Raw genomic sequence first — 144,179 nt, forward strand, 5'->3', positions numbered from 1 at the left:
TCCATTATAGGTGCTGTCGCCAGTGAACCGTGGTTAGCATGGGCACTCGGAGCTGCCTGCGGCTACACAGCTCCATTTTCTGCAGGGTTCGATGTACTGTGTGTGTGTGTGTGTTGTGACACATTACACCCGTCACCAGCATTCCAATTACCGGCGAGTTGCGCCACAGTCGCCCTTCTGTTGCCAAAACCATCAGGGAGAGCCTTCGCTTACCTCGAGCATCGATGAGCCGTGGTCGTCCAACACCTCCCCGACGGTTCGTGGGTTTCCCATCCTCGGACCAATTTCGATAGGTACTGACCATGAGCATCCCACCAGCCGTGACGTTTCGGATATGCTCTGACCCAGTCGTCTGGCCATTACAATTTGGCCTTTGTCAAACTTGTTTAAGTCCGCTGCCTTTCCCATCCGAAGAACAAGAGTAACACTGATTAACGGAGCTCAGTGTCGGGTGTTTTTGTACCGTTTCTCGACCCGCGCACGCGCCGTAGTTCACCTGCAGTTGCTTCGATTTACATAACTACTCGCTATTCATAATGTTTTGGCTCATCGGTGTATTTAATACTGTTATAGAGTAACTAACACCCCCGCTGGTAGCGCAGTTGGTAGAATTGACATCCTCCCCACATTGAGTAGATTGAACCTAAGTTCGATTCCCATCGATGACGCAAAGACTTTTTATGGGCCTTTTTCACAACATGGCTGAGTTAGCTGTTGTCACGCGAGGGTAGCATGGTTTTTTCCTCCCGGAAAATCGGGTTTTTTATCCAGCAAAGCAGGCAAAATCGCCCACAGTGCCACACGTAATTGACAGACTTATTATATATGGTTCAATATGGCCTAAGTTGTTGATGTGCCTACAACAAAAAAAAAAAAAAAAAAACTAAGACGTTCAAAATCTTTGGCTGGATTTTGCGACGTGTTGCTTAATTTTCTTCTGATGAAAAGCTTCGAATGTTATTTAATTATAGAGGAATGCCGTATGCCTGTGAGGCACCTTTCTGCAAAGTCTTATTGGCGTCCCCCCCAAAAAAATAATAAATAATTATAAACATTAATTTTAATATATTTTGTGATGATTAATAAACGCACAATAAAATGAATTTTGTAATTTAAGAAAAAAAAAAAAGAAACTACAACTTTGTTCTAACACTTAACAATAAAAAATATCTTATCAGAATATTTATCATTCTGCGCGGTTGCTGGGATGAGTGTTTTCCATTAGCTCTAACAGGGCTTGTTTTGTTTTTGTTCGGTTGATGAAAGGACTGCCTTTTTCTAATGTTCCTGAAAATGTTCGGAGCTTGTTTTCATCATGCCAATATATTATTCCTAGTTTGTTCTTTGCCTCTCGGATTTGCTTTCTTTCTCATTGCTTTCTCCAGAAACAAGTTAAAAAATATCGGAGAAGGCGTCCTCCCTTCGAAAACTGTTGGTTATCCCATAAAATTAATAATGAAATCAGCCTCCTGAATGAAAAATTGAAATACAATGAGTAGTACTAACGATCTTCTCCTTTCTTGGTTGAAAATTTCTCATATATCGGAATATTATTTTTAGGAGCAACTTCTGACTTCCCAATTAGTTGTAGTTGATTGGGAAGTCAGAAGGCTTTCCAATCAACTACGCTACTTTCTAACCATATAAGGACAGAAAAACATTCATGAGCTTTTTCCCATTATGGTTTAGTTTTATTCGGTTTCAAGGAAGGGCTGCAAGTCCAAAACATTCGATTTTTCATTCGGAAAGCAGGAAAACCATAGAAGGCATGCAATTTAAATGTAAACTGACTCTTATGGCCTTAGCTGCATCAGTAAAACTCTAAAGCAACCTATACCAACCAACCATCTTGCATGATTTAGATATTTATTTATGTTGTTCTTTGTTCCAATATCTCTGTCCAATGCTCATTTCGTCCTCGCGGGTTGCGCAATGATTATAATCACCGTTCTTCACTGTTTGAAAAGGACCAGGGTTCGAGTCCCATCAACGAGGCAGGAAACGTTTATGGCCTTTTTTCACTCTGTGCCTGAGTTAGTCGGTCTCAGACGAGAACAGCAATATTTTCCTCCAGATCGGTTTTTCTTCCAGCAGAACAGCCAAACCGATCAGAGAACACGGAAATTTATAAACATAATCTACATCGGTGGATGAGGTTGTTCTCGGGTAGCAATTTCTTTTTATTTTAAAAAAATCCGATACTTCTCGTGAATTGGACTCACACCATTAGTTGTGGTGCCAAAAACCATCAATGCTTAGTTATGAATTGACATCTTAGACAAATCGGTGCAACTTATATTCTAGCAATTCTATGGAAATGGTTCCTCCGTATTCCAGCACGATAATACTCGAAGTTTTTTTTTGTTTTTTTTTTAAAAAACAAAATCTGGCTTCAAAAACCGAAGAACACCTTAGGGATGAACCGGAATGGATAAAATCTACTTGGCCAATACGACCCTCTTCTTCATGCGATTGCAATGAAGAAAGAACGGATAAAAATTCCTGCTGGCTGGGAACTGGGTGAAACATTTCACGAAGGATCGATCAATAGGGAAAAATATGTATAAAAGTACACATTATTAAAGTGTTTATTAAAACTCGTGTTTTTCCCACCTTTACAGTTGTCTGAATACTTTTGACAGGGTAATATATGTGTAATGAAGTATCATATAACCGGTTCGCAATTTTTTTTAAAATAAAAGAAAGTATTTTAAAAACTGCTTTTGCATATTATTACCTTTAGTGTATTGTGTAGATATTAAAAGCCAAAACAACTAAAATTGTGAGGCGTCAATATAATCGTTTGTAAAATTAGATGTATTCTGTGGTCAATTTGTATGTTTGTGAAAAAACCGACCTTCCAGGAGGGAAAAAAATCATCTAACCCTCGCCTAAGAGCGACTAACCCATGAAATTTGTGAAAAAAAGTCCAAAAAATTCTTCGTGTTATTGACAGGATTCGAACTGAGGCATTTTTCATCCAGCTTGCGGTGGACGGTCATTATATCCACTTCGCTATCCGAGAGGGCCCTAGCGCATTCGGCCCTCTGCCACTCTATTATTGTCAAATACCGAAAGTGGACATTCCAGTCAGAGAGAGAGAGAGACTTATGGGCTTGCAAGATGGCATATCCATCCCAGAGTACTCTCTTTCCCTCTCTCATTATCTTGATATTCAAACTTCACTTGTAAACATGTCGTCGTAATGCTTCCTAACTAACACTGCTAAAGATTCCATCAGGGCACTTTAAGGACAGAGAGGGACCGAGCAGCCCTTCAATAGCAGCCAGTTAGCGACAACTAAAGGCGGATCTTCTGTGTCATGATCTTCAGGGTCTTCCACAACCTCCGTCAGCATTTTTATCGCTCCCCGTGTTGTCGGTTTAAGTATCATGTTACGCGGAGCGTGGGAAGGCCGAAAACACGGAGTTGTTAAAGAACGCTGACAGGGAGATGACTCCGAGGAACATCGTGACAGCAGCGATATCAACTCCCGGAATGCCGTTAGCCGTCTGTCAGTAACCTGTAGTTCAACTCATTTTTGATTATAACAAAGAAAAGAAAAGAAAAGTCTCGTTTCACTACAGATTTATTTTCTCCGCTACTGTTTGCAACCACCAGACAATCGTGTCCAATAAAGGATTGTTGTAATGGGAAAATTTTTATTTATCCATTCTATATAGCACAGATAACCAAATTGCAGATGGTTCAAGTTCTCCGGAGATAACTAGCTTACTTTTATGTTGAAGACAAAGGACTTAAACAGTTGCCTTAGTGCGTTATTTTCTCTCTCTCTCCAGCTGAGCACCAAGGTTTCAAGGACGTAGTTGATGACAATGATGAAAATCATTGCAGACTCCTGTTATCACAGATAAACAACAGAAAGAAAAGCGATAAATTTCTTTCTCTTGTGGTAAATTCAGACTGAAATTTACTTGTGCATAATAGTTCGCTCTTTTCTGGTTAAGAGGAGGGTCATAGTGCAACAATAACTCCCCAAGCACTTTCTGAGATTCAATGAACTCAGAACAGAATAGAAAATGTCTCTGTTCTTAAAAAATTTTCATCAAAGCTAAAAACTGGGATGTCAGCTGCAAATAGGCGCGGTTTACAGAAATCTGGTGGCCTCAGTTGCCTTGGCGCTAAACAAACGGACAAACGACAACTTTAATGGCAACTATTATCATTCGCCGAAGAAAAAGGAATCACTGAAACGACATGAAAAAAGAAGTTAACAAAATAAAAAGAAATAAATAAACATGAACGATCCTAAGCCATATGGCTGCTGTAGGACAGATGGGGAAGTTAATGTGGGTAAAGAGGGAGGGAAGGAAAAAAAACTGACTTTTATTAATCGGTTTAGCAGAACTGTGGGATTTCCCAGATATTTTAATTGTACGGATGTTTTTCCCACGTTGGCTCGTGGTGATCAGGCTACGGCTGAGAGGACAGGTAGCTATGAGCAGTCATGTGACTACCGTCCCGATTACCACCTGATGCATGAGGCGTGCCCATTATCTACTACTAGTAAATGCCAGAGAATATGTTGAGACTAAGCCAGTCGCTCTCTCTCTCTCTCTGGAATCCCCAATGATTTTATTGGGCTAATGAAAACAAAATAAACGAATTAAAAATACTGCATATAATGCTTTTTATTAATTTATAATTTTCATAATACACACCTGGATTCCTGTTTTCTGGAATCAAACCCAGTCGTTTCTATGAACTTTATAAGTTTTTTTTCCACAACTTGGCAGAATTAGTCTCTCCTTTTAGCTTCCCTCAAAAACAGGGAAGCTAAAAGGAGGATACAGTACACGAAACTTATAGTCACATTATGGCCATGTCTTTGCCAGTTTCCTAAACTGGCAAAGACATATCCATAATCTTTTCTTGGACTCTGATGACTTTGTTTTTAGCAAACGTCATATCAAAAATATAAACTCAAATGCCTATGAGGCCACTTTAAAAAATGGAAGAAACATTTAAAGCTAGTTCGACCACAAAGAGACACTGAACAGAGATTCTACTTCAACAGGACAACGTACTTTCTCACACAAAAAAGGCGGTACGAATGCTAGGGGTTCTTGAACAATTACAGAATTAATGACGTAACGCAATTGTTTCTTTGATATTTCTGTGTTTCTGAGCAGATTGCAATTAGTAGCTCTCTAGTATTATTTGTTAGAGAGCACCTGTCTAATGCTAACTAAAACAAATGGTGTTTGATTTTGTTACATCATTGATCAATCTACCATGTTCAATTTTATACTTTAAATTACAGAATTCTTTAGTTTCTTTTCGGTGACGACGTAGTCCTCCAAGTTTATTGTTTGCCTTTCGACCATGAAATTCTCAAAAATGTCTCCTTTAACCTTGCAACAAAGCTTTAACTTTTTTATTAAAACTTCAATCACTTTCATGTGAGATTAAAGCCCTTGTGGGTAGCAGAGTTCTCCACGGTGGGTTAAAAAGACTCGAGTTCGAATCCTGTCAATAACGCGAGTAATTTTATGGGTCTTTTCCACAGCGTGGCTGAGTTAGTCGTTCTCAGGTTCTCATCAGCATGGTTTCATCTCACGGAAACTCGGGTTTTGTGTCCAACAAACAACAATTCGACCACAGAACACATGCAGTTTACCGACATATTATATACGGTGCAATATGGCCTCAGTTACTGATGAAGCCTAAACCCCAACAACCAACTAATCCTGTGAGATTACTTTTTTTTATATCCAGCTTTTTACAGTTCATCTTTATAATAATATTTTTCTGGTATTCGTAGGAGCAATTCACAAGAGCAAATTTAGAATCTCTACTTCCTATGAATTATTCATGAATGTAATTAAAAAAAGCACAAAAATTACTTTAAAATTATTTAAGTTTTTGTACTTCGGTTATCCATAATTTGTCAAACATTAGTTACTGATCAAAAAAAAAAAATCATGAACATGCTAGTATTTCATGCATATTATACTGTATTTGCAATTTCTTATTCTGAACTGATTGTATTGCCCCAGGGACTCACATCTGGTGAGTATGGGCTTGGCACACCCAATGTCATGAGCTGAATATCATCATTCTTCTCTTTCTTGGTGATTCCTTTCTCTCTCTCGGATTTTTTTTTTTTTTTTTTTTGGCCGGTGCAGCATAAGCCTCAGGCTTCCTTGCACCATATGGCTATTAATAATAATAATAATAACAATAATAATAATTTACTTTCCACGATTCTATAAGAAAAATTAATATATATATATATTTCTTTTCTATCGAGCCATTGAGATGGCGCCACTGATAGATTACGATAATATTATCAATAAGTTTGGAAGCGATAAACGTACAGTACAAAACTATTTAAAATTTTATGCGCATTTTCTTTGTTTGTTTGTTTTTTTTTTATGTGATTATGATCTCTTTCAGAGCTATGGTTACATTTTAAGAATTGTTATTAATTATTTTAAAAAAAAAGTCTGTGTTAGTTGCATGTAATTATTTATTATGCTTAATACGTTTTATACGTTACTTAATATGTATACCGGCTATTCTTCATTCATTCAAGGATTATTGGTGTTCTGTTATTAGTAATTCTAATTCTTTGGATAATACAACACAAATCTCTCTCTCTCTCTCTCTCAGCTGCGAACTTTCAAGCCAAACGGGAAAAAAATAAAATCGGATTGTTCACTACCTACTACGAACAATAGACATATGGGTGAACTTTATACCCATATGTCTACCTTGTAGTAAAAGCTGTGTTTACGCCATCTATCGGAAGTTCCGTAAACTATTATAAAAAGAAACTGTAAAAAAAAAATAATAAAATAATAAATAAATAAATAAATAATTCTGTTACAACGAATACTGTTTTGACAATTTTTCACAACAAAGAAGATATTTCTATGTCTCGGCTGGCTTCTTTATTATTATTTTTTAAATAATAATAATAATAATAATAATAATAATTAAATAAAATTGTATTGTATTGTATTTATTATTAAAAAAAAAATAATAATAATAAAGAAGCACTAATAATAATAATTATTATTATTAGTGCTTCTTTATTATTATTATTTTTTTTTAATAATAATAATACTAATAATAATAATTATTAGTAATAATAATAATTATTATTATTAGTGCTTCGTGAGTCTCGTTTATCAAAATAATTTCGACAAAAAATTGTATACAACCAATCTCAGCAGAATGCAATCAGTACAGCGTTCCGACAACGTTTCGCATAATAATAATAATAATAATAATAATAATAATAATAATAATAATAATAATAATAAACCAGTGGAGAAAAATCAGGAAGTACACGAACCTAAGACAGGAGATCAAAAAGTTGTGGTATATGCAAAAAGTAACGACCATCCCGATCATCGTGACAACTACAGGTATTTTGCTAAAGATCCTACATAACAGCTTGGCAGCAATAGGTCTCCCAGCTAACACCTACAAGGAACTTCAGAAAGTCGCAATCCTGAACATCTGTAGGATAGTCCGAGAGTTCCTCGACCAACAGTAACACTGCAGCAGCATGTTCGAGAGGCAACCAGAGAAAGTAATACTCTTGATCTGGTTATCAGCAGTGATCATTCGTGTATTAAGAATTTGCAGATAAAGGAACCACTAGGTGGCAGTGATCACAGTGTGCTGAAGTGGGATTTACTCAAAGAGGTAACTACCGTCAGGGGTAAAGGAAAGGGTTTTTGCTTCCGTAAAGGGGAGTACAGTGGTCTCAGACAGTTTTTAAGTTCTGTACAGTGGGATCAACTGACGATGTTACAAACAGTAAATTCTAAGTGGGAAGCATTCAAAGAATTAATCGTGGAAGCTACTAGACTTTATATACCGATTAAGAAATATCGTTCAAGGTTTAGGCCTAAATGGTTATCAAATGAACTAATGAGACTCGTGACAGAGAAGAAAAATGCATGGGATGCATATAAATTATCAGGCGACGCAGAAGCCTGTAGCAGATATAAGCTAGTCTGTAATCAGGTCACAAAGGAGGTTCGGCAGGCAAAGGCGGATTACGAGAAATCTTTGGCAAAAGATGCTAAGAAAAACAGCAAGGATTTCTTTACTTATATAAACTCTAAAAGGAAGGGGCTGAATATGATTGGTCCACTTGACATCGATGGTTCGACTGTTGATGATCCTGCTCAGATAGCAAACAAACTGAATGAGTATTTTGCATCTACATTCACACGTGAGGAATCATTACAGTTTGAAAATGGAAGAAGGTTATCAAATTGTAGCAGTGTGCTTAATGATTTTGTAATAACTGAGAGCAAAGTGGAGGAGAAATTGTTGAAGTTAAACATAAGAAAGGCACCTGGGGCGGATGGGATCTATCCAGTTATATTAAAGGAGGCGGCAAAGCAACTAAGCAAACCCTTAGCCATAATTATGAGAGCATCCTTGGATTCAGGGGAGGTTCCCACGGACTGGAGATGTGCAAATGTATCCCCAATTCACAAAGGAGGTTCGAAGGGTGACACGAATAATTACAGACAGGTTAGTTTAACTTCTGTTCCGGGTAAAATAATGGAGTCACTGGTTAAAGATGCATTGCAGGATCATCTAGACAAGACTGCAGCAATAATTCAGACACAGCATGGGTTTGTTAAGGGAAAGTCTTGTCTGACAAATTTGATTGGTTATTATGATGTGGTCACAAAGGAACTGGATGCAAAAAATAATTTTGATATCATATACTTGGATTTCAGGAAAGCTTTTGACACTGTTGCGCATGGAAGACTACTGTACAAATTGGAGCAGAATGGTATTAAGGGTAAGTTGCTACAATGGATAAAAGGATGGTTAAGTGGAAGAAGACAGAGGGTGGTAATCAATGGGTGCTGCTCTTCGTGGACTAATGTTATTAGTGGAGTCCCACAGGGTTCGGTGTTGGGGCCACTGTTGTTTTGTATATTTATCAATGATATTGATGAAGGTATATCAGGCTTAATGTCGAAGTTTGCAGATGACACGAAGGTTGGCAGGGTTGTTAATGACAGTAATGGCAGTGTGCTATTGCAACAGGATCTAGATAATTTGGGCAGATGGGCTAAGAAGTGGCAACTGAAGTTTAACCTTGACAAATGCAAAGTACTGCATATGGGTAGAAGTAACCCCAGAGAAACGTACCAACTGTGTGGTACTACACTTAAGGTGGTAGAAAATGAAAAAGACCTGGGAGTAATTGTGCAGTCAGATATGAAGTTTTCTGAGCAATGTAGACAGGCTGCTAGGGCAGGTCATGGGGTTTTGTCAATGATATATAGGAATTTTGCTAGCAGGGAAAAGGAGGTGATTGTCCCTCTGTATAAGGCAATGGTCAGGCCACGCCTTGAGTACTGCGTACAGGTCTGGAGGCCTCATTTTAGGAAGGATGTAGATTTGCTTGAGCGTGTACAGAGAAGAGCAACACGATTGGTGAGGGGAATGAAGGGATCCTCTTACCAAGAGAGGCTTAAGTTCTGCAAATTGCAGTGGCTGGAGACTAGGCACCTGCGCGGTGATCTGATTGAGGTCTATAAGGCCTTGAATGGGTTGAGCACGCTGAATTCTGATGGGATCCTCCCACTTGTTCAGAATACGAACCTACGGGAACATAAGTTCAAATTAAGAAAGGATAGATGTAGAATAGATGTGCGGAAATTTGCCTTTAGCCAGCGGGTGGTTAATTGCTGGAACAAACTTCCATCTGTCGTTGTGGAAGTTGATAGGTTAAATAAATTTAAGGAGGAACTGGACAGGCATTTGGAGGGTATGGTGTGATTTTTTTTTTTTTTTTTTTTTTTGGCTGATGCTGCATAAGCTCCTACACTTGCTTTCTTGCATCAAGTGCCACTACTACTACTACTACTACTACTACTACTAGACATAACAACAACCACCATATGTACTTGGTAGCAATACCCGTCACGAGGTGGAACCCCCCCCCCAATCAGGGAGAAATAATAATAATAATAAATCAAATAAAATAAAATAAATCGAATGATGTGCGATTACGAATTTCAGTACCTATTAGTTACTTGTATTTTTTTTCTTCTTTATTTTATTTCACAACTTTTTCAAAAAATTTCAAATGAAAATAAACATACTAATAGCAAATCGGGGGCGGTAATGAAATAGGCCTAGTTTTACCATGATTTTGAACTCTTCCGCCTTCGTTCACTTGAGCAATTCACTGAATCGGCGAAAAATAATCAGAATTTGGAATAGAATTCAACTGGTGGCAACTGAACCCGCATATTTTCGACAGCACTAAAGTTGAATTTCCATATTAATGCGAGGATCAGGGGCGCGCCGACCGGGGGCGAAAGGGTACATCGCACCCGGGCGCTGAATTAGGGGTGCCGACGCTAAAGGCCATTAAATTATATAATTCTTATACTGTATTACAAATCTCAACAAAAAATTATAAAAGATTTTTTTTTAAAATTCAATTTTTATTTTACTATTCTGGATGCAGCAATTTCCAGAATTAAGGAAAGATTCGAACTTATGCATATGCATAATAAAAGTTTTCAATTTTTAGATAACATTTTTTCATTAAAATCGTTTGAAAGAGATACGAAATTTAAATATTGTATGGATTTACAAATTAAATTATCAGACAGTGCACAACAGGAATCCGACATAAATGCTTTGGAATTGTGCGATGAAATAGATATTCTTTTAACTTATATTAAATCTAAATGCCTTGGCAATTTTAGAATACATTTTTTTTTACTGACGAGAAAACAGTTGATGTAAAAGGCGTAAAGGGAGGAAAATTATTTCTCACACCCAGGAGGCAAACACCCTTGGCGCGCCTATAGCGAGGATAAAAAGTTTCAGTATCAAAAGCGAAAACTGATATATTAATATGTGAAAAGTAATAATAAGTTTATCTGTTTAACAGTGTTTTTGAATGAATGTAATTTTTAATATAAAAAAAATGTTTCTCTGAAAAAAAAGTGCTTCTGCAGTACACTGATTTCGTAATTTTATTTATTTATTTATTTATTATTGATTTTAAAATCAATATTTAAGTAAAATAAAACAGAAAGTACTACTTCTATATACTGAATTATAAGATGATAGATATTCCAGTAGAATTTATTTGAACAAATAATGATTATTTTGAAATAATTTTCAGCGATATTCATTAGAACGAAATTTCGACACAAGGAAATTATTTGTGCACCCCGTGAAGTTCGTTGTATAAACCAGCCATAAGAAACAGTTCTCTTAAGATGCAAAAGAAAAAAATATATATATTAATGACCGCTTCTGCAGCTGATTTCATGAAACCATCAAATCTATGAGGTTCCTGCACTCAGCGAAATTTATCGAATCGGCTATCTGAAGATGCCTATTGAGTAACTGAAAATTGCAATGTTGGGGAAATATTAGATTATGGTGGAGGAAAAAGTTTTTTTCCCCAACTACATTTGAGGCAACTATGTGGTAACATAAGGAGATGAAGCGGGCGTCCTCTTATCACTAGATTCAATAAAACATGAGCGGTGAATGACAACATGTCCGCTGCACTCTCCATCCAAAAGTTACTCAAGCGAAATAATGATTCCGTCAGCATTTTCACCTTGCACCGAGAGCATCTGAACCACAGGGTTCCGAGATAAGTATAGCATTTCAATACAGGGATCGTCTTGCTTCTAGGACACTCTCTAACATCTATGACCTCAAGGCTCTGGGACAGCGCAAGCGATATTCAATATTTGTGTAGTTTATACAGCGCGAGAAAATCACTGGAGTTTGGAGACAGAATACGGCCTCGACGAGACCTAATCATTAGCCTGTACAGCAGGCTCAAGCAACTTGAACGGCAGCCTGACTTACGCAGCAACAGATATAAAGCAAAACAGTGCCCGAATTATAAAATATTAACAACCGACAGAAACAGCTTTTCATCACAATTTTTATTATGATTTCTTAAATTATTACAAATTAATATGTCACTGTACAGCAGATAAGAATCACGAGATGTGAAAAATGGGACCTGAACCTCAAATCTATACATCTAATGTTCGGTGACAAAAGCTCTCTTAAAAACTGTCACTCCGCAATACAGAGAATGGACGCCGCCGAAAAATAAAGGGGAGGGGGACGGGTCCCCGGTTCCTTAAATGGGCCCAAAGTATAGAATTTAAAACTCTTTATGTGCCAATTTTTAATATTTTTGGGGTTGGGACATCGAGTTTGTGTCTCTGATTCGTCGTCTTTTTATTTATTTTTTATTTTTTATGTGAACCCCAAACACGAGAGGTATTAGAACCTATAGTACTTAGTACGGTGCTTGGGTTGGAGGCTGAGAAGACGAAAGAAGATATTTGTTGACATTGGACTTGAACTTCTGCAGACTGTAATTTTCAGGAAATACGTATGAAGGAAGGTTGTTCCAGAAACGGCAGTTGAATGAATAAACGAGGAAGATGAAAGGTTGGTTCGGTGGGTTTGAAGTTGGACAGCAAATGGATGTTGGCTGGTGGCGGCACGTTTTGACTGTTTTGGGACTGTTTGGGACCGGCGGGACTGTTTTGAAAGAGAGAGCGGGAATTATAGAAGCCAATTCAGAAGAACAGTGCCCATGGAAGTATCTGTAGAAGAGGCATGCAGCAGAAACAGTACGTCTATGAGAAAGCGAGTGGAGAGACTCTGTTTGAGATGAATCATTAATTAACCTAACTGCCCTCTTCTGAATGGAATCAAGAAGCCTGAGAGAGGTTTTGGGGACACCACCCCAGATGTGGGAACAATATTCCATGGTAGGGCGGATTTGCGATTTATACAGAGTGAGCAGCTGTTTGGAAGAAAAGTAACGCCGAGAGCGAAAGAGAAAACCAAGTTTTTTAGATGCAGTCTACATCAGTCTACATTATATGTATGTATGGCATTTCTAAAATTAAATCAGTTTACTTTGTAGTTTAACTGAATTTTCCAATATTTTTCGATTACTTAGACTAGTGGGGCACAACCCTAGAATTACAAGCGTCCGTTTTGGGATCGGCTAAATATCATAATCAGGAATTAAACTGCCTGTGGGGGAGTTATAATCCTATTGTATAAGGTAATGGACAAATTGTCTTATACAATAAGAAAATTGGCAGTAGGGCGCCCAATATATGGGACACAGAACTTAGTAACTGGGTACCTAATTAGAAGGACTCTGACTGAGTCCTATAAGGCTCTCAAGATTATAAAATGAATGAAGGTGAAATTTTCACATCTATAAATGATGCTGAAACTAGGGGCTATAAATTATGGGGAATAGGTCAGCTGGATAGGTACCTACGTGAGGAGGAGGGAAAAACATATTGAGGGTTTCTTTACACCGCATGGCTAATACTGATACTAATACTAAAATAAATATACCGGGCGTAGACCACATGAAGGGTTAGGCTCGTATAAAATAGTGCCATAAAGTAGGCGAATGAGAAAAGGTTACACATCACTGAAACCATTGCCAAGGGATCTTAGCCTTAGTTGTGTTAAAAAACCATTCAGATGTTAAATATCACTTGGAATTTCTCTTTCACTTAACATCCCAAGGTTGTCGAAGGTCAAGCTCATCCATAGGTGTTGGGATCCCAATTGATTTAAATAAATTTACAGTTAAGAGGGCCATATCTGCACAGTGTTCATAATTCCTTTCATGCCTCATGCACAAAGTGCAGTGCAGTGCAGTGTTATTCTGCAGCAGAACCACGCCTTTCGCTTATGAGGAATCCAGTGTTGCAGAATGATGTTGTCATTGTCAAAAAAGAGGATCAGTATGACCTTTCATTCAAAAGGAGCAGTAGGAATGTTTTAGTAGAGGTTTTAGTTTCTATGATTCAGTAGAGGGAAACTTTGCTTTCCAAACAATTGATTGTCGTTTTGATTCTGAATCATAACTTTTAATGCATGATTCATCCCACATGATAATAGACGATAAATAATCTTCATCCTGTTACACTTTCGCTACATCTCTGACAAATATCCACACGCGTTCATCTTTAAGAGAGAGAGATTACATATCGTGATTTGCAATGACCCATCACAGTAAAGTCCTCTCAAAGACAGATTCGGATCACGACTTCCAATGGTCCGTATGAAAAGAACATCCAAAATGTTAAAAAAATAGTTCATTAAAATATTCAGTCATCCATAAAAAGAGAGCACTAAAAGTTTTTGGAAGTTTAAGAATATAAAATATAAATATTCATCTTGTAAAGAGTATTTTCATTTTTGCTCATTTTTTAGAATATTAGGACCATGCTATTAATGGACACGAAAAAAAAAAAAAAAAAACGAAATTAAATGAAATAATAAATTTATTTAATGGATCACATTAAGACAGTTAAATGTGCAATGCCTATAACCGACTCCCATTTAACATTTTTCTGCTGCTTCCACGCTTCTTACCGTGCTGTCACTTGCCTATTTTATGTAGTGCATACTGCTTCACGTCATGCGTATGACCAAATATCGATTCCTTTTTCGTTTCCACATATTGTCCAGAAAATCATTGCCATAAGTTGGCAACCCATATTCAGATGCTCAGATAGTTCTTGTAACGTGGTCCTTGGATCCTTCAAAAAACCTCTCCTCTTCTTTCCATGTTCAAACCCATCATTTTCATCCTTAAAATGTTTTCACCACCTGAATACCGATGTTCTACTTAATGCATCCTATCCATATCCAATAACATCATTTAATTTACATTTTTAGTATTATTAGTTCAGGTTTCAGCAAACAATAGGGGACATCCATACTGAAAACGAACGTAATCAAATTCAAAATTCAAGCAAATATAATGGAGTATAAACTATCAAACAGAAACAAACTTGTTTTTGTGTTATTTCGCAGCAATTCAGCAGTTTCAGTTGCCAGAGGGGATCAGACCTAGCTCAATTTGCTATCAAATTTAAAAAAAAAGAAAAAAAAAGCAGGGTCTCACTAAATGTTCTCGTTATTTTTAACACATTAGACTCATAAAAGGGAACCTTTTGGCTCATTAAAAGAAGCTGTAATTTCATAGAATAAAAATAATATCTACTTATTACATGTTACTTAATAGACGTCAATGACACGTCTTTTACTTTTCACTGAACCTCATATTACTAAGGGTAGAATGTTAATGGGGAGGGGGGGACAGTGCATCAAGTCTACTTTTCCCTCAATAACCCACACTTTCAGGCCAATGATGCTGTCTCAGTAATTACCCAGCTAACTGATCACATTTCGCTTCCTTGTCACACCTATCAAAACCCCCTTCGTCTTATGGCGAACACAAAGCGACCGCATTTAACCTAAGAAAATGACGGGGTGAGCAATTTACTGAAGACGAAGGAAGGAAGGAAGGAAGAGGGGAGAAGGGGGAGGAATTACTGCGAGATTCTTCTTCGCAGGAAATGGAGACGGAAGTATAGGACAGGAAGCTGGAGAAATGGGAATGATAACAAATGACAAGAGATCGCCAGGAAGTGAGATTTAGATTGATTGTCGATTGTCACGCAATGTCATCTAGCGGGCGGGAATGGAATCAATGTGGACTTAAGGAAAAAATAACGGTGAACGCGGACTTATGCCTGATTGGGCCGAAATTTAGATGAGTGTTTTTTTGTTGCTTGAAAGATAAAGAGGGGGAGAGAGTCTTTATTGCAAACGGATCAGTACAATGTAGAGTTTGGGTAATGTTGCAACTGTCCCGTCACAAACAAAATTCAGAGGCTCACATCAGAATTGAATAATTAATTATGTACCAAAGTTATAAAAGTAGAAAAAAAAAATGTAAATGTTCTATACTATAATAATACCCCACATCATGCAAGTATTAACTGTACACTACTACATGACGTAAAGTTATATTTATAATATATATATATATATATATATATATATATACACACTGGTGTTCAAAGAAAATGCATCACCTAGGAATTTCACATTTCTAACCATTTTTCGCGATGGTATGTTACATTAATGACTAGCATCACAAACAGAAATATAAACAAAACATATTTATTAATAGTTAAGGCAAAGCTAAGTAACATGCAACCTTTATACAACAGTTTTGGTAAACGCGATAATTATGGCTGAAATTTTATCAGAAGCCCTCAATTTGCTTCAGTTTATCATTTTAAATGGAAAACAAAATGAAAAGTTCACCAGGTGCAAACTAATATTTAGTTTAACCGCCTCTGGGTCCTGATGGCAGCAGCACACCGTCGAGGCATTGGCAAGATCAATTTCTGAAGATAATCAACTGATAGTTCGTGGTTCCAAACACCAATTATGGCTTCCTGAAGTTCACGAAGGGTCTTTGGTTTCTTTCTGGCAACTGCAGATTGCACATGATGCCAACAGGATTCAGGTCCGGGCTGTTTCCTAGACAGCTATGAGTTGTAATGGACCGTTTTTCCAAGCATTTTTTTCACCTGTAACAAACGTAAACACATTACTGTCGAACCTCTACTGCAGAAATGAAGCTAAAGTAACTACAGAAGTGCCTACTTACACCTTTCGCCTGATGACGAGGAGCACAGTCGTCCTGAAAGATGCAGTTACTTGTCAGGTTGAAATGGTCTCTAATGGTTGGCAGCAATTTGCCTTCCAATATAGCCAGGTATCCATTGGCATTTACGGAACCTTTTATAAACGGTGACCGACTCCGCGATACGAAATGCACCCCCATATCATTTGGCTGGTAGGGAATTTCACTGCTGACACCATACAGTCTGTATGGTATTCTTCCCCGCATCTACGGCGAATCGTTTGTCTCCCATCAGAGCCATGCAGGTTGAATTTCTTCTCATCCGAGAAAATAACTGACTTCCACTGCTCGGGATCCATTTGACATTGCTCCTTACACCAAATTAATCTAGTCAAAATGAGAGACAAACTTAACTCCATCCAGCGAAGCATGCTTTTGTCTACTCATAAAATTTGCCGAACAGTGTCCACAGCTGCCATTCAAGTGATCGCGGGAACATTGCCACTGGATTTGTACGTCATCTATCGAGGTCTAAATTTCAGGATTAAGAAGAAAATTCCAACTAAAATCCTTGAAATTGAACTAGATCTAAACAGCAACCCCAAAACCGAAAGACTCAGGTGCTACAATGAACTAATAAAAATTTGGCAGACCAGATGGGATACCTCTGTAAAAGGCGCCGTCACTAGAAAATTCCTTCCAGAGGTCTCGTTTACTGCAACGAAAATTGTTAAGTCCTGGCTGTCGCTGACCTTGGAATCCTCCTTCTTGGTCACTGGACATGGCTCCCTCAACGAGAAGCTTTTTCAGCTAGGACTGTCTACAACAGATTGCTGTTTCCGGGGGAGAAAAGGAGAACTGGAAGCATCTGCTATTTGAATGTCCGCTGTATGAAGACATAAGAAGAACTCTTACACAGCAAGAACTCTTACACAGGCAGTGCCAACCATCACTGAGCATCAACCAGATCTCCTACTCCGAACACCAGAAAACCTCTCAGCGTTGCAGACTTATGCTGCACAAGTCTTCGAGCGTAGAAGGCAAACCCATGCTGAAGCAAGACGCATTAGAAATACTCGTGCAACGAACTGAAAGTCCACAGTGAAAAACTTTTTTTATTTATCTTTTATTTTTTATTATTTATCTATTTATTTATTATAATAATAATTATTTTTTTTTTCGTCGCGTTCTGCCTGGAGTTAGTTAATCCGGTGCAGCTATTTTTTTTATTTATTATTTATATTTTTTATTTCATTTTATTTTTTTCCTCAAACGCATCAATTTTTTTTTCATGCTTAATTTGCCATTTAGATATGGCCTTATTGAAATTTATTGTCTATTTATTTTTATTATTATTTTTTCTTATTTATTTTAATTAATTAATTAATTAATTTTTTTCTCTTCTTTATTTATTTTTATTATTATCTTTTTATTTATTTTTATTTTTTTTCATAACCTGCGCCACAGGTGACTTTTCCTTTTTTTTTTTTTTATCTCTCTCCCTGTCCCCCCTCTGGAATGGGCCCCCAGAGGATCCTGACCCACCTTCTGGCAACACTAGGTGGATCAGCGTCTCTTTTGAGACAGTACGTGTTTTACTGGGACTGGCCCACCTTCCCATGGTGTGGACGAGTACCTAGAATCATCTGTCCAGGTTACTGATGCTTCTCGGTAGCCAAGCGGCCAGACACAACAAGAGAACACACACATAATACACACAAACCTACGTCACACACATATTTGGCCCATTTGTAGTGATACTGTTCTTCACAGAGATACAAGGCGGAGTTGAACAAACGTTCCAGGTGTCGCCCATTATATATACACATGTCCATTTGACATGCTCCTTACACCAAATTAATCGGGCCTTTTTCATTTTTTGTGTGAGGAGGGACTTCTTCTTAGGTTGACGGGCTACAAGTCCATTTTTGAAGAGGCGTCTTTTGACTGTTACTGCACTTGCTACCACTCTTGTATGTTCTTCCAATTCTCTTTTCAGCTCAGACGAAGAAGCTTTATGGTTTTTAAGGCATAAGCACTTCAAAACGTAGTTCTATTTTGACGTAGAGACTAGTTTGCGTTCGGTTCCTTTTTTCTTATCAGCAGAACCAGTATTCTTGAGTTTGGAAAGAAATCTACTCATTGTCGACTGATTACAAGACAATCTATAAGCAACATGACGGGAAGAACATCCTTCCTCGCGTAAAGCAACAGTTGCACTCTTTCTTTGTAGAGTCAACTGCAAGTAACTCGCCATCCTGACACAAGTAAGGAATGACTGCAACTCTTGCAGAGAGCTGAAAGTAACAGCTGATGCAATATTACGTCATCACCTACGGGTGTGAATCTTATATGATGTAATCTGTAAGAAATATTGCCTTATACTTACGTTATTCGGTCGACAATTATAATTTTAAGGGGTGATGCACTTTCTTTGAACACCAGTGTACGATCGAACAAGTGTGGAGGCCACTGGGCGTCGCATTGCCCGCTAACAGACAACTGCTCGGTCACTTGGTGAGCTAAGGTCTATGCTGGTGGGCGAATGGGATTTTTTGCTAGAGAAGCTTATAGACACCCTTATATCGAGCATGGTTCACCGCTGCCAGGTCTGTTTAGCCGTTAGAGGGTCATACGATGTACTAATGTCATGTGACCATGTTTTCGAGCAACTTGTATCGACTTCTGTAATTTGACTTTTTGGTAACTCTTATACAACCCTTATAAATATCTTTTATACCTCTCCGAAGTTTCTCGCTGTCTCTTCATTTCGTTGTTATTCTATAGTACACCACCATACCCAATTTTGTCCCGCTTCATCACAAGCTGCACGAGCTACACCACGTTTTCTACGTGTTCTGTTAATTTTGTCGAGCAGTGTAGATATACTGTATGGTCATCACATATTGTATCTCACGAGGGGCGTTCAATAAATTATCTACCTACCAATGAAGGAAATTAGTTAGAGACAAAAAAAAAATCTGATTTAATTTTTCAGTGTAACTCCCCTGAATTTAAATTCACTTGTTCCATTTTATTGGCAATGAGGAAATACCAGACAAATAAAATCCTTTGCCCTGTCCATCAAAGAACGTAGAAACAGTAGACTTTAGTTCATTACCATCAGCAAAGCGATGTCCACGTACGTTTTTCCTTGAGGGGGACAGTCACTGGGGCCAGATCCGATCTATAAGGTGGATAGTTAAGTTCTGTAAAGTCAAAGTCTCTCAAAGCAGCAGCATGTGATCTGTGCACCGTTGTGTTGTCCTGAAAATGGTGGCCATAATTTTGCCAGCTGAAGGTTGTGCCCGAAATGTTTTGGTCGGGAAGAACCTTGTGCTTCCATTGCATTGATTCTTGTTTGGTCTCAGGATCCCAGTGATGAACACATGTTTCATCACCCGCAACAATTCGGTAGATGAAAGTTTCAATTCCCTTCCATAAAGCTCTAAATTCTCCTCATAACACCGTACTCTGAATTGCTTCTGTACAAGGGTCAGAAATCTGGGGATCCACCTTGCAATGACCTTAATCATCCCTAAATGTTCATGGAGGATGGTTATAACTGTTCCCTCAGATATGTCACATTCGCTAGAGATTTGGGACACCTTTAAACGTTTATCACTCAGCACAAGGGTTTCCAGCACAGCACAGCTTGGCGCATTTCTGGGGTAGACGTTGTCACAGGCCTTCCTGGACGTGGATCATCTTCGATGAACTATCCTACTTGAATTGTTTTGACCAGAATTTCACCTGGTACTCTGAAGGTGCACTTGTTGCCATAAACAGCAAGCATCCTTTCATGAATGGCCTTTGGCCCATTTCCTTCTTTGGTGAGAAACTTGATGATTGAAGGGCGCTCCAATTTCAACAAACTCATAATTTGATACAGGTGTCTTCCTTCTTTCTGTTAAGCAGCACAACTCAAAAACAGTGTGATCAAAATTAGTGTGATTCAAGTTGAGATATATAGGAACATGATAAATCATGAATTATTGAACTATAACTATGGGAAGTAACTTAGGTAGATAATTTATTGAACGCCCCTCGTACATTATAGATATCATGTTGTATGGCATCTAAAATTTTTTAAATTCTAAAATAAATTATCTCTTTCAACATTTATTACATATCTATATTCCTTTTATGTCCTTAAAACTTCTTATATATAAATTTGACTAACAATGAACGCGTGTTATGCACTCTCGCTCCTGACCACTGGGCTACGTCAGGCCTTGCATTAGTTGCATTTGTTGCCTTTGTAAGGTAAAGTTTTTAAAAAAATAATTTTAAAATGTTTTATTTTTACACGTTATTTAAATGAAATTTATTTTAAATTGTTCTTGAATACCCTAGAATCTATTAATATAGATTACTAATGATGAGGAGGAGATGACTTAAATAGTGTTACTAATGCAGATTCTAGGGGGTCCACATTAGTAACACTACCGTAGAGGTATCAATAAATTTATTTGTAAATTTGAAAACAAAATATTCTGTTATAAGTCGAACTGGGGTGATAAAAAAGTGCAGGAAATTAATTTGAACATTGTTCAGTGATCTACTAGTGATATTCTTGCTATAATATATCGAATGTGTTCCCACAATCACTCACAGATAAGCGGTGGTACAAGTTGGTTAAAAAGTCTGATTAATGCTGTGTCTGAAGATTACAATATCAGTAAAGCGTGATGCACATGTTTTCGCGCAGAATGGTCAGCTTACCAAGCTGAACACATATTTCAGCGATAATCTAATTAAAAGTCCTTAGGTGGGACAAAATATTGCGCAACGGTACTGTTGATCAAGTACATAAATGTTATTTAAGCTCGCATCAGAAGAAATTGAACACCAAGTTGTAATTCCATAGCGCAGGATCTTTCAAAATGCTAGACACTGGACATGATGAACCCGGGGCCCGAAGCAGAATGAAGGTCCCAGAATACGTTTCTTAAATGATTAAAGCATAGTTTAACAAAAAAAAAGAGAGAGATGGTAACAAAATCAATCATGAACCCCGGCCCCCTGGATACCACTGTAGTCCTGTATAGGAGTTTGCCACTGCGATATAACATTCCTCCCTCCTTTTATGAAAGGTCATATCTTCACCTAAGAAACATACTTTGTCATTTTATTATCCTATTAATTCACAACAGTTAATTGCTGGTAGTCAACCCATAAGTGTTTCTGACACACAGAGCCATTTTTGTAGCAGCAGAAAACACGTAAAGGCTGTTAATGGAAAAGCTTATTAAAATAAAGCAAGCATTTTTATCCTCTGCATTCTCCACAGTCAAAACGCCAGAGGGGACACGCCATCTCTTACGGTACTCCTTTTTTATGTCAGTTTATTATTATTATTATTTTTTAAATTCCCTATGGCTTCTAGAACCAAAAAAAAAAAAAAGTCAGAGCTTTAGCTTTTTATGCGTATTATCTCAAAACCGACAGCTGTTGGCATGCCAGTGGGAACAGGAGGGGGAAAAGTGGCAGCGACTGAAATTACTTGTTTTTTTATTTATTTTTTTTCCTGTCATCTATTAGACACCGATATTTACTTTTTTTTTTTTTTTTTTTTTTCCAGCGGAATGTTCTTATCATCCCACAGTCTCGAACTTGAGCTCTCCGAATTCATTTTAATCGTGTAGTAGAGATGATATGCAAAATGTAGCTTCAGACAATATTTAACTTCCCCCACACAGTTTTAATGCTGGTATATCTCCGATATTTTCTACTTTAAATTGTAAACATGTAATTACAAATAGTGGAAACCTAAGCGGCATTGATGGGCATGTGGTGCCATCTGGTGAAACAAGGCAGAAAGAGAGAAAAAGAATACATACAAAGTTCGTATTTAAGTTAATCATATAGATAGCATGCAGGATCTCTAGTACTGTTACTACTGTGTGGGTTACTTACTATACTTGTACACAGTGTTTTGGCAATAAATTGAATTGATTACTTGATCGTTTCAGTTAATGTTTAACTTCACCCCCCCATACTCTTTTAATCCTAGCGTTTCAAATTTCTCTAGGAACTTGAATTTCAGTGCGTATTGTTTAACCTCCTACTTTGACCTGGAGAATTTTTTTTTCTTTTGGGTGAGGAATGATTCCCGGAAGCTTCTTGAAGTTCAGTAAAAATTACGATGTGGTTATGTTTGTCTCCAGAGCCAACGTTAGGTATGAATAACAAGTGTCGATTCCCGGATTGGGCCCGAGGACATTTACAGGGCTGTCCAAAACACGCACTAAATTTTAATTCCTTTAAAAATAATTAATAAATAATTAAACTAATTATTTTAAATTTATGAAAAAATGCTGGTAAAAGGAATGAAGTTTATTACAATTGTTTTTGTTTTGCGGATTTTGGTGAATAGATTGTTTCGACATTATGAGCTGGTTCAATCTTTCCTCTTGTTTATGGTACTTATGGTTGTACAAGCGCATATTCACATCCCAATTTTCACATTATGGGAACTGAAAAACTCAAAGCTGCAGTATTATCTACAGAAAAATTTAAAAAAAAGATAAGCAGTTTTCGATCACACATTCCTTGAAGACAATTTCTACTTCCTCTGCATCTTTCTCCTCCATTAGTAAATCGCCTCTATCATCTCTCACCGTATTACTTGAAACTATGCCCTACTTGTATCATTGCCATATACAGCGTATTAAATTTAAATAAGTGGTTTTAAACTTTATGGGTCTAACTTTCATTCTTACGCTTGAGCTTCGTAGGTTTAATCAAATCAACTGCAAGGAAAATATTTGTATATTTATACTGGAAAAAAAAAAGAGAAATATATATACAGTATATACATGTTTTTAAAAAAATACACACACACACACACACACACACACACACATATATATATATATATATATTATTATTATTATTATAGTGCAGCCCTTGAGTAGGTTCCAAAGGCAAAGTATGACGACCACCTCAGTGGCCTGCAGTTGGATGGTCCTGCACTAAACCGTTAGAGAAAAATATGACCTGTATTGTCTTTTTTTTTTTTGCATTAAAGGCAAAGATTCTGTCACTTTCTTGGTTTATAGACAATTACTGTCATAAGTTTTAAATAATTCCGCTGTTAATCAAGGGCTGGCTGTAAGATAACAGAAACCAAAGGTACACCACAGGGAGATGAGGGGGCTAAATCACTCCAAAGAACATTTTATTTTTTATTACATAATTTTACTATCATGTGCTGACGCTTATAAAAGCTAACAATGTGGAAGGAACGAGCGTTCCCCCAAACAAAATTTCTGGGTGCACGACTGGGAGAAACCATAATATCTCTATGTGTAAACACGAATATGCAAAGATCACAAAGTTGTAACCGAAAAATGGTTCGAAATGTCAAAATGATTAAAAACACAGTTGACAGGGGCGCATGAGGTGCTATCTCAGACTCTTCGTCAAAGAGAACCCAAATAAATGGGTTCTCTTTGACGAAGAGTCTGAGGTCCCATAGAAAGATGCCGCAGGAGGCCTACTTTTTGAGTTTGTACCTCGGTACCAGTGAGGATCCAGGATGTGGGAGGTGATCGCTTCCCCCAGAGCCTGAGTAATGGCTCATTATATCACCGCCCCTTTAAAAATATACCACCAGCGATATCCGTCCCTCCCTAAAACAGTCTGAATCTGCCACTGCAAATCTCTGACAGTCTAAACGTGTCCCTGAGTTAATAGACTACGTATTGCAAAAAAACTTCAGTAGATAGGCACTTTATTGCCATAATATCCTGGGCAAATTCCTGACAATAACACTGAATTGGCATGCATAAGATGACTTTTCGTAGTTACCGTGATAAATTATACACTAAGCTACAAATAATGATGACTTTTTTTTTCTGTTATGCATGAGTATAATAAGCGCGCTCCTCTTCTTACGAATATGACGTCACTGTATGAAAGATTTGCATATAAAAGTTATTATAGTACAGTATGCTCTCCAAATAAACTCATTAATCTTATGGCTAAAAAACCTCCACTTGTTCAAAGAGATTTTGGAAGGAATGAAGTATACGAATAAAAAATATTGCTATTATTAGAAAATATAATAGCATTATTTAATAATTATTATTTTCGTATAAATATTTAATATTTTGAAGACTAAATGCACAAGGCATAATAAGTTATGGGTTGAAATTAACTATATAATATCGGTGTAAATACACCACAGGTTACCCATAAATTTAAGTAGTGTAAAGGCATCATTTGATTTTATCTCATATTGTGGCTACCTTCACAATGAGATATCAGGTATTGCACCTCGAATAAATTAACTTCGCAACCGTGGTGGTATGTCTGCATTATCAGGGTACCTGCCCGCCCACCGAGCCAACAAGCTCCGCAACGCGTCTGGGTGGTGGTACCCACTGAGAATAAATAATACTCGTCTCCTCTACTAGAGAAGCGTTATTTATTCGAAGTAGTGCATACCTGGTATCTCGTTGTGAAGGTAGCCACAATATGAGATAAAATCAAACGATGCCTTTTCATAAATAGGTTATCGGTGTAAATACATAGTGCATTTAACACGGTTATCAGTGTAAATACACCTATGGTGTATTTACACTGATAACCGTGAATATTTATTATATAATATATGTTTAAGTATAAGTATAGTTATAAGTATATTATAATATATTATAAGTTATAATATAAGTATAGTTTAATATAAATATTAATATGTTTAATAATTAGCATTATTAATTTAATTATATTTAATATATAATTTAATATACAGTATTTCATATTTTAATTTAATATACGGTTAGATGGCTCTGACTACAGTGTAATAAAATACACGTCGTTGTTTTTTTTATTAACCAGATGGCATGATGTTTAACGTTTGGTAGTAAGATACTCTCTGGCTTTGCTCATGAATAGTGTGGAGATCATCAAATTGTAAAATATTGGATGTTATTTTGTTATTGTTTGTAAACAATTGCATTACAGCACTTCAAATAATGAACAGCAATGCCGGATGACAAAGAAAGCACAATGTGAAGAAATGGGCTGTGCAGCCAATCATTCTTCCCATTATGCGACCTGTAGTCACGATGAAGGCTACTTTAAGCGTTACACGCAACATCCGTTTTCAAAGTCAATACAGTATACCAAAATAACAATGACTATAATAACTAACGATATAACAACGTTATTGACATCATCTAATAATTTGGTTAATTATTAAGCGTAAAAAAATAATAAAATAATCTAAATATAAAAAACGATAAATAGCAAAAATTAAATGATATTTCGAAAAAATGCATAATTAAATGGAACTGTGCTTGCTTTGTTCCCAAACCAAAAACGATAGGACGTCCCTACATATATGCTTCCCGGTATTTCTAATTTAGAAAAGGAATGTTTGCATTTTGTTGATTGTGCAGATTTGGTTTGTAATCTATCACATCGAAAAACTTGATATTATTAGTCATTTTGAAGCATAAAAAACATGATGACAATGTATTAAGAATGAAACAAAAAGAGTTTTTTGATCGAAAATGATTTAGCTGTTACTGTACATGTCATGCATAGTTTTTTCTGTACATAGCTATGAGCAAACAACTATATTTTCTTCCAAGTATGCTAGTCTTATATTATGGAAGAACTTCGCCATGAGTTGCCTTTATGTTGCACTGCTCAAAATAAAAATCACTGCTGCAATGGAGAAATACAAGGGGTGATCATTTAATTTGAAGACTGGTGCCAAGATCTTATCTTAATTATCATCTGAATCTTCTGTGGATTTCTCCTTCTCGAAATACTTTTCCTTGAACTTTACACACTTTTGCCACTTTCGCACCCACACATTAAATGCTTCTTGCAAGCCATTTTTCAAAAGACTACGAAGTGCTCCCATTGCAGCTCTGTGAACACATTGTCGGATGTGAAACGCTTGCCTTTCTGAGCTTTCTTCGGACGTGGAAACAGGAAGAAATCACACAGGCTAAGTTCGATGAATAAGGGGGGGGGGGTGTAGCAGAACCTGGGCATCTACGGCAGTGATCACTGACTGCACAATATTAGCTGTATGGGTCCTGGCATTATCTTGATGGAGAAATCACTTCACACTAGAAAGTTCTTGACGATTCTCACGAATAGCACTGCGAAGTTTGAGTCTGAGAACCTCAGAGTATGTGTCCTTATTCATAGTACCACGAGGCAAAAGTTGTGTAACAAGAATGCCTTTTATGTCAAAAAACACAAGAACCATTGTTTATCAGCCAAACGAGAAGCTTGAAATTCTTTAGGTCTTGGTGAATCAGAATGCTTCAACTCGCTCAACTGTTATTTTGTCTCTGGACCATAGTGAAAAATCAGCACAGTCACTATTTGATTTAAGTAGTTTTGACCCTGTGTTTCAAAATGATTAAGCATTTCTTTGCACACAGGCACAATATTAGCTGTATGGGGCCTGGCATTGTCTTAATGGAGAAATCACTTCACACTAGAAAGTTCTTGACGTTTCTCACGAATAGCTGCAAAGTATGACTCTGAGAACCTCAGAGTATGTGTAATTATTCATAGTACCACGAGGCACAAGTTTTGTAACAAGAATGCCTTTTATGTCAAAAAACACAAGAACCGTTGTTTATCAGCCAAACGAGAAGCTTGAAATTCTTTAGGTCTTGGTGAATCAGAATGCTTCAACTCACTCAACTGTTATTTTGTCTCTGGACCATAGTGAAAAATCAGCACAGTCACTATTTGATTTAAGTAGTTTTGACCCTGTGTTTCAAAATGATCAAGCATTTCTTTGCACAAGTCTACTCTGCTGTTTTGTTCTGGAGTCAAATTGTGTGGAATCCAGCAGGCACAGATTTGCAAAATTTTCAGGTGATCTTTCACAATATTGTGAGCACTACCGTATGAAATGGACATTCTAACAGCTAAGTCGCAAAATGTAATTTGTCTGTCTTCATAAAGATTTCCTGAGCTTTTGCAATTTCCTTTGAGTTGTTGAGGAGGAAAGCTGACCAGGTCTTGGGTCATCTGCAACAGACTTGGCTTCACTGACTCGCTTGTGCCATTTAAATATGGCCATTCTACCAAGACACTCAATACCATATGCTTCAATCATCTCTTTCTGATAACTGTTTCTGATACATTTAAACCCTGTCTGACACAATAACGAATCACATACACTGGTGTGCAAAACTTAAGGACCAACACTATTTCTAAAGGTTACAACCACAAAATCTTTACTTAAGGTACTCTTTACTGATGAGAGTAGATTCAGTCTCAGCAGTCATTCTGGACATCAGCTAATTTGGTGAGAGGTTGGCACCTGGTATCACTCCCGCAAACATCACTGAAAGGGATCTGTATGGCGGTCAAGATGTTCTCGTCTGGGGAGGTGTTATTTTGGATGGATGTACACAACTGATACTGGAGGCGGTACTGTAACCAGTGCATACTACTGTACTGAGGTAATCCTTCCCCATGTGTGTCTGTTCTGAGGTGCCATTGGCCCCTAAGTTCATGTTTATGGATGATAACGTCACACCCCATCGCACTGCAGCTGTGATATGCTTTTGGAAAGTGAGGACACTGTTCGTATGGATTGGCCTGCCCATTCCTCCGACTGATCTAAATCCCATCGAACACATATGGGACGCTCTGGGGAGATGCCTAACGGCATATCCACACCCACCAGCTGAAGATGGCACCGACAGAGGAATGGACGATGTTACCGCAAGAACTTATCAACAACATTGTTCTAAGTATGGACAGGCGGTGCAAAGCCTGCATCGACATTAGGGGTGGCCATATCTCCTGCCGAGGACCACCTCTTCCCTTTGTTCCATCTTTGGCAGTGATGCATCTGTATCATGGCAGCCAGTGCTATGTTGCCATTTTTGAATAAAGTCCCTTTGTACCGTTTTGTTTCCGTTGTTGTTGGTGTTGTTTCCTTCATCATTTCTGTACCTCACGAGGTTCCTTTGGTATGCTTTTCCCATTTCCAGGCCTCTCCTATGAGAAGCTACAGATGAAAACCTGACTGGTCCTTAAATTTTGCACACCAGTGTATTACTGTTCAATCTGTATGTCTGACATGATACTTGCATCAAAACAATCGTCAGTGACATGTGACCAAAAAAAAACTCTCTTCGTGTAACACTAGCTCGACAAGTACTGGCATGCACACAGTCTGTTCAGTAGGGATCAGGAGAGTGTCCTTAGCAGCAGTTATGGAAAGTTCATGAGGTAAACAAAATCTTGCACTAGTCCATGAATTAAATGATCATGCTTCGTATATTGCTTTTTATTTAAAGTGCATGTCACTACACAGACCCAGAGTTTGACTCTGATTGAAGTCTCATTGGTAGGCATTGTGAAGACCTAAACAGCCCAGTGATAAGATATATCCACAATATGTGAGATGCAAGACGGGATGTAAGTAAAGTGGATGAAATTAACCTTTCATCACTTGCACCCTCAATTTAACAAAGATATCCCCCCCATGGTGTCTATGAGACGTCTCCTTTTTGGTTGCCACAGGGAATTGATTTTTAGCTTTTTTCTGAATTGAAAATGGTGATTTATTATTATCTGCTAAGCTCAATCAAAAAATATTAAATGAAAGTTATTTTGGTTTTTAGGAGCATTAGCAACTAAGGCCATATTGCTCCGGGAATATGCGGTGGTTATTCCCTGACCTTTCTGCATCCTCCGTATTTGGTGGTGATGGGCTCGAACCCCGGTCTAATCAAGAAGCATGTGCTACGCACTGCTGCTTCTTCCCACCTGGCTACGGAGGCACCTTTAAATGAAAGTAAATGAGAGAAACCAATAATAATAACAGTAAAGAAAATTTTTGTTTTTATGAATTTCTAAGGTCAACCGGATCGAAACACAGATGCCCTTGTGGTGTTTGGCAGATGCAACATGAACATCTGTATTTTTGTCAGCTGTTCACATTTAGTCAGTGAAACCAAAGATGTGGAAAATTAGGCACTGTTGATAGTGTCTCACAGATGCCACAGGGGAATTGAAATTGCCTAGACCTGCGGTTTCCAAACTGTGTGCCACGGCACCCCGCGGGATATTTAAAATTTTAAATGGCTACTAAGTTGGTAGGACATAAATACTTATAAGTTGTTTGGACCTAACTACTTAATAAACGGAACTGTTAGGTATTTCTTTTGGCCTAGGGGCACCGTGAAAAAATTACTGAGACACTAAGGGCACCGTGAACTGAGAAAGTTTGGGAATCTCTGGCCTAGATGAAAGATAAATGCTTTTGCTCACCTGGCATCTGTTAAATGCCAAACAAAAAATTAATGTCTCATAATTCATAGCACTGTATATCAAAATGAAAACATATCTATGTTTTCACTTTGATATACCGATGACCTGGTTATACAGAAAATACACATAGGAGGATTTGATTTCATTTATAAATTAAAAAAAAAAAAATTTTTTAAATGTGCCATCTATCAGATATGCCATAGTTATCAATGGAATGTGCACTACTGTATTTGTGGAAGTGTTCAGGCTTAATCCTTCAACGTGTTCACCTGGGAAAATTACATTATCCCAGCATGGTTCTGATAGGACAAAAGTAAAGCAACAGTTATTTTGAATGAAATACCCTCTGATAGGAATACTGAATTGCCCAGTGTTTGAAAAATGGGACATTTTGTGTTTCAACTGGTGCACATAATGATACAAAATAAAGATTTATCCCTGTCACAACTTTAATCATAAATTGCAGAAAATTATAAATACTCTACTTTCTACACTTGCCTTTGAAAGGTGATTTTTCTGGACATAATATATGAGAAAATTGATGCTTTCAGAAGTTAACTGGCATAAGATACCCATTGAACACTGCATAGCATTCTTTGCAAATGACAGTTCTGCTGTTATGGCAGGTCACAAAAATGGTGTTTTAGCATTATTAAAACCAAAGCATAAGGGGCTTGCCGTTATAAGAAACCTTCATTTAATTTCATTAGCTGCAGGAAAGGTTACAGGTTTGAAAGGCAATTTGAATAAAATTCTTGTGAATATATATAATTTCTTGAAGATAAGTGCTAGAAAAAAAAGTAGTTACCAGTTTCAAAATTTTCACAAGGAGGCCAAAAAATACTAAAGAACTAGCTTAATGAACTGCTTATAGACCTTTTCCTATATATCGTAACACCAATTTTCTTTATGAAAATTGCTGTTACAATATATAGGAAAAGGCCTATAAGCAGTTCATTAAGCTAGACTGAAATCAAGCACAGTTGAAATTTGTGGTAGCTTTTCATAATTTAAACATGAAAGCTACCACAAAAGAGTCATTTTCAAAAGTGCAGAGCATCAGTGGAAACTGGTTTAGTAGAAATCAATGCAATTGCTATGCATGGCCATTCACAGCATAAATTAACTCTTAGGGCATTGGTGGATAGGACCAACTGGCCACATGTCATGGCCATCCAGATCACTGGACTCAACATTTTACTTTTTTCCTTGGTACTATGTGAAATCCATGATGTGTACTACATTAGTCCCCCCCACATATGTGAAAAAAAACTGCGTGTGTATCCTGTATGCACAAAAGATGTTTTATTTTATATAAAAACATCTTTGACAAAAATCAAAACCCCATTTGAATTTTTAAAATCGAACAGCTAGAACCAAAGTTATGAATGATATAACGTTTTATGCTTACACCCGCTACTTACTCTACTGAATCGTTAGTGACTGAGTTAGCGTCATTTAGGAAGTGATGTCATTTGCATCATTTTTATCTCACATTTTCATTACCAACTGGTTTTACTTCAGTCCGAAAAATTTAGGTGTTGCCAAAGATGTTTTCACATCAAGAATGGATGTATTTCTTTTGTAGCATCATTTATGCTATCATGTGGTATGTAATCTGCCATAAGACTGTCCTACATATTAAAGCCTGCATTGTTGTTGAAAGCAGTCATTTTGAGTTTGCCTAACAACACAATAATTTGTATTCATAATTTATTATAAATTCCTCTGACCTGGTGGTCACACCAGAGTATAAACAAGATATATGCTTTTTGTTTGTCTAAATGGTCAAACTATTAGACATAAGAGTATGACCATTTATACTCTTATGTCTAAGAGTATAAATGATCATAAATGTGCCCTTATGAAACAAAGGCTTAAATCCCCTTATTGTTGCAGTAGCTGTTATCCTGTGTATATATTCAAGGTATTTGGGGGTAGTCCCAGGATTTTCTAAAAGGGTTGGGGGGAGAAACTAAAGCAGTGTCCCAGCAGATCATTAAGCTTTGTCATGCAGTAAAAAAATCATTTTGAAAATGGGGGTGGGCTATAGCCCCTTTAGCCTCTACCTGGAGTTACTGTCTATGTTGTTTTGTCCAAAGTGCTAGCACCCTACTAGGGATAATGCAGTTTTGCTCTTGGAACATAGAGGTTTGCCTCTCCATCTGGCATATGTTGGATTTTGTTTCACTTATATGTGCCAGTAAAGAAACCACCATTCCATCAAGTCTACCACTGTGGGGGAAGAAGGAATGGAACATCACTGGTGATGAATCGTGGATGTTGCTATGACGGAAACAAAGGCCCGGTCCTCTCATTCGAAGACTAGCTTCTCATAAGGCCCAAAAAAAGCATGACAATCTCGATCAAATGTAAAGATCATGCTTATTGTATTTTTTGATTCCTAGGGTATTGTTTATGAATTTTTCACATATGGTCAAGCAGTGAACCAGGGATACTATAAAACAGTTCTACAGCAATTGCATGATTCTGTTTGGAGAAAACAGAGAGAAAAGTGGGTGTCAGAGACTTGGCACTTCATGACAATGCTCATGCACACTGGGCACTCTCCTTTGAGAAATTTTTTGTGAACCACTCCATCATTGTAGTCCCTAGATTTAGGTCCCTATGATTTTTTTTTTTTTTTTTTTGTTTCACAAGCTTAAAGCTCCCTTGAAATGTTAGATTTGCAGTTAGTGAGGAAATTATTCAGAACACAACACAGACTCTATTAGCAAAAACAAAAGAAGACTATGAGGAATGCTTCCAGAAGCTGTAGAAGTATTAGAATCAGCATACAGTGTCAAGGAGACTACTTTGAAGGAGATTCATCCAAATAGCCGGCAAAATGTCAGATGAACTGAGACTTGTGGCAGAGAAGAAAAATGCATCGGATGCATATAAATTATCAGGCGACACAGAACACAGAAGCCTATGGTAGATACAAGCTAATCTGTAATCAAGACACAAAGCAGGATAGGCAAGAAAAGGCAGATTATGAGAAATCTTTGGGAAAGGAAAACAGCAAAGACTTCTTTACTTATATAAACTCTAAAAGGAAGGGGGATGAATCAAATTGGCCCACTTGATATCAATGGGTTGACTGTAGATGATCATTCTCAGATATCTGCCAAACTAAATGAGTATTTTGGTACATTCACACATGAGGAGTTATTCAAGGAGGAGAGGGCCAGATGTTTATCAAACTCTAACAAGGAGTTAAATTATTTTGAAATAACTGAGAGCAAAGAGGAGGAAAAACTGTTGAAGTTAAACATAAGAAAGACACGTGGGGTAGATGGGATCTATCCAGTTCTATTAAAGGAGGTGGCAAAGGAAGTAAGCAAATCCTTAGCCATAACTATGAGAGCATCCTTGGACTCGGGAGAAATCCTCACAGACTGGAGATGTGCAAATGTATCTCCAATTCACAAGGGGGATCAAAGGGTGACACAAGTAATTACAGACCTGTTAGTTTGACTTCTGTTCTGGGAAAAATAATGGAGTCACTGGTTAGAGAAGAATTGCAGGATCACCTAGACAAAACAACAGTAATAATTCAGACAGAGCACGGGTTCATTAAGGGAAAGTCTTGTCTGACCAACTTGATTGGATACTATGAAGTGGTCACAAAGGAACTGGATGAAAAAAATAATTTTGATATCATATACTTGGATTTCAGGAAAGCCTTTGATACTGTTGCTCATGGAAGACTACTATACAAATTTGAGCAGTATGGCACTGAGAACAAGTTGCTACAATGGATAAAAGGATGGTTGAGTGGGAGAAGACAGAGAGTGGTAATCAATGGATACTGTTCTACGAGGACTAATATTATTAGTGGTGGCCCTCAGGGTTCGATGTTAGGCCCATTGTTGTTTTGTCTATTTTTCAATGATATTGATGAAGGTATATCAAAATGTCAAAGTTTGCAGATGATACAAAGGTTGGCAGGGTTGTTAATAACAGTATGCTGCTGCAACAGCATCTGGAAAAGTTGGGCAGAGAAGTGGCAACTGAAGTTTAACATTGACAAATGTGAAGTACTGCATATGGGTATCAGTAACCCCAGAGAAATATACCAACTGGGTGGTGTTACACTCAGGATAGTGGAGAATGAGAGAGAACTAGGGGTAATTGTGCAGTCAGATATGGAGGTTTCTGAGCAGTGCAGACAGGCAGCTAGAATAGGTCATGGGGTCTTGTCAGTGATATACAGGAATTTTGCGAGCAGGGATAAGGAGGTGATTATCCTCTTGTATAAGGCAATGGTCAGGCCACACCTTGAGTACTGCATACAGGTCTGGAAGCCTCATTTTAGGAAGGATGTAGAGTTGCTAGAATGAGTACAGAGAAGGGCAACAAGACTGGTGAGGGGAACAATGGGGTGCTCTTACAAAGAAAGGCTTAAGTTCTGCAAATTGCAGCTTTGTACATTTCTGGAGACTATGCACCTGTGAGGTGATCTGATTGAGGTGTATAAGGTGTTGAATGCATTGAGCAGGCTCAATACAGATGGGATTCTTCCTCTTGCTCAGATTACAAACCTGAGGGGGCATAGATTCAAACTGAGGAAAGACAGTTGTAGAATAGAAGTGCAGAAATTTGCCTTTAGCCAGTGGGTAGTTGATTGCTGGAACAAACTTCCATCTATTGTTGTGGAAATTGATAGCATAAATAAATTGGAGGAACTCAGCAAACATTTAGAGTGAATGAATGTGTGAAATGTTTTTTTTTTTTTTTTTTTTTGGCTGATGTTACATAAGCTTGCTTTCTTGCATTAGATGCCTCTACCAATGCTAAGTTTATGATTTTCCAAATATTACTTCAGTCCCTGAACTTTTTTTTTTATTACATCTTGTACATATGCTTTACCTTCGGGGGGGGATCTTATCAGCACTCTTTTTTACAGCTATTACAAACTTGTTCTTGAAAATGAATTATGATGTCCTTATCCATGCTGATGATGAGTATGCTATTGCTGTGCCACTACTCAACTAAATGCTAAGTAACTTTTAAACTAGTAATTTTTTTTTTTCTAACCTACACATTACTAACACTTTACTTCTTACTGAGACAGCCTTTGACTAAGACGGTGTGATTCAGACTTCTGACCAAATGCACCCATAATAATTTATGTCAAATGTTTGAATAGTTAGGCATAACTATTTCTATATTTTTTTAAGAAAAGTATTCTGTAGCAAAAGAACCAAATAGTCAAAATTCTCAATGTCCCTCCTGATTTGCACTTCCTTTTCTGATTTTTATTTTGTATTCCACTTGATCCTTTGCAACTTAGTTTTACTATATTGCCTTATTCATTGTGTGTATTCTTTGAGCTGTTGTAAAATTTTACATTTGTTTTATATTTTTTATATAGGCTTTAAAAATTAGAACAGTCATGCTTACAATTGCAATCGTAAGATTAATAAGCCATTCAACTTACAAAATATTCAAACATTTTACTCATAATTTTATTGCCCATGCTGCATAAATGGGCATTACATTATCTACAGTTGTAGATTATCTAGTTATAGGTAAGAATATCTAACACATGCTTTGAGTAAAGTGTGCTGTTGGTACATGCATTTTTTGGGGGGGGAAGGGTTAGTACTTAAATTGCTGAAGACTTTAAATGTTAATAGGGAAGAATCTCTATGAGCTATTCAATTGTCATCTTGCTCCACACCTGGCAGCTTTTTGGATTCAGTGTGTGGTGGGGGTGGAAATAAGATCCAATGGTAGGTATTAGAATAATACATTTAGTCTTTGTGCTAAAAAGGCATCAGGATTTTAGTTTTAATTATTGGTCACCAGGGTATAATTTAGAGATGGTAATAGTTCAGCCATCTCAAGGCACACCAGTGTTCTAGACCAGGGAAAGTTAAGAGCTTGAGATAAAGACCAAATTTGCAATACCTTTGTATTCCATATAGATGAACAGACAGGAATTACACATTTGCAAATATACTAGATCATTAATCTTTGCTTCCTAATAACAGTAAGCTTTTATTTGCTGGCTCAAAGCACTGAATAGGCTTTCTTAGTGATGTATTCAAAATATGGGTTAGAAGGACATCATCCCAATTAAAATCCTAAGTCAATATGCAATTGAACTTTCTGAATTTTAGTTCCATTGTATGAACTGCAATTTTTTTTCTTTTTTTCTTATTGGCTATAACCATCTCCATCTGAGCCAATTTATGTGCATTTAATCGTATAATACTATCTAATAAATATTCAAGCTCCAGCTTTTCTTGTTTGCATTCTGATTAGACTCCACCACCATTCCATGACCTTTGGATCTCATGAAAAATTTCATATTGTCTGCATATGACACAAAATTACTTCATTTACAGCTAGGAATGGTTCAAGAGAAAACACAGAGTGGCTGATAAAACACTTCTGTGATATGCCTTCTTTAGCATGGCAATCAGAATTTTACTACACTTCTAAAAAGAAGTAATTTTACAAAATTTCAGACAGTCATGGATAGAATTTTATCAAAAGCAGCTAGAATGACCATGAAAATAATATTACTTTATCATTTAAGCCTTGTTGTATTGTAACAGTTTCAATAAGATTTATCAATCTTAACTTGAATCACAGAGTGACAATCTGGCAAGCAGTGCCAGAATTAGGTTTTGGTTTATGATAGCTAGCATGGTTTTTTTTTTTTTTTTTTTTTCCAAACACTTACATACTGTGGCAATTGTTCTTGGATCTTTGTTTATTCACTCTGGGAATAAGCTTCACTATATGATTTTTCCATTCTCAAGGAATCACTTCCTCTATTAATATTTTTCTTCTTCAACAAAGACTGCAAAGATAGCTTCAGCATTTTCTGAGTTGGTGTTTTGCTTGTCATAATGGTTTCGGGTAGAAACATATTTTGTCTAAACCTTAATGATAATAATATATTGTTTACTAATACAAGAAAACTGCTCAACTCTCCTACCACACTGAATCATATTACAAATTGCATATCTAATGAATATTAATTTCTAGCAGTGGTAGACTTGGGCCATAGGGAGATAGATTTCTAATGGGCTGGTAGCTAAATTCCAAAAAATGAAGCTGGCATTATATAAATATTGAAGCTGGTTTAGTTGGAAAATCCAGGGTTTTTTTATTTGCCAGTCCACCACTGATTTATAGGTGTAACATCTGACCGTACTTTGATATTTGACCCATATTTGGTTTCTCTCTAACAGGGTGTTCTTATTCCTTAATTCTGAATAATTAAAAACAAAAAACTTCCATCACACTATTAGTTTAAATTTACCAGACTATTAGCTTAAATTTACAAATTAACTTATCACATTTATTTTATGCATCTTTATTTTGTTGTAATAGCTCTCTGCATCTTTCTCTGTTATTTGAAAAATTCATTCATTAGACTACTGGATAGAAGTGAAGCGACATGAGTGGTCTCACCACCCAGAGGTAAGGGTTAATTTGTTTCCCTTTACCTTAAAAAGAATGAATTTGTATGCTGATAAAGGTACACTCAGAGCAGCCTGCCCCACCTCCCATTGCTGATGGTTAGCAATTTTAACTTAAACCAGACTAGCATGATATTTATAATATTGTAGCCTGCATTGTTTATTACTCCAGTCTTCATTACTTAATTCTGATAATCATATTTTTTATTTTATCTAATACCTTGCATAAACTGCTGGCTATGTTTATTATGCTAACATCCACTGTATTCAAAAGTTCATTCATTGTTAACTTAAACATGTAATATTTTCATATTACATGTTTAAGTTATCACAGGAAGATGCAAATAATTTAGGTAGCAGTTTCATAGGGTTGTGATCACACTACTCTGATTTTGAAGCCAATGGCACATTGGTGGTAAATTGGTATTTATTCACTGCAGCAGTAATGAGCAACCTTTTTAGCACGAGGGCCAATTAGGAGTTAAAAAAATATGTTTGAGGGCTGCATTATAAATGAAGTCTATATTTTTTTAATTTATTTATCATTGATGCCATTATAAATTGACCAATGCTGTCAAAGCAAGGCAGCCACTGTTATTATATATGAAACAAGATTATTTTGTTGTGTGGGCTTTAAACCAAAGAAAAGCAAACACCACGATAGTTATTTTTATGAGAGCTGAAACTTCTGTTTGATTTATATTTTGTATTAAAGTATTACTTGTATTATCAGTAATAAACATAAAATTGCTTAGTAATATTCTAATAGGAATACAATAATTATTGTAAATTTTAATATTTTTCTTTGTTTTTTGTTCCTCAATTTAGATTGTGGGCTGCACTGTAAAGCCAGATGGGATGAATGCAGTCCAAATTTTTCTCATTGCTGCACCACAAGCTGTTGATTAAAAACGCTGATTATCCTAGGCAGGAGCTTCAACACAGTTTCACTATATCATTATGGAAATGTGCACCCAATGAGCACATTTACATTCACATTATACACCTTCATTTTACATTGTTAAATCCTATTTGGACTCATATTGATTTTTGCATATCTATTTTCATGCTAATTTACCGTTCAGATCAATTTCATGTGATAAAAATATGCTTTTCAAGGCCAAAAGTTTATTCGGCCTTGAAAAACTCATTGTAATGCTGTGCTTTTATGAGAAAAAAAAATTCAACTAGCACAGATTTAACTAAATGAAAGCTTTTCCAGGAACACACTGTTGGCTTTATTCATCAGTGGCATTAGGAAGAAAGTGGTAATATCTAACCATTTTACTGCCAAATGTCAATAATCTCTTGACATTATTTTCATTCTGATCAAGTGTAACTGGTAAAAATTATTTACCTGATTTTCTTCAGGCATCCATTTTTTTAGACCACAATTATACCTACAAATCTGAAAACTCACATGGTCTTTATAAATGAATCAGTGTCTAGGCTAGAGGTTCCCAAACTTTCTCGGTTCACAGTGCCCTTAGTGTCTCTAATTTTTTCACATTACCCCTAGGCCAAAAGAGATACCTAAACAATTCCATTTATTAAGTAGTTATGCCCAAACAACTTAATAAGTAATGTTGAAACTGTGAACTACCTCAAGCTAGCCATTTTCGCGGTGTCTGACAGATGTTATCTAGTATCGCTGAGTTTCCCTTGAATATTTAAAATATCCCACGGTACACAGTTTGGGAACTGCTGGTCTAGGCCGAGTGAGATCAAAGTAAAATCAATGACAAAATTGATATCACTTTTAATTCAAATCTGATCCCAAACTAACTTCATTATTAGATAGGATGATAGAGATGCACAATGCAGATGCATATCTGCCTTGTGCCTCAACACACAGAACAAATGTTTGATATCAGCATGACTATTGCATTACAGATGGGATTTTGCTTAGCATCAACTGCACTGTCCACATATGATATGTCATCTGATACTGAAACAGAATTCTATTCAAGTGATGCGGATTCTGAATCTCATTTAAATGCATTTGTTGATGTTAGAACACTACAAACATCAGATGCTGGTGTTACTTAGAGTGATGATTCTTCACAGATGAAATCCAATTACTAAAAAACACTGCCTACTTGTTCCAGCACCCCAAGAGACACACATACAGGACCCTCACAAATGTAAAAGGCAGTGAATGCATAAAAGAAGCTTACAGGCTTATTTCCCAGTTTCACACTTAGACCTTAAGCCTAAGCAAACAAGACATGCCTAGGATCCATAGTTTGGGGATCTCATGAACAGCCATAAATTCAGGCAAAATAAAATTTGTCTAACTGTACATAACACGACCAGCTCTAACCCTGGAGATGACACTACTACCTACTGCCTCATCTCTTCAGATGACTATGCCCAGTGATGAGTTGGAGCCAGTTCACACAAACCGGTTGTCCAAATTTTCTCAGAGCCAAATAATCTTACTCTTATAAAGATGTAAAAATGTATTTTTATATTGTTAAGTATGATTCTGAATGGATCAATGCAATGCCACTTCTTATGAGAAAGGTACAAAAAATACATACTGTGCTATATCCCTTAATCAGAACTTTTTATAGGGAACCAGTTGTTAAGATTTTGGCAGCTCATTACTGACTATTCCCATCTTAGAATCACTGGAATATAGCTTGTTAGAGCAGCTTTGTGCTAAGAAAATATTCCTTTTGATAACAAAATTAATAAAGATAAGTTAAAAAAGGTGTTAATTATTTTGTAGTTGTAGAATATAGTTTATTCTCAAAGAGATTTTGTCCCTAGAATGCTTGTGTTCATTTTGTGCCTTTCTATTTAATTTTTTTTATTATGGTAATTTTTCATTTAAATAGAGTTCTTGTAAATATTTTTTGCCTAGGGCCCAAATACACCAAAGGTAGTTCCCATTTTAGACTAATAGTAAACGTCAAATTGATTATACACTACTTAATAGTCAGAAGTCTGTTTGGCATGGGTAAAAAACAAGAGGAATTGATGACCCCCCCCCCTTCAGTATAGTGACAGCAAGGATTTCTTGTAGCTTCCAAGTTTATCTGTTTAATCTGCCCAACCATTCCTTTAATTTCCATAAGGTTTCTTGTAAAATTTCCACAGGTCAAGTGGAAATTTTTTCCCAATAGTCAATGACTCTTTGTAGCATAATACAGACAGTCAGTAAAATTACAGATTTTTATATTAAAAAAAACATATATTACCCCTTAAAATAAAGCAAATTTCAGTTTACTTCTAGAGCAATATGTGATTGTTCCAGTACTAGCTATTCTTGTATAATACAGAATTCTTATTTGTTGGTTTAACAGTATATATTCCGTTATGAATATATACCATTAATAATTTTAATGCAATTTCACAATATTAAGTTTGATTAATTGGTTTCGTTATTCTATAACAGAATTCTTGATGAGGATGGAGGGTCTATTATTTATAAAAATAAGTCTTCAAAACTATCTTACTTTTTCGCTTTGTTCGGACTTCTCTAAATGCTTTCATAAAAGGGGGGGGGGGGGAACATGACATACCCATGAGTGCTGACTTTAGATTTTTACCAGGGATGGAGAGGGATAAGTGCATTCTGAAATACATTTGTAACCAGCAGCAAAGAAGGGGCATGATAGTAATTATTGACAATCTCCCCACAGCCAGCACTTATGAACATTAATACTGATGAAGGTAATTAGCTTTTCTTCTTTTCTTCCTATAACTGAAGTGGAATATTTATTTTGCAAGCTATATTTTAATCATTTTTCACTCCTAATCAAATATTTTCTCATTTATAAAATTAAATGTCAGATTTTTTATTATTAAAAACAATTAACAGTTTTACTTTTTAAAGCAACAAATAAAACAGTATACTCAAAACCACAAAAACTTTGAAGAATGTAACATTAAGACTTCTGCACTGTCCAGCAGCAAGCAGAAGTGGCTCTAATGAGAAGATAACTCCATTTTTTTATTTGCCTATTCCTAGCTTATATGCAGCATCAGGTAGGATTACTTCTCCTTGAAGATGAAGAAACACTGGAAGATGATGTCCTTGTGCTGTCTGGCTGAATATATGTGGTACCGGTCATTCCTGTAGCCAAATTGGAAAGAAGAGAGCCATTGACATCAATATGTAAGGGAACTGGAGGACAAAATGGGGAAAGAGGTCTTCTTGTAGTAGACAGCACAAGATTCTGAAGAATTTGCTGCATTCCTTGCAAAAATGTGGCAGTTACAGTTTCCATCATATTTCTAGCAAGTTCTATTTGTTCTCTCATAAAGTTATCCTCCCACTGCCTCTGGACGTCCATCTGCTTTTCAAACCATTCTTGATACTGTGCTTGCCATTCCCTTAGGTACTCAACATGTTTCTTGGCATAATGATCAGCAAAATAATTGATTGTTTTGTCTCCAGAAACTGGATTCCTGTTACTGTCTTCATGTGGTTCTAGAAAAGAGAAATTTTAGATTTAATCAGAATTTCTTCATTGCAGTTATTAAATTTTTACTTCATTTAGTTTAATTCAAATGTCATTTGCCTCTCATACTAAAGGTGGTGGGCAAAACAATGAACATACCTATGAGACATCAGTCAGAAAGGTATTGGACCACTACACTGCAGTCAGGATAGCAATGAGATAGAATGGTACTGAATCTATAAGGTTCTGGAGCTAGGGAACTAGCACCATTCATCTTCAGAGAAAGTTGCCAATTCATGCAATTGGATGGTAGCAGAAACCTATGCCATAGAGACCATTCTAAAAACTCCCACAAATGTTTTATCACTGTTGTAAAATGATTAGGAGGGACATGGGTAACTTTGTCCTCACAATATCAGAACCACTGCTCAATAACAGGTTCTGTGAGGAATAGCACTGTCTTCTTGAAAGACACCCATTCTAGACAGGTAGAAATGCTACATAGTGTCCCAGATAATTGCTCATAACTGTTGTGCAGTTCGTGCAAGCAAAATGACCTCTTGCAGTGAAGGAGTACCGGGCCATGCCATGTAAATGCAGCCCCTCACACCATTATAGAACTGCTGAAACCCTTGACCGTTAGATGTAGACATTCTGGCCATACAGTTTGTTTGGCTTTCACCATATGGACCCACTTCCATTCACCACAAAAAAGATGGACAACTTGCCAGACCACATTACATTCCACCACTGCTCAGTGGCCTATCGCACTAAGAAGTGGCAACAGATGGATATTGGCAGTTGTCTGTGCACAGCAGCTGAGCTATGGTATCCATCTTTGTGCAATCCCTTCTTACTGTTTTCATAGACAAGTTGCTGGTAACCTACACTGAACTCAATATACACTTTAACTACAGTTGTTCATCTGTTGCACTTCAGAATACAGATTAATAATCAGGCATTCATGTTGTTAACTGTGTATTGTCAGCCATTATTACATTTTTATGAGGATATCCCTCCATTATTTGCCCATGTAGACATCACCTTTGAGGCACTTCCTCACAATATGCAAGTTCTGCTTTCTTTGTCAGATGCTTCTGCCAGTTGGGTTTCAACAATTACACTCAGATAAAAGTCACTGAGGTCTGCTCATAAAGTCATGCTTACTAATAATAGTGGACTCATGGCATAGCCTCCTTTTAAATCCCCAGCCAGAGAACTGCTGGTATGTGATTCACACGTGGCAATGACATTACATATTGCAGTTCCCTCTTGCTTTGCATGCATATCATAAGGACTCTGCTAGCCAAGTTTTTTGATAAAAATTAAAATTTCTGATGAAAATTAAAGAAAAAACATTTTATAAAAAATATAAATATGACCCTGTTAGACTCATCCACTTTCCAGTTTAAAAGACTCTTAAGCTCTGGAAATTTTAAACATGCACAATATATGTGTGCACAAACACAAACATACCTGCTTATTCCATACAAACACTTTTAAAAAATTAAAAATTTATACAAACACACAGTGGACTTTGCTTGTTATTATTGCTTCGGGGACACAGCTAAACTGATAACAATAACTGAAGAGACAAGAATGCAGTTAAGCATTGTTTATTGATGCAGAACCGAATTGTATTCATAAAAAAGGTGCATATGGCCAGGAATTAAAAAAACAAAACAAAAAAACATTAAAATCAAGCAACATAAAATACTTTAATTTGACTATCCACTATTTTCTCCCAGAGTAAAAAATAAATAAATAATAATAATCAGTAAAAATGAAACTTCCATAATGTTTCTGGAAATCAATACAAACCATTGGTAACAAATAAACAAAATATTAAAATCAAGAATTAGAAAAGGGTTAATGCCCTACCATAAAACATTCAGATCAATAAGCACAGATATAGTACTTTCTTTCATAGTGACACCAACAGTCATATGAATATCCAAAGCACTGATTACAAAAAAAATGTTTTTCTCTGTGTATTAGTATACATCTGATCAAGAATTGATAAAAGTGATAACATTATATAAATGACAAATTTTTTCACAAAATTTATTTCAAATTTGGTGTGCTTCACAGCAGCGAAATTTGAAACTAAATATCCTGCTTCCTACAGAGTAGCAGCCATGTGGAGGGAATTATTTGGTTTCAAGTTCTTGTCTTTACTATGTGAAAACAATAATAAATCTTTCAAAAACAAGTAATGTGAAACTAAAAACAAACATGTAATTCGAAACTTTTTGGTAGGTCACCTGACAAGTTAAGCACCATGTTAATTGTTCCAAAAGGTCGCAGGTCATCTGACAGGTTCCCACATTCAATTACTCTGTGAAAAATAAAAAAATCACTTCAGAAATGACTGGAGTAGAAGTTTATCTATATTTAGGAAGGTGGCAAAAAATTCAGGTTCTTAAAAATATCACTAGTTAGTATTAATAGTGGCAATGATGCAAGAAAGAAAGCTTATACAGCATTAGCAAAAAAAAAATAAAATAAAATAATAATAAATGAATAAATAAAATTCCCATATCTCCTATCTATCCCCTCCAACAGTTTATCTGAATCTAATAACCCCACATTAGTCATTAATTAATGATTAATTCAGGATTGTTATTTTTGAGGACTGGTCAGGTGACCTACCAGCACCACCAAGTGCTTGCAAAACAAATTATCATCTTAATGAGTTGCAGTGACAAATAATCAGATTTTCACCTTTGCTGTTGTATTTTAACTTTCTAAAATGATCCTTTCTAAGATTTGGCATTTTCACAAAAACAACTTTTTTTGCCTTCCTCTAGAACCATCTTTTGGCTCTCTTGAAATAAAGATAAACTTCTTCCTGCAGACTAAAAGCAGTTAGTCCTTAAGTAAAAAGGTAATTGTTTAGGGCTGTAAATCACTTAGATTGTGTGGCCACACACACACACACACACACACACACACACACACACACACACACACACACACACACACACACCTCAAATCTCCCTGCTTGGATTTTTGAGTTCCCCATTTCTGGGAAGGTTTCCAAACTGGATGCCACATTATGCAATTTGCAGATGATACAAAGGTTGGCAGGGTTGTTAATGACAGTAATGGCAGTGTGCTACTGCAACAGGATCTAGATAATTTGGGCAGATGGACTAAGAAGTGGCAACTGAAGTTTAACCTTCACAAATGCAAAGTAGTGCATATGGGTAGAAGTAACCCCAGAGAAACGTACCAACTGTGTGGTACTACACTTAAGGTGGTAGAAAATGAAAAAGACCTGGGAATAATTGTGCAGTCAGATATGAAGTTTTCTGAGCAATGCAGACAGGCTGGCAGGGCAGGTCATGGGGTTTTGTCAATGATATATAGGAATTTTGCTAGCAGGGAAAAGGAGGTGATTGTCCCTCTGTATAAGGCAATGGTCAGGCCACACCTTGAGTACTGCTTACAGGTCTGGAGGCCCCATTTTAGGAAGGATGTAGATTTGCTTGAGCGTGTACAGGGGGCAACAAGATTGGTGAGGGGAATGAAGGGATTCTCTTACCAAGATAGGCTTAAGTTCTGCAAATTGCAGTGGCTGGAGACTAGGCACCTGCGCGGTGATCTGATTGAGGTGTATAAGGCCTTGAATGGGTTGAGCATGCTGAATTCTGATGGGATCCTTCCACTTGTTCAGATTACGAACCTAAGGGGGCATAAATTCAAATTAAGAAAAGACAGAGGTAGAATAGATGTGCGGAAATTTGCCTTTAGCCAGCGGGTGGTTAATTGCTGGTACAAACTTCCATCTGTCGTGGAAGTTGATAGGTTGAATAAATTTAAGGAGGAACTGGACAGGCATTTGGAGGGAATGGTGTGATTTTTTTTTTTTTTGGCTGATGCTGCATAATCTCATACACTTGCTTTCTTGCATCACATGCCACTACTACTACTACTATGTTCCAAACAATGTTGCCAAATTTGGGCATCATACCAGAATTGTTTTCAATCTGCTCTCCTTTCACTGCATATACTGATGTTAAGTGATTGATTAAAAAAACAATTATTGAGTAATAACATTAAAAATTTACAATATTTATTTCTTTATATGTTTCCTACTTGATGGATGGTGGGCTCTGGAAACATTCTTTCTCTCTGAAAGATAATAGAATTTTAATTATTGCATGCCTCACCCTATTGTTTCTTTAACTCTAACATGGTAAATTCATTGGTAAGTAACTTCCTTTGTTTTGAGCCAAAAATAAAAAAAAAACACAAACCAAAAATAAAAAAATAAAATAAATAAAATAACTGAGGTATTCAATTGCAGGTGGCTTTGGTTAAGCTTGTGCTTAATACCAACGCAGACCTGCCCTTTCCCTTACTCCTGTCAAGGTGTTTTTTTTTTTATTTTTGGCTCAAAACAAAGGAAGTTACTTACCAATGAATTTACCACGTTAGAGTTAAAGAAACAATAGGGTGAGGCATGCAATAATTAAAATTCTAGGCAGGATGTTGAATTATTTTTAGTATGTACATGTTGTGTGTTGATGACAAAAAAGTTTAAAAAACATTGCATTATATTTTAAATGTATAACTCTGCTAATATAGATACTGATATCCTTCATGGTTATTGTCATGCTTGCATCTTATTACCTCCTTTAATAATTTTGTATTTTTTCAATTGAGTAAGGTAAATTTTGATTTGGATAAAGTTTTGTTACATATAATTATATGTAACAAAAAATCTTCACTGTTATAAGTTACAAAATCATATAATTTTGTAACCTATAACATAGTATTAATCAGAGCTGTAATACTCAATATGTTCTACGTTGATAATGATATTAGTAAATTAATAAGAGGAGTTTACCTCAATATAGTACGTGGAACACTTCCGTATGATACCCTCCAGAAATTAAAACGGAAAAAACGAAAAAATCGACAACTTACCGGTACATTAAAGTAAAATATAAATAATTAAAGTAAATTATAAATAATTAAATAATCAATTTAACACAATTCAAAATCAATTCAAAACAATTAAAATTCAAATTAACGCAATTAAAAGAATCTAACGAAAATATTCAAAACGATTTTCCTTCCTGAAGCTGACAATGCTTTTCGACCGACTGTCGTGATCACAGGAATGAAAAAACCAATCTGCTCTCCTTTCACTGCACATCAATCGTTTTGAATATTTTCGTTAGATTCTTTTAATTGCGTTAATTTGAATTTTAATTGTTTTGAATTGATTTTGAATTGTGTTAAATTGATTATTTAATTATTTATAATTTACTTTAATTATTTATATTTTACTTTAATGTACCGGTAAGTTGTCGATTTTTTCGTTTTTTCCGTTTTAATTTCTGGAGGGTATCATACGGAAGTGTTCCACGTACTATATTGAGGTAAACTCCTCTTATTAATTTACTAGTAACCTATAACAGTAAAGATTTTTTATTTTTAGCATTTGTTTTTGATGTTCATAGAAAAAAGGAGCTTTACTTTCTAAAATTGCATATATTTTTTGTTTAAAGTTTAGCAACAAAGTAATATATATACATATATTATATAGCAGGTTTATTAAGAGTTTCATAATCATAATGAACAATTAACCCCAGGGGCTCACATTTGGTGAATATGGGCTTGGCACACCCAGAGTCCTGAGGTGGATATCATCATTCTTCTCTTTCTTGGTGATTCCTTTCTACTTTTGACACACACACACACACTCTCTCTCTCTCTCTCTCTCTCTCTCTCTCTCTCTCTCTCTCTCTCTCTCTCTCTCTCTCTCTCTCTCTCTCTCTCTCTCTCTCTCTCTCTCTCTCTCTCTCTCGATGTAACTCAGAAATTTTTTTTTTTTTTTGGCTGGTGCAGCATAAGCCTCAGGCTTCCTTGCACCATATGGCTAATAATAATACATCAGAAGCTAGCAAGGAAATACTAGCTGATCAATAAAAGTGTACCGTACTACAAGTACAAACCCCAAACAGTACTAGAGACCCCAACCAACAAGCTGTACTGGGACCGTGCCATAATAATGGATAAGACCATCCCGCACAACAGACCTTTTCCATCTTGTCCCTTGTGGACAAGATGGAAAAGGTCTGTTGACCATCCCGATCATCGTGTCAACCACTGGTATGGTGCCAAAGACCCTACATAGCAGCCTAGCAGCAATAGGTCTCCCAGAGAACACCTATAAAGAACTCCAGAAAGTTGCAATCCTGAACGCCTGTAGGATAGTCAGAGTTCCTCGACCAACAGCAACACCAGACATAACAACCACCCTGTGTACTTGGTAGCAGTACCATCACAGAGTGGAATCCCCCAATCAGGGATAAATAACATAATAATAATAAAGAGTTGAAAATGTAGGTTTTTTATGTCCTAACATAAGTAATATAGTAAAATAAAAAAGTGATTAGTAAAATTTAATTTGTTCAAACTCCTCTTTGAACTTTTGCTCACACTAACTGTTCAATAAGTTTGTTAAAATCTAGTTTCAGTTAAATTTCTTTCAATAAATAACACTGTTTAATCTACATCAAGAAGATCATCTTGATGTAGACCTGCAAATTTCCTGATCTATTTTAAAATATTCATTGTTCTTTCTACATTACTAACATTTATGGAGTTTGTAAAATCCTGTACAGTAACATAATCTTTGGAAAGTCTTCTAATCTAGCTCGAAAACTATAAATTTTAGGTAACTGAATACCCACTTTTGCAGATTATATTAGTGTTTGGTAAAATAGCAGTCTACGAGAGTAGATCTTGTTTCTAGTCATACACGAAATGACTTTATTTTTTCAATGCCACACCTTCTGCCATGATGTATGGCTGCTCTAGAATAAATATCACATCATAATATTCAAATTGTACTTGTTTTTATTTCAACAAACTCTGCATTGTAACTCTTAACTTGTCAGAGCCTGTATCATGAGGGCCTTGTCTGCATTTGCCAACCTCATCAGCCATTAGATCCATTACTGTTGACAGCATGAGGGTCACACTAATGTGCTGACAAGATAAGCAACCATTCTAAGTGACATATGCATATTTATAAAAGTGAAAGAAGTGAGGTGAAAGCCGAAACTAAGGGAAACAGAAATTTTTATTTAAACTTAGGTCTTATCTCTCTGATATATATATAAATATTAATGATCTGTTTTTGATAGTCTTTATCCTTCTCCATTGCAATGTGAAAGTCACAATTATACAAACATTCATACACACTCATCCCCACTTAGCCAGCTTTCTGATAACTAAATAGGGATGAGTGTGCATTAGCTACTGTTATAATGCCCTTTCTAATGTGAAATATGCAATTAATATGTATTGGCAAATACCCCAATCACATATAACTTAAAAATTTCATAGTTAAAAAGAAAAAAAAAAAGAACAAGTATAAATAATATGGGAGTATCAGTACTTTAGCACACACTTTTATATGAAGTGCAGTGGTTTCCATGTAGGTTTATATGTCATAGGCCAGTTGTCAAATCCAACTGTGAGAACAGTTTAATTCTTTTTGAAAAAAAAAAAAAAAAAAAATTGAAATGTCCAAATTAATCATTATGTGGACAGATATAGAGAAGAAGAGTTCCATGAAATGATAATCAAAACTTCAGGACATTGTTAATTATGTGATTTTGAACATCAAAAATATTATTTACATGAACATGTATACCATTCTCAATCATTTAACAGAGCAATGAGCATTTACAGTTACCATACTAGATTTGGAAACTAGGAGTGTGAAAGATGGTAAATAAAAAGGAATACCACAGACAAAGAAATTTTGAATTGAATCATGGCTGTATAGAGAATGGTGACAGTCATTTACTCCATCTACTGAAGTTTGTATACTTTTTTGCAGACTGCTTACATCTAATCGAATATCGGAAAATTAAGTGCAAACCATTTAGTTAGAAAAAAAATTTTTGAATTGAGATTATGACATCACTAACCCTCTGAGAGACACTTTGTTCAAGACAAAAAAACTCTTACTCCACTCCTCCCAGAAGAATGTGCCCAGTTCTCTATTTGAACTAGGAAGTTCAATAGAGAGCCAGAACTTTACTGTGCTCTGACTCATCCCAAAGGTGTTCAACTGGATTCCAATCTGGAATGAGCTGGAAATGGTAGTTTCACTGTATTGTTCTTCAATAATCTATTTTGTACTGTATATACTCTTTTGATATGGAGCATAGTTGTGTACAGATGCAGTCTCTCTCCAAAGAATTTCCACAGTGCAGGCAAGGCAAAATTTTTCCGTCATTTAAGTGTCATAATAAACAGTTGCAGTCATGGTCACATCAATGACAACCAATGGCTGAGGCGTAGCGATGGGGGTGTAGAGGGAGGCAGTTGCCCAGGCACGAGCTTCAGGGACACAAACTGAAGGAATTATCTATCACATTCATATTACTTTATCACAGTCAGGGGCGCCAGGAAGGCATGTTGCCTCTGGGCATCAACGACCTTAGCTACGCTACTGACCAATGGGCCTGAAGTCTAAGCTGCGTAAAGCAAGCATATAATACCCTTTGGTGCAATATAATCTGGGTGAAATCTTTAGGCATTCATAGCATACACTATATTGAGGTGTGTCTGTCTGATGCCTAAGTGTAGCATAATTCATCATTTCATTATCATATTCTGTCCCTGCTGCAATATTTAATGCTTCATTTTTTTTTTTTTTTTTTTTTTGCACCAGGATAAGCAGTAACATCCACTGCAGGGAGACAGCTTTGGTTTAAGAGCAGTTGTACAATCATGCTTACTCATTCTACAAAGTGTTTTTCCATTGGTAGTTGACTGCACTTGTCTTATCTCTCACTACACATTTCAACTGCAGACATGCTCTGGAAGCCATTAATGGTGATCTACATAGATTGGTGTACAGTGTTTTCAACAGTTGATTTTTGGGTGTTCTACTCTTTCTGCTATACGGTAAATGGACATGCCTATTATGTGACAACCTGCTATCACACCTCTTGCTAAAGGATATAAGTTCTATTCTATTCCATTGATTCATTCTGTTCCATCTCCTATCACTAAGTGCTATAACAGGTACTACTATTTAACTGTACTGTATGGCTCTGGAATTAACCATCACTTACAAGAACACACTGGTCAAAAAAATACCAACCTTTGTATTAAGATAGACAGAAGAAATGAAAATAGGTACAAAGAAAACCATGACATGGGGCAATGATGTGCTGCTTCACTGAGTATAAAGAATGCACAAGCTGTTAAACTGCAGCAATCTGAAGCCAGAATGGGGAAAATGTGTGATCTATCAGACTTTGAAAAAAGGTCTTATCATGGGTGCATGTTTAGCAGGAGCTACAATTCAGGAAACAAAAGACATAACTAGTTTCTCAAAAGCATCCATCTCAAAGGTTTTTAATGACTGGAAAGCAAGCAGTTCTTCCACATTTCAGAGGCATAAATGTGGCAGAAAAACAATACTTCAAGAGCAAAGCCATCATACTCTAAGGAGGACTGTATGGAAAAATAGGACATTCAGTGTGCATTTCAACAAAGTCCCAATGAGAACTGCCCTATTTCAACCCATACCATGCACAGGGAATCGAAAAAAAATTGGGTATTGGCAGCCACTTGCTTCAGAGAAAACCTGAAAAATACATTTGAAATGGTGCCCAGAACGTCATGATTGGCAAGTGGAACAATGGAAGAAAGTCATGTGGTCAAATGAATCATGATACACTTTGTTTTGCACCGATGGTAAGCAGCGAGTGTGGCAAGAACCCAGTGAAGTGATGGATCTTGTTAAGACAACCCAAGTTTATTTGGAGACTTGGAAAAATGGACCATAATCTGCCACGCTTGTTCAGTTCGGGTTGGCAGATCGACCGTATTTATTAGACCTTTATCCTGAAGGTGATGGCCACTTTATGGACAGCAATGCAACAATACATCAGCACATCATGCCAGAATTGTGCAAGAATGGTTCGAAGAACATGACACGGATTTCCCCAATCTTCCCTGACCCTCATAATCACCTGATCTCAATCTTATTGAGAATGTTTAGGTTATGCCAGAGAGATTTTCAGCAATGAAGTCCTCTTCCTTCAACTTTGTCACAGCTATGTGATATTTTGCTGGAAGAATGGATGCAATTAGGCCTAATCACACTGAAACAGCTTATAGAATCCATGCCATGCCACGCACTTGCTGTTATTAGAAACAAAGGCAACCCAATTTGATACTGAATAAAGGTTCGTATTTTTTTTGACCAGTGTGTGTGCATGTGTAAAAACTATTATGCAGTCAGAAATAGTGACATAGCCATTACACCCTACTGCATGATGAATCCCAAAATTAAAATAATTCCAAATAAACTAAGTACCCAAATTGTATCCAATACCAGGGCCTCAAATGGGCTAAAAAGTTTATATTATTTATAGATTTCCAAATGAATTTTACACATATGTATAAACAATCTCTACTTTACAATTTAAAGAAAAAAAAAATATATATATATTCATCCAACTTGCACATAATAAAATAACATAATTTGTAATGACACTGGATCTTGTTGCTCTTATCCATACTGTCTATTTTATTTATAGAAATGTGTTCCAGTACACATGTTGAAAATCCTAGATTCACAGGCCAGTTTACATGTTGAAAAACCTAAAATAATCCAGCAGAAAAACCCTACTTCTGCTGCCTGGAATCAGCTAATTACTGCCTTAACTGCAGTTTAAATTCTTCCAGTCCTCAACAGGAATCAAATCCAAATCTCTACAAATGAGTAGCAGATAGTAATATATGCTGACTAAGCTGCCACAGAGAGCAAAATAAAGGAAAAACTTTGTTGCTGTTCATTCATTTGCTTATTCATTGCTAAGTTTTTGAGATCCTGTTTACCAGATTGCAGCCATCTGTTCTGATTACTGACAGTTTACTCTTGCAAGTCAGAGCATTGATCATTCAGCAAATTAAAATTACTTGGAAACTGTTGGTTATATGCATCCATGAGAAACTTTTCAGTAGTTTCATCCATGCTGTTATCAGAAACAAAAGGCAACCCAATTTGATGCTGTATAAAGGTTCATATTTTTTTTTGGTCAGTGTGTGTGTGTGTGTGTTAAAACTATCACGTTCATTGCCCTGAAGTGCTGTCATGCAATCATTTTCTAAGGGATGATTTAATTGACTGGTAAGTCCATTTATTAATATATTAGACTGAACATTGATTTTATTTGCTATTAAAATATCTGACTTTAGATTTGATGCCACAGGCTTGAAGGAATTCTGTTAATGAACAATGGGATACCCTGTGTGCATGATGAAAAGGCCTTTAGATTTCTTTAACTTTCATTTCTATGTGCAAGGCTAAATTTTGGTAAAAAACTGGAAAAAAGTCTGACTTACTTAATGCTAACCAAGCACAGAATCTAACCTTTGTTGTCAATGAATTTTTGGTACTGAAATATCGTGGAAGCTGAGAAACCCCCCCACCAGTTTTCCTATAAACTTTTCATTCATAGATTTGAGAATGTAACCCCCATAAGTATTTCTTCTGTTGCTATTCAATCCATGCACATTATTTTAAAATCTACAAAATGAGTTATCACTTATCAGTAAATATGATTTTATTGCTCAAAGATCTGAGTCAAAGATACAAGACAACACCAGAAATGTGAACATTCTTTGTGAAAATTATAAAGCCATCAATTATGGCAATGTTCCATCTGAGTGGCATGAAAAGATTTGAGAAAATACGAGACAAAAGTAGAAAGCATTACAGAGTTCTCTGAAGAATCAAATTAAAAATTAAAGAAATAATGAAGAAAATGCAAAAGTAAATACATAAACATACAAAGGAAATAAAGAACTAACAGAAGGAAAATCATTAAACTGTTCAGAAGAAAAAAAAAGAAAAATTACAGAAAATGAAAATAATGCTGGTGGAACTTTAAGCTTATGCTATAATATTTTTGGTTCTAAAGACAATTACAGGTGGTCCTCAATTTACAAACATTCAACCTATAAAAACTTGTGCACATATTTTAAGTTACAAAATTTCTAAATCATGAAATTTGCTATCTGATGGCAAAACTATTATGGCACTGCTGGATCCATCAATCCGATTCTTTTTGTCTTTTGTGACAGTACAGTGGTTTTGCCATCTGTCATTCATTTGGAGAGATATGGGTTTGCATCTTGTCATTGATGGAGGAAATTCTAAAGACTACTTCAATTGGAACCTATACTTAGCCAATCATATGGTATAAGTCACTGATGGTCTGAAAAATTCAAGTGATTCACTGGTTTATTTATTTATTTATTTTATTTTTTTTATTTAATATAAAATTTGTGCTCTTTATACCACCAGTATGCCTGGAAAGTGAAAAATGAGTGAACAGAATGACTGTGTACTTAAAAAGGCATACTGTACCACAGAGGAGAAAATATATATAATGAAATATTATGATAATAGAGAAAAAAAAAGTAGTGGAAGTGAGCTCACAGTTTTGGTATGAATCATTCAGCTATTGCAGCAATTATTAAGAACAAGGTCTGAATGATACTTATTGATAATTATTACAAAGAGCTTAGGTACAGTAATGGATGTGATAAAAAAAAAAAAAATTAAATAAATAAACTTAAATTTTCTGGCTGATCAGAATCAGAAATGCTGCTGATATGCCTTAATTTAATTCAGAAAAAAGACTAAGTTTCTATGACAATGTTAAAGCTAAATTAAGTAAAAGTTCTGGTGAGGGACCATTTATCGCCTAGCCATGGTTGGTTTGAGGTTTAAGGCTACAAATAACCTTGCAACGTTAAGATGAAGTGGTGATGCTGCCAATGCAGATGGATGTTGCACTAAGGGCCTTTCCTGAGACTTTGGCAGTGATAATTTGCAAGAGAAACTTTGATCCACACTGAATTTTCAGCACAGATGAAAAGGATAAGAGGAGAGAAGTATTCCTGGCAGTAATGCAGCTGGCAACTGCAAACTTAAACCACTATTGGTCTACCACTCAGAAAAACCAAGGGCCTTCAATGAAAAATTCAAATGCAAAGCCACTTTTCCAGTACACTGGAAGTCTATTTCTAAAAGCCAGGTGACTCGGTCAAATTTTTAAGGCAGGTTTTACAAATAGTTTGCTTCCAAGGTGGAAATATAAGGTAACAGCAAGAAGTTACTTTTCAAGATCCTTGTTGGTGATTGATAATTTCCCCAAGCATCTTTCTTTCCATGATAATCTCTACCCTAACATCAAGTTTTTTGTTTTTTTCCTTTTTTTTTTTGCCACCCATATGACATCCCTTATCCTGCCTATGGGCCAGGACATCACTGCAACATTTAAGACCTACCATCTCAAAGCAACATTTAGACAGGCTGTCTGGGCAATAGAAAGGGATAATGGGACACCATTTAAAAAAAAAAAAAAAATATATATATATATATATATATATATATATTGAAAACATTATGACATTTTAAAAGCTGTAAAGAACATAGATGCTGCCTGGAATGAAATTAAAGAAACAAATATGAATAGGGTGTAGAAGAAATCATGCTCACAATTTAACAACTGACTTAAAGAGATTTGAAGAAAGTGTCGAGACTAACAGCCAGATATAGAATGGTATGAAACTGGATTTGCAAATGGATGAACCTAACATTCAGGAATTTATTGACAGCCACTCACCTACCAACAACTGATGGAACTTATGTTAGAATTTACTATTCAGTTACTATTCAGACATGCCCTAACATGTTCTTCGAGTAGGTAGTAGCTGCAGAACTAGTTCCATTTACACCAAGTTCTACTACTTTTAAAGCCACTCCCAGAAACAATTTTCTCGAACCTTGATGATCCCCAAACATTATCCTTGCCTTCCTCTTGCAATTAAACGTTACTCATCTTTAGGCAATATCAGTCCCAACAAGCAAAAAGGTTCACTAATATTAAGATAAGAAAACAGTCTATTTAAAGTATATACAATAAAGTATATTATACTATATATGCAGTGCATTTGTATTTATATTTTAAGCAGAGATGGCAAGACAACTTGAATAGGTACTTTGCAACAATCTTTACATTTGAAAGTCCATTTGAACCATAAGGAAACAGTGACATGAAATTGGACTGATGTAAATTAAGCTGAGTGAAGGTAAAGATTAGACAGTATATATCCTGTTATACTAAAATAGGCTGCATGTGAGTGCATCATCCCATTGGGGATGTTATTAGATCATCATTTAGACACTGGGACAATCCTCCTGACTGGGGAAGTGCTAATGTCTCCCCAATCCACAAAGATTGGGCAAAAGAAGAGATGAATAATGGTACACCAGTGAGTTTAACTTCAGTGGTGGATAAGATCGTGGAGTCTGTGGTTAAGGATACCATACAAGACCATCTCGACAGGAACAGAACATCTTAATGGGTCACAGCATATGTTCAAGAAAGGGAAATCTTGCCTGACCAACCTAGTTAATTATTACAGAGTCAAAACCGCTGGATGCAAGAAACAACTTTGACTTCAGTAAAGTTTTAATATAGTTCCCCATGAAAGCCAATTATATAAAATGAAGCATATTGGGATTACTGATAAAATTCTTCACTGGATCAAGGAATCCCTCAAGAATCAGTATTGGGGCTTCTTCTGTTTCTTATCTTCCTTAACGCCACTGATGTCAGTATGCAGAGGAAAATTAAAGTTTGCTGATGATTTAAAGGTAAGACAGTTGGTTACTGACCAAAACCCAGGCAATTTTACTTCAAAATGATTTAGGTTAGTTGCACAAATGATCTGAAAAATAGCAAATGTTCTGATATTCAATACTTCTAAATGTAAAGTTTTGCATGCGAGGAACAGAAATCCAGGAGTTACTTATAAGTACTTATAAGTTGGGGGAGGGAGTTAATAGTGCTTTAGGATGAAAGAGACATTTGGTAATTTTGGTCAACATCAACTTGGTGGTTTAAACATTTTAAGATAATGTAAACAAGCAGCTAGGAAGGCACATGGCATCCTGTCAGATATATAGGTCCTTTCCAAGTAGGGGAAAAGGATGTCACTGTCTCTTTGCAAAGACTGTGGTGAGACCACATACATAATAATGTGTATTCAAGACTGGAGGCCACACTTCATGAAAGACAGAGCTTCTAGAGAGGGTTCAGACAAAGACAACCTGAATGGTGAGGGGTGCTAATTGATGTCCATATGAAGCACAGCTTAGAACGTGCAGATTGAAATGCTTGGCAACTAAACAACTTAGGGGACACATGATTGAAATATATAAAGGGAGTCAGTAAAATAAATAAGGGAGGTATTTTTCATTGGTTGTGCAAGTGCAGCATAAGCATCAGCTTATGCTGCACCAGCCAAAAAAAATAGTATATAAAATAAATAACGGATAAATAATAAAAGAAAAGGAAATAAACAACCTATGCATTTCCCCAAACTGTCAGCCTCAACCACCCACGTAGGTAACTTATTCCGGTAATTTATAACTCACTGGCTAAAATAAAACTTCCTGCAATCCAGTCTAAACATCTCCCAACATAACTGAAATTATGGCCCCTAGAATCATTTATAACTGTGAAAATTTATTTTGTCTTTGTTCATTTTATTTTTGCTGCTATTGTTATTTTTTTTATTTTTATTTTTTTTGGTTTTTAGGAGCATTAGCAACTAAAGCCATATTGCTCCAGGGATATGCAGTGGTCATTCCCTGACCTTTCCACATCCTCTGTATTTGGTGGTCATGGGCTCGAATCTTTTGTTGCTCAGAGCCTTAAACACCTCAAATCAAATCTCCTGTAAGGTGTCTAGTTTCCAAGCTGTGCAAACCACATATTCAAAGTCTTTCCTTGTATGGATGCCCTTTTGCTGACCTCAGAAAGTGAGTTACCCATCTTTGGACCTTTTCAAGAAGCTCATCTCTTTTTAAGTGCAGTCTCCATACTTTAACACAGTATTCCAAGTGTGGTCTAACAAGAGACTTGCATAATGAGATGATATTCTTATATCTACTAGCAAATGTTTGATAAATCATCGATAGAACAAGATGAGCATTGCAACCTGTCTAGAATGCTCGGAGAACTTCACGTCTGACCGTATCATAACTCCCAAGTCCCTTTCTGCCACTACAAACTTTAGTTCAACTCCACCAAGTGTATAAGTTATTTTGGGGTTACTGTTCCCCAGGTGTAAGATCTTGCATTTTGCTGAATTAAAGCACAGCTGCCACTTCTCTGACCATCATTAAAGTCTATCTAGGTCACTCTAAAGAAGCTCTTCTCGGCGTATAGTAGAAGCATATGATGTAATAAAGCAAGCTTATACAGCATCAGCTAAAAAATAAACAAATAAAAACCTATTTCACCTATTCATTCACTCCAAAGGTTTGACCAGCTCTTCCTTGAATTTATTTAAGCTATCAACTTCCACAACAACAGATGGAAGTTTATTCAAGCAATCAATCACCTGTTGGCTAAAGGCAAATTTCTGGACATTTATTCTGCAACTGTCTTTCCTCAATTTGAATTTGTGCCCCCGCAAATGCATAATCTGAGCAAGAGGATGAATCCCATCAGCATTCAAGCATGCTCAAACCATTCAAGGCCTTAAATACTTCAATCAGATCACCTCGCAGGTGCCTAGTCTCCAGATGCTGCAATTTGCAGAACTTAACCCTTTCTTGGTAATGGCAACCCTTTGTTTCACTCACTAATCTTGTTGCCCTTCTCTATACTTGTTCCAGCAGTTCTACATCCTTCCTAAAATGAGGCCTCCAGACCTGTAAGCAGTACTCAAGGCAATGGCCTGACCATTGCCTTATACAGAGGGACAATCACCTCCTTTTCCCTGCTAGCAAAATTCCTATATATCATTGACAAAACCCCATGACCTGCCCTGGCAGCCTGTCTGCATTGCTCAGAAAACTTCATATCTGACTGCACAATTATTCCCAGGTCTTTTTCATTTTCTACCACCTTAAGTGTAGTACCACACAGTTGGTACGTTTCACTGGGGTTACTTCTACCCATATGCAGTACTTTGCATTTGTCAAGGTTAAACTTCAGTTGCCCAAATTATCTAGATCCTGTTGCAGTAGCACACTGCCATTACTGTCATTAACAACCCTGCCAACCTTTGTATCATCTGCAAATTGCATAATGTGGCATCCAGTTTGGAAACCTTCCCAGAAATGGGGAACTCAAAAATCCAGGCAGAGAGATTTTGGTCGGCAAGCCTATGGTAGATACAAGCTAGTCTGTAATCAAGTCACAAAGGAAGTTAGGAAAGCGAAGGCAGATTATGAAAAATCTTTGGCAAAGGATACAAAGAAAACCAGCAAAGACTTCTTTATGTATATAAACTCTAAAAGGAAGGGGATGAATCAGATTGGTCCACTTGATATCAATGGATTAACTGTATATGATCATTCTGAGATAGCTGCCGAACTAAATGAGTATTCTGCATCCAAATTGGTGCCTCCATAGCCAGGTGTGCAGGAGCAGCAGTGCGTAGCACACGCTTCTTGATTAGACAGCGGTTCAAACCCGTGACCACCAAATACGGAGGATGCGGAAAGGTCAGAGAATGACCGCGGCATATCCCCGGATCAATATGGCCTTAGTTGCTAATGCTCCTAAAAAAAAAACCACAAATAACAGTAACATCTACATTCACACATGAGGAGTTATTCAAGGAGGAGAGGACCAGATGTTTATCAAACTCTAACAGGGATTTAAATGATTTTGTAATAACTGAGAGCAAAGTGGAGGAGAAATTGTTTAAGTTAAACATAAGAAAGGTACTTGGGGTGGTGGGATCTATCCAGTTATATTAAAGGAGGTGTCAAAGGAAATAAGTAAACCCTTAGCCATAATTATGAGAGTATCCTTGGATGGACTCGGGGGAAGTGTCCACAGACTGGATTTGTGCAAATGTATCGCCAATTCTCAAGGGGGGATCGAAAGGCGACACGAGTAATTAGAGACCTGTTAGTTTGAATTCTGTTCTGGGGAAAATAATGGAGTCACTGGTTAAAGAAGCATTGCAGGATCATCTAGCCAAGACAGCAGTAGTAATTCAAACACAGCCTTGAGTTTGTCAAGGGGAAGTCTGACCAATTTAATTGGATATTATAATGTGGCCACAAAGGAACTGGATATAAAAAATAATTTTGATATCATATACTTGGATTTCAGGAAAGCTTTTGATACTGTTGCACATGGAAGAGTACTGTACAAATTGGAGCAGTATGGCATTAAGGGCAAGTTGCTACAATTGATAAAAGGATGGTTGAGTGGGAGAAGACAGAGTGGTAATCAATGAGTACTGCTCTATGTGGACTAATGTTTTTAGTGGTGTTTCTCAGGGTTCGGTGTTGGGCCCATTGTTGTTTTGTATATTTATAATGATATTGATGAAGATATATATAAAGCTTAATGTCAAAGTCTGCAGATGATACAAAGGTTGGCAGGGTTGTTAATAACAGTAATGACAGATTGCTGCTGCAACAGTATCTGGAAAAGTTGGGTAGATGGGCTGAGAAGTGGCGACTGAAGTTTAACATTGACAAATGCAAAGTACTGCATATGGGTAGCAGTAACCCCAGAGAAATGTACCAACTATGTGGTGTTACACTCAGGGTAGTAGAGAATGAAAGAGACCTGGGGATAATTGTGCAGTCAGATATGAAGTTTTCTGAGCAGTGCAGACAGAGGTCATGGAGCCTTGTCAATGATATACAGGAATTTTGTGAGCAGGGATGAGGAGTTGATTATCCCCTTGTATAAGGCAGTGGTCAAGCCACACCTTGTGTACTGCATACAGGTCTGGAAGCCTCATTTTAGAAAGGATGTAGAGTTGCTAGAACAAGTACAGAGAAGGGCAACAAGACTGGTGAAGGGAACAAAAGGGGTGCTCTTATGAAGAAAGGCTGAAGTACTGAAAATTGTAGCTACTGGAGACTAGGTACCTGCGAGGCAATCTGATTGAGGTGTACAAGGCCTTTAATGGATTGAGCAGGCTCAATGCTGATGAGATTCTTCCTCTTGCTCAGATTACAAACCTGAGGGGGCATACATTCAAATTGAGATACAGTTGTAGGATAGATGTGCAGAAGTTTGCCTTTAGTAGTTGATTGCTGGAACAAACTTCCATCTGTTGTTGTGGAAGTTGATAACTTAAATAAATTCAAGGCAGAACTAGAAAAACATTTGGAATTAATGGATCAGTGAAATGGGAAGGTTTTTTTTTTTCTTTTGGCTAATGCTGTATAAGCTTGCGTTCTTGCATCATGTGCCTCTACTAATGCTAATATGATATCAAAATTATTTTTTGCATCCAGTTCCTTTGTAACCACATTGTAGTATCTAATCAGACTGGCCAGACAAGGTTTCCCCTTAACAAATCCATGCTGTGCCTGAACTATAACTGCAGTTTTGTCTAGATGATCCGGAAATGCTTCTTCAACCAGTGACTCCATATCTTCCCCTGGAATAGAAATTAAACTAAAAGGTCTGTAATTACTCTTGTCACCGTTTGATTCCCCTTTGTGATTTGGGGATATATTTTCACATGATGTGGAGATGCAGATCATCAACAGTCGAACCACAGATATCAAGTGGACCAATCTGATTCATCCCCTTCCTTGTACAGTTTACAAGAGTAAAGAAGTTTTTGCTGTTTTTCTTTGCAACCTTTGCCAAAGATTTCTCATAATCTGCCTTCACCTGCCTAACCTCCTTTGTGATTTGAATACAGACTAGCTTATATCTACCACAGGCTTCTGTGTCACCTGATAATTTATATGCATCCCACACATTTTTCTTCTCTGTCACTAGTCTCGTCTCATTAGTTCATCTGACATCCATTTAGGCCTTGAACAGTATTTTTTAGTTGGTATGAAAAACATAGTAGCTTACAAGATTAATTCCTTGAATGCTTCCGATTTAAAATTTGCTGTTGGTAACATCATCATTTGGTCCCACTGTACTTTTTCAACCTACAAATAAGTCAAGCACTCTTATACTTGTGAACTACTGGTTACAGTGATTAAAAAAATATATATATGGAAAAACTTAAGAGACATGGAAAAAAAAAAAATCACTTTATTTTAAGTCATTTTTTAAAGCATATGAAATGCCATTAAAAACATATTGATTTAAAAAAATGAAAAGAATGCCAATCCTAATATTTTTTTTAAAAAAACTCCAAACACAAAAAGTATTAGATCTCCAGTATTTACTACCATGCATGGGTTAAAGGTTGAGAAGATTGAAGATACTTGCTAGCATTAGACTAGAATTTTTGTAGACTGCAATTTTCAGGAAATACAGAAAATTTGAACACAGTAAATAGATACTGACTGGTTGCAGCATGTGTTTGGACTGGTTTGGATGAAGGTGGGGGAATTAGAGATGCCAATTCAGAAGAATAGTGCCCACCCATGGAATCATCTATAGAAAAGGTATAGAGAACATCTGTGGACAGAGAGAGGAGAAACTTTGTAAGAGATGGGTCATTAATTAACCTGACTGCCCTCTTTTGAAAAGAGAACTTAGAAGCGAGAGAGAGAGAGAGATATTGGGTGCACCACTCCAGATGTGAGAACAATATTCCATGGTGGGGCAGATTTGAAATTTGTACAGAGTGATTAGCTGTTCCGAAGAAAAGTAACACTGAGAGGGAAAAAAAAAAAAAAACCCCAGTTTTTTTAGATGCAGAGGAAGAAATATTTGTGATATGCTCATGCAAGAGAGATGAGAAGTCAGGGTAATCCCTAACAGAGATGTGTGATCTTGTCTAGGAATCTAAAATGTCATCGAAGATAAGCATATGTGTAGATAATGTGTATGTACTTTTCTTAAGAATTAATATTTACTGTTCTTAAAAATATGTACTCATATGTACTGTTCTTAAGAATTGTTTATATTAGAATTTTTTTTTTATTCTCCTCGGATGCTCTCTCAGTTGTGATAAAATTTCATACTACACAGAACACAACTCTTAACAGTACAAACAAGAAATGATATTATCCAAATATGTTTTTTTTTTTTTTTTAAGTTCCTAGAATGTTTGGCTAAATTAAATTCTTAAACGCCTTCTCAATTATGAGAGCACATTTCAGAATAATGATGAATCAAGATACATATACTACAGTATACACATAATTGGTTCAGATTGATATAATATTAACCTGCTGGGTAAATACTTCTAATTTTATCCAAGCAGAAAAAATTAAAATATCACCTAATATACAAGATTAATTTGGAACAAATAATGTGGTTTGTACACATGACATCAATGTCATTCACCATTTCAGTGGCTGTTAAATCTGTAATAGCCACTGTTATGTCATGAATCCACAGTTAAAGTTAGCAAGGCCAATAAATGCAACTAACTGTGGAACAAATTAAGAGCAATATCAAAATATATTTTTAAAAGATTATTTTTATATACAATGCATACCAAAATATAATTTTTTTTTGTATTGTATATCAAATATTGCATATTCATTTACTATCTATTTTTTATACTATTTATTAATTGTATACCAATAAATAGTACCATTATTTCCAAATTTTTCTTAGTTTAAGACTCTTTGCCTCCTACTTCAATTGATGGTTGCAAAAGACACTCCAGAAATGTTCAGAAGTGGAGCTATTTACAGAATGAATTATTTAGATTGTATTACAAGCCAAATCAGCAAAGCAAAAAGGCTTCTCAGAGAATGATTGGGGAACCACGTAGATGCTATACGTAATACAGGTTCAGCTATTACTGAACATGTTTGACAACAATAGCACCACATAATCCTTGTTTGGCAGTTACTATCAGGTATGAAAGTGACCAACAGTGTCAATGATGGGTGGAGGATATCCAATGCAAGACATAAACAGAGACGTGTGATCACATATATATCCTGTCTTTGAATCTCATTACTTTGTGAAAAAATCTAGTGGAATCCTGAAAAGAGGGAGAAGAAATGAAACACTCACATTGAAATAATATAACCTATCTGCCAACTTTTGGCTTCTTTAAAAAAGCTGGAGATTGCTAATTAACGAGAACAAGGAGTAACGAGGACAAAAAACAGGAGATTTTTAAAGTCCACACTGCGCTAGAAATTTTCACTGATAACATACACATTTTATATTAAAATACAGTAAAATTGTTTATCAGTGCAGTATTCTTTCACACATTAGCTTACTTAGGATTTTTCTGTCTGTGAAGTTTTATTTATAGCTGTTTAGACTTTGCTGTCAAGAGCATTTTCAAATACTTCACTAGGGAGGGAAAGATCTGAACTATCCCCCCCCCAATTCAGCTGAATATTCTCTCTTATTCAGCATTGCTATGAAGATTTGTTGTAATGGCTAGCATTACTTGGAATAATTTGTTATATTTCAAGCCTTTCTTTTTGTACTTGTCAGTTCCCAACCAAGGACCACCATATGCCAATTCTTTCTTCTTTCATTATTATGAAAGAACTGATAGTGCAAAATATCTACTTTTTTTTTTTGCAAAATCAATTCATTTCAATTTTGTTAAGTTTGTTCTCCAAATAGCATTACTGATAAATTAGTTTTTCACGTATACATTTATATATAAAACACTTAACATAACACGTCTGAAAGTTCAGTTAGTAATTTATCTATGAATTCTGTTTGAGAATCAGAAAACTTGACTACAACAAGGAAACACACTTTGATCTTGGGAATTTATTGCAGAAAGTCAGATGGCCACCAAACTAGGCCTGACGTAGCCGAGTGGTCAGGAGAAAGAGTGCATAGCACGTGTTCTTTGAGTGGACTGGGGTTCAAGCCCATAACTATTAAATATGATAAATATTTGTATTGATGATTTATTAAACTTTACTGACTTGGTTGTCGTGCCGGAGTATAAACAGAAAAAAAATAATAAGTCCATAATTTACTAAAATGTATTCATAAAGTCTCCCTCATGAGAGACTCGCCTTGGCGTGGCAAGGGAGCTTGTGTGCTTCAATGATACAAAGAGCTATATTGGCGATAATTTAATTACCAGCAGGGCCTCCCAAAGCGGGACAGGTCTGAGTCCAGGAGCTGAAAAAGAATCTCTCCTGATGATGGGCAGCAGCATCAACAGTAACTATTGGTGACAAGGATCAGTTGAGATTTGTTTGGCACCATTGTATGAATACAAGCATGATCACTGTGACTACTGACTGTATTACTGCTGTGTGAAAAGGAATGGGAAGCTATCACACTGTTTTCCCCAGGACATCATCTAGCAATGACGGACAAAAACACAGTTAGCCCTCAGTCCCCAGCAACCCTTGAATGGGAAGAGGATGCTAAGAATCTGAGTGTTCGTTGCTTAGAATTAGGACCTGGAATGTGAGAAGTCTATATGAAGCAAGAAAACTTGATAATTTTATTCAAGAAATGAACAGACTGAAAACAGATATTCTTGGTATTAGTGAGGTCAGATGGTCAGGCAATGGTAAATGTGCCACAGACAGTGGTATGTTTTATTATGCAGGCACTGATGACCAAAATCATAGAGGAGGATTGGATTTTTGGTTAATACTAAATTTGGTAATTATAATTCAAATATATGCACTAACAGCCAGCAAATGTGAAGAGGAGATCGAGGCATTTTATGAACAAATTGAGTTGATATTACAACTATCCAAGAAAGAAGATATTACATTAACTATGGGTGATTATAATGCCAAAGTTGGTGCTGATGAATGTAGAAGGATTGTAGGAAAATTTGGACTAGGCAGGAGGAATGACCATGGAGACAGGCTGATAGAGTTTTCACAAAGATTTGAATTAGTAATAATGAAACCTTTTTCGAGTTGACTCCATGAAGACTATATACGTGGAAATCTCCAAGTGATGGAGAAATCAAATTGATTTATGTCTTGATCAACTATTGCTTCAAAAATTGCAAGAAGCACTTAAAAACATATCCAGGCACTGATATAGATTCTGACCATAATCCGTTAATTGGAGAGCTGACAGTGAAGCTGAAACTTATAAAAAAGAAAGGGGGTAAGCAATGGATTGGCCTACAAAAGTTAGAGAACAAAGATATTAAAAAAGAAGATCGAAGATGCCTTGGAGAATGAACTGAATTATATCCTCCCAGAAGATATAAATGATAGATGAACTTCAATTAAACAGGCTACTTAAAGTGGCAGATAATCATATGAAAAGTGAGCCTCTAAAAGCAAAACAGAAGTGGATGATGAGTGATATACTGGAGCTAATGGAAAAGAGAAGACAGGACAAAAACAATCCAGCAGAATACAAAAAAATAAGAATGGAAATTAGAAAAAAAATAAAAGAAGCAAAGGAAAACGATGAGGTCCAAATGTGAAGAAATTGAGAAACTGGAATACCTATGTGACCAACTGAACAAGCATAAAGTCTTGAAGGAGATGTTAGGACAACGTGTGCCTCCGTAGCCAGGTGGGCAGGAGCAGTAGTGCATGGCACATGCTTCTTAATTAGACCGGGGTTCGAGCCCATGACCACCGCATACCCCAGAGCAATATAGCCTTAGTTGCTAATGCTTCTAAAAACCAAATAACAAACGTTAGGACGACACTTCAGAACTAGTAATGGAATTCTAAAAAAGAAGAGGGGGTCTGATTGCAGTTTCAGTTTGAAGAAAGATATATTCTGACAAGAATATATCAGAGAATTGTTCAATGATAACAGAAATTAAAAGTTCGACAGGGTGGAAAATGTGGAAGGACCAAGTATCATGGAGAAAGAAGTGATCTTAGCGATTAAATATGCTAAAATCAAAAAGACAAGTGGTCCTGATGAAATTCTGACAGAACTTTTAAAGATAATTAAAGTGGCTGTGTTGGTTGATCTGCTCTAAAAGGTCTATGACACTAGAGAAATTCCCAGAGAATGGTTGAGATCATCATTTATATCCATTCCCAAATGTGCAAATGCAAATAGATGTTCTCAATTTAAAACAATTAGTTTGATGAGCCATGCACTGAAGATACTTCTAAGGATTATACACAATCGAATTTTTAAAAGATGCGAGGATATACTTAATGATTCTCAATTTGGCTTCAGGCAAGGACTGGGTACTAGGGAAGTTCTGTTTGCAGTTCAAAATCTAGTAGAAAGATGTAGAGATGTGAACCAAGAGGTATACATCTGCTTCTTGGATTATGAGAAAGCCTTTGATCATGTAAGACATGACAAAAATGTTCAACATTCTGGAGAAAATTGGAATTGATGGTAGGGTTATGAGAATACTTGTGAATTTGTATTGGGGACAATCAGCAAAAGTACACATAGAAGGAGAAAAGTTGGAAGAGGCAGAAATTAAAAGGGGAGTTCATCAAGGTTGTATTCTATCACCTATACTATTCAACGTGTATGCTGAAGAAATTTTTAAAGAAGCGACAGAGGGATGTACAGAAGGGATAAATATTAATGGCAATACTGTAAACATGATCAAATATGCAAATTATAGTATTTTGCTAGCCAGTTCTGAGATATGATTGTAAATCATTAGTGGATAGAGTAAATAGAATAAGTGAAAATTTTGGTCTGAAGCTAAACATCGAGAAAACAAAATTCATGGTGATCAGTAAGAATGAAGTACGAACAAAAATTCCAATCAATAAAGAAGAAACTGAAAGGGTTAAAAGTTATTGTTATCTTGGATGTATGCTGAGCAAGGACTGGGACCATTCTATTGAGGTTCACTCAAGAATTGAGCAAGCACGTGCTGCCTTCCTTAAAATGGAGACTCTTCTATGCCACAGTGACCTTACACTTCCTTTAAGAACAAAAATACTGAGATGTTATGTCTTTTCTGTCCTCCTTTATGGAGCTGAGGCCTGGACACTGACAAAAAAGACCCAAAATAAGTTAAATGCTTTTGAGATGTGGTGCTACAGATAAATGTTAAGAGTGTCGTGGACTGATAAGATAAAAGAATGATGAGATCATGAGACAAATGAAGAAAAAGACAGAAATAACTAATGCATTAAGGAGAGGAAACTAAAATATTTAGAACATATGATGAGGAATGACAAATATAAGATGTTGCAAATCCAGGACAAGGTCAATGGAAAAAGAAGTAGAGGCATTAAGAGTGAAATCTTGATTGGCAAACCTCAGAGAGTGGTTTGATCAGAGTAACAAGGGCTTGTTTAGGGCTTCTACCTCCTCTATGCCCATTGCAAAGATGACAGCCAACCTCTGCAAAGATTTTTTTTTATTATTATTATTTATTTATTTATTTATTTGTTTGCGTTGTTGTTCTAGCTATCCATCCTGGATTGGGACTTTCCTGGGCCGGAACAGTCCATCTCCTCTTTACTCCTTCCCTCTCTTCATCTTATACAAGTTTTTCTTTCTTCCCTGGGAACTCTTCCCCAGGGAGGAGGGCATGCAGATAGTAGGGGAGGCCTTGCCCTTCTTCTGCTAGGGACGAGTACCTGGAGGAATCGTCCAGGTGATCGCTCCTTCCAGGTAGCCAATAGGCCAAAACACAACATCACGCTACAGAACACACACACACATAAGCTCACAAACACAGTTTTTCTTTCCTATCACTTTCTCCCGTGCGGGATGAAAAGCTTTTTTTTTTTTTTTTCCCCCTCTCCCCTTCCTTTTCATCTATCTTCATCCAATCTCGGATATTCCTGTGTGGATTCGGTTTGGAAAAAAAAAAAAAAAAAAAATATATATATATATTATTTATTTTTATAAGACACACACCGGCCTTACCTTTACAGAGTCTATAAAAACTGAACAAAGCAACGAGGCGGAGATGAACTTCTGTTCTAGGAGCAGCCCATACAAAAACACAAAAATAAAAAAAAAATAAATTAAAAAAACCTCTGCAAAGAGACAGCACATTGAGGAAGAAGACTGATAAAGTCACCAAGCTGTTATGACTGTATTAAATGTTTGAAGATGTTGTAACACTTCATTGGATCATATCAGCGCACATCACCTTGAGAGCACAATGCTGGCAGAACTGCGCTAACACTTTTTTACCATATGTATAAAACAGTTATGGTACGATCTGTTGCAAATATTGTGGCATACTGCTGATCACTTCATCCAACAACCTGTTTTATTGACATTAATTCACACCAGATAAGAAATTTGGAGAAGTAGTATTGCAGGGTACAGTAATTTCATTTGAGATAGCGCAGGGAAGAGAAACTCACATACAATGACCAGGTTCTGTCAATTTTTCCAATACAATACTGTTTTCTTTTTTTTTTACAAAAAATATTAATATATAGCTTGTCTACTGGCAGGTATGAAAAATCCTGGAAAAGTCCTGAAAAAAAAAAAAAAAAAAAGAAAAAGAAAGAAAAGAACCCTGCATCTCTGCCTGGGACCAGCTAACTCAGTCTTGCTTGTGTCTCAATAGATTCCTTGCATCATTAGCAAGATTCAACTCAAAACTCATCCAAACAAGTGGCAATGCATCAGGGAAGTGCTTCCATATGCAGTTATTATTGTTGTTATTCTTAGATTTGTTGGGGCATCAGCAACTTAAGCTATAATATATGCAGCTATAAGCACATTTTTAATGCATGGGCAAATACATTAAACATACATCCTTATAAAGTAAATAATCTATAAACTATAGAAATATGTTTCTTTACCTGATTCACTTGAAGGACTAGCATGTGCATCTGAAGATGAATTCAATACAACTTTCTCACCACCTTCATCCAAGCGACTGGAATCTTTTTCTTCTAGCAACAGGTCACCATGAGGAACAGTGTCTTCATCCTCTATAAGTTCGACATGCACATTAACCTCCTCCAGTCCTTCTGACTCTGCTGCAAAAAATGCACAGGAAATAAATAACCCACATTAATTTTACATAAATTTTTAAAACATATTGTCTATGGGTAAAAAAAAATTTTAAAAAAGTTGAATAGAATAGCAGTTCAGTAACTTTATAGATCTGAAATCACAGAATCTCCCAACTTTAGAGCAATTTTAAGTAATCAAGCATAATCATTAAATATTAATTAGAAAAAAATCATAAGGCAAAGAAGGTAATAAAGAACAAAAAACAAAACTGAAAAAAAAAAATAATAATAATAATAATGCATATTAATAGCTGTGAATTTTCTTGAGTATTGGAGAGTTGGATAACTCAACAAATGATTGAATAAAGAATTATAATTAAAGCTTCTTTCCTTCCTGGTGTTGGTTGATGGGGTGGTGAATGAAAGAAAAAAAAATACTGGCTAGAATGTTATTCATTGCTTATATAGAAAATAAGTCTGCAACAATTATGAAACAGGGCCACTGATTATAATGAACAGTGTTCCCTGATCATAATGGTTGGTGTGTTCTCAGAATGGCAATTCTCCCCCCCCCCCCCTCCAAAGATACATGCTGTGTAACATATTCCAAAAGAGTCACTATGTGCAGTAACCTTTATTCCATAAAAAAAAAAATGCATAAAAATATTTTATTTTATGCAGCAGAGTGTGTCATCTTTTGGAATAAGTTAATCTGGATATTTCTCTAGCCTTTAAACAAAGTTAAGAAATCATAATAAACAAAGATTGAACTCAAATGATTAAATTACTGATATAAAAACCAAATGATAGAATAAATTAAAACATAATGAGGAATCCAACTAGTGAACATAAGCATACAAATTAAATTAATGGGACAGAAGAAGGAATGTGCAGAAATCTGAGGGCATCGGGCAAATTGGCCTATGATACATCCATACTCAGTAACAATTTATTGTGGACTATTTTTCATTCTCCACAATAAATTGTTACAAATAAGTTTATCATACAGATATTAAATTTTTCAACAAAGCCAATCTCATATACCAGTACATCTCCAAAAAGGATCTTACCCAGACCTACTGGGTATGTGTACCACCAGATGAATACTGCTAGCCTAAAGCAGATTCTGCAGATGGTAATTTGAAAACTCTGCTATGTAGTAGTAATGGCAAATGGTGCAAGAAAGCAAGCTTATATAGCATCAGCAAAAAAAAAAAAAAAAAACCCACTATACAGTTCACCCATCTGTACCATCCAAGAATTTCTCTAGTTCTTCCTTGAATTTATTCAACCCATCCACTTTCACAAAAACAGATGGAAGCCTGTTTCAACAATCAACCACCCACTGGATGAAGGAAAACTTTCACACATTTATCCTGACACAGGATAAATGTATGGAACTTTCATTAAAAAAGAATAATAACTCACTCACTCAAAATTTTGGAATACCAACAAGCTCTCATGAAAGCCTGTGGCCTAATGAAAGGATTTTCACAAAATTTTTTGGAAGCAGAACTATTTTATAAATCTAAATATTATGCAGAACTCTTTTCCAAATAAAAATCTTCCACAGAACCCTAATATCTTTAAAAGCAGTAATACGTGTGTACAAATTACATAAAACATCCAATAAAAAATTAACAGAATATTTTCAGAACCTCTCCGACGCCTTTCAGGAGAGTCAGGGACTTCTAACACACTTGAAACCCCCTCTTCCTTGGCAAATGATGCAAGCTTATACAGCATCAGCCAAAAATAAAATAATAATAAAATAAAATAAAATAAATAAACAAAAAACACTCCTCATATCACTTGTCTACACCCCTAAAGATTTCTCAAATTGCTTCTTAAATTGATTCAAAACTACCCACCTGGAAGTGGGAAGTTTTGGATCACCAAACACCAGAGGAAAGTTTATTTCAGAAATCAACTGCATTCTGGCAGTAAGAAAACTGCCTACGCATCCTGCAACCATTCTTCCTCAATTATCGACAGAGATGCCTATGGTAGATATAAGATAGTCTGTAATCAAGTCACAAAGGAGGTTAGGCAAGCGAGGCAGATTAAGAGAAATCTTTGGCAAAGGACACAAAGAAAACCAGTAAAGACTTCTTTACTTATGTAAACTCTAGAAGGAAGGGGATGAATCAGATTGGTCCACTTGATATTGATGGTTCAATTGATGATCCTGCTGAGGTAGCTGACAAACTGAATGAGCATTTTGCATCTACATTCATGCACGAGGAGTTATTAAGGGAGGAGAATGCCAGAAGTTTATCAAACTGTAACAAGGAGCTAATGGATTTTGTAATAACTGAGAGCAAAGTGGAGGAGAAATTGTTGAAGTTAAACATAAGAAAGGCACCTGGGGTGGATGGGATCTATCCAGTTATATTAAAGGAGCCAGCAAAGGAAGTAAGCAGGCCCTTAGCCATGATTGTGAGGGCATCCTTGGACTTAGGGGAGTTCCCAAAGGACTGGAGATGTGCAAATATATCTCCAATTCACAAAGGGGGATCAAAAGGTGACATGAGTAATTACAGGCTTGTTAGTTTAACTTCTGTTCCGGGGAAAATATTGGAGTCACTTGTTAAAGAAGCACTGCAGAATCATCTAGACAAGACTGCAGTTATAGTTCAGACACAGCATGGGTTTGTTAAGGGGAAGTCTTGTCTGACCAATCTGATTGTATACAATCAGATTGGTCAGACCACATACAGTGTGCAATCAGATTGTACACTGTATGTGGTCACAGAGGAACTGGATGCAAAAAATAATGTTGATATCATATACTCTGATTACAGGAAAGCTTTTGATACTGTTGCACATTAGCATTAGTAAAGACACATGATGCAAGAAAACAAGCTTATATATCAGCAAAAAAAAAAAAAAAAACAACCTAATTTTACCCATCCACTCGCTCCAAATGGAAGACTACTGTACAAATTAGAGAAGTATAGCATTAAGAACAAATTGCTGCTATGGGTAGAGGGATGGTTCAGTGGGAGAAGACAGAGCAGTAATCAATGGACACTGCTCTTCGTGAACTAATGTTATCAGTGGATTCCTCCAAGGTAGGAATTCATTCCTTCAGTGTTAGGCCCATTGCTATTTTCTGTATTTATCAATAATATTGATAAAGGTATATAAAGCTCGATGTCCAAGTTTCCAGATGATACAAAGGTTGATTTGGTTGTTAATGACAGTAAGGACAGCTACTGCAACACAATCTGGAAAAATTGAGCAGATGGGCTGAGAGGTAGCAACTGAAGTTTAACATTGACAAATGCAAAGTGCTGCATATGGGTAGCAGTCACCCCAGAGAAATGTACCAACGGTGTGGTACTACACTCAGGGTAATGGAGAATGAAAAATACCTGGGGGTAATTGTGGAGTCAGATATGAAGTTTTCTGAGCAGTGCAAAAAGGGGTCTTGTCAATGATATATAGGAATTTTGCTAGCAGGGATAAGGAAGTGATTGTCCCCTTGTATAAGGCAAAGGTCAGGTCATATCTTGAGTACTACATACAGGCCTGGAGACCTCATTTTTGGAAGGTTGTAATATTACTAGAATGAGTACAGAGAAGATCAACAAGATTAGTGAGTGGACAAAGGGTTGCTGTTACCAAGAACAGCTTAAGTTCTGCATCTGAGGGGGCATAAATTCAAATTGAAGAAAGAGGAAACTTAGTAGAATAGATGTGCAGAAATCTGCCTTTAGCCAGCGGGTGGTTGATTGCGGGAACAAACTTCCGTCATTGTGGAAGTTGACAGCTTAAATAAATTCAAGGCTGAACTAGACAAACTTTTGGAGTGAACGGATGGATGAAACTGGAAGGGTGTTTTTTTTTTTTTGTTTTTTTTTTTGGCTGATGAAAGCATTAATTAGTAGAAAAGAAAAATTAGTAGAAAGCTTGCTTTCCTTCATCACACACCTCTACTAATGTTAATGCTAATTTCTAGATGCTGCAATTTGCAGAACTGAAGTCTTCCTTGGTGAGGGTACCCTTTTTTTCTCCTCACTATTCCTGTTGCTTTTGCCCCAATCTTGAACATCTTTAAATCCATACTAAATTATTGCCAGTATATCGCAAAAACCTTTATCCTGACTTTTTTTTTTTTTTTTAACTACATTATTTGCTCTTCTTTCTTAAAAAAAATAAAAATAAAAAAAACTGTAAAATCACCAAACCCAGTTTGAAAAACCTATGGCTTAATTACTACATTTTATGCATGGTTTGGATTTGATAATTAATTATATTAAAAATTAAATTAATTAATTTAAATAAATAATTTAAATACTGCAGCATCCAGTTATGAAATGTGCTTAGTGTGGATATGGTAAAATTCACCATACATCTACACTAATTAAATGAAGACAGGAAACTCACAACCACTTCCTCAGGAAACAACAGCTATGTTGAATTTCAACTAGTGTCGGATCCAGGAGTGATCGCTCCCGACTGGGCCTAAGCAATTGGTTCGAACAGTATGCGTTTTATGATAGTTATGCGTTGTAGTATGGTAACTATACGGCTATATAATGGCTGATTAAAAAATTCGATGAATTCCAGCTTAATTTCCAATTATTATCAATCACCTATTGAGTCACTGTTATATCGTATCCAACCCCAGGAAAAACTAGGTGGGTCTACTATTGATAATTCGCTAAGTGCAATCCAGTAAAACGTCAACAGATGTCACTATGTGTTTTCATTGTTGGAAGTGTGCTGGTGTCGATGTCCATATTACCACGATTCGATTACCACTTTTCTATTAAAAACAAACAAACAAAAAAATTAAATACAGTATATTCCAAACAGAAACTTTAATTTACACTCTTAAAAATATTTGGTAACCTTTCCCCCAACACCAGTGATCTACTCCTGGTACCATCTCATATTTGGCTAATTAGGCAAAAAAAAAAAAAAAAAAAAATGCAAACGTTTGAAACAATATGAAAAGAACACATTTTGACGTTCCTAATATAAAGTTGATATATATTAATGAGTATATGGTCATCCTTACAGAGCTGATCTCCCGCCAGCTTCGAGGAGGAACTCACAAATCCCCTATTTAAAGAAATGGTAAATACGAATTGTAGGTTCCGAAAAAGATGGAACCTTCAGTTGTGATTTCTGAAAATAAAAGGGAAATTAAAACTGCACGTGTTTTAGTCCACTCCTGATTTTTTCAAATCAATTGTATAATTTTTGTTATTTTTTCTTACATCGGAGAGCGTGCCGCTAATAACAGCTACGCACAGGGCACGCGTGCCACAGATTGACCACCCCTGTCCTTTCCGATTCGAATAGAAATCCATTTTGTATTAGATGTAACACTATAGCAATTGTTTGGTCGATATCTGCCGACGTGCGGTTTTACCATTTGCAGATTGGCGTCACTTTTCCAGGGGTAGAACATTTTGGCGATACCTGTAGTCCTGTCCTTTATTTATTTATCTATTTTTTTTTTTTTTTTAACAAAGACGAATACCTTACCTTTTTCCTTTTTTATCTCCATTGCATTCAGAGCTTGAAGGACACTTTTCGCTTTAGACAAGGGGAAATTTTTCCTACGTGTCGTATATAAATTTCTTTTAATATACATGACGTCTGTCTTCGTGAGCTGATCAGAACAGTTTAGTGCCTCAATTTCTTTGCTAATAATTTTTGACGGTCTTTCTGATAAATCAATACATGCCTTCCTCTTAACACTGTTACTCACTATCTGCCGATGGAGTCTACTGTTTTCGCCGTGGTTGTGGTTAAGGTGCTTACTCAGCACGGTTGTCGCTCCTTTGTCTAGATAAACTTTAGATGTGCATTTCCGTACGCAGCACCTCCATTTGCTGCCCACAGTCGTTTCAGTATCCTTATAAAACTTATTATTTTCTAGCAGGAGAAGTTTTCTACCTCTTTCACTAAAAATGAACTCCATTCTATGCTTAGGATTGCATACAGAATATAATTAAACTCAATAGACTGAAAAGTAAACCGTTCACTGAACTGAAAAAGGCAAAAACTAGATGATCACACATATACCCATCTCCCACCAGCTGTATAATCGGACCTGCCTAATCCCAACAGAGTAGACAGCACTAATCCCTGCAGTGCAGTTCGGTCTTGTGTTAAAACTACCTGCGAGTTTGCCCTTCTTTCAAACTAGTTTTCCAGTGTAATTTGAACGAATCGTTTGAATCACGTGATGCAAACTACCAGACAGATTCCCCTTTCTGCCTAAAAGGTTAACACACTTTTTCTGTTTATTTTTTTTTTTTTAAGAACATTTAATTGCATATGAAACTCTTTCGCACGCTCAGCTATCTGAACACATTGCCGTGTACGCTGTTCTGTATTTTCCTGCATTATGTGCAGAAGCACCTATTCACCATGCAATTTCTGCAATAGCGGGAGAGGGAAAGTAAGTGACAACTGTATAATTTTTAAGGGAGATGCAAATTGCACGGAATTATGACGTCTTAAACCAGATGATGCTTAGTGAAGTCTGATAATAATCTATGTAAACTGCACAGGTTTTGATTCAGATACAGTACATTAAATAAATGCTGACTTCCTAAAAATTGAAGTTTCTCTCTCGCTTTTATCAGCTATTGTCATAATTGTGAATTTTCAGAATAATTTTAATTTCATATACTGTATGTATAATTGAAATATTTCGCTTATATATACAGTTTACACTTTATGACTAAAATGTGTAATACTATTTGAACGAACCGCAGGAGACTAATTATACTCGAAACTCCAGTTCTGTGATCTTGCAATTTTTCATACAGACATTTTTACATACGTACTAGATACATTTCTTTTCCCTTAGTTTGATTTTTTTTTTATTTGGGAAGTGTATGAATACTCTGAATCTTTATATACATTTCAAACTATAATTTAATTAAAATTTAATTTAATAATATCAATATAATAATTATAAAGGTGGATGAATGGAATGAGTTAAAGTGAGGAATAAAATAACAGTGAAGCGATTCAAAATATTAGTTGTCGTAGCTTAAATTAAGTGGAAAGTCGCTCTTCAAAGTTAAGTGTATCAACCAAATAGGTCTGAAAATGGTGAAAGTTGGTCCTTCTGTCTAGATTACTTATTAGGTCCAGAACAAAAAACCTCCAATTTTCCTCAGGCTCAAGGAAAATAAAATCAGACATGTAATAACTTTCCAGTAGCAGAATCTGGATCTTTATAAATTTCCTGGATTTCAGGAGAATATCATTGATTTATGGATGTTCAAATGCCGTCTCGCCATCCTCTTATACAGAGGAACAATTCATCCTCAGATACAAATAACAGCATGTGCTTTTCTACCCGTCTCTTTACATAGCTTGGTAAGTTTTATTTCTGCCTATGTCATAACCCCCAAGTTTTCTTCGATCCGAACTACTTGCAACTCCTCCCCCTAATTTATTTATAAGTAACTCCTGGATGCTTTTTTGTATTTCCAGAGGCCCCATAGAATCATGTTGGACAGAACCTGGCAAAGATTCTAGTTAAATCGTTAAATTAACTACTGAAAGAAAAAATGTGTCTTACTCACATTTTCTTTCAGTAGGATACTTTAAATTTTAATATAATATGGTCTCTCTCTCTCTCTCAAAGCTGACAATCAAAATTAGTAAAATTTACGAATTTTCTCTAAGACGATAAGCTGCAATGAAAAAACCAAAAATTTACTTTAAAAAAATAAATAGCTGATATTCAGCATAATAGAAACATTGTACTATTTCAGTTAACCACAGAAACGGTGCAGCTAAGATATAACAAGAATGACCAATAACTGAAATTCAGAACTTTCTATCTCGTCATTGTAAATAATTTGGATGCCTCATTACACTGAGGCACCTAAGCAACGGTATACTGTATTTCTCTGATCGGTTTGTCTGTTTCACGAAATGAAACAGACAATCTTGTAAAATATTATATTACAGGGTGAAAAAACATGCAACCTCACCTGAGATCACTTAACACGGGATGAAAAATACCTATTAAGGCCTTCCACCTTGTGGGGGAGGGTTGAAACCAGGCTTTTTAATCACACAGGTTGGAAGAATAGCGATCATAACCACTGTGCTAGCTAAAGGGTTTTAAATCTATGTTCATGATGTTCAGAAAGAGGCGCCCTTTTAACTGGCTGAGTTTTAATGTGGTGCTAATTTGAAGGACAGTAGTGCAGAAGAGAGCATTTACTGTTAAACATTATTTGTTTTGTAGCTTTAATTAGGCTGTTAGTATTATCAAACACAGGGCAGTGCAATGGTACCTTGTGGCATAAGTTCACGGTTGGCTTTGGAGGAGAGAAAGAACATTATCCTTTATTATGACTGGTCATATACTCACTAGCCAAAAAATTAGAAACCTTTTGCAATTGGCGTCATCAGTTCCATGGTATCAAATAAATACTATACACTTTTCTGGGCTTCTTAGTCGATTTGGTCATGGTGAAGAGAAGTGATTTTTCCGATTTTTAGAAAGTTGTTATTGTTGGAGCACGTTTATCAGGAGCCACAATTGAGAAAGCAAAGAAAATGACTGGTGAGTCGAAAGCAGCTATCTCAAAAATATACAGAGTAGAAGACGAAAGGAGAATGCAGCTCCAAAATGAAGAAATGCCGCAGAAATTCGAGAACGATACGGAAGGAATTTAAAGAACGATACGGAAGGAATTTAAAGCGAATTGAGTGTTAGCATAGAAGGTCCAGTGTGCGCAAATAACTGAAATTCCAACTGCACTATGTGGCGGGAGTTGAAGAATCTAGGATCTGGTAGTCGTGCACCTATACGAAAGATACTTCTTTCTGTAATAAATCAATAGATTCGACTGAAGTGGTACCGCCAACGCTAAGATTGGATTGGATTGTGGAATAGCGGTTCCACAGTCCAATCTGACGAGTCCCGATTTACACTTTTTTGCACCAATGGTAAGGTGAGTGTGTGGAGTGAACCTCATGAAACCATACATCCAGACTCTCGTGTCGACCACTCAAGCGGCTGGAGGTGGTATCATAGTATGGGATATGTTGTGTTGGTAAGGACTGGGTCGTGTTACCTCCAATGAATATCACCTTTCCGTCGTATCGGACCAACTTCACTTTGCAATACTTCATTTTTATCCGGATTGCGATGGATTCTTTCAAGACGACAACACAGCTATCCACCATGCAACATGCGTTACATCTACATCGGTCGCCTAATTTTTCACATATGAATCCAGTTGAGAATGTCTGAGATATGTTGGAAATTTGCAGCTCCGCCTCGCATTTCTTTACTAACAACAATGCAGCAGCTGACAAATATCCTGATGGAACAATGATCACATTTGGAGATAGACACCTAATGGTACCCATGCCACGACGTGTACGGCCTGTAATTCGGGCAAAAGGTGGCATTACTAGATATTGAATGAGGATTCTAATTTTTTGGCCAGTGAGTAAAAATTTAATGAATTTCGAAATTAAATGAAATCCAACCATTTTCATTAAAATCAGACAAATAGAAATCTGACAATTGTTTCTTTTTTTTTTCTTACACAATTTGTATGCAAAAAATAAATTCCTTTTAATACAGTATTGCAAGTTTACGCAGTCCGTGCACTCTTTGGGTATATTGACATGTCCGACTCGTGAACGCGGCGTCGTTTGTGAAGATATACATAATTATAGAGAGAGAGAGAGAGAGAGAGAGAGAGAAAGAAAATAAAATTAAAAACAAGAGTATACGGGAGGAAAGTAATAAATATTATACTGTTGTAACGTCTAAGTTTTGAGAACGTAAAACTACAGTGTATACAGTTTTATTAAGAGTTCTATAAAGTTATAATAATAGTTAAATAATAGTTTAACTTCAGTGAACTGCAGAAAAAGAAAAAATCAATTAATTTTAAGAATAGAATAAAAAAAATAAAAAAAAAAGGCATGCCCCTGAAATGTATGGGATGTTTAGACATTTCTTAATAAGAAAAAGTTCAATCGATATGTAACTTATAATGGAAGTACGTTATCGGAAGTTTAGACATTACTTAATAAGAAAAAGTTCAATCGATAAAACATTTTGAGCGTGTCTCGTTGGTCCCTGGAATTCCTTTAAGATCAATCATAGCCTCCCCCGACCCCCCCCTCCAACTACAGAAATCTATTCATATAAATGAAAGTATATTTTGCGTATTATTCTAGAATGAAACGTCGAATCGAGGTCAAATTTTCAACCTACGTTCCGTTGGCTTTGGGAAAATTTCAGGTCCAGTTACGATTTCACAGCCATTGTTCCTCCCCGACAAAAAAACGCGAAAAAATAATGTTTTCGCATTAATCGACAAGAAAAAGAAGGATCGCTGCCAAATTTTCGAAATATATTCTGTTGGCCCATGTGATGGTTCTAAGTTCAATTCCGATTTCTTAGTGTTCCCTCCCCAGTTTCAGCTTACATAAAATTACTATAAATTTGGAACAGGAGCTCTGATCCATTTCAAAATTTCAATGTTTACTTAGAATATTTTAAGAATCTTTGTAACAAAGTTTCATGTCGATGGGTTGACTTATTTTGTAATGAATTATTAAATCATGAATTACTACTATTTGTTAACGCGCCAGAATTTTCAAGCACCGCGTACAATTAACGAACTTGTTAAATAAGACTTACCATAATGACTTTTTAAATGAATTTTTTCAAGTGAGTTTTGTTAAGAGTAAAAGTTAAAAAAAAAAAAAAAAAAAAAAAACTATATACACTGAGTGATCACTGAATTATGACCACCTACCTAATACTTCATAGATCCTCCTTTTGCCTTCAGTATAGCAGCTATTAGACCTGGCATTGATTCAACAAGATGTCGGAAGCGTTCGGGAGGTAGGGCTGTGTGTAATGCGGTCAGCAATGCAAGTATGGAGGTGATTGGTGTATCCAGACGTCTGATATGCCTTTCCATAGGATTGATATCGGTGCAGTTCGGAGGCCAATCCACATGCTGGATTGGCGTCAGAACCGTGTTCCTCAAACCGTTCCTGCACACAAGTGCCCGATGGCTCGGTGCATTATCATCTTGGAAGACACCATCGCCATTCGAGAAAAAGTGTAACATAGCGGGGTGTACACAGTCAGCAAGCAGTTGACGATACCGGAGACTACTGATACGTTGTTCCACATGCACCAGGGGTTCAAGTTCCTGTCAGGAAACATGCCCCACACTATACAACCGCCTCCACCGGCCTGCACTTTTGGTACCATGCATGATGGATGAAGAGCCTCATGTTGTTGGGGCCAAATCCATACACGACCATCCACGGTGCGGAGTAAATAACGCGACTCATCTGACCAGCACACCTTCTTCCAGTCTCTAATGTCCAACTTACATGCTCTTTGCACTAAGCGAGTCTTTTTCGCCGACGAACCTTGGTTGTTTGTTTGTTTGTTTGTTATTTGGTTTTTAGGAGCATTAGTAACTAAGGCCATATTGCTCCGCGGATATGCAGTGGTCAGTCCCTGACCTTTCCACATCCTCCGTATTTGGTGGTCATGGGCTCGAACCCCGGTCTAATCAAGAAGCGTGCGCTAGGCACTGCTGCTCCTGCCCACCTGGCTACGGAGGCGCCAACGAATCTTGGTTAGGAGAGGATGCTGTAGGGATTGTCTGCTGATATAGCCGATACGTGCGATGCATGGGCATGCCAGATATTGTTCCGGGTTGGCCCATGTTGTATTGGGTAGTAAACTCTTCAACAGTGCTGCGCCTGTTCGCCTGTACGAGTCGTCGGACCCTACGCTCACCTCTAACATCAACTGACCTTTGCAGTTTTGCCGTCGGGTCGTTGTTTGACCATTTTGACGCCAGTCCTGGTACACTTTAACTACGGCGGCTCTCAAACACCCCACAGTTCAGCCATATGAGAAATCACGGCACCAGCTTGTTGAGCCCCACAATCTGTCCTTTATCAAAGTCCGATAAATCCTTCCTTTTACCAATCACGCTCGGAATTTTACTACCTACTGAACCACTGACACCTTATCTATGCTACGTAGGTCGACTAATTCCGCCACGTGGTCAACGGGTTGCATTCAGTTCTCATAGGGGTGGTCATAATTCAGTGATCATAATTCAGTGTATATATATATATATATATATATATATATACTATATAAATGTCATTTTGATATCATCAATACTTTACTTTTACAAGATTTTTCCACTTTATTACATTGTCTTCATAAGCCAAAGAATTATGACCACCCCTGTCTCCACGAATGGACGCATCCCATGACGTCAGCCGCCGGCACAGCATACGTTAGCACAGTAGTACTTCTCGGTTCGTCAATATGAAGACCATGCAATGGAGAAAGGTAAGGACACGACGGAGTTTTAACGGGGTATGATTTGCGGAGCTAGGAAGGCGAAGACCAGCAACTGCAGGCATTGTCAGCTGTTCGAGGGCACCGTAGTGAAGTTGTGGTGGGAATGATCTAAAGATGGACACGGAACCAACCAACGTACTGTGATGGGGTGACCACCACTCGGTGACAGTTGAGGTGAACGGTGGCTGAAACGTGATGACCGAAACCACAGGCGGCTCACGATCCCTCAATTAACAGCAGACTATAACCACAGCGCAGAGAGAAACACTTCCCAGCACAGGGCGGTGCCGAGCCATTTCAGTAACTAAGGCAAGAGTTTGCCCAGAACCTGTATGCTAGACGCTTGACCATTCCTCTGCCTGCAAACTTCGAATAGATGTGTCAAACAAAGCTTCTCAGATACCCCCAACCAGATGTCAGGTTTCACTGCTTGATCCTTCATGCAAGACAAAACTGGAACTCTTATGAGAAGTGACAAAACTCCACTTCCCAGAACATTGACTACTGGACGGGACAACAGTCCCATGAATGACTCCCAACTGTGACATTTTGCACAACCTATTCAGCCAAACCAACATTGGATCGCCTCTGCTGGGCCTCAAGTGTTTCTGGATGGTGTGGACCTGACCCTATGGTCTGGTTTGCTCCCACTCATGCACCAAGGCCACATTGACAACCTGAGCCAGCTCCCTTGTTTGGCTCACTGTCTTACCTGTTCCTGGCAGAGTGGGGAGGGGACAGTTTGCTGTCCCCTTCCCCCCTGCCACCCTATTTCTTCCCTCTGGTGGGGCATGGGCATGCCCCACTGTAAACTGGAGTTGCCTTCCTTTCGGCTCCATATTTCTGTCTATCTGCACCCCAGTCTTCAGCCTTCACCCCACTCTATCTGACAGCAACGTGAACATGCCCCAGACAATCTAAAATCACCAATCTAAATTAATTTTGCCCAACATTTTGGACTTCTAGCGCTCCCCGCGACGCGTACGCGATATATTTTTTTTTTTTTTTTAGGTCCTAGCCACTGAAATCTCAGGAAATTAGGTGGCAGGAGCTGCCAAAGTGAACTATAAACTATTGAGTACCTGGTTTGCCTCCACGGGGCGAAAGTGGGACAACGTCGGGCCTCAGTAGGGGTCTGGCGGCTAAATGACCAGATGAACAACGATACAAGGCATCACACATATACAAAGTCCATACACTTTTGAATCTCTGGCTTTTCCAGTCAACTGGTTCACCCACAATGTAAACTACGCGGAGATGGGGGAAACCCCTGGTGCCGCTTGACCCTAAACACACTTTACACTTTACCTAAGGCAAGAATAAAAAAACTGTGCCCTACTGTTAATGATGGCAACTATTTAAATCTTTCTTTTGGCGCCCCTTTCAGTTTTTAACCTGAGACAAGAGCTTTGTTCGCCTCACCCTCGGCACGGCTCTGTCCGAGCACACCATCCAGAGGAAGCTCGTGTGGATAGGCCTATAGAGTAAGTGACCTGTTCATGTGCCCATGTTGACTGACCGTCATCAACACTTTCGCCTGCACCAGACGTGGGAACACCGTTCCTGGACAAATTAGACGACTGGAAAAGAGTCGTTCTAATGGATAAAAGTTCCACCTCATTGGACAAAGGTTCCATTTACGCTTACTTTCATTACTTCTTGTATTAATTTGGGGGGGGGGGGCGAACTAAGGAAGGTACTTACATAATGTAAGTGTAAAGTTTATGGTGTATTGATGTCTAGCGGCACCAGGGGTTCCCCCATTTCCGCATTCCTTTTATAAATCTCTGGCCTTCCCAGGGAACTTACCAGTTCGCTGGGAAAGCCAGAGATTTAAAAGTGTATGGACGTTGTCTACGTGTAGTGTTATGTACCATTGTTCTTCTGGCCATTTAGCCACTGGATCCTTGTTGAGGAATAACGTAGCCCCACTTTCGCTCCGTGGAGGCAGACCAGGAACCCAGTAGTTTTAGATTTACTCTGGCAGGCCCTGCCACCTAATTTCCTGAGATTTCAGTGGCTAGGACCTAAAAAAAAAAACGTGCACGCTCTTTTATATGTACTTACATACAAACAGTACATACGTGCATATAAAATTTGAGGATCATTACGTGAGGGGGATAATAAAGCTTGCATAATAAAGGCTGAAAATATGGGTGAATGGTAATTTGGACATAATTAAGATTTTGTGTGTGGGACATTCGCTGGCGGGAGACTGTGGGCTGCGGCGATTTGGTTTCTCCTCCTCGCGAACAGTGCCTGTTCATAATCCGAGAAGGCTTGATACTCCTCCTTTGTATCTAGGAGATGTTCTTGTCCCTGTGGTAAGTAGTGGATCCTGGTGAATAAAACACCACATAGGTCTTCATAGAGCCGGCAGTCATACATGAGGTGCTGCCAGCATTCCAGCCCCCCACAAGTGCAATTTGGATCATCCTAGATCCCAAGTAGAGACAGTTTGGCATTAATCGCTCCATGTCCAATTAAGTTGTATGTTACCTGTAGACCTGGAGAGAACCAGTTCCTGAGGTTGAGTAGATTCGTTCAATATTGGGTAGAAACTTCTTTGTGATGTCTCCCTTTTGAGAGGTGCTCCACCTTTCCTGCCATGCCTGCTGCAGGTGAGTCTGTATCCTCTTCTTTTCCACATTTTTGTCGCTGGTTAGGTCAATAGTGGGCCCCAGAAAAGTCTGTGGAGTACCTAGTCTAGGTAGTACAGTAGGTCGCGATATACGATTACTAAGTCCAGTGGGAGAGTGATAGGGAGCACCTGCAGAGCATGGGTGCTCACCGTGCGGCAGGTGCAGGAAATGGTTAGGAGGATGGATCTGTGAATTTGGTCTGTAATATGTCTGTTTACTGCTGTTGTAGTTTTTTGAAACCATGCGCCGGATGCGTAGGTGATGATCGGAGTGAAGGTAGTTTTGTAGAACAGTTGGAGGACCCGCTTTTTCAAGTCCCATTCTTTACGTGTGTCCCTGGCGACCATGATTGCGTAGCGTCTTATTTTTTTCATGGAGATATTTCAGATGGTCCTGAAATGACAGGTTTTGGCCCAATATCACGCCTAGGTATTTTAGTTGGTTAGACAATTTGATTGTTTCCTGCTCAATTTTTATTTGCAGAGGCAGCCTAAGATCAATGCTTCTCTTTAGTAGGATGGAGTTTGTTTTTGTGGGGATATTATGAGTTGGTTTCGGTTTGCCCATTCTTGGAGAATGGTCAGGGCCCAATTTGTGGGAATCTCTAAAGGGGCTCTTGAGTTTGCGTGTATCGCCAGAATGAGATCGTCCGCGAATGCCTGATATTGTACTTAATGGAGATCGATGTTAATAAAGGTGTCCAAGACGATATTCCACAGTAGTGGGACAAGGATCGAACTTTGAGGGCAGGAGAGTGTGCCATAAGGGCGGTGACTTTGATGGTTCTGTTGGTTAGGTAACGTTTTATGGTGTTATACAGGTTTTCCGGCATGTTAGTTTCATGCAGCTTTGCCAGAACGCTCGGCCACCAAAGTGAAACAAATGCTCCAGCGAAGTCCACAGCTATCACTAGGAAGTACTTTGTATTACATCCGTCGACCTTGGTCAGGAGGTAAGTTAGGGCATCCACGGCGGAAGTGCCACGCCTGAAGCCGAACTGGTTTGCTGAATAATGTATTGCGTTTTAACCAGACACGAGAAATAATGAGTTAACGTCAGGCCCGGCGCTAGGGATGTGCAAGAGAGGCACTTGCCACGGGCGCCACCTGAAATAGGCGATGCTAGATGCGCTACTACATATACATTGGCGGACAAAAAAACTGCATCACCTTAAAAAAGTAATAATAATAATAAATTTTCTGTTTATACTCCGGGACGACCAAATGATCAGAGGAGTTCACAAGATAGACAGAATACAAGAAACAGCACCGTATTCAGCAGTCAAGGGTTGAACCTCGGTTACTCAAGGCACGTGTACTTATGCACTCGTGCGCCTGACCACTAGGCTACGGCGGCCTCTAATGAGTAACATTTGTAGTATACGATATTGTTCGATTACAGTCATTTTGTTTGTCTCAAAGCAAAGGTATTGCGTCAGATAACGCTTCTATTGCATCAGACAGCAATTGCAAAGTATTGCATCAGACAGTAATTGCAAAGTATTGCATCAGCTGTTTCTATAAATACGGTGTTGGAAGGGTATACACGCTCATTAGTATCCAGTTTTGCAGTATCATTAGTATCCTGTTTTGCCTTCCCAAGATCGATATTTGAAACGGCTATGCCTTTGTAATCGCCATGCTCCTGATCTAAAACTGGACTTTGAGATGGCCTCTGGTATTGAAACAAGTGCATGAACCATCCAAAGACGGCTTTCGGAATGTGGTCTGCGTGCCTATCGGCGCAAAAACAAGCCTTTGCTGACCCAACAAATGAGGAAGAAGTGACTTGCTTGGGATAAAACGCATATTTCATGGACAAAAGAGCAATGAGACACCGTCATCTTTTCTGACGAGTCGAAATTCAACCTGCATGGCTCGGATGGGAAGTGATATGTCAGATGAAAATCGGAGGCATACCATCCTGACTGCATAACACTGACTGTAAAGTTCCCTGTCGGTCAGATGGTCTCGGGATGCATAACAAGCAAAGGGGTGGGGCGAATTAAGTTTATTAACGGAACGGTGAATGCAGAAACCGACACTGCTATCTTGGAGGTGTGCCTGAAACCCGTTACTGTATTAGGGTTTCAGAGATTATTAGTGATCACCACATATACGTCCAAAACTGCATTTTTCAACAGGACTCAGTACTTTGCCACACAGCAAAATTGGTAAGTTTTATGCTATTTAGATTTAATGATGAGTTTATCTCCTTGTCTCATAAGGCTTAAAACATACTTACAACAATGTTTTCCCTCGTTTTTTCCCCCTTAAGGTGCAGTCATACCTCAGAAATGCTGGCATTACAGTGTTGGACTGCCCTAGCAACAGCACAGATTTGAACCCTATTGAAATTTGCTGGTACATAATGTTGTCCAAAATTGCTCAGAACAAGCCAACAAGTAAGCAGGAGAGCATTGTAAGGGTGTGGTACAACAATTGGGCAACCGTATATCCAGAAGTTGATTAACTCTACGCCAGATCGTTGCAAGGCTGTAATTGCAGTTCGAGGAGGAACAACTAAATATTCAGGACTTATTTTGCTGATTTACAGTACATAATACTACACTGGCGAGCAAAATTTAAGGACCAGTCAGGTTTTCACCTGTAGCTTCTCATACTAGTGTGGCATGGATACGGGAAAAGCATACCAAAGGAACCTGGTTATGTACAGAAATGATGAAGGAAACGTCATCGACACAACAACGGAAACAAAACGGTACAGAAGAACTTTATTCAAAAATGGCAACATAGCACTGGCTGCCATGATACTGATGCATCACTGCCAAAGATGGAACAAAGAGAACAGGTGGTCCTCAGTAGGAGATATGGCCACCCCTAATGTCGATGCAAGCTTTGCACCGCCTGTCCATACTTAGAACAATGTTGTTGATAGGTTCTTGGGGTAACATCGTCCATTCATCTGTCAGCGCCATGTTCAGCTGGTGAACATTTTCTGGTGGGTGTGGACATTCTGCTAGGCATCTCCCCAGAGCGTACCATATGTGTTCGATGGGGTTTAGATCGCCGAATGAGCAGGCCAAGCTATACGAATAATGTCCTCACTTTCGTAAAGCATATCAACAGCTGCAATGCGATGGGGTGTGGCGTTATCATCCATAAACACGAACTCAGGGCCAATTGCACCTCGGAACAGACACACATGGGGAAGGATTACCTCAGTACAGTAGCGTGCACCGGTTGCAGTACCGCCTCCCAGTATCTGGAGTTGTTTACGTCCATTCAAGGTAACACCTCCCCAGACGAGAACACCTCGACCGCCATATCGATCCCTTTCAGTGATGTTTGCGGGGGGTGATACCGTGTGCCAACCTCTCACCAGATTAGATGACGTCCAGAATCGCTGCTGAGACTGAATCTACTATCATCAATAAAGAGTACCTTACGTAAAGATTTTGTGGTTGTAACCTTTAGAAATAGTGTTGGCCTTAAGTTTTGCACACCAGTGTATTACGTTAACTTGTCATTTCAGTTTGCAATAAAATGTATGTTTGGTTGTCACGATTGCTATTTGCATGATTTCTCATATTTCCATTAATTACACATTTTGGAAACAAAGGGAAGATATTTATAGGTATATCTGGTGGAGTCTTTTTATTGGATTTCATTCACAGAGATATATATCCCATCTAACAAATGCATTTCGAACATTTCGAGATGCATTTGTTAGATGGGAGCACAATGCAGCACAAAACACATTACAGTATTTGCAAACTTCACAAGTGATGCAGTTTTTTTGTCCGCCATTGTATATGCGTGTTAAGATACGATATAAATTAGGCGCCGTGACAAAGTTTTGCCTCAGGCACCACAAACACTAGCGCCACTTCTATTTAAAGTTAATAGCTAAGTTAGAAGTTATTATTTTTCGGCAACTTTTAATTTAATTTTTTTATTTTTTTTTTAATCCTTCCAAGTAACATAATGAGGTGGAAAAAAAACTTGTAAAAGTAAAGAATTCACGTGCACGTGATTTCGAATTGACCCATATATATATCAGTGGCATGCAAGTCATGCACCGCATGACCAGTTTATTCATGTTTTTAACTAGCGAACAAAAAAAAAAAAAAAAAAAAATTCTCATACTGTACTATTAAAATTCGAACTGTTTGTTTAAAACAATATTCACTATTTTAATCCCCTTTACAAGTATAAAGGTAATAAATATACAAAAATTTCCTTTCTAAGGTTTCAGAAAGCTCAAATTTCCCTCTACAAACTCTGAAAAAAGCGCAAAACTTTTAGCACAACTCACATAGGTATAAAAGAAGCAGTCAGCCGCATGATGACGTCACATATACGCGACAAAATACTGCATGTCATGCAGCTATTGTATAGCGTGTTCGGTTTTACAACAGCTTTCAAGATGGTATGTTGCTCTTTGGTAAAATAGACAGGGATGTTTTAATAAATGTGAATTTGATCACATAACCCATAATGGCTGATGAAGTGTGCATTGTCAAAGAACCTTTGAATAAGTTTTTCAAAGAGACAATTTGAAAAGAAAACAGCAATAGTGATAAATGGTAGGCCTATGCCAAATTGACCTAATTTGCGTACTGAAGGTAAGAATTAGGTAAGTTGTTCTGCTGGAAAAATATTTGGAATTAAAAAAGGATATAGTGATTTAAACAATTTACACACTGGGTTGCAAAAACACAAGTGATCTCAAAGATACATAAAATCTTGGATCGATCTGAAGTCAGTCGGTAATGAATACATAGAAAAGTGGAACTGGGTGAGCAAAAAAGACTTCATATACAGCAGCATAACGAAAAGTTAGCAAAAATTGAAATATTCTGCAAAGACTGATAGATGCAATTATATTCCTTGCCAAGAATTGTCATTTCGTGGTCATTCTGAATCTGATGCTTTCAAAAATTGTGGAACTTGTAAATTTAAACAGCCAATATGATGGAAGATTGACACATTTAAATACAGCTAGTTTTTTCAGAATGCTGGTGTTACCCAAGGTTCAGTTCTCCCACTCTTTTCCTCTTGTATATAAATGACTTTCTTCCACTGACCAGAAATCCTATCCATAGTTTTGCTGATGATAGCACACTGCATTCCACCTTCCAGTTTGAGAAGCCTTGTCCTGCACAAACAGCTTCAACTTCTCGAATATCCACTACCAATTCCTTAAACGCTTATCTCCAGGTTATTCTCCAGTCGGGCAAATATAGCATTGTTGACTTCAACCCTTTTAAAACTCATTCCCGTCTTATACCTCGCAAAAAGGATTCTTCTACTCCTATGCTTATCTTCGATTATACTCCAATTTCTAGGCAAGATCAAGATCATATATTTTAATCTTTTGAAGATATAATTTAAAAACCTAAAAAGTGGGACGAATAACCATTGACTCTGCTACCGGACTGAATCAAGAACAAATTGAATGATTCTGATTTCGTATTTCTCCTGGACGTGTTCAGTGAAATATTTTCGTTCCCTGATGTTTTATTTAACATTCTTGAAACAAAATACCTAGGCATTTATTCCATAAATGAAATAAAGCAAACTACAAAGTTAAGTGAAAATAAATGAGAAGACTTTCTCACATTTTTTATCAGAATGAATTTACAGTTGTATACACAATGGAAGAGTTTTCAGGAAAAAGTGTGGTGGAGTTCATGTAATACATCTATATCAATATGCTTGATGCTCTGCCAGAAATTTTCAAACTCTGTAATATCGTTATAACAATTCCTTTTACAATACTACAACTGTTGAAAGAACATTTTCTGCGTTGAAGAGAATCAAAACGTTTTAAAGAAATACAAATGGGGAAATGCGATTGTCGGGTTTAACTCAAATGTCAATAGAAAAGAATTGGCTCCATAGGTTATGAAATTCAAAAGACTTTTATGATAATATCATTGACGAATTTGTTAAGGATCATAGAGTGGAATTTACATATAAAAAATAAAATATCTTTTTTATTTAGAAATATTTATTTTTAAAAGCGAATGTATTGTAATCATAAAAAAAGAACATGAATTCATTAAATTGAAGGGATAAAATTCAAAATGATACTCTGCTATGCTATAGCATGACTAACAAAAATTCACGCAGACCACTGATATATATTTTTTTAAGTTAATGAAAAATTCATTTAAAAGACATTACACTAATACATACAAAGAATTTTTCAAACAGCTGTTGCTTTCATTTAAAATGAATGTCATTCCCTCATTTTGAATAAAGTCATTTGTGTGCAATTAGGTCCTACAACGCTCGTTTTATGATCGCTGTAGAACATAATTGCAAACTGATGCTTTTTACCTAAACATAATTACATCGTGAGGTTTTTACCCTACACTTCCTTGGCTGCAGTAAGATTTAAAATAATATAAACTATTTTTAAATCAATTATATATATATATATCAAAAGCTATTTCATTTTTCTCATCTGAACTTGATTTAGAGAGAAGATTTACAGATGTTCTCTCTAAGCGTGTTCTGTCATAATTGATAAAAATGAAATAGTATATTATTAATTTAATGTTCTATTCATTTTATACCAATAAGAGGTCCAAGAGTGCGATGACATTTTTTCTAATACGGATCGCGAAGAAAACTAATTGGTGGCATTTATCCTATATATTCTTACATTTTCAATAGAGCCAATTCAGCTTAACTGAGAACAAACACGAATACATACAGTACTAACAAAACACCCATCCCAGTGATATCATATCAACTCTCTGCAGCTGGTCTCTCTCTCTTCCGGAATTTTCATACCGTGTTTTCTAAATATGAAGTCGCATTTCTTCGTTACCATATGTTGCTCACACAAAGAAACACATTCCGACAATTTGGTCAGAATACAGGAATTTTTCACTTTGATGTAATTAAGACTGCATTTCAAAACCTTTCTGAAAATATTCCAAAAAGCAACATTTCGGTAAGCCATGCGTGCGCTACAGGTCCCTGCAAACACTGGAGGCAGCCAAATTTAAATAGACATGAATTTCTCCTGTTCTGTGATAAATTCAGCTATCTGTACTGCACCTTCCAGTCGAACTCGAACAAAGGCATCCAGGTCCACGGTCTGTAAAAGGATGGCTGAGTGGGAGAAGACAGAGAGTGGTAATCAATGGACACTGCTCTTCGTGGACTAATGTTAGTGGAGTCCCCCAGGGTTCGGTGTTGGGCCCATTGTTGTTTTGTATATTTATCAATGGTATTGATGAAGGTATATCAGGCTTAATGTCGAAGTTTGCAGATGATACAAAGGTTGGCAGGGTTGTTAATGACAGTGCGCTACTGCAGCTGGATCTAGAACATTTGGGCAGATAGGCTGAGAAGTGGCAACTGAAAGTTTAATATTGACAAATGCAAAGTCATGCATATGCGTAGACGTAACCCCAGAAAAACGTACCAATTGTATGGTACTACACTTAAGGTGGTAGAAAATGAAAAAGACCTGGGAATAATTGTGCAGTCAGATATGAAGTTTTCTGAGCAGTGCAGAGAGGCTGTCAGAGCAGGTCATGGGGTGTTGTCAATGATATACAGGAATTTTGCTAGTAGGGAGAAGGAGATGATCAGGCCACGCCTTGAGTACTACGTACAGGTCTGGAGACTCATTTTAGAAAGCATGTAGGTTTGCTTGAGCGAGTACAGAATAGGGCAACAAGATTGGTGAGGAGAATGAAAGGGTGGTCTAATGAAGAAAGGCTTAAGTTCTACAAATCGCAGCGTCTGGAGACTAGGCACTTGCGAGGTGATCTGATTGAGGTGTATAAGGTCTTGAATGGGTTGAGCAGGCTCAATTCTGATGGGATTCTTCCTCTTACTCAGATTACGATCCTGAGGGGGCATAAATTCAAATTGAGGAAAGACAGTTATAGAATAGATGTGCAGAAATTTGCCTTTAGCCAGCGCGTAGTTGATTGCTGAAACAAACTTCCATTTGTAGTTGTGGAAGTTGATAGTTTAAATAAATTCAAGGAGGAACTGGACAAACTTTTAGAGGGAATGGATGTGTGAAATGGGTTTTTTTGGAGGGGGGGACTGATGCTACATAAGCTTGCTTTCTTGCATCTCATGCCTCGATTACTACTTTTATGGCAAAAATATACTGTTTCTTCAAATCCCGTAATCAGGTAATGATTGTTTATGAACATGGAGATGTTACATGTTTGAGAGCTTAAAAACGTGGAAAGCCATAATAGCACTACGTTTATTTTCATTAAAAGGCGGTGATGAGAGGGAATGCGTGATCAACAAGCAAGCGGAAAGTCACAGGGGCGGAAAAATTTGCTTTCGTAAAAATAAACTTCTACAATAAAAGTGTTACAGTAAAACTAAAAACAGAGCTTAAATATCTAGGTTTGATCTTAGACAAAAACCTTTCCTTCACTCCTCATCTAGACCAACTCAGGATTAAGATCAGGAAGTATGCTGCCCAAGTCTCAAGAGTTGCCCGGAAGGACTGGGGCTTAAAGAAGAGAACGCTGTCACTCTTCTATAAGGCAGTTTTCATCCCGGTTATCACCTATGCTTCTGGAGTCTGGTACAAGAAGGCCAGTACCGTAGTAAACAGATCGCGCCTAGGAACTATCCAGCGCTCTCTTCTCCTTCTGTCCTCGCGTGCCTGTCGCACTGTCAGCACCCATGCGCTCCAGGTCCTCACTGGATCTCTTCCACTGGACCTGGAGATTGTTCGTCATGGGTTGCTCTACCAAATAGCCAAAGGAAGAGCAGTTACTTGTGCAGGTTTCACCACTGACCCAGCAAATAATAGAAACGCTGAAAAGAAGAGACTTAATGAACATCTAACAGACACCTGGCAAGAAAGATGGCAGGCATCAACTAAAGGCGCTGTCACCAAAAGATTCCTCCCTGATGTCAGGGCCTCCTACCCCCTCACACCTGTCTGGTTCTCACCAGGACTCTATGCTACCTACCTCCTCACTGGACATGGCTCCTTCCAGAAAAAACTACATGACTTCAGAATTTCAGACTCACCCCGCTGCCACTGTGGAGAGGATCAGACGTGGGAGCACCTTGCCCACAGCTGTGAAATCTACGAGGACTTCAGGAGGATCCTAATAACAAAACTACGCTTCAACTACCAAAATCAAGAACACCTCACCCTACAGAATGAAGAAACTTACCGAGCTCTGACTCAATTTGCAATGGACTTATTTACCAGGCAGAAAGCGCTACCACCACCTTAGTATCCGAATCAATAGGTCATAACAACCATGACTGCCAATTGTTGCTACGCATCATTGAGCCATGGATGCTAACGCCTTGGGCCAACTTGCACAAGACTTGACCAGCAGTGCAATAAAAGACAGGGTCCGCACATACCTTGACAAATTCCTCATCATTGATTTCTGGACAAACTTCTCTCGACCAGATGTGACACATTTCATCAAGAAGAGGCCTAGCATCGATCCCTGGACTTGACCATCAATCTTGGACTCCCGGTTTTGACCACCCCCACTGTTCGTTCTGATGGACTACTGGACCAGCCTTCAGTCTGGATGCGACACAGACTCACCAAATGGAGCCCCAATGACGGCACCTGAACTAGACCTTACTGAACATGACCCATCCACCATAGCAGCACTCACACTGCTGGATTTCCAGCAAGTTGTCGGCTCCAACTAACTGGCCGTGCTAGCTGTACCTACCCTGAACTTGCGGAGTATATCTCTCTCTCATTTTTTATTTTATTTTTTTATTTATATATTTTTTTTCGGCTTCTTTCTTCTGTTTCCTGCCATCCGTTCTTTTACTCCCCCCCCTATTTTTCTCTTACAGAATGATTTTTTTTCACTCCTCTCTCTGGTGAGGCACTGGGCATGCCACACTGTCATCAGGGGCCATCTTCCCTATTGGCCCCTTTCTTCTGTTTCCTACCCTCCAGTCTTCTGCCTTCCTCCCTTACTTTTCTCTTGCACAACGTTTTTTGTTTTTTTTTTTTTATTTAGTTTATATATATATATATATATATGCGTGTGTGTATATATACATATATTTATATATACACACACACGCATTCCCCACAGGTCTAAATCTAAAAACATCAAAATTACTGCCCGACCTATTTGGCCCTAGAACAAGTTATCAGCGAACAACCCTACGCTCTGTTAAAATTACAACCGTTGCTCAAGAAACAGCGATCATCTCATTCTCAAATCTGGTCCTAGCCACTGAAATACCAGGAAAGTAGGTGGCAGGACCCGCCAGAGTACTCTAGCTACAGTGGTACACTCGGTCAGCCTCCCCGTGGCATGGTGTGGTAACGTCGGGTCCCACTAGGGGCTCGGCGGCTAATAGACCGGAGGAACAAAGGGCACAACACAATATACAGCACATGACCCCCACACACTTCAAATCTCTGGCCCCGATACAATGTACACCCGCGGAGATGGGAGAAATCCCAGGAGCCGTTAGACACTAACATACCTTATACCTTATAATAAAAGGGCCCTTTTTTTTTTAAATTTACACGCAGGCATATACACTCATTAGCCAAAACATTATGATCATCTACTTAATAGGGTGTTGGCAGCATTTCGTCCAACTGATAACTGTTCGCATTCGACATGGCATTGATGCCACGGGACCACGTAAGGTTTCCTCAGGTGTCCTGCACCAGGTGGACAGAAGGACATTCCGGAGTTCGGCAACGGAGCAAGGAACTAGCGTAGACTGGTGAGTGCTGCATTCTACCGCATCTCACAAATGTTCGATGGTATTGATACCGGCGAAATTTGGGAGCCAGGGAAGCACACGAAATGCTCTAATGTAATGTGAGAACTATTTCTGCACAATGTAGGCCTTGCGACGCGGAGCGTTGTCTTGCTGAAAGGAACTTTTATTGGCCTTTTTCATTCCCCGTGGCTGAGTTAGTCAATCCCAGGCGTATCCAAGGTAGCCCTCCCTCCGGAAATCCGGATTTTTCGTTCAGAAAATCGACCAGAGAATACATGCAATTTATGGACATATTACACATGGACAGCTGAGTTGGCTCTAGGGTAACCCTAAAATTAAGTTTTGTTCGATGCGATTGATGTCGAGGGAATTTAGCAACCAAGGAGCACACGAAATGTTTGGACATGATTCTAGAACAATTACCAAGCAATGTGGAGCGTTGTCGTGTTGAAAGGGTCCAGCGCCATCTGGATACACAGGCACCATTTAGCATAAAACTTGGCCCAAAACAAAACAACACTGAGGTAAGATCTGGCGGTGAGGGTGGGTTCAATGAGGATGAGGAAACCCAGTGATGTCCATGAAAACATCAGCCAAACCATGATACCCCCGCCGCCGGCCTGTTTTCATACAACAGTGAAGTCTGATGGCAGCTTGTTGTGCTCGCTGTCGAGTACGCACACGTTCATCGGCATCATCGAGTTGTAACTTTCATTCATCAGACCAGGTGACTCTTTTGCAGCCGTCCAATATCCAGGAAATTTGGTTCCGTGTCCACTGCAGGCGGAAGTATTCATAACGATCGGCCAACATGGGCACATGAACAGGTAGAGTACTCTGTAAGAGTGCCCGCTGAGGTATACTCGAAAACGTTTCTGTGCACCCTGTTGTAGTCTGATAGTGAAAGCCGTCTGTTGTCCCGAGCAGTATGTGCCAATCGCCATTCACCTCTCGGCTGTCAACTAGTGGGAGCTCCTCGTCCCAGCATGTTGGGTGGTTGTGTGTTTGTTCTTCTTCGGACCGTTCTCACTGCACCCTCACTACGGCAGCCCTCGAACAGCAGACAATTCCAGCGGTTGTTGAGTTGCTGATCCCTGCCTTCCTAGCGCTGCAAATCATTCCCAGTTCAAACTCCATCAGGTAATTTCAGCGCACTTTTGAAGTTTCTTCTGCAAGATTTTGCACATAAAGCCTTTGCCAGACGTGGACAACTCATCAGTAGTGTCCCAATTTCAGGAGCTACTCCTATTCCAGCTCTACCTCCAGTCCAGACAGCACCTCCATCGTCGCCATCTCGTGATACCACCACCATCGTCACTACAACCATTTTTAGCTCGAGTACCATTTTCATCACCACCTTCGACTTGGACAGTTGGTAATCATACTTGTACAACGCCGAACGATATCACTGTATCTTCCTGACTTCTATATCCTGTTGGTCTCAGGCTGGTCCTGAGGCAGGATCATCTGCTGGCACCACCCTTCACTGGTGCGGGATTTTTATTTATTTTATTAACTTATTGTTATCTTTATTTTTTCTGAATTTTTATTTTTTTTTGTTTTTTTCTTTAATTTTTCTGATTATTTATTATTTTTTTTAATTTATTTACTTTTATTTTTTTTTCTTTCAAAAAAAATTTTTATTTATTTTTTTCTTTCAAAAATTTATTTTACTTTAAATTTTTAATTTCTTTAACTTTTAATTCCTTTTATTTTTATAACTTTACTGTTTTATTTTATTTGCTCATATTTTAAATGGTTTAGACATTCAATAGGTGACATTCGAGGTTTGCTGCGATTCGCGCTCAGTTGTGGCCCGCCTCCTCGCGGAGTAGACGGGTATCAGGATGCACCTTCCCGGTGCTTTTTGCTTCCTAATAGCAACGCGGCCAGAAACAACTAAACAACATAAACACATACACGGCACAAACATAGCATTACACACATTTCTGGCCTTTCTGCAGAGCTTCTGTAACATCACAGTGTACCAGGGCAGAATGGAACTAGCGTTTGGAAGCCGCCTTACGTGAGATACTACACATCACATTATTGCAATTTCTGCCAACAATTCCATACAGATTCTGCAGCATTGGGCTACCACTCACAAGCTCCAAATTTCCACGCAAACAACAATACCTATGCTACTCCAGCTAACTAGACCTCCACAGATAAAAATTGGCTTCAGAACCATCCGCCTGGTAACGGATGTTTCTGACCCCCACAAAACTGGAGATCATCCAAAGAGGCCTCCACTACCACCTTTCTAGAGGTCTCCCGGCCACCATTCTTAATTACTCAACAGATCCAGTTGCTGATATAAAACGGGAGAAAACACGCCTTGCACCTTCTTTGCCCAAACTTGGCAATGCAGATGGAACAACTGAATAAAAGGACCAATCACTCACAAGTTTATCCCGGATATCTCTAAAGTCTACTCAACATCGCCTCGCTGGTTTTCTCCGGGGTTATATACTACGTTTTTCCTCAAGGGCCATGGCTCTATCAACAGCAAACTGGTATCTATGGGCATTACTGAGGATCCCAAATGTCACTGTGGACTCATTGAGGACTGGCAGCACCTTACATATGTCTGTTCGACACACTTCGGTGCCGACTTATCACTCAAATTCGGGACCACCCACAAGCACACAAATTTTTATATGTCAACGAGGAGCACAATTATCAATCCTTTTCCCACTTTGCCATGGAAATATTCACCCGGAGAAGATCACTACTTCCACAGTTGCCACCGCAACCTGCCAATGCATCCAGACTAGCTGAGACACCTACCTAGCCTCTCCAGTTACGCTACTACCAAGAACAACCACACCTACTGCAGTCATCGACAGACTCATTCTACTAGATTTGACACACCAAACTTGTCCTCCAACGGAACTTGATTCATCCTGGACTTGTTTTCTAACTGGACTGAACCCATTACCAACTGACCTACCCAGATTCCACCTCCGGTACTCCTCTATCTCCAAAACCAGACATGATATATAAATCACCTATATGGACATCAAACCCTGTACTTTTGGCCACAGGGTAGGATACTGTGGTTACACACCACCATTCTCCGATGGCAACCAACACGCAGTTCCCTTGCTGCGTGGCTTTCTTTTCCCTTCCTGGGATTTATCTCCCCCACCTTTTTTCGCCTGGTGGAGCATGTCGGTTATGCTCCACTTCCAGACCAGGGGAATGCCTTCGTCTACATCCCCTTTCTTCAGTCTTTAACCACCTTCTCTAGTACATTCTGTACTTTACCTTTTTTTTTTTTTTTTTTTTAATCCCCGTCCAGGAAGCTCAGGAGACCCTAGTCGAGACCAGCCAGCGAATAAAGGACAACCATGACTACCTCCCAGTGGTATGTGCAGTAACATGGGATTCTACTAAGGGCCCCACGGCCAAATGCCAGGACACAACAACAGAACCCAACACAGCACTTACATAAGCGACACAAACACTTTTCCTGACATTCAACAGTAGTACTATTTGTCACCACAGCGTACATACGGCGCAGAAGCGGGAAACCAGCAGATGTGCCACACTACCCAACACTATGCACACACATTTGTTTTACATTTTTTAAAAATGTAAAACAAAACGGGGATCGCCAAGAAACTTTTTTAGAAACTCCAATGTACTGGGTTATTATAAAGTGTGGCTATGCTCACACAAATATGGCTACTCTCCAAAAAACTGCCACAATACAGGTAAAGTAGAATTGTTTAAGAATGTCATAAGAGATAGCTGCATTCATAATTTCATTGATGTAACCAATGAACCAAGTCCAAAAGCATAATACAAGTCCATATTGTCCAATAACTTCCAAACTTAATTTTTGGTATAGTCTGTGTTCAACTGTCCTTTGAGCAAACGCCATACCCATTGCTTCCATTGATTCTAGGACATGCATCATTTCATATCACATTCTGCCACTGCTTTAGGCCCAATGTTTTCATTCTCTGAAAAGAAAACGGAAACGTTACAGCTCTGTCTTACAAGCTGCGCGCCAATTATATCCCAGTCTAAGAAGTGTTTTTCTAATGGTTGTTGGCTCTACACTTATTCCAGTGATGTCAGTTATCTCTCGAATTAGCTTATTAACAGGGCCTTTGCTATTTTTTCTCACTATCCATTTCCACTGTCGACATGCTCAGAGTTATTAATGCTGGTCTACATGGCTTTGAAACGATGAAATTACATTTTCTCTTCTGCTGGCACAAGAACTTTCCAACAGCTTATGTTTGTTATTCCAACATTTACGTGAAACTCGTTATGTGGGAACTTATCATACTTCTCTCGTCCCATTCTGTTCCATGTATTTATCCCAAATTGATTGCGTATGCCAATTTTATCATACTATTATTTGCGTTGCCATCTAATTGTGATATTAGTATTGGTAATGATGCAAGGTTACACAGCATCAGCTAGGAAAAAAAAAAAAAAACCCTTTCCACATCGCTTGTCCATCCCTTCTAATAATAGGTTTAACTGTTACTTAAATATATTCAAACTACCCACTGCCACAACACTACACAGAAGTTTCTTCCAACCATCAACTACTCTAGCTGAAGGCAAATTTTCTCACCATCTATCCCGAAACCATCCTTCCTCAAACAATTTAAATTTGTGCCCTCTTAGTGTTGTATGAGCCAGGGCAAGGATATCATCAATATTAGCTTACTCAATCTATTCAAAGCCTTAAGCCTCTCAATCAAATCTCCACGCAGGTGCCCAGTTTGCAAGCGCTGCAATATTCAGAGCTGAATATCTTTCTTGGTAAGGGTACCCTTTATTCCCATCACTGACCACGTAGCTCTTCTCTACACCCGTTCCAACAGTCCACATCCTTCCAGACCTGTATGCAGTATTCAAGATATAGCCTGACCACTGCCATATACATTGGAATAATTACCTCCTAGTCCCTGCTGGCAAAATTCCTGTATATCATAGATAAAATCCCACGAGCTGTCCTAGCAGCCCTTCTGCACCGCTCAGAGAACTCACGTCTAATTTCACAATCACCCCCAAGTCTTTTTCATTCTCCACTGGCTTGGGTGTGTGGTAACGCACATTTAAGGTAGTGGAAAACGAAACTGCAACCCATATGCAGTACCCTGCCTTTTTCGATGTTGAATTTCAATTGCTACTTCTCACCTAATTTTTCTGGATCTTGTTTTGTTAGCATATCTGATTAGCTAAGTTAAACAATCTGCCATGATTTGTATCACCCGAATATTTATGAAGGCATATCAGGATGATATGCCTTCATAAATATCGTTAATAAATACTGAAAACAACGTTGACCCAGCACTGAACCGTGATGCGCTCCACTGATAACATTAGTTATTGATAACCACTCTTGTCTTCTCCCAGTCAAGTATCCCTTTATCTATGGCAGTAACTTTCCCCTAATGTCACATTACTCCAAAAGAACAACCATTACTTTCTAGGGGTGAGATATCCTTATACATGTCGGAGGATAATGTTTATATTGTATAAGTAACTCCTACCTCAATATCCCGAAATTAAAAATGTTTTAGCGTGCCAGTGGTGTAGATAAATTTTATATATACATCTCAGTATATAGTGCCTTCACTTTTTACACAGATTTGTTTCAATATAAAATTTACTATTTGATAGCAGGATGTGCCCCAACACTATAATAACGTTTCCCTAAATATTTTTTTCTTGAACAACATAAAAATATGGATACTATGGCTGCAAAGACTGAATTCAAAAACAGCCATTAATCTGAAATGCAAAAACCATTAATTGTAAAAGTGCACGTCTGCGCAGTGGCGAATCTAACATACTGCCAGGTCTGTCAACGTGGGGGGGGGGGGGGGAAGAAACAGAAAGCTTGGCGGCTGATTCGGTATGGTTATTAAAGACTGTTTTTAACTGGCGAGGTAAGCTCAGAATTGATAGTTTACCACTGCGCAATCTGTACAATACCGCCTACTTAATCAGCCGGAATTACACAAGTCTAATTGCTGCTGGAAGTGCGGCCATTCATTAAAAGTACTCAAGAGCAGACTCCCTACTTATAAACCGGAATACTACAGCAATTCGACATAACCGCTAAATTCTGCTTATTATACTCCACAATATATTTGGTGTGACGTCAACGCGTAATTAAGCTCTACTGTTTTGGTGATTAATTGTCTCCTGCCCACACAATTTGTAAAATGAAATGAGACATCACAGCGATATTCTGTATGCAATAATTTTTATCAACGAAAATTTAAATCTTAAACCTTCTTAAATTTATTTCCATAAGTTTAGTGGTTGCTAAAATTTATTTTTGACAGTGTTTCTAATTGTAGAATGGACTGAAAACGAAGTGGCCATTTGATGGATCGCGATTAGCATTTAAAATTATAGCATGATAGTAATGCCACGGCAAACATAACAAGATTACCGCATTCGTTACCCTCCCAATAAGGTGAACAGCACGATATCGAGAGATGACGACAAAGCAAAAACAGGCTTAGAAGTGTACCGGAAAGAACAGGAATATCATAAAGAAGCGGAATGAGTCACGGGAAGGTGACTAATCAAAGAGGCTTAATCGACAAATGGCATTGCAATTTTTAACAGCGTTTTGAACCTTGCACAAAACCATGCCTACCCTTGCCTGAGATCGACTAACACAGCCACGTTGTTAAAAAAAAAAAAAAAAAAAAAAAAAAAAGCCCATAAAAACTCCTCGCGTTTTGGATGGGATTCGAACTCAGGCCTTTACACCCCATGTGGAGAGAACGATGATTATACTAACTGTGCTGCGCGAGGGACCGACATATGATACGAGGGCGATGTCGATGTGAACAAACAGTTGGTTGGGAAGGTAGGGGGGGGGAAGTGTCGATCCCTGAAGAAAGCGAACTGAGCAATGTCCTTGAAAAAAGTTACGTTTCACAAGTGCATGCATACACGGTCCAAAGGATCTGCAAAGAATGAGTTTTCACAGCATAGCTGCTGCTCACGAACCTCACCTAACACCATCGAATGTCAGGACGTCTGAAAACTGTGGGCAACGCGACTCTGTTGAAGTCCTGTTTCCAGATCGGACGGCAGAGTGTAGGTGTGAAGATTGCCCGGGAACGCCATCTGCTGCAGGGTATTGCGCACGCAATGAAATAAGAGTGGGGTTATGGTAGGGCTGTTTCTTATGATCGTTGTAGTCAAAAAACCGAGTGATACACCGACATATTGGATAATTTCATCGTGTCCACACTATGACAATTCTATGGAAATGAATAACGACATCCAACAACTAGCCTGGCCGGCTCTGAGTCCAAACCTGAATCAGATCGAACATCTTTCAGGAGTACGATGGATAGCGCGCGACCAATATGCCCCTTTTCTACAATTGATCTACCGATTTCAAGAAACCTGTTTAAGGTGAAACTGCTTAATGCAACGTACTGCCTACTACAAGAAACTGTCAAAATGTTCCACGATGAATCGATTTTGCCATTAGGTTCAAAGGTTGGCCAGCCATATACAGCATATGCTCATTCCATATGATTCCAAATCGGCATGCACAAATTCATAAAGAAAAGCAGGAAACAAACAAACAAAAAAAAAAAAAAAACTTTTCGGAAATTTTGTTGCACAGTAATTCGAATCCCACCCGACATTTTTTTAATTATTCCAGATCTCACCCTCTTTATTCATAAGTTGATGGTAAATGTAAACGGTTTCGGGCCAAAACATATTTGAAGTGTGCGTTAAGCATATATGAAAAAACATATATGAAGAAGAAGTGTGCGTTAAGCGCCAAAGCAACTAAGGCTGAAGTGTCAGTATATTATGTTTGTAATTGCATGTATTCTATAGTCGTTTCACTGTTTCCTGGATGAAAAACCCGAGTTTCCAGAAGACAAAGCATGCAAATCTTGCCCAAGACTAGCTAACTTGGCCATGTTGTGAAGAGGGGAAAAAAAAGCCCATAAGAATTTTCTTCCCATCAAACAGGATTAAAACTCGAGCATTTTCCACAGGTGTGAAAGAACAATGACGTAACCAGTGTGTTATTCCTCAAGGCATTGAAAAAAAATAGAATAAGAGAGAGATATGCGGTACCAAGCACAAGGTTAACTAAGGCCATTTGATATCAATTACTTTAGTTATATAAGACCGCCGTAGCCTAGTGGTCAGGCGCGCGGGTGAGTTGTACACATGCCTTGAGTGACCGGGGTTCAAGCCCGTGACTACTGAATACGGTGCTGTTTCTTATATTCAATCTATCATGCGAACTCCTCTGACCGTTTGGTCGTCCCGGAGTATAAACAGAAAATTTATTTATTAGCTTTCAAAGAGAAAAAATATTTTCCGAGCTTACTGGCGCAGGACATAAATAAATACATCTTTCATAAAAACTGCAAACACAAAAGGTATTAAAACTTATACGTACTTGTACCGTTTATCGGTTTGAATGTTGAGAAGATAATTGTTGTTATTAGACTTAAATATCTGTATTGTAATCTTCAGGAAATACATGTGAAGGAAGGTTGTAGCAGAAAACAGAAGTTAAAGAGATAAATGAGGAAGAAAAGTTGGCTCTGTGTGTTTGAAGTTGGATAGAAAAAAAGATGCTAACTGGTTGCGGCTCATATTCGGACTAGTTTGCAGGAGAGAGGGGGAATTATAAATGCAAATTGAGAAGAACAGTGCCCATGGAAGTATCTACAGAAAAGGAGTGCAGCAGAAACAGAACATCGATAACACACAGCGAGAGGAGAAACTTTGAAAGAGATGGGTCATTAATTAACCTAACAGCCCTCTTTTGTACAGAGAATCTAGAAGCCTGAGAGAGTATTGGATGTACCACTCCAGATGTGGAACAATAATCCATGGAGAGGGCGGATTTGATATTTGTAGAGTGAGCAGTTGTTTAGAAGAAAAGTAACACCACCAGGAGCGAAAGAGAAAACCCTGTTTTCTAGATGCAGAGGAAGAAATATTTGTGTTGTATTTATGCCAAGAGAGATCAGAAGTCAGAGTAATCCCTAATAGAGATATGTGATCCTGTCTAGAGATCTGAGTGTCATTGAAGAAAAGCCTAGGAGCAGTAAACTCCTTTTGCGAGATATAAGACAGGAGTGAGTTTTAGGAGGACTGAAATTAACTGTTATCTTTGCCTCATTGGAGCATAATTGCATATCAGCGTTTATGGAATTGGTGCGAAAATTCGAGAACATTGAGCTGTTTGTGTAGGACAAGGTTTCTGAAACTGGAAGGTGGAATACAACGTGCTATCATCTGCAAAAACTATGAATAGGATATCCAGTCAATGGGAGGTCATTAACATACGAGAGGAAAAGAGTGGGAAAAAGAACTGAACCTTGAGAAACACCAGCATTAGTGGAAAAGTTAGAAGACAGAAAGCCATCTATTATCACCCACTACGAGCGGTCACAGAAAAAACTGAATACCCAATTGCAAACAACAGTTGGCTATCCATTAGATAGGAGCTTGTTTAGAAAACATTTATGCCAAAGACGATCAAAAGTCTTAGAAACGTCAAGGGTAACTGTTTGAATTTCAAACTGTTCCACTGAATTTATTCACAGATGGGTAACATAAGCCAATATATCACCACTGGATCGACACTGAAGGAATCCATAGTGGTGATCATTAATCAGATTCAACGCTTCCAGATAGTTTAGGAGTTGGCTGTTATTGGATTTTCTATTACTTTGGAAAGATTAGAGGTAAGCTGCAATACGACGATGATTGGATGGGAGGGATTTATCACCCTTTTTTAGGAATTGGCTGGATACGAGGAAATTTCCAAGAATAAGGAAAACATCAGTGCAATAACAAAGTATAAAAAGAATAGGAGCAAGCTGTGGAGCCCAAGTTTTGAGAACAAATGAATAAATGTCATCAGGAACCGGAGCTTTCTTGGCATCAAGTATTTTAAAAAAAATTTTGACAGAAGACCACAAGAGGCATTGAGTGACTGTGGGATATCCAATGGTTTCTCAATTGGTTTCATTTCTTGAATGGTTTCTTCACTGAAATTAGAACTGAGGTCGTATAGGTATATATGTGAAATGAATCAGGAATTTTTTTCGCAATTTTTATAAGCTTATTCTACTAGTGTGATTATGCATGATTTGTCATTAAATCTTCCATCCTGCAGACATAATTCACAAGTTAAAAAAAAAAGTTCTTGACAGAAAAAAATAAATATAAATAATGGCAAATTTATTATTTCTCATTGAGTAATTCTAAACATTATGGGTTGTTCATTACTGATTGTTTCCCAACTAATTTGGAAACTGCTACCTCTGCTTAGATCAGGTGCTTGCATAAGAGGAAATCCTTCAATGTGTTCTTTTCCGATATGGCGAGAGCATTTTATGTAGTGTGTTTTAATGATTCATTTTGGTTTTGATATATTTAATGACATATCGGTTCCAAGTGTATTTACTTAACGGTGCCAAATTAAGAACTCTTTTTACATTAAATACATCATCCGAATTTGTTGGTATAATCCAACAGCAAACTAACATATCGCCGGGAAGGAGACGGCCATTAGTCCGTTATGGTTGTTAAAGAACGCAAGAAAGAAACCAATTCGAATATTTCGTGAGGGACGGGGGACATAGAATTTGGAGTTTCACCTCTGGTGTAACTAATTTTAAATAATCCGAAGACGAATCCCTAGGGAAGAGACTACATAAAAGACAATAGTTATAATATAACTATTGTCTTTTATGCATTATGTTCGCTGGTGCTCCCAGTCACACCTGGCAGTTCTGTTGATCGGAAATCCTGCCAAAGGGAGCCCCTTATATGCCACTGACATTCTTTTATCCAATCGATGGCGATCATAGATAAAATGGCGCAATGTCTTCCGTTTTCAGAGCCTTCTCCGTTTAAACTGAGATTTGGAAGATTACTGAAAACAGGTTTCCGAACATTATATTGCTATTGGGGTTTGTTTAATAACATAATCGCAAATTCACTGTTACCTTTTCCTGGATTACAAAATAACAAAGAAGCCCGTCTTTCAGCCTGATTTAAAGTGGTGTAACAAAGTCTCCTTTGGGGAAGGAGGTAACCTAACAAAGAGTCAAGAATCCGGAGCCTTGAAATCAAATTTTGCACTGGGATCCCAAAAGAATTCGCAACGCTAACTATTGCCCATAATTTTGGAACCTCCCATTCATGATACAGGTATTATCTTTAATGAAATTAATGCCATCCATTATGTCCGGGGTAGGCAACTGGAAAATTAAAAAAATATGTATCGGATAAGTCAGGTGAATATTTTATACGTAGTTGCGACTGTTTATATCTCTCTCTCACACACACAGTTTTTAAAATGGTTTTTGATCACTTAATCAACGGGACGAGCTACCTTAATTTTAACCTTCTTAGCTGAGCTCTTCCAGTGCTCTATCGTTTTCGAAATAATCGCCTTCGAAGTGTATACATGTGAGCCATTAATGGACTCACTGATAACTGGTCACTGTGGCCATAGATTCCCGACCTTCATTATGTGCCTGAGCCAACTGAAAATTACATTTGTTTTCAAACACTGGTTTCCCTAAACCTCTGACATGTTTCTCAATCTCTGCAGCACTCATACCACATCGAATGCAATAGCAAATAACAAAACGTTGCACAGTCTTCAGATCTTACATTAAGCAACTTAAAAATACTTCACACCAACAACGCGTAACTTAAGGCCACTTTACCACTACGGAACATGTCAGAACTTGTCAGAGAATTCTTGGACATGCATTCTCCTTCCATCTACCATTTTGCGAATTAAATTATCAGCCTGTGTACTAGAGCTTTTTAAGGCTTATTGTACGCAAACTTAGCGTAAATTTATGCAGGTAGTGCATAAATTTACACTGTCCAACGGATAGCAATATGCAGATGCATTGAACAACTGCCGTCGTTATGTTTTGCGAAGTTCAGCGGACCCTTAGATGAAATTGACACTTCAACATTTAGATAAGTGGCGTCAAACACAGGTGGCGTGCAGCCCAAGTATCTGTACCAAGAGGTTGACAATCAATGGCGCTGGCCTCAAAGGTGACGCTGTAAGGATACTACGAAATGGTTTCACTTAAACATCCCAAAGAGGTACTACCAAGAAGAATGTCCCAGCTACATTCACTGTTACCTTTTCCTGGATTACAAAATAACAAAGAAGCCCGTCTTTCAGCCTGATTTGGAGTAGTGTAACAACGTCTATTTTGGGGAAGGAGGGAACCTAACAAAGAGTCGAGAATCCGGAGCGTTGAAATCAAATTTTGCACTGGGATCCCACAAGAATTGGCAACGTTTTGTGTTCCAATTGGATTTCAAAGTGAATCCCCTAAAATACATTTCAAATCCACTCACCGATTTTTTTTTTTTTTTTTTTCAAAACAGTAAGTAAGAGTTTCGTTACAGATCTTTCCCCTATTTCAAAAGAAAAGAAAATAAATAACACCACTGTCACCAGAGACCCCACTCCCAAGTAGCGGAGCAAGCGGGGGTAATCATCCCCCACAGTCTGAATACGCTGGAAAAAATAAAATTCCTTATGTAAATATCAAATAACAATTATAAATAATTTCTATAGTAAACACTGTCAATTATATATACGAGAGGGTATCAAAAAGTTCGTACTCTGACCTAGATAAAACATCAGTAGGAAGATGCGTTTTTAATATAAGTTGTCTACATATTCAATAACTAACATTAAAGTTTCATTCCTGTAGGTGATCTTACACCAGAGGTGGAGCCCGGAATCTGAGGAAGGACGCTATGGTTGACAAAGTGGAGTTCGCTATGGTTGACAAAGTGGAGTATCGAGCAGTGATCAAGTTCTTGCATTTGCAGGGCAAGAAAGCTCAGGAAATTGACAAAGAAATGAAAGCTGTGCATGGGCAGAACTGTCCATCCTATGACACTGTAGAAAAGTGGAAACAGGAGTTCCAGTGCGGTCTTACAAGGGTCTTTGACAAGCCAAGAGAAGGAAGGCCATCAACATCCACAGACAGTGAGACGGTTGCAAAGATTGAACAACTGTTGCTGAGTGACAGACGTGTGACAATTCATTTCATCGCAAATGCAGTCAGTGGGAATTAGTTATGGGTCTGCCCACAGCATTTTACATGACCATGTATGGTATCTTATGTAGGACAGCACCTCAACGTCAGTTCGACTCCGCCTTGGTACACTGTGATGAACACAGAGCTCTATAAAAGGCCAGAGAGTGTGTGTAGTGTTATGTTTGTGCAGTATGTGTTGTTTAGTTGTTTCTGTAGTTTTTCAGGCAGGCGATCACCTGGAAAGCCTGCCCAGTGTCCGTCTACACCACGGAGAGTTAGGCCACAATTATGCATGTACCGCGGCGGCTCTCGGAACCTTGTGGTTTACAGCTCTTACTCAGAGAAAAAAAAAAAAAAAAAATAATAATAATAATAATAATAAAAAAAAAAAAAAACTAAATAATAAAATCCCGTGCCTCAGGCAGCCTAAACCCAACGTACCAGCAAATATAATTAAGTAAATAAATAAAAAATAAAAAGTAAAATAAAATAGTAATAATAAAATAAAAATAAAACAATAATAATAATAATAATGAAAAAAAAATAAAAAAGTGAAATAAAACAAAAAAAAATTAAATTATAAAAGTAAATGACCATCTGCATATGTCTAAGGTCTCCGCTATGCAAGGCGTCAGCAATCTTCTAAGTGACGCCTTGCAGTAGCAATGTCGAATGCAATGTTCTCACCAACTGTTGGATTTGTGTAATGCGGATGTTGAGAACTTTTTTGATCGGTTTTGGACAAATGACGAATGCTGGGTGTACCAGGATGATTCGGAGACTAAAGACATGTCAAAGCAGTGGAAGCACACTTCTTCCCCATCTTCCAAAAAGGCAGAGACCACTTAATCTGCGAAGAAGGTGATGTTGTCCGTGTTTTAAGACAGAAAAGGGGTTATCGTGACAGATTACCTGCCTCGTGGTTCCATACTTACCGGAGAATAATACAAAAATCTTTTGAAAAAGTTACGCAATGCTTTGAAGGTGAAAAGACGTGTAATGTTAACCAAAGTTGTCCGTCTTCTGGGAGGAGGTTCGTTATAAGCCAAAACTACTGGGTCTGATATCAAGGGCTATACAACTCGAAACCTCGAATCCAATCTTCTGTTACTCCCAAAGATTCTATATTTGTGTTCCCTGGTTCTTGTGTTGCCGACCAGTGAGAAAATATCTTCCTCATTCATTTTACTGATTCCCTTCGTAGCGTGATATGCCTCAATCCGATCTTCCCCTAAGATGTGTAGTTCCAAGCCTTGCGGTGGTAACTGCAAGGCTTGGAAAAATAATAAAAAACTTCCAATTTCCCAGCCTTTTGGCTGTACTTCTTTGAATTCATTCCCTCTCTTTAAGTATTTATTTTTTTTTTTTTTTCAGGTGTGGCCTCTAGACCTGAATTTCAAATGCGGTTTTGTTATCATTTTAAACAGAAGAATAATGACATCCTTTTCCCTGCTTGCAGAGGAAGGTCCTATAAATCATTAATATGAGACCACGTACCCTCCTTGCTGCCTGTTTCCGCTGCATAGAACATTTCACGTATGCCTATATTGTAACTCCTAAATTTTTTATTTTATTTTTTGTTTGCCTTGAATCACCTTTAACTCTCCCCCTACTTTGTAAGTACACCTGGATTTCTGTTCCTCACATGCGAAACTCTACATTTAGTACATGCATGACTAAACTTTATAGCTGCCGTTTTCCAGACCATATTTGCAAATTATTTTAAGTTATTTTGAAGCAACATACCCTGATTCTAGTCATTATGAAAATTACCAACCTTTCTCATCAGCTAAGTTTGATTTTTTTTATTTATTATGTACACCCTTAAAGACCACTCCCATTTACTGTGCAAGTCAACTTGAAGTTTTCCCATGTTATATAACTGTGTATGCTGTTCTAATCCTCCCTGTAATTCCAACTCATTCAGTTCATAAGTTTTGTCAAAATCCAACTATATAATGTCAAAGTTTTTTCATGTATCCAACTATTCTACGACCTCTCGACAGTAATAACCAGAGAGAGGTCAGCTTTGCTGCTTTCATAGGTATCATTCTTTCGAAATTTTTTTTTTCTTCGCCTTAAATAATGAGTTTAGCAACTCCAAGAGTTGCTGGTTTCACAAAAAGACAAAACATTTTTTGAACACACGCAATATGAAGTCTATACATCAAGATGAAATCCCAAATGTGAAGCAAATCGGCAGACCAGTGGAGTTGGAATATTTCGGCATAACTCTTTGCTGCCACATATTTATTTTATATTCAATATCTGCGGGTATAATATAATATATATTATAATAATATAATTTATATTATATTATACCCGCCCTGATATAATCTTGCCAAACAATTGGGTCCCAACAAAAAAAATTGCATCCCAACTATGTGCATTTATTTAAATTTCAATAGATTTGTCACGCCTTTCTGCTGTATTTATTGCCTGGATTACATATTCATATGCTCCATAATTTTTCCTACTACAAGAACAAAATTAGAAACATATAATTTCTTGGATCACTCTTAGATCCCCTAACCTCCGTGTAGTGGAGAGATATTTCTAATCTTCTGGAAATTCACTTGCGTCTAAGCATGCCTCTACTCTTATAGATAACGTTTTAGTCAACTTCTTGCCTAAGGATAGATACCATCAGCTCCTTGTACTTTTTTCAACTTTAGACCTGATAAATTACTCTTCGCCAATAGCACTGTCCGGTCACTGTCTTTCCATAAGGTACAGAAGCTTGAGTTCGAATTCCGCCAAGGCGGGAGGAATTTTTATGAACTTTTTTGTTCACCTTGTGACCTCGTTATTCAGTCTCGGGCTACCGTTGTATGTTTTTTTTTAATTTTCGAAACTCAGGTTTTTCATCCAGCAAAACAGACTACAGAATACGCGCAGATTAGACAGAAGACAACACCTCACAGCCATAGTATTAGTATTAGTTCTTCTTCTTCTTCTATTTCTAGGACCAAATGATGAAAGGAAACGGACTCTTTCTGCATCGACCAAAATAATAAATAAACAAACCCGAATAGCCGTGCTATTTCCATTCGAGCAAGGTAACCATCCAATTCCGTTTTGAACTTACCCTGTTTCTGCCACCTTGGGTGTGGCAACTTATTCCAGTGTTCGATAACCGTTTTCCACAGATGAACTTCACGAGATCCTGTCTTCTGTTATTCTTTGAGGTTTTGTATTTATGTACCCTGGTTTTGCAGACCTTCCGCATTAATTTTATTCAGCCCTATGACGCCTTATATGCCTCATCTGATCCTCCCCAAGATAGTTGTCAAACTTTGCAATTCACACCTTTTAAGCCGTTTTTCATATGCACATCGATTTGCACTAGTAACTAATTCAGAACTTGAATATTACAACATTACTTTCTATGTATTACCGCTTATATCTTTATACAGTAATCTTATTACAGTTTTTATCTACCTAATCGCCCTATGGTCAGTCTATTTTCCACTTAATAACTGGAATGTCGGACAGTGTCTGGCGTCTTAATCACTCGGCCATCCTCTCTGAACTCTTTAGAAGTTCACTTTTTTTACCTTGATGCAAAGAAGAAAAAAACCAATAGCAATTTTGATGTTATTTAGGTTATCCCAAAAGACTTCTTTTGAGATAACCATTTACTCATGTAAATTTATAATTTTCAGTTTAGGGCCATGTGAATACCATAGTTAAAAACATTGATACAGGTATTAAATTAGTTTTATAAGTTACACAGATTGTATATACAAGCCATAAGTATTTTATGAAATGTTTCGAAATGGAAAAATCCATTTTCATTTTACCTCTTTCAGTTATTTTCTTATTTTATTTTTTCCATTTTATCTTTCTCCTATAGTTTTTTCTTCATTCCTCTTCTCCCAGATAGTTTCCAGAACACACTGTCTCAACATTCTTCCTCATATACGTTTTTCTATGCCCATTTATCCTTCTCCGATTAATTTAAAACTTTGAAACTCACATCCTTGGCCATTTCGTTATGTCACCTGGGATCAGTCATTGCATATTGCAACTGCCACCTCTCCAGAGACTTGTCTGGATTTCCACCCCAACCCTCAATCAAGTAAATTCTTTACTTTTCAGCCCGTTATTAAATTCGTTCTTACGTTTCACATATTTTATTGATACCAACTGATATTTATCATCCTCGCTATCTCCGCTCCATCGTATCCAACGACTCCCGCTGCCGCATAAATTTATTTCCCCCTGTCGTGATTACAACAGCAAAAGATTTAGCTCCTGCATTTTTCAGTAATTTGCTTTATTATTTTACGCTTCTACTGAACTATTTATTCGTTCCACTGTAGCAATCTGTAGCTAATTTGTCTACTCTGTCCATTAAGAAAAGCTAATGAAATTACTGTTTAGAAAAATGGATGGATAAAATAAAATTCAATTTGTAACTAACATTTTAAGCGCGCAGTGAATCCCTGCCAACTCATCACTGAAACACAGCAACTTTTACAGGATTATCTTTAGTCTTTAGTACAACGTTATTTTAATCCCAGAAAGCAAGAGTGTCTTCATGTGCATGGATAAAGCACGGGACGTTTAGAGATCAGATCAAGTACATGAAGTTCACAAAATGACAACTTATTTGAATAACTTATTCCGGGTTTTGAAGACTAGTGGCAAATAGTATGTCATATTTCTAACAGATATATAAGTAACACTGTTTGCTACTGGCTCATATAAAGTAATCAGCCAATCGAAAACAAAATAAGTTCGAAAGCGCGCGCCAGTTCATAACTCATAAGCAAAAATAGATAAAAAAAAACTGGAACTTACCATCATTAATATCGGTTTGCTGATATGGAGCGTTACTTGTTAAGTAGAATCCAAAGCGATTGAGTTCTGTCATCAAGTCTTCTAGGTTTTGACAAGTTCTCAAAGACTCCATAAGCTTCACGTCCTGTGCTTCATCCTGTGATTGGCTGTCATTCGCTGGCTGGCGTCTCGTCGGAATGTCGGAAGGGGAACTGCAGAGAAAAGCGTTCATCATTCCTGACCTGTATGTGAACGGCTCCTGTATCATGTCAGCGTTACCCCGTAGTCGTTCTCTGCGTTTCCTTTGCCTCTCGGCTTCACTTAAAAGTCTACGAAGTTTTGACTTGGCCTTTTTCAATTCATCTTCCAAACCTTTCATTTGGAGCACTTTTCCCGTATCCAACTTGCCATTATTTCTTAGCTGGTTAAGGTGATCAAGATGCGTCTCTAAAGCCTTTATTTTGGCTCGCGTTGCCTCCTGCACAGGAGTAGGGGATGATTTGACACACGGTGTTATGGGGAGAGACATGCGCCCGTCGGAATCGTCATATTTGGACAGGGAACCGCATCCTGTCGAGAAGTCCAAATGATCGTAGAATGGGAGCGAATCCGGTACTTCGACCTTAATTTTTTTGGCGGTAGGAGCGCCGAGACTTGAACAGTTCATAACTGACATCCGAGAATCACTTCTGTTATGGACAATCCAATCGTAGCTCCACTTTTACTCTTCCTAAACATGTAATGCCCCACCAAATACACTTAAATTTAGCGTGCAAACACCCCTCATTCCATTCTGTAAGGGAAACAATTTTCCAGACAAAGGACAACTCCATCGAACACAAACAACCCAACATCGTAAGCGTAGCATTGCGCGCCTGGCTGGCTAATGTACGGACAACATACGCGATACTCACGGGGGGTGACAGAATGTCTTTTTGTTATTTACTGGAAATCGCGTACTGACGTTATCAAGTATGGAAGTGTGTCTGTGGCCTGGGGAACATTTCTCATTACGATCGAGCCCGCCCTTAGTTAAAATTTCTGTTAGTTTAGGAAGAGACCACAATAAATCAAATAAAAGTTCTCGTGGCTCCCTCGCTCCAGAATGGACCAGTCCAGTGAAGCTCACCGAGGTTGCGTACGCAGCCCGTAGCACTGCAGACACTCATGTACATGTACTGCTTGTTTGGAAGGCATCGAAAGAGCGCAACGAATCGTGACAATTGCATACCGATCCGGTACACTTTAGACAGTTTTCTTTGTGACTGTTTCACACTCACTTGGTTTTTTAGACCAACGCTCGACTTTCTTTTTCCCACATAAAAAAAAAATAATAATAACTGACTTAAAAAAAAATTACTTAATATAATTTTTATGAATCAAAACCCGTTCGATATAAGCACAAATTTAATTACTAGTCCTGCCGATGGACACTTTTTTGCCTGAAGCGCAGAAATGCAGAAGACTAGAAACATCCGGGGCATTTTGAAAGCGATTCACTTTCGTATGCGTTTCTTATTTTATTTATTTTTCATATATCAATTAACGTTTTCTTCGTATCAGTCACTGTGTGAGTGAACATCGACATAATTATTTTTCAGCGATAACCACCGATGGGTTTTTCATATTCAAAGAACGTATAATAGAAAAGAGCATTCATTTCATATTAATATGTAACGTTAATTCAGGAAATATTCATTAATGTAACTACTGCAGCTTTAATAAAAGAAAAAGCTTGCTGTCATTAAGTATCAAGGGAACAATTACTGAAAATGATACCACCCACTACCCCGGTCAACGTGTTGACATTGGAAAAAAAAAAATCGTATATTAGAAAAAGAAGTTTATAAATCACACGTTGTGGGACAGTTCTGCATTTATTGATTTAATTTCTTAATTCTTTGGCTCAGCGTCTTTCAGTCTTCTTACTTTTGCCGATCCCTTTTTCAACGAATGGGGGATCATAAATTTCAACGAAATTTGTGATCCCCCCTAACAGCTAATTGATAACAAACTTAGTTACCAAATTTGTTTTGAACTCTGTGTGTGTGTTTTTTTTTTTTGTTTTTGTTTTTTTTTATGGTATGTGACAAGGCTCCAAATATCCTTCGAACTATTCCCTCCCTTCCAGGGAATCGCGACCACTAGCTCAGAATTGCTGTATTTGCCAGTTAAACTGATCATTATTAACATTGAATCTAGAAAACACCTTACACTTCCCCTTACTTTTGGTGAATTTTTATGTATTTTTGTTTTTTTTTAAGGAGGAGAGCAACAGCGTGAGAAATCCAAGATTAAATCTTGAGGGGGGACAGAATACGAAAGTTATTCTGACAGAAGCGCGACATTCAAGAACATGCTTTTGGACTAATCTTATCAGGAGGTAATTACCCCAACTACCCCGCCCTTACTGAATTTGGACCCATCTGCTTCTACTTCTGAAGTGAGCAATCGCTGATGAGGAGAGAGCTTTTAAATTCGTTGTATTCCGTATTAATGTAGCAGTAAGTTTTGTCCTAGTTTAAAATAAATGATCCAGTCATATACGATGTGTACACCACAGTACTCTAGCACGAGAACACTATGACAGAATTTTTTAAAACAAAAAACCGGATATTTTTTAAAACAGGTTTTCTGGGCTATGCTAGTAGAAACAACCAAAAATATGTCAAACACTTGGGGGAAATCTGTGACTTTCGTTTGTAGTTTCTATGCCTAATAGAGTGGAAACGCGTTGTTTCCACTCTATTAGATTGTTGAAGAGATTATATTTGCTGCAGTTTATGACTGGAAGGATCTGGTCATTATACCTACTGACAGACATATCTTTCAGAGGTTTTTCACTCTTAAAAAAAATAAAAAAGATAAAAATAATTCCAACGGATTTAAGATTCAATATACAGAGTGGACACATCTTGTCATTCTTTACAGGAATGGTTACGATACAACTGCGCAACTCTTTACACACGTTGCAACATATGATACGTTTGTACTCCGTTATTTTCATGACAGATAATTCTGCATATTCTGTGTAATTTTTTCAGGAGTATTGCGGGATGTGATGATCAAAAGCAAGCCTCACTGCTTGCTTAAAACCGTTAGTGGTCTCGTACTGCTGCTGTGCAATTGTTAACTTTATGAAATCTCAAAGGGAATTATCTGTTGAAACTGAGAGGTCTGGGTTCCGAGGCAGAAAGTCAAGTGGAGTATCAACATGAGTGACCAGAAAAATCCAATGACCTTATATGGTGGTTCCAGAATATGAACAGAAAAGTTAGGTTCCAGTTCCCCAAGGGAAACCCATTCTCCTTGGATCACTAACGTTCCCCGATCGACAGCTTGGGTATGTCGCGCATTCAATGCTAAAGACAGCTTTACCGCGTGTTACTATTGTGCAAATGTCTAAACAGCTTAATTCATGCTACTCATATCTCCTGAATGAACACAGGAAAACGTTGGAGCAAACTGGGCTGGCCTCCATATACTTTTGCGTTTAGGAAGAATGTATTGAAAACGCATGGATCATTTAGGTCAGCGGTTCCCAAACTGGGGTCCGGGGACCCTTGGGGGTCCATAGACAAGTTCCAGGGGGTCCGCGAAACGACCCTCTGGAACTGGTAAAATTATTCGTTCTATGTATAGCAAATTGATGATAAATAAAGTTATTATTATATATTTATGTAAAAATTAGAATAAAGCTGAGTTGTTTTAAACATAAAACGTTGAATTTTCTTTTCAGAAAACAGTGTTCATACATACAGTATATATAAGCACACAGAAACATATGCATATATATATGCATATGTTTATATATATTTATATATATATATATAATTAATATAAAAAATAAAAATCAAATTAATACATACGCCAGTAGCATAGCAAAACTGTAGAGCGAAAAATTAACATAAAAATTAAATCAACAGGAAAGGGAAAAGTAAAAGTAACAAGACTGAATCTGTAGCCGAAAGTCTCCAAATAATTTAGAAGTTCAATTAAACCCAATTAATAATAAATCTATATTAAATTTAAAATATAAAGCCAATTATATAATAATTTAGCGGCACCCCCTTGTAAGGTACGTACAAATTCCGAGAGACTGAAATATCACCAAAACGGGACTAAAACGAACTACTAAAATGAAACAAAGTAACAAAAAAAAAAGTTGGCGGACCCCATATATATATATAGATTTAGATACATATATGGGGTCCGCGAACTATTTTTAATTTTTCAAGGGGCCCGTAGATCTCAGTAGTTTGGGATCCACTGATTTAGGTAAACGTCTATGGTGACTTGCCAACCGACCGATTCCTTGATGGCTTTTTAGTTCTTGACTTATCTTTTATGCTACCTGTTACAAAGAGTTTTTACAGCAGAAATGTCTGTTTTGGAAACGGAGAGGTTTGCCTAAATTGTTGCTGGAAATTAACCCTAATGTATTGCAGTGCCTTTTTCTTTGTTAGTGGACGTTCGTACATCCCGACATTGACAACCATCCGTTGTTCCATGGTGTAATTGATTATATCACTTAAGGCCACCTAAGTGACCCAACCATATTGTTAAGCTCACCTATTCTACAAAAGAAATGGATTTAAATAAATAAATTTTCTCTATGTATACTCAGGATCTACCACATTGCAGCTTGTATCACGGTGAACTCAAACGTGTGTACCACTGTACTCTCGCCTTTTTACCACTCAGCTTCAGCGGACTGCTCTGCACTCGCATTTCAAGGGGAAGTAATAAGGTACTGCACTTAACAAGTCTTGTGTCATACGTTACAAAAAAGTGTAAAGGCAGTACTCTGTTTATGTATAAAAAGAGTACTGCTGTATGGTAACTATTTCTACAAGGGGTAGCAAGACATTGTTTCTACTGTGTACAAGTAGTGCTATTTGTATAATACAGTACATGGAACATTTAAAGCTTTACAGTCATTAGATCAACAATTATAAACTTTGGTGGGCATAGCTTAAAGGGGACAGTTGCGCCCTGATAATGAGTAGCGTCGACATGAGTGGCCAGTAACTGATCAACTCATTAGTGTAACATTATGTCTTTAATAAACAAACATGACTTGGATCTTGCTTTGGACAAAAAAGTGTCTCACTGGACTGTCTGGAGCCGGTTATATGGTTGATGGTTTATTCATATGTGATGCTGTCTTCATCTATCTCTATTGTGCGATGCGACAGCCTGCTTTCTTATGATTTGTTCATGATACCAGATTAAAGAAAAGCACATGAACATTTTATACGTATTCTTCTCTTCGCACTGCACCAATTTCCTGATAAAACTGTATCATTGTTCATAATGTATTATTATATATTGTATTATTCCTTTTTAAACTTTATTTATACACTAATGTTTATAATGTTGTATATCCTCACTTATTGAGTACTGCCCTTTTGTGCACTTTAACTGGGCACACGCTTGTAGTGTATATTATTTTTAATAATACAATAATAAACATACCATATTTCAAAACTTGGTATAGTTCTCTACAATTACTATTTTATGAACTTCTTTCATAGCTGGATGACTTTCTACCAGAGAAGCAGGGCCTTGTAATGGTATCTTGGGACTCCATTGTATGGTTTGCTTTTAAATAAGTCTTCTACCTTTTAACAAATTGTTTAGGGTCCCCTCTTCTGTACATGGCTAGAAATGGGAAAATTTTACGAATAATAAATGCAGAAGGCAGGCATAATTAAGATGCGTATGATGAACTGTATCGGCATTTATTCTGAACCTTGCTTGTGTCTCGAAAAATAAGGTGCTTTACGCCCACTGTATTCCTCATTTTGTAAATGTCTGGAAAGAAATATCACATAGCACGTTCATAAACCGTGTAAATGAAGGTAACAGCAAAATCCATATAATGTTTTATATTTAATGTTTCCCGATGAATTGTTTTAAGTTTATGTACCGGAAGTAACACCCTAAACCAGCAATATCGAAAGTTTGGTCTGTGATACAAGGATGAAAAATTTAATTAATAAATTCAATTTTTAGTTTTATAATTTAATTAATATCCTTGCGGTGATCCTCGTAATTAGGACTTGTATAGGAGCACATGTCCTAATTACTAATTCTACCCATAGGCACTGAAAACAGAATATTTCTGCATGTATTTGACACTGTAAACAAAGTGTAACTATCAGAATTATTTATAACACATACATGTATTTTTGAAATCTGGCTACTCCCATTCGCTTTAAATTTTCCATGCAGTTAATATCTTAGACCTGTAGTTGATTTTAAGTGCTTCCAAATGTGCCGTTCTATTATATGGGTATTTGTGAGAAGAACTTACTTAAAGATTCAAGAAGAACTTAAAGATTCAAGAACTTAAAAGATTCAATCAGATGAGTATGCTGACAGACAAAAAATGTGTGATGACCTATTATAATAAACTGCAATAAAAAGTTACAATTTTTAGTAATATCAGAAATACCCTTTATGGAAAGCTTCATCTGGCATCCAAAAAAATTTAAAGGCAATATCTTTTGAACGACTGTTGATTATCCACAATCTTAAGCGAAAGCTTAGGGAATTGACCATTGAAAATCATACTTGTAGATTAAATTCCGCTCTGGATCTATAAATCACATTTCTTTTTTATTTCACAGGAATTTTATTTGGCCACTTATCTTAATGGTTGGTTGTGTTGCATTGAAGATAAACGAGAAACATCATGACCTGATTGTGACTATATGGAGCATATCAATGTACTGTATTTATATCAACCACTTTGGTGAAATATATGTTGTTCGAATTATTTGTTCAAACCATTATCATTAATTATGTGTATTTAATGACTGTTATCCATGCTGATTATTTACTTTGACTTTCCGAAGTAACGAAATAACTCAAAGATTCTTTCGTCAAGTGTTATCTTATCCTGAAGCCTGGAGAATATATATATATATATATACTGTTATCTGCGAGCCAAGAGTACAAACAAGAGTCCGAGAGAATCACTTTACCTTTAAATACTGACGACGAAAGATAGAAGAGTTTAATGCACGGGAAGATAAATTAGGGACGAGATTTGAATTACAAATGTACGTTAGTTTGTTTGTATTCAATTTGTGTTTGGTAGAATTGGCGTATTAAGCTTTATATGTCATTGCCTTAGCCGAGTGGTCAAGCGGGAATGCATAAGTACACGTGCTTTCAGTGACCGGGTTTCAAGTAGGTCCCTGCGAAATACGGTGCTGTTTCTTGTATTCTCTATCTCGTAATCTCCTCTGACCGTGAGGTCGTGCAGGAGTATGAACAGAAAATTTATTTATTTAAGTAAATAAAGATTCCCGGTGCAAATATATATTTACGTATCCCCATCTTGTAGTAACTATATAAATCATATAAATCGTACAGTTTTGTTTTGTTTTTTTTTCCAATATAATGATAATAGTGAACATTAAGCTGGAAATTGGGGGTCTTTAAATTATATTATTCTTGAATTTTATCTTTTTACCTTATTAGCTATTCACTTGTTAGTCATGTGCAGGCCTTATTATACTTTATTAATCACATAGTTAGAGGAATACCTATATTATTTTTAAAAGTATAATAAGGCCTACACATGACTACTAAATAAATAGCTAATAAGAAGTCAAAATATAAAATTCCAAAATAGAAGATAATTTCAAATTAGAAGAGGAACAGAAGAAAGAGAAGCCCCAAACCTTTATTAAATGGTTAAATCATAATTATAACGATGAAATCCAAGTATATGGTATCAAAAATCAACCATGCACCAGGACCTAAGGGACCAACTCACGATCCAGCTATAGATTATAATGTAATAAGGCTGGGTTATGTTCGGGATTAGACTATTCGACTGTTTTTCACGGACGTAATTCTTATTAATGTTTTATAAGCAGTTTTAATTAGCATACGATCATAAGCATATTACAGAATATGTAACTAAGTATCTTGAAGTTCTCTGGAATCGGGACTGTAGTTTAAATAACAAAAACAATTTGACTCTCACACACTTCTTGTATAGACATTATGCCCGATAAAACGGTGTGAAGTGGAGTATCATAAGAGCTTCATACCAACCATGAACAGCCCATGTGCCTAAAAGGCCCCAAGTACTGGAAAGTACTAATGTTTCTCCAGTTCATACAGGAAAACCCAAAGCGGGTTGGAAAACTATTGACCACTGAATTTGAATTCTGTGATAGGAAAGGGTCACGGAGCTGATGATTAAGCACACGATACGAGATGTAGCCGAGGGTTCAGGGGCGAGGTGCATTAGCACACGCTAGCAGTTTTTAAATTCTGTACAGTGGAACCAACTGATGATGTTTGGAATTTACCAACAGCAAATTCTAAGCATATCTGGAACTAATCTGGAAGCTACTATGCTTTACATACCGATTAAGCCACATTGTTTGTTCAAGGTTTAGGCCTAAAATGATGTCGGATGAACTAATCAGACTCGAGGCAGAGAAGAAAAATGCATGTAATGCATATAAATTACGAGGCGACACAAAAGCCTATGACAGATATAAGCTAGTCTGTAATCAAGTCACAAAGAAATTAGGCAAGCAAAGGCAGATTACAGAAATTTTTGGCAAAGGATGCTAAGAAAAACAGCAAAGATTTCTTTACTTATATAAACTCTACAAGTAAGGTGATAAATCAGATTGGTCCACTTGATATCGATGGTTCGAACTGTTGATGATCCTGTTCAGATATCTCATAAACTGGATGAGTAATTTGCATCTACATTCACACATTAGCAGTTATTCAAGGAGGAGATGGCGAGATGTTTATCAAACTCTAACGGGGAGTTAAATGATTTTGTAATAACTGAGAACAAAGTGGAGGAGAAATTGTCGAAGTTAAACATAAGGAAGGCACCTGGAATGGATTGTATCTATCAAGTTATAATAAAGAAGGCGGCAAAGGAACTAAACAAACCCTTAGCTCTAATTATGAAAGCATTCTTGGACCTAGGGATAGTCCCCACGGACTTGAGATGTGCAAATGTATCCCCTGTTCACAAAGGGGGATCTAAGGGTGACACGAGTAATTACAGACCACTTAGTTTAACTTCTATTCCAGGAAAATAATGGAGTCACTGTTTAAAAATGCATTGTAAGATCATGTAGACAAGACTTCAGTAATAATTCAGACACAGCACGGGTTCGTTAAGGGAAAGTCTTGCCTGACAAATTTGATTGGATACTATGGTGTGAATACAAAGGAACTGGATGCAAAAACTAATTTTGATATCATATACTTGGATTTCAGGAAACATATTGACACGGTTCCGCATGGAAGACTACTATACAAATTGGAACAGTATGGTAGTAGTAGTAGTTGTTGTTGTAGTGGCATGTGATGCAAGAAAGCAAGTGTATGAGCTTATGCAACATCGGGCAGAAAAAAAAAAAAAAATTACAAAACAATCCCCTCTAAATGTTTGTCCAGTTCCTCCTTTAATTTATTTAACCTATCAACTTCCACAACGACAGATGGAAGTTTGTTCCAGCAATTAACCACCCGCTGGCTAAAGACAAATTTCTGCACATCTATTCTACATCTGTCCTTCCTCAATTTCAATTTATGCCCCCTTAGGTTCGTAATCTGAACAAGTGGAAGAATCCCATCAGAATTCAGCGTGCTCAACCCATTCAAAGCCTTATACACCTCAATCAGATCACCTCGCAGGTGCCTAGTTTCCAGCTGCTGCAGTTTGCAGAACTTAAGCCTCTCCTGGTAAAAGGATCCCTTCATGCCCCTCGCCAATCTTGTTGCCCTTCTCTGTACACGCTCAAGTAAATCTACATCCTTCTTAAAATGAGGCCTTCAGATCTGCACGCAGTACTCAAGGCGTGGCCTGACCATTGCCTTATACAGAGGGACAATCACCTCCTTTTCCCTGCTAGCAGGAATTTTTCCTGTATATCATTGACAACACCCCATGACCTGCCTTGGCAGCCTGGCTGCATTGCTCAGAAAACTTCATATCTGACTGCACAATTACTCCCAGGTCTTTTTCATTTTCTACCACCTTAAGTTGAGTACCACACAGCTGGTACGTTTCTCTGGGGTTACTTCTACCAGTACTTTGCATTTGTCAAGGTTAAACTTCAGTTGCCACTTCTCGGCCCATCTGCCCAAATTTTCTAGTTGCTGTTGCAGTAACACACTGTCATTAACAACCCTGTCAACCTTTGTATCATCTGCAAACTTCGATACTAAGCCTGATATACCTTAATCAATGCCGCCTCCGTAGCCAGGTGGGAAGGAGCAGCAGTGCGTAGCACACGCTTCTTGATTAGACCGGGGTTCGAGCCCGTCACCACCAAATACGGAGGATGCCGAAAGGTCAGGGAATGACCACCGCAATATGGCCTTAATTGCAAATGCTCCTAAAAACCAAACAACAAACAAACAAACCTTCATCAATATCATTGATAAATATACAAAACAACAGTGCACCCAACACTAAACCCTGTGGGACTCCACTAATAACATTAGTCCACGAAGAGCAGTACCCATTGATTACCACCCTCTGTCTTCTCCCACTCAACCATCCTTCTATCCATTGTAGCAACTTACCCTTAATACCATTCTGCTCCAATTTGTACAGAGTCTTCCATGCGCAACAATGTCAAACGCTTTCCTGAAATCCCAGTATATGGTATCAAAATTATTTTTTGCATCCAGTTCCTTTGTAACCAATCAAATTTGTCAGACAAAACTTTCCCTTAACAGACCCATGCTGTGTCTGAATTATTGCTGCAGTCTTGTCTAGATGATCCTGCAATGCATCTTTAACCAGTGACTCCATTATCTTACCCGAAACAGAAGTTAAACTAACTGGTCTGTAATTACTCTTGTCAGTAGCGTAGCTACCCTTTTTCGAGGCCGGAGGCAAAGAACATGATCGGGCCCCTACTTAATTAATGAAAATTGCAAAAAACAGGAGACAGCCAAAGAAGTCAGGTCCCCTAAAGGGCCCGGAGGCAATTGCTTTGCCTGCCTACATGGTAGCTACGCCACTGACTCTTGTCACCCTTCGATCCCTCTTTGGGAACTGGGAATACATTTGCACATCTCCAGTCCGTGGGGACCTCCATTGAGTCCAAGGAAAATATCATAATTATGGCTAAGGGTTTGCTTACTTTCTTTGCTGCCTCCTTTAATATAACTGGATAAACCCCATTCACCTCAGGTGCCTTTCATATGTTTAACTTCAACAATTGCTCCTCCACTTTGTTCTCAGTTATTACAAAATCATTAAGCACCCTGTTACAATTTGATAACCTTCTGCCATTTTCAAACCTTAATAATTCCTCATGTGTGAATGTAGATGCAAAATACTCATTCAGTTTGTTTGCTATCTGAGCAGGATCATGAACAGTCGAACCATCGATATCAAGTGGACCAATCAGATTCATTCCCTTCCTTTTAGAGTTTATGTAAGTAAAGAAATCCTTGTTGTTTTTCTTAACATCCTTTGCCAAAGATTTCTGTAATCTGCCTTCGCCTGTCTAACCTTCTTTGTGACTTGATTACAGTCTAGCTTCTATATATCATAGGCTTCTGTGTCGCCTGATAATTTATATGCATTCCATGCATTTTTCTTCTCTGCCACGAATCTCATTAGTTAATTTGACAACCATTTAGGCCTAAACCTTGAACAATATTAAGGGTAAGTTGCTGCAGTGGATAAAAGGGTGGTTGAGTGGGAGAAGACAGAGTGGTAATCAATGGACACTGCTCTTCGTGAACTAATGTTATTAGTGGAATCCTCCAGCGTTCACTATTGGGCCCATTGTTGTTTTGTATATTTATCAATGATAGTGATGAAGGTATATCAGGCTTAATGTCAAAGTTTGCAGATGATACAAAGGTTGGCAGGGTTCTTATTGACAGTATGCTACTGCAGCAGGATCTAGAAAATTTGGGCAGATGGGCTGAGAAGTGGCAACTGAAGTTTTACATTGACAAATGCAAAGTTCTGCATATGGGTAGAAGTAATCCCAGAGAAACGTACCAACTGGATGGCGTTACACTCAGGATAGAGGAGAATGAACTTGGGGGTAATTGTGCAGTCAGATATGAAGTTTTCTGAGAAATGCATGTATAGGAATCAATGATATATATAGGAATTTTGCTAGCAGGGAGAAGGAGATGATTGTCCCTCTGTATAAGGCAATGGTCAGGCCATGCCTTGAGTACTGCGTACAGGTCTGGAGGCCTCATTTTAGGAAGGATGTAGATTTACTTGAGCGTGTACAGAGAAGGGCAACAAGATTGGTGAGGGGAACGAGGTGGTCCTCTTACCAAGAAAGGCTTAAATTCTGCAAATTGCAGTGGCTGGAGACGAAGCACCTCTGAGGTGATCTGAGTGTATAAGGCCTTGAATGGGTTGAGCATGCTGAATTCTGATTGGATTCTTCTGCTTGCTCAGATTACGAACCTGGGGCGACATAAATTTAAATTGAGGAAAGACAGTTATAGAATAGATGTGAGGAAATTTGCTTTTAGCCAGCGGGTGGTTAATTGCTGGAACAAACTTCCATCTGTTGTCGTGTAAGTTGATAGTTTAAATAAATTCAAAGAGGAACTGTCAAACTTTTGGAGGGAATGGATGTGCGAAATTGTTTTTTTTTTTTTTTTTTTTTTGGCTGATGCTAATAAGCTCATACGTTTTCTTTCTTTCATCACATATCTCCATAACTCTTACTATTACTATTTCGCTTTTTGAGCGCATCGTGGGTGAAGCCCGTGACTGCCAAATACGATTAGCGATTGTATTCATGATTATTATAAACTCCTCTGACCTGGTGATCATGCCGGAGTATAAACAAGAAACAAGACCATTCTAAAGGGATCACGGCATGAAGCGGTCTTAGCTGACTTAGCTGACGACTCTAGATAATTACTATAACGTCCTTACGTTATAGGTTTGTAAATCATCTGGATGCAAAAAAAGAAAAAAAAAACAACTTTGACGATAAATACCTGTACGTTGATGTAACTTTTGATATGGCTTCTCACGGTTATTGTCAATTGGAGTAAATTGGGATGACAAAGATGATCCTTACTTCAGGAGACAGAGGATAATCATAAATGGGTACTCTTCAGGGTAAAATCCATCATCAAAGATCTATATCAGAACTTTGATGGATTTTACCCAGCCCCCGTTCTCTCTTAACAACACTGAAGAAGGAGTACAGCAGAAGCTGTCAAAGTTAGCTGCTGATTTGAAGTTTAAGAAAGTGGTTAATTCCAACACCAGGTATCCTGCTTGAAAGCGATTTAGAGCATTTGCAAATATCGTCTACAAAATGGCATTGTTAACTCCTCTGACCGTTTGGTCGTCCCGGAGTATAAACAGAAAATTTATTTATTTATTATTTAAATGTAAGGGAACAGAATTATTACGCTACTGGGTTACAGAAAGAAGGAGTAACTTACAGGTTGGGAGGAGAGAGTTAAAGGCAGGCCATTCAGTGCAAACAGGCGGCCTGGAAGGCAGACAGAGCTTTATTGGACTTTTTCAAGTGAATATTTTTTCAAGTGAACTTTTTCAAGAATACCGTGAATCTTGAGATTGCACTTAAAAGAGGAACAGAACTTCTAGTAAGTTCAAGGTAGGACATCCAATTTGGTCTTCTTTTTTGAGCTGATCCTTGTTTCTACAGAGAATAGCTTAGGGCAGACTGCAAAGGTTGGAAAGTAGCCACTTTAGTGGGGGGTGCTGATTGAGGTATATCAGACCCTGAAGGGATGAGTAAAATGAGTGACGAAGGTTTATTCTCATGGTAGGAGAGAGAGAGAGAGAGAGAGAGAGAGAGAGAGAGAGAGAGAGAGAGAGAGAGAGAGAGAGAGAGAGATCGCAAATATAAAACTGCAATAATGGCTGGATCTCATGAATTTTACCTTTGGGCAGCGTTATAGATACAATGCCTACCAAAAATTGGGAAGGTAGGGCATGCGCACTATTTGGCCTGAGCCTCAAGCTCAAAAGGAACCTAAAATAGTTTTTCCATAGGTTCTTCCTCATTTTCTCAGAAAAAAAAAACTAAATTAATAAAACATTTGTTAAAATCTATGCTCAAATTGTCTCACTCTTTTTGTATCCTATTATGTTTTCATGTATCTTCTTTTATTATTATTATTATTATTATTATTACGACTAGGGTCCTCTTTGGACCTCTGACATGTCCCGTGATCATTAGAATAAAGTTTTGTAAAATTAAAGGCGAAATCGGCGGATCACTTTTCGATGTAAGTAAGAGTATAAGTGATTTGAATTTAAAATTTTTTTTTTTTTTTTACTTACATGCAGAAAAAATTGTTTGCGCAATTTGGTCTTTCTTATACTATTGGTACTAATTCTAGAATCATTTCATGTGTGTTATTTATTTACATATTGTAAGTACTATTGTATAAATAAAGTAAAAATAATAGTTATTAGGCTGCTCCGCCCCCTGCTCGCTTTGCTCGCCAATCCCCGTGCACGTTTTTCAACGTAATATGTAGAGGTATGACGGAGTAAGTCAAATCTTTTCTATGTAAAAGACACCTGTTGAAACGCACTGATCGATATTTAATCAGGAAATGGCCTATACAATTATTTATATAGTGCACAGCATTCTCAAGATCGAATAAATATCACTATGTAATTATTTACCTGCGTTTACATAGGTCACTTACGCCTGGTAAAAATTCAGATCTTGGGTATCACTCCATACTGCGACTAAAAGTCAGGAAGAAGGCAGTGATTGGCAGGTGCCTCATTGTTTACCCCCACCCCCCCTCTCCTCCTAGGTTGACATGCCTATGGTGTTTATCCCCCACTTGCCGCTGTTTTAAAATCGGGAACTCGCTTTCCGATTTTAAAACATCGGGATGTGGGGGATAAATACACCTAAGCTAAGCATCCCCCACCTCGACGACTCAAAACAATCAGAAACAAAACACATTCACAATAATCATCCAATCACAGAACTCGACCGTATAATCACTCCGTTCTACGACCCACTACGCGGAGAAAAGTAGTACCCAAATAATAGATTTTAGCCAAAGGCTTTTTGCTTCGGGTTCCGTAATGCATGAGGAATATTGTTGCATCCGAAAGAGCAGGAATAAAATGTTTACAAAATAATAAACTATTTACAAATATACAATAATCATTAATATACAAAAAAAAACGTTACAATGGAACATCAAATGTTAGACAGTGAAGCATGTGCACGAGGTTGGTGAACGTTATAACAAGTAATAAATTGCCTTTTTAATGCTCATTTTGGACACACCTTTGAAATAATATACAAAACTCAAATTGCAACTTGGGCTCGACTTGCTTGCTCTGAAAATTTACCAATTTCTCGATTTGACTTAATGAAACTATCTCGTTAAGTTTTAATTATATATTAAGTACAAAAAATAAATAAAATACTCCAGATCCAAAAGTAAAAACGCCCATTGTAGTCGTAATTCTGTATATTGAAGTAGGTAAATATAACATCCGTAAGTTTGTTATTTTTATTTTATTTATTTATATCGCTGCAACCACTAATGGTTTCACCCCTAAACATCCATACCAATCTCATAAAATTATTTATAATATTTACACATCGTTTGAATGACTTATTACAAATAATATATTAAATCTCAATCAACATATAATAGTTCAAATTAGGCGAATCAGACTATCTGAAGAGGCAGTTAACCACAGGTAGTAATGCCTAGAGATAAACATCGGGAAAAAATGTTCTACTCATGCTACACTTTGTGTAATAATTCCCCACGTAAAAAAAAAAAAAAGAAAAAAAGGTGGGTTGCTAGAAGTATCAGTCACGTAAAAGAATGATCTACAGTTTGAGTTATAATTTTTCACTCATGCTTTAAAAGCAGAAAGATAAATTCATTCTACTACCAAAGATCCCCAGGCGAAACTTTGTCTTTGTAAGATCAATATCCTACATCAGTATGAATATATTATACATTTCTAACTACACATTTATTTCTCATAAAAAAATAATAATAATACCTTTCGTTCTCCTTAAAATATTTCATAAATATTACGTCCTATCCTTCTATATATTAATGTATATTTCTGTAAATTTTATTAATATATACTTCACTATAATCCATATTTTCTTTTTAAAAAAGTCTTTTATACAAATAATACGCGATCCCTAAAACATTAAGTGCAACCCCAGGTGGCGCGCCTTACACATTGGCAACTTTTGAACTATAAGAATGCACATTACAGTTTCACTTCCATATTTTCAGTTTGGCATACACAAAAACAATTTTCTCCATGACATGCAGTTTTGTGATCTGTGGATAATCTAGCAAGTCTTTCTGATTATTGAGGAATGGCGTGAGAAGCCGAAGTCTGATGTTTACTTGTATAATTTTAGGGACGGCTCATTCACTTATTTTGACGAAACCACTAGTTTGCTTAGTGATTAATCGGACTTCATATGCACGCAACCATTCAGATACGTGTACAAAATGTTAATATTAAATTGCAGCGTGACTATCCAGACAATAAATACTGAGTAATTTGCATTTCCATCATATGTACTCAGTATATATTTCAGCAAAAATACACTTGAAATAGTGTATTTTTGGTGAAAAAATACACTTGTAACTGCATACACAATATATGTCAAAGTGTTTAATGATCAAAAGATCATCAAAGTTCGTAAGCTCATTGTATATAACGTCCAGAATTCTATAAAAGAATTCTCAGCTTATCAATTTGCAGTACCTACGTGAAGGCCCTCGTGAGTTACACAGTTGGCAGAATCGCCGTTCCCTTCCACTGTCTGAGTTTGAATCTCGTCAATGACGCGAGGAACTTTTATGGTCCTTTTTCACAACGTGGCTGAGTTAGTCAGTCTCAGGCGAGGGTAGCATAGCTTTTTCGTTCAGCAAATAGCAAATCAACCAAAGAACACACGCAATTTACAGACACATTATGTACGGCGCAATAGGGTCTTAGTTGCTGATAAAAACCCTATAACAAACAAACAACATGCAACAGGTGAAATTTTGGCAACTACCGACTGTTAAAAATATCAAACATCGATGTGCCACAATTTAATTTTTCTCAAAATCCTCCACGATGACCATGGTAAACAGTTTTTCATCATAGCCCTGTTTGCCTGTATGTTGTGGACATTGTGTATTTGTAAGCCGTTCCAGTGGTTCCCCACAAAACTGCGAGAAGTGTCGCTGTGAAGAAGCAAAATCTGCCAAGGCTAGATGAGGGTGTGAGTAATGTGAGTATCATGAATAGAGTGTTGTTCATCTAGTCACTTAGTTACTGGAAGGCCCCATCACCAGTAAGGGGCATTCCAGCATCCGTCCACGGCACGAGGAGCCGGGCCAGGTCAGTAGAAGGACGATTGTTACAGTCCTTCCTCCCCCCCACAGCAGAGCAAGGAGGTACAGAACAATGAAAAAAAAAATGGACAAGAGGATGGGACAGTAAAGTGTAAGTCCAGGTTGAGACCACTAAGAAACCACTGGTCTGAACATCCTAATGGAAGGATGACATGAGGACGGCAAAAAGTCAATAAGGCAAAAAGGCAGAGAAGAAGAGAGATCGGTGTAAGGTTGTCAAAGAAACACTTTATCATGCAAGGAGTAAGAGCAGGAAAACGCCTGGACCTAGATATCCCACGCCAGAGAGGAGGTATCAATAGATGAAAATTCCCACCACCCCAGAGGGGTTTGTCAAGCCACTGAGGCCAGGCGATATCAGTGGCGCATTTCGAGCTTGAATGTAAGCGCCAGCAGAAATAAAGATCCTACCCCAATAGGGGTTAACAAAGGAGAGTACGGAAGATCCATGTCAGAGGGTAGAAGGAGTCCGTCCAGGCGATCAACAGATGTAGAGTTCTGGTCTTTAGCAGGGAGAATTGCAGGTGCAGCGACAGCAGTCAGGCAGCGTCTTTTTCGCTTGAAGAGTGCAAACAAACAAGACTTCTTTGTTTATTTGCATACTCTAATGCAACAGTTCACTTTTTTTCCCTTTTAAACAAGGATTATCTGCAATTTAGTGATAAAACTGCTATACCTCCAGGCCTGTTACAGTGAGGATCTGGGCACAGCGAGCCTGAAGGCTTGTTTGGTATAATTGTTAAAGAAAAGACGTGGGGCTATTCGGCAATGTGGCGGGAGAATTTATATATATATATTGTATGCTCAGAATTTATATATATATATATTTGTTTTTTTTTCACTCATAACTTGAATATTATTTAACTCATATAACATGCACTAACTTCTGCAACCGTTTTCAATAACTTAGTTTTCTTAATCAACTTTAACTACCTTACGGCTTGCTTCCACCCTGGAAGGTCCTGGCGCTTTAACCATTCGGCCACCCTACCAATTTCATCTCTGCCATCAATCTTCTATTTAGCGGTCTGCGACTGCGTAGTTAAGGGTTGAAAGGTCAAAGACAGCTAAACATGAGTGTACTGAACAATCGGTGTGGCGCCTCCGTGGGCAGGAGCAGCAGTGCGTAGCATACGCTTCTTGATTAGACCGGGGTTCGAGCTTGTGACCACCGGATGCCGGAAGGTCAGGGAATGCCCACCGCATATTCCCAGAGCAATATGGCCTTAGTTGCTAATGCTCCTAATAACAAACAAACAACGATCGTTGTACTTTTACAATTTTATTTAAGGCCATATACGAGTATTTAAATTGAAAACGAAATCAAGGTCTAAGTGTACATCAAACTGGGTGCTTGCTCTTCCCCCATATTTTTTCACAAATCTCCACTCTAGATAGGATATTTATAGGGTTAATGTCTCACAAATTTACGATAGTTACCAAATGCTTCTGTTGTTTATCATGCGGACACTGTGCTCATTCGGGGCACGTATTTTCGGAGTGTCCCAACAAAAGTGACCCTCCAGTATGTGCCAATTGTAAACGAAAGAAGACGACAGCTTATCACCCTGTTAGAGATGTCTTGTGTCCAGAATACCAGAGAGTTATAAAGTAAAGTGTGTTTAGGGTCAAACGGCACAAGGGGTTCCCCCCCCCCCATCTCCGCGTAGTTTACATTGTGGGTGAACCAGTTGACTGGAAAAGCCAGAGATTTAAAAGTGTATGGACTTTGTATATGTGTGATGCCTTGTACCGTTGTTTTATTTTATTTATTTTATTTTATTTTATTTTATTAATAAAAAGATACACAACAGGTAACCATTAACAGTGTATCTGAGATCAGATCAATAAACATAATAACAATAATGTGAAATCCTACAGGACGATAAACATTGATACAAATTCAAACAATAAAGCATATGTACAAAAGAGGATTGTATTAAGTTAAGTTACCGGTAAAACAAGTAATAATTAATCCGTTAGAGAATAGAAAAATAATATAACAAATAATAAGCTACAATAATTAGATGTGAGCTAGTCACTTTGCAGTTTAAGTGAAGAGGCAAACTTGTGGATGGAGTTCATCAGTGATTGGGAGTTGTCAAAGAAGTCAATGAGAGAGTCATTTGCTGATTTGCTGATTCTGTTCAGTGGACTGAACTTCATTAAGTCCGTGTTGGCAGAGTCAAGGCGAAACGGTGTAAGGTTCCTGACTTGTCTACAGGGAGCATTGAAGTTTATTTTACTCAGGATATCAGATGCTTCATAAATTCCAGTGATTACTTTGGCTAGGAGGGCGATGTCAGCAGTAACTCTTCTAGTGCACAGAGGCCTTAGATGAAAGTAATCACACAGCGATTCATAATACACTGAGTGATAGAATAGAGGATTGCGGTACGTAAGGTAACGGATAAAGTTTTTTTGGACTGCTTCAATTTTGTTAGTTAAAGTCTTTGTGTGAGGATTCCAGATGGGTGAACTGAATTCAAGGATTGGCAGTACAATAGTTTTATAAAGGATAACCGCATATCTGTAGTTTTTGAACTTGTATGTGTTCCGTTTGATGAATCCCAGTGTTTTGAATGCTTTGCTGGTGATTTTAAGGACATGGGCATCGAATTTAGCACTGCTGGAAAAGAGAATCCCTAAGTCGTTAACTTGGTCACACCTTTCGATGATCACAGAGTTAATACTATACTCCGTATTCATTAGTTGTGGAGATCTGCAAGATGAGAAAGAGATTACTTTGCACTTCGAGGGGTTAGCAGACAAGCCATTCAGAGATAGCCACAGAGAGAATTTATTGAGAGCACATTGAAGTTGTTGAGAATCGGTAGTCTCCTTCACTGCTGAGTAGATCTTAAGATCATCTGCATAGAGAGCAACTTGAACATTGGAGGTGTAGATGAAAGAAGGAAGATCATTTACGAAAACAATGAAGAGAAGAGGACCTAAGGGAGAGCCTTGTGGTACTCCGCTTAGTGGTATAAAACAGTCTGAGTTCACTTGATCGATGATAACGCTCAAGGAACGATGCGTAATATAGCTGCGTAGCCATGAGAGCAAAGGGTCACGGATGCCATACAGCTTAAGTTTTTTCAGAAGTTGTTCGTGCGGGACTTTATCAAATGCCTTAGATATGTCTGTGTAGACTGCATCAACTTGTAGGTGGTTATCAAGAGCTTCAGAGGTGTATTGCCAGAAAGGAAGTAAATTTGTGACTACTGACTTGCCACTGCAGAAACCATGTTGATTCTGATCGATAAAAGGCTTGAAGAATTCGAAGAGATGTTTGTGCACTGCTGTGTCGAAGAGTTTAGCCAGGCTGTTTTGCAAGGTTATGGGTCTGTAATCGCATACGTCATTTTTATCACCTTTTTTGAAAATAGGAACTATATTGACCTGCTTAAAGTGATTAGGATACTTCCCCAGCCTGAGAGACAGGTTGAAGATCCGCAGTATGAGGGGTTTCAATGTAGTGACAGTCCTTTTCCAAAATAGGCCTGGAATGTCATCTGGGCCTCTAGTATAGTCATTTTTCATGCTTTTTAATGCCGAGTTTAAATCTTCATCAGTGATAAAGAGATTAATGAGGATATCATCTTTAACAGGTGTGAAGTCAAGAAATGAGGCAGGTCTCAATGTATCATTTGTTTGAATTCTAGAAAAGTGTTTGACAAACTCTTGAGCAATACTGAATTCGTCAGATAAGAGAATTCCATCTGCGTTTCGGAGTTGTAACTTTCTACTGGTTATGTTCTTATGCTTCATGAAATTCCAGAATGGTTTGATATCTCTGTGAGTAAGCAGACTATCCTGAACTGACTCTGTATACATGTTGTAGGAGTTTAATATGAGAGTTTTCACTTCTTTGCGGAGTTGGCTGAATATTTCATAGTATTGACTGTCACCTGTTTGCTTATATTTGTTTCTGTAGAATTCTTTGGATTTAATTTTACGTATTAGTTCACTATTATACCAGTGCGGGTAGGTAGAGCGTGCGGTAAGATGGGATTGAGGAACAATGTCAGATATAACTGAATGGACACAGTTAATCAGGTTGTTGGTGAGCACATCGATGTCATCCATAGCGTCAGCGAGCTGCTTGTCTACGTTTCTTAGAGCTAGGTTGAGCAGAGGCCAGTCAGCCTTTCTGAAATTGAATCGAGGAGTACGGGAGCTGCATTTGAAGTTATGAGAAGTCACTGTGATGTCAAAAGTAATTGGTGAATGATCCGAGTGAAATATGGGGTTGTCGGTGTGAACATCTATATGAGTAGAGGAAAATATTAGGTCGAGGTAGGCATTTTCTCTGGTTGGAAAGTTGCAAATTTGTTCCAGACCATAGCTGTGAAGCATATTAAAGAGAGCCCTAGTCTGCAGTGATGGAGAAGAAGATTCTAAATTGGCCATTTGACAGTTAAAGTCACCCAAAACCATTGCTATGTCGGCAGATTGAATTAGTGGGAAGATTGATTCCAGCGAGCTTTCTAAGTACTGGAGGTCTATATTAGTTAAGGGAGGTGGAAAATAAAGCAATACTATTAAAACCTTTAACTTGCCAAGATGAAGAAGGCAGTATACTGATTCAATATTTGTGAAATTTGATGCAGTTTCACAGAGTATATGGTTAGAGTGTATAATAGCTACTCCGCCTCCACGAGATCCTCTGTCCTTTCTATGGATTGTATATTGTCCATCTATAATCTCCTGATCATCAATATTTATGGAGAGCCAGGTTTCAGTGAGCAGGTAAATGTCGTAAATATGTGAGCCTTGGATTGCTCTGAAGTGGTTTAGGTTGCTAATTATACTCCTGCAATTCTGAAGGTAAACACTGAACAGTTGGGATCTGGGGATTCTATGACGAGAGGAGAACGTAGTATGTGTAGATAGCAGGGTATCTGATTGCTATGCCGGTGGAGAGGAGATTTTGGACTCCCTTGGTGGTCTGTCCGTGAAGCGTTTTACTAGAGCCCCTGATAAAAGGGATCTTAGATTCAACACTTTTTCTGTTTGTGATGGAAGGCATGTTATTATAAAAGATGAGTAGGCGGGACATCGTGTCTTCAGAGAACGGACATCTACTCCGAAACCATATTCTTCTTTAATTAGGTTGATAAGATCTTCAGATTTAGTGGAGGGTCCAAGTCTAGAAAGAAAAATTCGGTCTTTTGTGGGAATAATTGTGATATTATACTTGTGTTTGAGTAACTGAGATTTTTCTGCAGTAGTTACATTCTGTGTTTGATGAGTTATGGCTGGAAGCTTGGAGAAAGTACCTTGAGATATAGATGCTTTAATATTTTCTGACGGTTTGTTCTGTTTTGATCTTTGGTGCGATATTTGAGACTGGCAATTAGAAACAGGTTTACTCACTGTGGCGGCAGATCTACAGACAGGTTTGCAGACCTCATTAGATGTGGCAGCAGTTATTTTTGCATATGTTGCCTTAACTGATGTTGAAGAGGATTCCGCTTGGTGACTCTGAGCTTGTGAAATAGAAGTACAGACAGAACTGTTCCGCAGAGGAGAGTAGGTGGGAGGAGTGGTTCTATTTACATCAGAAGAATCATCTAACAGAGTCTGTTTGGCAATAAATTGCTCAGTTGAATGACTTGAATCATGAATGTTAGCAGGCTTGGGCAAGTTAATATTTGCAGCAGTAGAACTATTGAGGCCGGTGGAAGGTGAAGATCTGGTCTCAGTACTGAGGGCATCGTCAGTTAATGAAGAATTCGTATTCACTTTGAGCCCATTGGTGTCGAGAGTAGGTTCAGAATTCTTCCTAGCTTCCCTTAAGTGGCAAGACATAACTGATGTGAGATTTTTAATTTGGGCGTTAATGTCAGAAATTTCAGCCTGTTGATTAGCTAATATTGTTTTTATACCACAAATCTCCGTGTATAGCTCGCTGTTTCCTTCATTGAGTGTATTAGAATCCAGGAGAATTTCAGAGTTTGCAGTATGAGGTGCACTGATTAGATGAGTTTGAATGAGGATTTTCTGCATAGTGTTAAAGAGTAGTTCCTGGAATTCAGTTGATTGCAGAATACCAAAGGTTGGATTCATCTGGTCATTTAGCCGCTGGGCCCCTACTGAGGCCCAACGTTGCCCCACTTACGCCCCGTGGAGGCAGACCAGGAACCCAGTAGTCTGTTTCACTCTGGCAGGTCCTGCCACTTAATTTCCTGAGATTTCGGCGGCTAGGACCTAAAAAAAAAAAAAGAAAAAAGAAAGAAAGAAGCGCGTCGACGTAGGGGTAGAATCGCTTAGTTTTGCTAGGCCAAGTTATGGGCGTAAGGTAATTTAGATATGTTAAGTTTTTGGTATGTAGGGCTTTCGCTAGCGTATAGATAGAGAGGGGGGGAGGCAGAAGGCTGGGGGGAGAAAGACAGAAATATGGGGCCAATAGAGTAGGTAGCCCCAGTTTTCAGTGGGACATGCCCATGTCCCACCAGAGTAGAAGATATAGGGTGGAGAGGAGGGGAGGACGAAAATGTCCCCCCTCCCCCAAGGAAGTAGGTATAAAGGTGAAGGGGGCTAGAGTGCCCTCTTCAGATCGCCATATGGCTATTGCCAGCTATTGTTTCAAGTTTCTTTACTCATAGGGCAAGCTCCGTCCTTGTGCTTGTGTCCCTCATCTTTAGTTGCAGCCTTTACATTGTGCTGGCTGGTGTCTCAATAGTGGTACTTGATGTCAGTCATTGTAGATGGTGATTAATGTCCTTCTCCTGATGAAGAGGTCTTGTGCGAACTGGGATAATGCTCTATATTCATCCTCAGTATCTATGAAATGGGATTCCAATCCTTTTGGTAGGTATCTTATTTTTGTTATAAGTACCCCTCTGAGGTCTTCATATTGTGGGCACTCGTACACTATGTGATTCCAGCTTTCTGTCTCCCCGCACGTACAGTTTGGGTCCTCAGTGAGTCCGAATCCGTGCAGCTTCTCATTGTAGGGTCCGTGTCCTGTTATTAGAGATGTCAAATGGTACCCAGGGAAGTACCAGGTCGGCTGTTTTGGGTAGATTTTCTGGAGGTTATCTTCTGGTTATCTCACCCTTGGTGGTCTCCGTCCATCTTCTCTGCCATAATTTTAGCAGGTGGTTCTGTAATCTAGTTTTTTCCGTTTTTAGGTTGTTCGCTGGGTCAGTTGTGTAGTCCAGATGTGTGGCCGCCACTCCCCTGGATAGCAAGTATAGCAGACCTGTGCGAACGACCTCCAGGTCCAAAGGAAGCGCTCCAGCGAGTACCTGTAGTGCTGGAGTACTCACTGTACTACACGCACGCGTCGTAGTTAAGAGTATGGTCCTTTGGATCATGCCCAGAATTCTTCTATTCACTGCCAGTGCAGTTTTTGGGAACCAAATTGCTGAGGCGTAAGTAATTGCTGGGAGAAACGTTGTCCTGTAATATAACGTCAGGGCTCTTTTTTTGAGTCCCCAATCTTTCCTAGTAACTCTGGCTACCAGTGCAGAATAGCTCCTGATTTTTTTTCTTATGTACTTTAGGTGCAGCTGGAACGAGAGGTTGTTGTCCAGTACCACGCCTAGGTACTTAAGTTGGTTTACAAACTTAATGGTGACATTGTCAATTTTTATTTGCGGTGGTCGTCGCAATTGCAGGGTTCCTTTAAGCAGGATTGAAGAGGTCTTTATGGGTGAAATTGTTAGCTGGTGTTTTGCGGCCCATTGCTGGAGTTGCTGCAGTGCTTGGTTTGCTTGGGTTTCCAACTGGGCCCGGGAATCCGCTCCCACGGTCAATATCAGGTCATCAGCGAATGCTTGTGTCCTGACGGGTCCCAGATCCATCACTAAGAACTCATCTAACACCATATTCCACAGGAGTGGTCCCAGCACCGACCCCTGCGGACAGCCTCTGTGCACTTCTCTTGTGACCTTATGGTATTCTACATTGATCTCCACTCTTCTATGTGATAAATAGTTTTCCATGACCTTGAATAGGTTTGTTGGCACCCGTGCCTCCCTCAACCTCGCCAGGACGCTTGGCCACCAAAGTGAGTCAAACGCCCCAGCAAAGTCAACCGAGATGAGAAGCAGGTCTTGTTTCTACATTCTTGTACCGTCCTGAGTAGGTTTCCCAGTGCGTCCACTGTCGAGGTCCCTGGCTTGAAGCCATACTGATTCGCGGCATGGAGTCCAGCTTTTCCATAGTGAGCAATTATTCTTCTGTGAAGTAGTCTTTCGAATACTTTACTTATCACCGAGAGCAGTGCGATGGGTCGATATGCATCTGGGCTTTCTGGGATTTTTTGGGGTTTTTTTGGAATTAGTTTTAAGTAGGCCGTTTTCCATGCCTTTGGAAAGTGGCCGGCTTCCAGGCATCTGTTGTATAGGGTGAGCAATAGGTACGGTGCGTATTCAACAGTTTTCTTTAAGATTTCAGGCTCAATCATGTCGAGACCTGGGCATTTCTTGCTTCTTACTCGACTAGCTGCCACGCTGAGCTCGTCATTGATAAAGGGGGGCTCCATTGCCTGATTGGTGTAACTGGCATTGCTCTCGCATATTTCGCTCTGTGCTGGTAGTATCGGCATCGCTGGTTTCTGGTAGATTGTGTCCAGTATATTGTCCATCGACTGCTCCCAGGTCGTGGTAAGGTTTCCCTGCCGGGTCCTGGTGGTGGCATTCACCTCCCCTCTGGGCATTTTGTTGGTGGTTACCTTGTAGACTAGGCCCCAGGGGTTAGTGTTTCCTTCTGTGGATACTAAGAGCTCCCAAGAGCGTCTTTTGCTCTTCTTAATGGCATCAGTATAGCGGTTTCTTATCTCCCTATATTGTTGTCTCAGGACTTCGACTTCGTTTACAGACCATGATCTGCGGGCCCTCTGAAAGTCCTTCCTTGCTTTTATCGTTTGCCGCCGGAGCATGGCAATTTCTCGAGTCCACCAGGGTACTGCCCCCCAGTTGGGGGTGTTTTTTTCTTATTGCTTGGTTACTGATAGTTGTCATCAGTTCCGTAGTAACTTTCTGCAGGTCGTCCGGGCTGTTCAATGGGTTCAGGGTTAGTGGGTTACTGTTGATCGCTGTGGTCAGTAGTTCTTTGAATAGCGGCCAGTCCGCTTTGGCAACTGCATATCTATGGCATCGTTGGTTGATTGTTGTTGCTCTTGTCATTGTTCTTGTTATTGTGCAAGTTATAACTCGGTGATCCGAGGTGGTCTAGGCTTCCTCCACCCTCCAGTCGGCCACGTGGTTCGCCAGGTTCCTAGTGGCTAAGGATATGTCGATTGTGGCCTCCCAGAGGGTGTTACAGAATGTCGGTAACTGGTGTGGCTGGTTTAGGACCGCTAACTGTGATCCTGTCAGGTAATTCTCAAGCTGCTGTCCGTTTGCTGTCCCTTTTCTATCATCTGTAGCGCTATACCATAGCGGGGAGCGGCAGTTTACATCCGCGCCTATTATGATTCTTTCATTTGGCAGGGTGTTCTGTAGGTAGCGTAGGTAGTTGATGGCGATCTCTATTTCTTGTCCCGGTCTACTGTATAGAGCCACCACGTAGAGGGAACCCAGTGCTGTGATGAGTTGGGCACAGGCTGCCCAAGCCGTGCATAGTTGCGTTATTCTTGTTGCGGTAATATTCTTGTTTCTGACCAATACCGCCGCCCACGGGGTGTCTTCTTCTGTGTGGATCACTTTATATTGTAATGGGTAGCCCGCCACCCGCCTTGCATGGACATACGGCTCCTGTAATATAATAACGTCTATGTTCTCTTCATCGGCCTTGACCCGAATCTGGTCAGCCACCGCTTTTGCTCGCTGGGCATTTGTTTGTATTATTTTGATCATGGTTGTGTTATATTTCTTAATTTTTGTACCCATAATCGATTCTGTTTTGGTAGGTGCTCTTGGCTTTTATATAGATTGGGCAGTTAGGATCCCTGATTGAGTGTGTATATTCGAGTTTCATTGTTTTACAATTTGCGCATGTGGCTTCCTTGTCTTTGTGTGGGCATTCTTTATATTCGTGGCCCTTTTCAGTGCAATGTCCGCATGTTGGGACTGTCTGGGAACAGACGTGGCTGGAGTGGCCGAACTTACAGCATCTAAAGCATTTCGGTACTGCCACCCGCTCACGGAAACGATAGCTTCCCCATTCTATGTAGACCCTTGTCCGGTCCTTTAGGACTTGCCACGCTTCCGGGATTAGTTCCACACTCCAGCTGTTTTTTAAGCCTCCTCTCGCCTCTATGTGGAACTTTGGTGTTATCACTTCTTGCGGCTGCTTGTCCGGGATCTCGCGTTGGAGGTTTCTGTGGTAAAGTTCTTCAGCTATCTGGGTGGCTGTAATTTCTGGGCTAACGTCATAAATTAATATATTTGGTCCCTTCCTTTTGGGCGGCTGGGCCGTTAATCCAAGGGTTTCAATCTTGGGGTTTTCAATGATGCTCTGGATTTCTTGCCTCGTCTCTGTCTCTATTACCAGTCCTACGTCTCTCATCTTTCTCATCCCTTTTATTCGTGTTAGCTTCAAGTCCTCCTTCATGTTATTTATTACTTCTGCTTTGAGGTCTTCGCTTGTGGGAATTTTTCCTGTTTGTTTCGGTCTAAGTATCACCAGGTTTGGTGTTGGTAGGAGCGTCTTCCTCTTCTGGTGCGTTGTTGTCTGTTGCGTTTCCGTTGGGGTCCTCAGCGCTTTTGAATATGTCGGGGCGCGCTGTGGCATTTGTCTTGCCCCGCATTCGATGTAGGCGTGTAGCCGTGTGATGGCTCTCTCGTTTTCAACATGTGTGTCATGCAGGATTGTCTCCATCTTGTGAAAGATGGTGACAATCTGTGATCTCAGGCCAGACGATATCCTACTGGGATTCTCGTTAAAAATGGTTTCGAGGGCCGTTTTCAGAAAGAGAGTTTTCTCGTATACGGAGCCTTCTGGTATGGTATGGTCCAGACATAGTTCTTGTTGTTTTTCATCATTTCTTTCTTTTTGCGATGCATTGGCTTCTGGCTGTTCCTTTGTTTCAACCCGAGATCGTGTTTCGCGTTCCGGTTCGGGAACCAATCGCTTGCGGGTTTTCCGCTTCGTTGGGGGGGTCCCAGGTCGGGTGTCCTCTATATCCTCCAGTTGATCAATAATGATGGGATCATCATTTTGTGTCTCTGTCAGGGAGTGTTTGTGCTTGTCTTTCCCCTCCATATCCGTGGATTCCGGATTACCGGGACTGTTCGGTTAATCGGGTTTACAATGTTGGGGTTAGATGGTTTGTTAAAAATGATGGCGATTGATGCCAACCACAAGTTCGTGGGTGTATTTGAAGGCACACAGTGGACTGTGGAAGTTTTGGGGTCTCCCCACAGCACTTGGAGCGGGGGGAGGGAAACGCCGGATATATAGATTCTCCTAAAAGGACGGGACTACTTTCCCAGCGGGATATCTAGTAGCGGCGAAGACGTTCATGGCATTCAAATTTCTGGTAGAAGCACAGGTGCGAAGATAGCCTCTCTCTCTCTCTCCATGGAGAGTTTATGGTGGGGGGGGGGGACACATTAAAGTCATATTTCTTTGGTGATATTATTCGGTAAAGGCCTCTATAGCCCTGTTGTCAGCGACATGGTGACCATGCGGTCTGGCAACAAAGGATACAGATAAATAACGCTTCAACCTGACCAAATTCCCAATATATAGGCAAAAGTTTCTCACCAGTGGAATCCAGTCCAGTTTGTCTTCAAGTGAGGATACATTTCATGGCACTGACGGAAGTAAAACACATTTTTTAAACTGAAATTTCGCGGAGCGATGAAACACACGTCTGTTCACAACGGCTGCCATATTGGCGATCTCATACCAGAGAGTTGTGGAAACAGCAAGACAAAGAACTATTTCCATCCAGTCCTAATGATCATAACAGTGACGAAGCTGAAGAATCTATACTCTTGACCGCCAAATTAAAAATCAGTCAATTAAATGCCCATAGATCTAAGACAGTAGCTGATGAAATTCGAAGACTTGCAGATATCATTTCTCCAGACATTGTTTGTTTACAAGACCCGTATCACTATCACGGTAAAATCACCATGATAGTAATACGGAAATAACTAGAACTAGTTATTATCCTAATGAATGCAAATTCCAAATCTTCACTGTGGCATAGTGCAACTACCGACCACAGAGGGTGGTTATTAGAAGATTTAATTTTTGCCCATCAATTGCATGTTCTTAATCTCCCAAATAAGCCTTGTACCTTTTGTAGCACCCTGGGGAAGTCTAACATCGACTTCACTCTGGCAACAAGCAATATCTCTTCTCTAATTTCTGAGTGAGATGTACATACGGATTTGACAGTTTCCGATCATCGACTTATATCTTTTAACCTATGTTCTTCTAAAACTACTATAGCTCGACCTAATGATCTTGATCAGATTTTCCCTACGAAATATAATTTGGAAAAATTTTGATAAATCAATTTTTAAAGATCGTCCGTCTGATTCTGCAGACTCTGTGGACCATCTTGACAATAATCAATTGGCAAATTTTGTTAAAAACGCTATCTTTACAGCTATCACAAAATCTACCAAAACGAAAGCTTTCCGTACAAAATGTAACCCGTGGTGGACAAATGATCTAACAATTCAACGTCGCAAGGTTCATCACGGTAGGCGCCTTTATCAAAGAGCAAAACGAAATAGACAGCCTTTATTTGAGGTCAATAGGTTACATTTAAATTATAAAAATGAGAAGAGGATATACACTAAAGCAATATATAATAGTAAGGTCAAATCTTGGCAGAATTTTGTACATACAACTGGAAACCAAGATCCGTGGGGTCTTATTTATAAAATAAGTAGAAATAAATTAACTCCTGGTGATATTTTCAATACAATAATCTCAAATAATACTAAAACTCTGAACTGGACGCAAACTGCCAATCAAATACTTGAGAGACTTTTTCCCAATGATGATAGAACTCTTGATTCTGCCTACCACTCTGGAGTTAGGAAAGAAAATGAGCAATATGATTCTCACATTTCTACTCCTTTATTTTCTAGGGAAGAGCTTAAAAATCCAGTTTCTTCTGTGAGTAATAACAAATGCCCAGGAACTGATCTACTGGAAACCATTTTCATAAAAAGATTCTTCTGTATTAGATCAAACCATCTTTTTAAAATCTTCAACAAGTGTCTTGAAGCTTGGAATTTCCTGTTATTTAGAAGTCTGTTCTCATTAAAATAATCCCAAAACCAGGGATTATTTTTGGAAGTAGACAGTACGTTCATCAAGGTAACTTTTGAACAAAAAAAAGAGATGTCTAGAATAACCGGCATTTCTAAGACGCCGTAAGACACTCTCCCACCAAACATTGTTGAAGGCGCCTTCAAAATCAATAAAAACTGCCAATGTATATTTGTAAGCAGAGCTATCAATTAACTTTTTCAATTCAAAAAGCTCATCTTCACAACTACAATCAGGCTTAAATCCATACTGAAGAGAAGAAGATAGATTACTTTCCAAAAGAAGATTACATCTGTATGTCATGAGTTTTTCAAGTAACCAGTACCGTCTTAACGCATTGGCACACATGGCACTTTCCCCGGGGCCCAAGAGTCTAGGGGCCCCTAGAATATAGTACGGTTTACCAATTAATTATCATAAAAAGCTGTTAGGCCCTGGGCAAAGCAATGCACTGGGGCCCCACGCACTCATTCAAAGGAATAAAAATGTAAACGGTTAATAAAATTAAACCTTTAGATTTATTGCTACTTTCAACAAAATCAATGTTTAAACATAA

The 144,179-nt window shown here is 38.0% G+C and overlaps 1 protein-coding gene across 2 annotated transcripts; it reads right to left on the reverse strand.

Moving 5' to 3' along the window:
* Positions 1-41,094: 41,094 nt before the first annotated feature.
* Positions 41,095-113,894, reverse strand: LOC150080326 (uncharacterized). 2 transcript variants are annotated; one of them, XM_090381051.1, is made up of 3 exons: positions 113,045-113,894; positions 69,289-69,468; positions 41,095-41,656 (listed from the first exon to the last, which is right to left on the reverse strand). In XM_090381051.1, the coding sequence occupies exons 1-3, from the start codon at positions 113,697-113,699 to the stop codon at positions 41,208-41,210; spliced, it is 1,284 nt and encodes a 427-aa protein (XP_090237177.1). In that variant the 5' UTR covers positions 113,700-113,894; the 3' UTR covers positions 41,095-41,207. The 2 variants fall into 2 exon arrangements, with proteins under 2 accessions (XP_090237177.1, XP_090237178.1); XM_090381052.1 differs by lacking the exon at positions 113,045-113,894 and adding an exon at positions 74,947-75,586.
* Between the last annotated feature and the right edge of the window lie 30,285 nt (positions 113,895-144,179).

The sequence above is a fragment of the Mastigoproctus giganteus genome, chromosome 9, assembly GCF_048544385.1.
Source record: "Mastigoproctus giganteus isolate SK-2022 chromosome 9, ASM4854438v1, whole genome shotgun sequence".
Taxonomy (NCBI): domain Eukaryota; kingdom Metazoa; phylum Arthropoda; class Arachnida; order Uropygi; family Thelyphonidae; genus Mastigoproctus; species Mastigoproctus giganteus.

Coding starts and splice junctions, on each gene's coding strand:
- LOC150080326 (XM_090381051.1), bottom strand. CDS start 113,699: ATGTCAGTTATGAACTGTTCAAGTCTCGGCGCTCCTACCGCCAAAAAA. Junction 69,469..113,044: donor GCAAACCGATATTAATGATG/GTAAGTTCCAGT, acceptor CATTTTTTGCAG/CAGAGTCAGAAGGACTGGAG. Junction 41,657..69,288: donor TAGTCCTTCAAGTGAATCAG/GTAAAGAAACAT, acceptor TCTCTTTTCTAG/AACCACATGAAGACAGTAAC.